The 120,137-nt window shown below is 43.4% G+C and overlaps 3 protein-coding genes and 1 pseudogene across 8 annotated transcripts; 2 read left to right on the forward strand and 2 right to left on the reverse strand.

Moving 5' to 3' along the window:
- Positions 1 to 30,982: 30,982 nt before the first annotated feature.
- Positions 30,983 to 53,146, forward strand: Phc1 (polyhomeotic homolog 1). 6 transcript variants are annotated; one of them, XM_035448498.1, is made up of 15 exons: positions 30,983 to 31,004; positions 34,243 to 34,400; positions 36,052 to 36,162; positions 37,019 to 37,099; positions 37,734 to 37,883; positions 38,536 to 38,691; positions 44,920 to 45,409; positions 46,901 to 47,694; positions 48,229 to 48,376; positions 48,606 to 48,817; positions 49,703 to 49,817; positions 50,582 to 50,690; positions 51,081 to 51,231; positions 51,638 to 51,869; positions 52,134 to 53,146. In XM_035448498.1, exons 2-15 carry the CDS (start codon positions 34,287 to 34,289, stop codon positions 52,286 to 52,288), a joined length of 3,018 nt encoding a protein of 1,005 aa, XP_035304389.1. In that variant the 5' UTR covers positions 30,983 to 31,004; positions 34,243 to 34,286; the 3' UTR covers positions 52,289 to 53,146. The 6 variants fall into 6 exon arrangements, with proteins under 6 accessions (XP_035304389.1, XP_027285164.1, XP_027285165.1 ...); XM_027429363.2 differs by lacking the exon at positions 30,983 to 31,004 and adding an exon at positions 31,489 to 31,624; XM_027429364.2 differs by lacking the exon at positions 30,983 to 31,004 and adding an exon at positions 31,499 to 31,604.
- A 60-nt stretch (positions 53,147 to 53,206) lies between these two features.
- M6pr (mannose-6-phosphate receptor, cation dependent) lies at positions 53,207 to 62,140 on the reverse strand. The gene is made up of 7 exons (XM_027429367.2): positions 61,963 to 62,140; positions 58,993 to 59,172; positions 58,165 to 58,331; positions 56,159 to 56,268; positions 55,759 to 55,889; positions 54,753 to 54,879; positions 53,207 to 54,633 (listed from the first exon to the last, which is right to left on the reverse strand). Exons 2-7 carry the CDS (start codon positions 59,169 to 59,171, stop codon positions 54,511 to 54,513), a joined length of 837 nt encoding a protein of 278 aa, XP_027285168.1. The 5' UTR covers position 59,172; positions 61,963 to 62,140; the 3' UTR covers positions 53,207 to 54,510.
- A 14,706-nt stretch (positions 62,141 to 76,846) lies between these two features.
- On the forward strand, positions 76,847 to 88,400 carry Klrg1 (killer cell lectin like receptor G1). The gene is made up of 5 exons (XM_027429360.2): positions 76,847 to 76,928; positions 81,102 to 81,206; positions 82,341 to 82,510; positions 87,861 to 87,958; positions 88,289 to 88,400. The coding sequence occupies exons 1-5, from the start codon at positions 76,847 to 76,849 to the stop codon at positions 88,398 to 88,400; spliced, it is 567 nt and encodes a 188-aa protein (XP_027285161.1).
- Positions 88,401 to 112,332: 23,932 nt separating this feature from the next.
- LOC100761056 lies at positions 112,333 to 112,951 on the reverse strand (annotated as a pseudogene).
- Positions 112,952 to 120,137: the final 7,186 nt, after the last annotated feature.

The raw sequence follows: 120,137 nt of genomic DNA on the forward strand, positions 1-120,137 counted from the left end.
CTTAAACCTTCTAATCAAAACTTCTCAAAAAATCATCTTTACTAACATGACTCTGCATGTGAAAGATGCAGAGTCAGGGACTATTTAAGAGACTGTGTTGAGGATGACAGTGTAATTCACTAGTAGAGTGTTTGCTTAGCAAGCCTAAAACCATCCTTCATTCTGTCCCAGTACCACACACACACACACACACACACACACACACACACACACACGCGCGATTATATGGGCAGAATTCATTTTATTTTATTGAGACAGGGTCTCACCATGTAGTCCTGGCTGTTCTGGAACTCTTTATAGTCCAGTCTGTTTTTGAGCCCACAGAGAATCACCTGAGTCTGTCTCCCAAATGCTAGGATTAAAGGTTTACAGGTGTTCAGCATCAGAAATGGCCAGAATCTTTTTGTTGTTGTTGTTGTTTTGTTTTGTTTTGTTTTTTGAGACAGGGTTTCTCTGTGTAGCTTTGGAGCCTGTCATGGAACTTGCTCTGTAGACCAGGCTGACCTTGAGCTCACAGAGATACCCCCCACCTCCCAATCTCCCTCCACCCCCCCCCACCACCTCTGCCTCCCAAGTGCTGGGATTAAAGGTATGTGCCATCATCACCCAGCAAGTGTGTTACTTTTATAATAAATAGGGGGAATCTTGCAAGATTTCTTGATTTTTGTTTCTTAATTGATTTACATAAATAATACAAATATAAACACACAGCATAATTTTATTATAGTTTTTTCATTTGTTTATTTGTGCGTATGTGCGCACCTGCATGCACTCTCATGCGTTCACGTGTATGTATGTGTGTGTGTGTGTGTGTACCCACATGTGAATGCTGTAGTGTAAGCATGGAGGTCATAGGACAGTTTGTAAGGGTGGGCTTGAACTCAGGCCATCAGGCTTGGTGGCAAGCACCCTCATCTGCTGAATCTTCTTTGAGATAGCCTGACTGATTCTGATGGATTGAAATTCCCTATGATTTGATTCAGTTTAATTTCTCCAAGAAACCCGGATGGGACACTGGTATAGTAGTCATGAAGGGACCAGCTCCCCTTTCAGCAGTCATAACGGCCGAACACGTGCTTGTCTGACCTTGTCCTAGACACTAGAAAGTCAGATCCCTGCCTTGTGACAAGGAACCAATCAGAAGTTAGCTGGTGGCGCTATGCTTTACCACCCTGGGTGTACTTTACCGACAAGCACACAGCAATGATGTAGAGCATAGCAACCACCCTGGGAGGGCCTATGGGCCATAACAACCAGTTGGCCAATCAACACAGGGCAAACCCTCCAAGGCTGGAGGCACACCAATAGTGAGCCTATGCGTACCCCTAGACACTCCCCTTACGCTGCCCCACAAGATCTCTTGGGAGGCCCTAGGTCTTGTCTTTGCTAGCCATCCTCCATGGCGGGTGGATGAAAGACCCGAGCTAACATGGAGTTAGCTTGTTAAATTACAATAAAACCTCATGCAGTTTGCATCAAGCTCTCGATTCCGCCTGGTGATTGGGGTGACCGAGGTCATGGCCTGGGACCCCGGATACCTGAGTTTTCCAGGGGTCTAACAGTCACTGCAGCAGATGCTCCCAACTGTCCACGCCTTTTACTCTCTCTCTTTCTTCTTTCTCTTTCCCCATGCCCTCTTACTGTTACATCTCCCAAAACCCAGAAGTTGACCTATTGTACAAAATCTGGTGCATATCTTTACCTCTTCTTTTTAGTCTACCGTTAGCCCAAACCCCCCAATACCCACCCTATTTTCCCCTTTGCCTCAGTTCCCCCCACCCACTTTGCGAATCCCTCTCCTCTGTTTCCCATCCTACAACCTAATACTTAGTCTGGCCTCACCATGACTGCTTACTTGTTTTCTTATCCTCCCACTCAGATCAACCTATTAAAATACACAGAACTATTGGAGTCCCTTCACTCTCTAAAACAATTGGTACTTGACAAGTATCTGCTTTGTAATGTAAGGAGCATTAAGTATTTGTCAAACACTGTAAAACTTCGATTCTAGACAAGGAATTCACCCCCTCCCATAAAACCTTTATGCAAATATTTTAATAGTTCCTCCACCCCAAAGCTTTTGTTTACACCAAGGCTCTACAACATTCTCAGGTCTTAAGTGACCAAAGTTTCCTTTGAACTGATTCTTTTTAAACTAGCCAGTCATGAAAGACTGTGAGGTCAGATCCCAGTCAAGAGAGAAAAAACAGAGCCCTCACCTCCTGCATTAGAATGAAAGCCAAGGTTTCCCCCTGCCTTGGTGAGCTCACTCGTCTCATTTTGTGGGTAAGGCACCCTCTTGAGGAAGAATAAAGTTTTGTCTTTTGAGTTGCTTTAGCTTTGGGTTGTTTCACCAAGACTATTTCTAACTTCTGTCACCTGCCATCAATTATTAGAGTAGATGCTGGATACTGACTGCTGCTACTGCCAGTGCTCAACCCACAGGGGCAGATTGGAGATTGTACCTGGGAAATCAGTTTAACAGATGAAATATTACTACAACCCCATCTATCCTGAACTATCTTCCAAGGGAACACAGACAGCTGAATGAAAGTACCAGAGTTAATCCACAATATGAAAATAAAACTAAAAAATGAGATAGAAAATATTAACTAATGAAAGACCCCCGAGGCTCAGGCCCCCAGGATCTCGGTCCAGGACCACGACAACCCCAATCACCCGGAGGAGGCGGAAATTTGATGCAAACAGCAAGAGGCTTTATTGCAGTTGTTTAATGAGCTAACCCCATGTTAGCTCGGGCCTTTCCGAGCGAATGGTGGGGAAAGACGTGGAGAAGCCACTGCATAGAGATCTTATAGGGCAGTGTAAGGAGAGTGTCTAGGGGTACGCACAGGCTCAGGATTGGTGTGCCTCCAGGCTTGGAGGGTTTGCCCTGTGTTGATTGGCCAGCTGGTTGTTATGGCCCATAGGCTCTCCCAGGGTGGTTGCTATGCTCTGCGCGTCAATGTGCACTTGTCTGTAAAGCACACCCAGAGCCGTAAAGCATAGCACCACCAGCTAACTTCTGATTGGTTCCTTGTCACGAGGCAGGCATCTGACCTAGTGACGAAGGCAAGGTCAGGCAATCAAGTGCTAGGCTGTTATGGTTGTTGAAATGGGGAGCTGGTCCCTTCACTATAGGGAGAGGGGGAGGCCCTGAGTTAAGTCCTGAGTGAGTTTGTATTAAAGACATGGGCATGGTTGTGTCAAGGACTCTGATACCTCAGCACTATGGGTGTGGCAGAGCCTTTCCCAGGAGAGGCTCAGAGGGATGGCAAAGCTTTCCTCGGGAGCCAAATAAGTGAATAGTGAGCACAAAAACTAGCAACTGCACCTTCCTCCTCCCAGGTCTTCCTAGCCTGAGAACACTGGCTACAGAGACCTATTGAGGTCAGCTAACTCCTCCCACTGTGCTATTCATGATAAACACACTGAGGTTCTGGGCTGTGGTGCTAGTAGGTACCACTCCAATGGAGTGTACACAATCCACCTGACCCCAGGGTTTCTGTACATGTGTCTGTCCTTTTTTTTTTTTTTTTTTTTTTTTTTTTTTTTCCTGTTGACACCTCTAGTCAGGGTTCTAGGACCAAGCCATATGGGTTTAAAGAAGGCAACTGAAGAAAATCTAAAACAAAATCACGAGAGAAATGAAAAACACAATGGGTCCAATAAGAGTGGACAGCCTCCCTAACAGAATAGATTATGTGGGAGAAGAGTATCCGTGTATGTAAGTGGGAGCTTCTGTGTCCCACAACCATGCTCAAATTCACACTCAGAGGCTTGTGTTAATTGTAAATGCTCGGCCGGTAGCTCAAGTCTGTTACTAGCTAACTCTTACGTTTTAAGTTAACACATATTCCTATTTACACTCTACCACGTGGTGGTACCCTTATTAGCATGGCATGTTCATCTCCTGCTCCCTCTGCATCTGTTGGCGACTCCTGACTCTGACTTCTCCTTCCTGTCATCCTTAGTTTGGTGATCCTGCCTATACTTCCCTGCCTGGCTACTGAACAATCAGCATTTTATTAAACCAATTTGAGTGACGAATTTTTACAGGGTACAAGAGAATTATTCCACACCAATTATTATTGAAGACAAAAGACAGGAATTGAATGATTCAGTCAAGGTCAATCATAAAATTTTTGAAGTCTATGAACGGAACATATAAGAACTTTGAGATCCTATGAAAAAGCCAATTATACAAATTATACAAGGAGAAGAAATTTCACATGAAAGGCATAGAAAATGTTTTTAAAGAGATCATATTAGAAAATTTCCCAACTATAAGGAAAGAGAAGCCTATCCAGCTACAAGAAACACACAGAACACCAGACAGACAGGACCAGAATAAAAAAAACCCATGCCATACTGTACTCAAAACACTAAATGTACAGAGAAAGGTACAAAAAAAAGTGTATTGAAAGCTGCAAAAGAGAAGAGAAGAACCAAGTTGGAGACAAAGGCAGGTCCATCGGGAAAATTGCAGACTTTTGTTTTGTTTTTGTTTTCTGATACAGGGTTTCTCTGTGTAGCCTTGGCTGTCCTGGAACTTGCTCTGCAGACCAGGCTGGCCTTGAACTCCTGGAGATCTGCCTTTGCTTCCTAAATGCTGGGATTAAAACTTGCGCCACTATGGTGTGACTTTTTAATTTAAATCATTAAAACAGGAAAGTCTTAGACTGATGCTTTTCAAACTCAGGAAAACCACAATTGCCAACCCAATCTTTGTCTGTTGTTTTTCTAGACGGGGTTTCTTTGTGTAGCCCTGGTTGTCCTGGAACTCACTCTGTAGACCAGGCTGGCCTCGAACTCAGAGATCCACCTGCCTCTACCTCCCGAGTGCTGGAGTTAAAGACGTGCACCACCACCACCTGCCGACACAGTCTAATATACCCAGCAAAACTATCTGTTATAATTGAAGGTGAAAGGAAAACTTTTCCTGATAAAATCAGGCTAGCAGAATTTGTAATCACCAACCCAGTAAGCCCTAGAGAGGATATTGGAGGGAATACTACAATTTGAAGAGAAACACACTCAAGAGATGACAGCAGGAAAACCCAAATGATACAAAGAGTCTTTAAACAAAAGAGAATTCAGAAAGTACCAAACACTACAAAATGAACAAGATGACAAGAAGCAATGCACACCCTCACATAACAACTCTGAATATAAATGTTTTCAATTCACCCATCAAAAGACATGGGCTAGCAGATTGGTTTAGAAAACAGAATCTCTCTGCTAGAGAGATGGCTCAGAGGTTAAGAGCACTGACTGCTCTTCCAGAGGTCCTGAGTTCAATTCCCAGCAACCACATGGTGGCTCACAACTATCCATTATGAGATCTGGTGCCCTCTTCTGGTGTGCAGATATACATGGAAGCAGAATGTTGTATATATAATAAATAAAATCTTAAAAAAAAAAAAGAATCTCTCCTTTTGCTGCCTCAAGAAACAAGCCAAAGATGAACACTACTTAAAGGAAAAAGAGTGGGGGGGAAAGTGTTACAATCAAATGGAACCAGGAAACTAACAGGTTCTGCTATTCCAATAACTGGCAAAAGGATTCAAACCAAATCTTGTCATAGGGGATAAAAGGGTTACTTCATACTGATCAAGGGGAAAACCATCAAGAATAAATTACAATCTTAAATAATACGATCTGGACATAGGCTCCCCTAATTTCATAAGACAATCACTACTAGTTTTCAAATCACACATGAATGCCAACACAGTAGTAGTGGGTAACTTTAATATTACACTATAAAAATTAAACAGATCATATATTTTTAAAAGGGGATAAACACTGGAATTAAATGACATCATAAAAAATGGATTTAACTAACATTTACAGTTTCGTCAAAATGCCAAAGCAGGGCACAGTGGTGCACACCTTTAATCCTAGCACTAGGAAGGCAGAGGCAGGCAGATCTCTGAGTTAGAGACCAGCCTGGTCTATATAGAGAGTTTCAGGATAGCCAGGGCTACATAGAAAGATCCTATCTCCAAAAACAAACAAGCAAACAAACAAACTACAACAAAACCCCATACTATTGATGAATGAGTCATTAAAGGAATCAAAAAAGAAAAAAATTTAAATCCCTATAATTGAGTGAAAATAAATACAAAACGTATCTCAATCAATGGGAAACGGTGTAGGCCGTCCTACAGGTGCCTACATTAGAAAGTCAGATGTGTCTCAAATAAACAGTCCGATGAGGATCCTTAGAGCACCGGAAAAAAACAAGAACAGACCAATTCCCAAAAGCAGTGTATGTAGAGAGATAACAAAGATCAGCGCAGATATTAATGAAATACAAATAATAATTGTTGTACCCAAAGCCTGGACCCCAAAGCCCACCAAAAGACCAGATCCAATGCAAAAGCCAAGAGTCTTTTTAATTACCAGCTAACTCAGGTCCTCAGTCCCCCAACACAGCTGGTGGACTAGCAGGGACCCCAAGCTGCAGTGGGGCAAGACATATGTTGCGGGAAGAGCAAGGCCGGTTTCTGGGGGTCTGCTAGTTACTGCATAGTAACAGTCTCAGGATTGCGCCTCCCAGCTGGGGGGCGGGGGAACCTGTCCTGAGTTGATGAGTCAGCTGCGGCTGCTGGAAAGGTTGCTATGCCTGGCGCCATCCGAGGGCCTTTGCTACCTACAGCATTCCACCATTATCAGTAAAGCACATCCAAAGCCTGCCAGCTAACTTTTGATTGGTTCCTTACCACATGGAAGCTATCTGGTAGTTTCTTCCAAGTAATTAGAGCAAGGTTGGGGGAGAGGGGTCCACATGACCTCCAGGGCAGGGAAGGAGCCAAGCAGGAAGAGGACAGAGTTAAGTGGCAAGTTCTCTTTGTGGCACAGGCTAGTACCTCTGCCCATAACGGGAAATCCTAGGGCTCCATCTACTGGCCACCCCACTCAGCCTGATGGGGCTAACTCAGTCTCAGGTCAAAAACCTTTCTATTGTAGTCCGCCACGACATTTCAACCTGGAGCATCCTAAGTGGCTAGCCTATATATGTATGTCTCTGAGGGCCATGTCCACTCTGCAGAACGGGGAGGGGGGTGTCCGCTGGCAGTATAAATCTCCCTCTTTTTGTCATGAGGGAAGGCCAACCTCTATCCAAGCACCTCAAACTCAGCTCAAACTGGAAAAAGAAACTGGGTGGTGGTGGTGCATACCTTTAATCCTGATACTCAGGAGGCAGAGGTGAGTTTGAGGCCAGCTTGGTCTACAGAGTAAATTCCAGAACAGCCAGGACTATACAGAAAAACCCTGTCATGGAACAAAACAAAACCCAAAACAACAACAACAAAACACCAAACCAAACAAAACAAAAAACACCTGAAAAAGGACATTCTTAGAACATGAGTAGCCCAACAAGGAACGAGGTCTCCTATCTTGCTCCCTTTGAATGGTCTGACTCTGAGGCTTATATAGAATCCCATGATCTCCATCTCCAAGGATGAGCTTTGGGTAAACCTTGATGTGACAAGGACCAAAATTACATTCCTTATTGATATGGAGTGACTTTTCCTGCTTAGACGATCATCTCTGGTTTGACCTTCAGGTCTATCTCCAGCCCTTACCAGGTTTTGACCTGGGAGGAATGACAAACGCAGCAGTTGGTTTTGAGTATATAAGTTTTACTTCACACAAATGTCAAAGTAACACACAAGCATAAGCAAACAATCCTAAGAACCACAGACAATAGGTTCATAGCAGGGGATGCTTCTCCTGAGGGCTCCAGACTTCTGTTCCTCTGGATTCAGGCTGTCTAGTCTCCTGAGGGCCCAGCTGGTATGGCATTCAGCTAGATGAACTGGTTGTTTTAGGTTAGCGGAAGAGAGCTCCAGGACATAGAGTCGTGGTGCACTCTAAAGTTCCCAGTTCTGAGCTGGTCCTTAAATAGTTTGCGAAATCTTGCTAATCACACTTAGCCACACTCCACACATTCTCACTCTTATCTACAATGGCCGAGTAGTGGGCCTGTACTCCCTTTCTTTTCATCTTTCTTCAACCAGGCCTTTGCCTGCCGGGTTGTAACCTTTGTCTTTATCTTCCTCCAGGCAGGCCTTTGCTTGCCTGGTTACAAGGCTCCTTACAGGGTCCCTGGTTCTCCTTACTGGCATCAGTGCCAAGCTCAACCAGTCCACTTATATACGGCTTTTAATCTGTGTGTTAGCATCTTTTCACCCATTCCTTTCTGTCCCTTCTTAGCTTCCCTGTTCTCTTCCTGACTGGGGACATCTTTTAAGGCCTTTTGAGATTCTGTAGGCTCTTTTGGCATGCCTAATGTCAGTAGCAGTGGGAGGAGCCAGAGACATAGCTGCTTGAGGCCACTGGCGGCAGCAGCAGTCTGAGTCTTGTTGGAGATGTCTCCTCCCATGAGGACATGACTCTGGACTTTGCTAGCGACAAGAGTTTTAGCTGAGTCAATATGAAGCAGTTAGATTTTACTAGGATGAGCATTTGATATAGATTTGAGATTATTCATAGAGGAAGCACTCAGGGAAAGGGCGAGACCAACCAAGTTCGATGTGAACTTTTCAAAGAGAATTGGGCACACATTAGCAGTGGCAGTATACAGGAATTTTGATAGCTCTCATATTAAGATTCAAAGGGTTTCTAATGAACCACTCTCCTTTCTCTCTTTTTGGTAAACAAGACCAGGTGGTTCCTGATGGGCTTTGGATGCAATCTGATAAGGTAAAACCAAGGGCCAGAAGGGTTATTTAAGGTTAAGGAATATCTTCTGAAAAGGGTTCTCGGGAAAGTCCTAGAAAACTGCAGGTTTGTATCTGGGAAAGGAGAAAGGTTCCATATGCTTCGGACTTAAGCATGGTTTGTTACTATTTTAACATTCTTATTGAAATATCTTTACAGAAAATAATTATTTTTTTCTCAGTGTATGCAACCTTCACAGCAAATTTAATTGTGCTATAATTCTGGCTTTTGTTTGTTTTTAGCAGAATTTGTGTGTGTGTGTGTGTGTGTGTGTGTGTGTGTGTGTGTGTGTGTGTTTAATGTTTAATATAGATTTTAAGCACAGGGTTGAGAGAAAGAAGGCACTTAGGAAGACACCTGAAAGCAAGAGTGTGACCCCCTGGAAGAGAAAGTCCCTGCTGTAACTTCTTTTTTTTTTTTTTTTTTAAACATTTATTTATTATGTATGCAGCCTTTTGCATGCATGTATTCCTGCTCACCAGAAGAGGGCACCAGATCTCATTATAGATGGTTGTACATAACCGTGTGGTTGCTGGGAATTGAACTTAGGACTCTGGAAGAGCATCCAGTGCTCTTAACCTCTGAGCCATCTCTCCAGGCCTCGATGTAACTCTTGACTGTCATTTGGTGAGAGGTTTACCAGACTCCTGAATCTCTTTTCCCTCCCCATGACCACGCAGTCTTCCCTGCTTTTCTGTCCTGCCTCACTAGCATGGAGTCCCCCATCCTATAATGGTCCAGAGATGTCTGAGACCTCAAACTCCTATCGTATAGTCTCTACTCTAGGCCTCTGTCTTATATAACAAGGTTCCCCTGGACTCTGGGATCCCTCAAACAGCCACTCCTGTCCTAACTGCCCTTAAGAACCTCATCAACTTCCCTCCAAGGCCCCAGCATCCTCTAATGCCTAAAGTGTACAATTGTTCACAACTTCTCACTGATGAATTCCTGGCCGCTGGGCTGCTGCGCCCACTTAACTCTCCGTGTAACTCTCATTTGAGTGTTATAGCCCGAACAACTCTTTGAGATGTAACCTGGGAGCCACCAAAAGTCTGACACTTGGCTACATAAGACTTAAGCATGGCCGGGCGTTGGTGGCTCACGCCTTTAATCCCAGCACTCAGGAGGCAGAGGCAGGCGGATCTCTGTGAGTTCGAGGCCAGCCTGGTCTACAGAGCGAGTGCCAGGATAGGCTCCAAAGCTACACAGAGAAACCCTGTCTCGAAAAACAAAAAACAAAACAAAACAAAACAAAACAAAAAGACAAGCATGACTCCCTTGAGAAGCCCATCACACTTGGCTGAATCTTTTCCTTTCCTTGACCACAATAATCAGTATCAGATCAGGGGGCTTGTTGAGACGACTCAGATGTAGAGAGCATTATCTGCTCTTCCAGAGGTCCTGAGTTCAATTCCCAGCACCCACATGGTGGCTCACAGCCATCCCTAGTGGAATCTGATGCTCTCTTCTGGCCTGCAGGTGTACATGCAGAACATTGTGTACATAATAAATAAATAAATCTTTTAAAAATAAAAGTCAGATGGGTCTAATAGAATGCTCTAGGACCTAAAGGCTATAAATGTGACTGTAGACCTGAATCCACTCCATAGTCCCCAGAGAGGGCACATACTCTCCAATAATACCTTTTCATTCATAATGCTAGGGGTTTTATTTGGGGGGAGGAGGGTAAGCAGTTTGAAATATGGTTTTTCTCTGTAGCTTTGGAACTTGTCCTGGAACTTGCTCTGTAGACCAGGCTGGCCTGGAACTCACAGACAACCACCTGCCTCTGCCTCCCAAGTGCTGGGATTAAAGTTGTGCACCATCACTGCCCAGTCATCGTGCTAGATTTTTAAGAATGCTTTCTTTTGTATTCCTGTCCATCCTGACTCTCAGTTCCTGTTTGTCTTTAAATGATGGGACCCCTCCACCCAGATTACCTAACATCTTAGCTGGACCATCTCACCTTAGTACCTTTGGGACAGCATCCATTGTTTTGGACACGCCCATCTAAAGACCTACCCTCCCTTGAATTCTCTGTGAGAGTAATTTCCTTAATTCATAGATGATTTTTTAATCTGTGGTTCAGACAAATCCCATCCAGAGCAAACACTGCCCTGACTTCAAAAGCTACCTACATGAGGCTATGTTTTCTCTTTCAGAGGCTCAAATCTCCCTTAGAAAAAAAGGGGGAGGGGTCTGGTTCTAGGAACTTATTCCAACCACATGTATAAGGGGCCTTTCCCGTCTCTCACAGATTTCATTTTAACCATGGGGACACTACTCACAAAACAACTAGAGAGACCTTCTTGGGCATGTTGGGGTTTGGCCTGATGCTAACCCCTCTATGAGGCCCTAAAGGCATCAGGGAAAGAAGCTTCAGACTGGACTTCTGTGATGATGCTGGCTCTGGGCATTCTAGAGCAGGAGCTTGGTCACCTCCCCCCAGCTTTGATCTTCTGGTTTTACTAAATCTTTTTACAGGAGTAAAGAGGAACAGTACTGGAGCATTGAACCCAAACCCTGGGGCACTCCTTATAATGAGGGCTTATCTTCTCTAGTCCTTAGACCTAGTAGCACAGGCTGGCCCCCTTGCCTCAAGGCACTTGGTAGCTATGGCTCTTTTTGTTGAGGAGATCTCTAAATTAACTATGGGACAACCCTGATGGCTTACATACCTTATCAAGATCTTAAAACTCTCAACTCAGAACAAAAAAAAAAAAGAAAAAGAAAGAAAAAGAAAAAGAAAAAAAGGAAATAAAAAAAAAAGCCAATAAAACTCTCAATTTAGGGCCTTCTATTGGGGCTCAGCAGAATGAACAGGTACCGTGTGCTTAACAACCTCCAGAGATATAACGCCTTGCCACAGCAGTGAAATGGGTTCTCTCTCCTACCTTCATGTGATAGCTATGGATCAAGCTTAAAGTCACCAGGCTTGTGTGGCAAGAACTTTTCCTGGCTGAGCCATCCCCCTAGGTTGCCAAGCTTTAACTCCTGCTACTTTGCTGCCGGGGCCTAATGAGGGCCAATCTGTGATATTCCTGCTTAGGAACTTCGACCTTACCTGCAATGCTAAATCAAAGCTGTAAGAGTCCGGCCACTTCCCCAGCCTGTGGTGATCTGCTCCATAAATGGTGGTGGTTTAAGGTATGCAATCACAGGCCTCATGGAGGGGTCATAGAGTCTGGATCCCTTCTGGGAAATTCCAGTGCATCCACTTCAAAAGCAGACTTAATTGCCCTCACCTGGGCTTTCCAGCTAGGGACATTGTCTACAGGCTAATGGACCAGTACCTGTAACCATTGCCCTCATTTCCTGGATATCCAAGTTGCCCTTAACAACAAACCCCTCAATTATCCCTTTCAGGATCTCTTGACATAAGGGGCTGTTCATATCCTTCCTAGTGGGACTAGCATTGTAGCAGGCAGAAGAACTGGAATAAATCAGCTCAGACTGGCTTCTGCTGTGTAACCATTTCCTCTCAGATAAAATCTTCCACCCCAGAAGGAAGCTTCTTGAGACAGGGGGTCTTCTAAAGGGAAGGGAAACAATACTATAAGGAAGCTGGTTACACCCAGGAAGCAACTCTATAACTTCAGGAAGTCCCTGAAACTAACCAAATCCACTGGACCTCTTCCCTAAGTTGAAATAAGCTGTAAATGCTGTGGAAAACGGTCCCAGACAAATTGAGCTGCCCGGAAAAGGCTCTGACTATGAGTTTTCTGAAGGAAACATTCTCCAACTTGTTGAGCTGTGTGCAGACTGTGCAAGTATGCTCCAGATTCCTGGGTGGGCTTTGGTGATGCAGCTATTTATGCATCATTTCTGCTCTTATAAGTAACCCCTCACTCATGTTCCTATAAGTAACCTCACTAAAGCTCACTGGTAGGTTGTTGGTTCCCTATCTGGGGCAGTTAGACATTTATTCATGTCTGCCCTGAAAACAGTGTCACACAGCAGCTTCTTATGCCTATTGTAACTCATAGATCAAATTAGCTATACGACTAACTTCTCAGTGGCCCTTGAGGCTCTTGAGGATTGCTTCTCTAGCCTCAGCAGTACTCCCAAACTGCCATGATCTTGACATGCTGACAGAGGCCTAGGGGTTATCTGATTGACCCCGAGAGAAGGCTGTGTCTGGGATAGCGTGAGATGCTAAAAGGCTGTCAGAAGAGACATCTGACTTTAGACAAAGTATTTCTGAGGGATGGCTCCTCAGGAAGGGCATACAGGAGCTTGCTTTTCTGCTTATATACCCTTTCACATAATTGGCATCTTCCAGACTGTAGGCCACTAAGCTCCAGTGATATCAAGTATTACCATTGACATTGGCACCTGTCTCCTACCACTAAGGACCTTGTGGTAGTTTGAATGTGGGTGGCTCCCATAGACTTGTAACAGGAAAAGATAAAACAGAGGTTCCTTCTTGCTGAGGTCACTTTAGATTTAACTGGAATTTGATCTCCTTTATGGAGAATCTTGTAGAAAATTACCAACTCTGTTCTAGGATGCTGAGGTCAAGATGCCCCAGATAACTTAGCTTCTGTTAAGCTGCTTGCTTGCACAAAACCTCCCCCTGCAGCTGCTCAGTGAAATGCCAGGATGTGTGTTTTTTGTTTTTTGTTTTTTTTTTCTTTAAAAATTTCTTACTCTAAACACTAGGCACTACAATTGGGTCCTGAATACTTGAGTACTGACCCAGCTGACAGAAATAAAGACTTTCAATTGGCTATAAACTGAGTGGTCATCTCTGAGTAGGCTTCCTGTAACAGGATTGTATATTTGAATGTTCAGTTCCCAGTGTTTAGGATTAGGAAGTGTGGTTTTGTTGGAAGAGGAGTGTCACTAGGGGTGGGCTTCAAGATTTCAAAAGCCTACACCAGGCAGGACCAGTCTCTCTCTCTCTCTCTCTCTCTCTCTCTCTCTCTCTCTCTCTGCCTGAAACTTGCAGCTCAGTTGTGAGATCTCAGCTACTGCTCCAGTGCTATGCCTGCCTATCTGCCACCATGCTTTCTGCCATAATGACCATGGAGTAACCTTCTGAAACTATAAGCAAGCCCCTAATTAAATGCTTTCTCTTATAAATTGGCTTGGTCACAATGTCTTCTCATACCAATAGAATAGTAACTAAAGACAGACTTCTTGGCAACCAAGTGCTGTCACAGTCTGGCTTTGAATCTCTTTTAATAGCCATTCTCTCCACTCTCCAAAATGTCACTGAAACCTTTTATGATTCCATCCTATAACACTATGACATATAGGCAAAGCCACTACCTACCCTCATGTCCCTTCTCAGCTCTTATGAAACTCCAGAAGATGATGTTTGCTCCTTGTTGGTCATTTGCCCTTGCTGATGTATAAGAGAAGTGGGGACGAGAGCCCAAAGAGCCAAAAACAAAAGCCAAAGTTGTCACATGTTAACAGTCTGATTTGGAGCCTTACTCTAGTCACTTGTGATATCTCATATGAACATACAGAAGCTAACTAATGACCCGTGAGCCTTGCCCCAGACACATGGTGCACAAGAACCAAGTGATTTCACTTAACTACATAAAACATCTCCCATTCCCCGTGGGAGGAAATGAAAAGTAAATATCAGGGCAAGAAAAATTTTAGTAGTAAAAGCAAGTCCATTAAGGGCTGGGATACAGCTCAGTGTTAAAGCTTGTGCTGACAGGGACAAGTCCCTAGGTTTGTACCTAGTTCATCCCTTGGAAGGCTGTGGAAAAAAAAAAAAAAGTCATGAGTTTGAGGCCAGCTTGGTGAGAGCCTGTCTCACTTTGTTTTACCCACCCCAAGGTGATTTTTATATGTGTTCTCTGAGTTCGTATGTTAATATTATTTCTCTTAAGAGAAATATGTTACAAACTGAAAGACTTGACCTTAAGATGCTATACAAGGGACTGGAGAGATGGCTCAGAGGTTAAGAGCACTGACTCCTCTTCCAGACGACCTGAGTTCAATTCCCAGCAACCACATGGTGGCTCACAACCATCTGTAATGAGATCTGGTGCGCTCTTCTCGTGTGCAAGCATGCATGCAGATAACTGTATACATAATAAATAAATAAAATCTTTAAAAAAAAAGATGTTATACAAACACCACTTAGCTCTTTCTCAGTTTAATTCTGAGCATGACCATGTATTCCATTCCCTCTTTCCCTTCTTATTGTGATTTTTTGTTTTGTTTTGTTTTGTTTTCTGAGACAGAATTTCTCTGTGTAACAGACCAGGCTGGCCTTGAACTCATAGAGATCTGCCTGCCTTTGAGTCCTGGGATCAAAGGTTTGTGCCATGGTTGCTGGAGTTTCTCTTTCCAGCTCGGTCCCGAAGCTGTTTAGCCCCAAATAAACACACAAAGATTTATATTAATTTTAAACTGTTGGCCAATGGCTAGAGCTTCCTACTGGCTAGCTCTGTCTTAATTATTAACCCATTTCTATAAATCTATGTATTTCCATATGGTCTTGGCTTACCGGAGAATGCCTGGACCTGTACTCCCTTGTGGTCTACATGGCATCATCTCAAAGTCTCTCTCTGCCTACTTTACCCAGAATTCTCCTCATCTCCTAGTCCTGCCTATTTTCCTGCCTCTGTTGGCCAAACAGTGTTTTATTCATCAACTAATAAGAGAAACACATATACAGAAGGACACCCCCCATCATACCACCATGCCTGGCTCCTGTTATGATCTTGAAAATGCCACATATTAGCTTTTAACACAAATAGCATTTGTGACATTACTCACAATTGTGGTTCTAATGCTGGTGCCCAGACTTTACTTTTATCAAAGGAAGACTTACTGAGCACTGATTTGGCGTTGTAGAGAGAATATTTGCAAAATCATTCCTTATTTCTATAGAGAAATACCCGAGGTATTGATGATCTTGACACTTTGTTCATTTATAGTTATAGTTACAGTGCCCACATATGTGTTTCCAAATATGGAAGATGTACATGGTTTTGCACTTGGTGTAAGTAAACAAGTCTTCCAGATGATATGAATTCTTTGATTTTGTGTATTCTTTATTGGACAAAGGCCCTTGAACGTGTATGAGAGTGAAACCGCTGAACAAGACTCAAGGACTGTATTCTTTTGTATTGGGTTTTATTTTTTGTGATTCACTTTAATGCTAGTTCATACTATTATATGTCATTATATCTTATTTTCACTGTTCATGTGGTCTTATTTCATTGATTGGACCAGATTCTTGAATCTGATTTTGCTAGATAATGCCAAACTCTGAAAAAAATATTTTTGAAACATTTTACATTGACACCATCAAAGAAAGTGAGTCACACTCCACTTCATGCCAAGGCTTGGCACTATCAGATTTTTTTTTAATGAGTTAATTTGGAGGGTGCACAGTGTTTCATTAATTTTTTATGTGTATCTCTTTCTTGTAGCACCTTTTCTATGGTTTTGGTTATTTGGGAGCCTTGTCATGTTGACTATTCTGCTGTATTCATCTCTAGTGATAAGGGTTACTCTTCCCTTTCTGCTATGGAAAAGGGAAAGCCTTCATGGCAACTGAAGCTCTGTTTTCTTGGAGTGGGGGAGGGAAGAGAGGTTGTCTTCTGTTTGCTCTTCCTCAAGCGCCTTCAGGTCAAAATAACCTTTATGCATATTTTAGGGTGTCATACTGATTTGTTACTGGGCATTGGGCTACTGAACAGTTTTTTTTTTTATAGTATAGAAGATTAAGAATGCAACAGTCATTATTTTATCCTTAGATTTGTCTCTTAATCTAGGCCCATGGCTTCAAAATGTAGTCAGACTCTGATCTACTTCGCATGTCTGTGTGTCAACAGTTGCATCCACATTCCTTCCTTTCACCACTTAGCTCTTTCTCAATTTAATTCTGGGTATGTCAGGCTTGCTAAACTTCATGGACGAGCTATACCTTAAGCCATTGTATCTAAGTATCTATGTGAAAGGGTCTGTTGAGCAATACATTAATCCACTCTGAGGTTACAGCCAGCAACGTGATGATTGCACTTTGATTTGATCTTACCACAAAGCCACAGTCTAATTAAACTTTATTCCTCCTGCCCTTCTCTACAAAGTTGCCTGCAAGTCTCCAAACCTATGGTCTTAATCCCTTTTGTTCTGACTAAAACTCACTTGGTAGATAGACGTGGTGGTGTGCAATTGTAGAGCCAGGGAGATGAGGCAGGGGGATCATGAATTTGAGGCCATGAGATTTCATCTTGAAAAGAAAAATCAAATCCAAACTAAACCAGACCAAAACAAACAAAACTGAGCCAGTCTTTGTCAAAGTCATTTCTTTCTTGCAGTCCTTGTTAACTTCAGTCATGAGTCCAATTTCTTACCTCTCTCCCTCTCTCTCTCTTTAATTTTTTGAAATAGGGTTTCTCTGTGTAGCTTTGGAGCCTGTCCTGAAACTCGCTCTTGTAGACCAGGCTGCTCTCAAACTCACAGAGATCTGCCTGCCTCTGCCTCTGCCTCCCGAGTGCTGGGATTAAAGGCATGCGCCACCACCACCCAGCAATTTCTTACCATTTTCTAGAGTTGTAGCATCATAAAACACAATAGTTGCTTTATAAATTATGAGACAAACATAATACAATTCTTTCCCAGATTTTTAGTCTCCAATAAATTTCCTTAATTAATTCTTGCTTTTATTGCAGTTATTGGAGGCCTACAAACTATGATAGAACGTCTACACTGAGCCATATTAAAGAACGATTCACTGGTCTGGATGAGAGCAGTAATATCTCTGTTAGAGTTTCTATTGCTGTGATTTTTTTAAAAAAAGCGACTTAGGGAGGAAAATGTTTTTTAGCTTACAGTTCCACGTTGAAGTTCAACAACGAAGAAAGTCAGGGCAGGAGCTCAAGACAGGAAATAGAAGCCATGGAGGAGTGATGTTTCCTGGCTTGCTCCTCATGGCTTGCTCAGTTTGTTTTCTTATACCCCCTGAGACTACCTGTGTGTTAGGTCATAGCCTGAGACCTAACACTGCCCAGGAGTAGCACCTGGACTGGTCTGGGCCCTCCCACATCAATCTTTTTTTTTTCTTTGAATTAGAAACAAGATTGTTTTACTTGTCAATCCCAGTTCCCTCTCCCTCCACCCCTCCCACCCCACCCCCACAACTAAAACCCTACCTATCTCATATCCTTTCTGCTCCCCAGGGAGGGTGAGGCCTCCCATAGGGGGGCCATCAGAGTCTATCATTTGGGATAGGGCCTAGGTCCACCCGGCCCACATCAATCTTTAATCAAGAAAGTTCTCCATAGGCTTGCCCAAGCTTGATCTTATAGAGTTTTTTTTTTTTTTTTTTTTTCCAATTAAGGTTCTTTTTTTTCCTCAGATGATTCTAGCTTTTGTCACTTTTACAAGCAAACAAAATAAACAAACAAAACCATACTAAGTCAGCACAAGTATCTTTTTGTTTGTTTGTTTGTTTTTCAAGACAGGGTTTCCCTGTGTAGCTTTGGAGCCTATCCTGGCACTTGCTCTGGAGACCAGGCTAGCCTTGAACTCACAGAGATCCACCTGCCTCTGCCTCCCGAATGCTGAGATTAAAGTCGTGTGCCACAAACGCCCGGGCAGCACAAGTATATTATTTTTAGTCCCAGCAAGTCGTTTGGTTGGTTTAAATTGCTAAAACAAATAGGGTTTAGTGGTCATGCAGGTAATCTCAGACCTCATGAAGCTGAGACAAGAGGATTGCTAGCTCAAGGCCATCTTGAGCTATACAACATTGAAGGCCAGCCAAGCCTAGACGCCATAGGGAGATCCTGTCTCAAAACTAACAAAACAAACAAGCGAAAATCAGAGTAAATGATCTCAAATCTTAGCATGCTGGATTTATGCTAGTACAACAAAAATGTCTGGGAAAATCAGCTTAAGGAGGAAAGGTTCCTTTGGGTTCATGATTGCTTAGCTTGGGTGTTTTGGAGTCTGTGGCAAGGAGGAACATTATGGCGGGCAACGTGTGGCAATCATGGAACAAAGATGTTCACTTTGTCATCACCTGGAAAACAGAGAAGAAAACCCCAGATCCCAATATCTCCTTCAAGGGCTTGCTCAGTGACTTAACTTCCTTCTAGTAAGTCACAGTTCCTGAAGGTCCCACAACTCCCCAATAATGCACAGGCTTTTGTTCTACACAGATGTCCCGGGGAAGATTTGAAATCTAAGACTTGGGGTTGGAGAGATGGCTCAGTGGTTAAGAGCACGGACTGCTCTTCCAGAGGTCCTGAGTTTGATTCTCTCAGTAGCTACATGGTGGCTCCCAGCCATCTATAATGAGACAGGGACATATGCAGGCAGAACACTGTATACATAATAAAATATACAAAACAAATCTTAAGATAATCCAAGGCTTAACACTCAGTGCTTATGGTAAAAACACCTTATTTCCCATTCTCCATCTTAGCTGAAGTTTGGATGGTGACGGTGATGGGCACTGTCTTCACTTTCTGAGGACGGAAGGAGGGCTGAACAGCCAACATCATAGGAATGTGATGTGTCAGGAGAAAGAGGAAACCAGGTGACATGTGGACTGACTCCTGATGCTTCTGCCAGAAACAATGTGTGTCGTGTTTACTCATCCATGGCTGGACCAAGTTTAGGGAGGTGGAGGGGTATAATCCCACCATGTGCCCAAAAGGGACGTTCGTGACAAGCCTTGAAGCCCTACTCAATATAGCAAAGGGACAAGAGTTTTAGAATTTGTTTAGAAGGACTTTGTTATTTGCTCTAATCTGATCCAGGACTTTCATCTCTCAAAAGGAGAAAGCCATCCCTCATCCAATGAAAGCTTGGGAAGGTTAAGTAAGAGCCTAGTAGAATCACCATGCCCAGTGCTACTTTCTTTTTTGTTTCCATTCACAGCCAGGTGATAATGTATCATGTTTTTACTGTATTTAGGACCAAACTGTGCATGTTGATTTGGTTGCTACAATTTTTGTTAATAACATTCTCTTACCTTCCCATAATACAAACTTTTGCAAGACAAGGGGAATGCTTGTATGTCTCCCACGTACCCACTACAGTGTTGAAAATTATGTGAGCTAAAAACATATATTTATTATTTTCTTCTGAAAATTGTTTAACTCCTCAGGAGGCTGGGTTAAACCTCAACTGAAGATTTTGATAAATTTCAATCTTTTCTTCTAGAACCTATAACTTGTTTCCAAATGATTATTTTATATTCACAATGTCTATGTGCTATGCAAAGAGAGGTTACACTCATTTCACAATTAGTGGGTAAAAATCAAGGATGTCTTTATGAGTTTAATTAATAATTTACATGGCAGGCAATGGTCGATTTTTACTCAACCAACCTTAGGCATGTACAATCCAAGAAATCACTAACAGGATTTGCGCTAAGAGAGGAAAGAGTCAGTGACTTGCAAGTGTCTTGGTTGCTCTCTGCATTGGCTTTCTCTGAAGGCTTTGTAGGCAAGCATTTCAGAAGACATGCCGGAAGTACAGGCTCCTTAACAAATCCCAAAGCTAAAGCAGGCATGGAAACAATGAGCTCTCAGGAGAGATGAGAAAGTTAAACGTATAAAAAGTGAAAATCTGCTAGCATAGTTAACTAATATATGTGGCTGCAGAAGTCATCATTTGGCAAGTTTGATAGCAAGAGGTTAGACTCTGGGCTGAGAGATATGACTTGGTGGTAGAGCAACTGAGACAAAAATAACAGAAAGATAATAAGATTTTGAATTTCATAATCACATTCTGACCAAACCCCTTCCAGAAGCATCCAGCTTGTGACCAAAGGGCCACATGCAGCCAAGAATAATGCTAAAACATTGATACTTCTTTTTTCATGATTTATTTATTTGTAACTAGACTGGGCAGTTCTCAAGTATGAAATCTGTAGGTGACAACAATGTCAAAAGGTTGGCCATGCCTCCTGGGAAGGAACATTCTCAGTCTCCCACCAGCCTCTTTCAGGATCAAGACCAGGACCTTGAACATGCTTGCCAAGCACCCTACTATGAGCTATGTTCCAGCCCTATTTTCTTTTCTTTTTTTCTAGGGTGGGCAACTATTTTGTTGGGTGTTCTGGCGGGTGGGGGCTGGGGATGGAATCCAGGCCCCACACATTCTCTGAACCCTTGGCCATAAGCAATTCTTTCAGAGATCAGATGAGGACGCTGGAACCTTGGATAGGTAGCTCCTTCTCAGTAAACCTGCTTCACGGTCAGCTCTTAACACTGTAGTTGTTTAATAACAACAATTTATGGAATGCTTACAGAGGAAAATCAACAGACAAAGTAAATCCTCGACATTACTTATTTATTCCTCACAACGACCCTGCTAGATATTGCTTTCCCTTTAATGAAACTCTCAGAGGTCGTGATATGCCCAACATTAGGAAGCAGAACCACTAAGCAGTAGAGTTGGATTCCATCCAAGATCTCACAGTTCGTTGTTCTCAGCCATAGCAGCGGGCTCAAGGGATGAAGATTTTCCCTTATCAAGGTATATCTATAAATGCCCAGAGCACATCTTACAGTAATGAATTCATGGGAAATACTTATTAACTCTCAGGAGTGTATCGTGTTTGTACAAAGAGGTCTACATTCGGGTATATGAATTTGGGTTTTATGGCTGATGGACATGAAGTTAAGACATCAGGTGGGGATGGTGGTGTGTGCTTCTGAATTTAGCACCTAGGGATTGGATGCAGGAGTAGCACAAGATCACAAGGCCAGCATTAGCTACATAGTGAAGCAGTGATGAAAGAGAGGCAGACAGGAAGGAAGAAGGAAGGAAGGGTGGAGAGAGGAAGGAAGAAAAGAAGGAAGAATGGATGGAAGAAAGGAAAGAGGGAAGGAAGAGAGGAAGAAGGAATGGAGGGAAGAAGGAAGGAGGGAGAAAGGAAGGAGGGAAGGAAGGAAGGGCTGAGGAGATGGCTCAGTGAGTTAAGTACTTGTTGTGGAAGCAAGAGGACCAGAGGTTGGTTTGCCAGCACTTACAGGGAAATATGAGTATGGCCACTGGCTTCTGTCTCCAGTGTTGATGGATGGGGGTTAGGGGGTGGGAGACGGAAAGATTCCTGGGTCTTGCTGGCTAGCTGGTCCTGCCAACTAGTGAGCCAGGCTTAGTGACAAACCCTCAAAAACTAAGATGGACAGAGATAGAGGAAGAACACAACACAGCATCAATCTCTGGTCTCCACATGCACACATGTGAATATACATAAATGTACACATGCATGCCACCACACACACACAGGTGGGGGGGGGCTGGGCATGTGGGTAGGGAGGCAGGTGGATCAGGAGTTCAAGGTTAGCGTTGGTTATAGAGAAAGCTCAAAGATTGCTCAGACCCTGCCTCTAACACCTAATAAATAAGCCACACTGCCTATGTCACGCTGTCCACTGGAACAGTAAAGTGTTCTGAGCATCACTACCTGGTTCATCAGGGTACAGATGCCATACTTTGCCTAGGATTTTATTGTGACACCTAAAGCTCTTGCCACTCTTACCAGGGGTCAATGAGCAGAGGAATGGTTGCATTGTCTACACGCATGTCCGTGTGCCACACGCATGCTTGGTGCCTGTGGAGGCCAGAAGAGGACATTGGGCCTCTAGAACTGGAGTTGTGGATGGTTGTAAGTCACTGTGTGGGTGCTAGGAAGTGAACCTGGGTCCTCTGGAGTGACACCCAGTGCTCTCCACTACTAAGTCATGTCCATCCCTAGGGATTGAATCTTTAGGATGCTTTTTATTCAGAGAGCCAGCAATCTGAGTAGGTGGGATATTAACATCCCAAACAACTGTTTTCAGTTCCAGCCAGGAGGTTCAGAAATAAGCAGGGGATAAGGGCGGCCCACAGCAAGGACATTCCAGAGTCACTTTGCCCCTCAGGTCAGGTCAGCAACGTCTCTGGGACATCTTTGTTCTTCTCTCATTCTCACCCCTCATGCTCTTCCTTCATCCCGTGAGCGTCTAGGCTCATGTACTTCTTGAAACACAGAGTCTAGTTAGTGACTCTTGGTATCGACTTTATTTCCCTCTGCCTCTGGCTTCATCTCCAGAGCTTCCCTTTGCACTTGGTTTAGTACTTTCCCTTTGCACTTGGTCACATTGTTTTTGTTCTTTTAGCCCACTGACTATATGCAGTCCTTCCTCTCAGTCTTGCCATGGCTCTTCTTAAAAAGCCCTTTTAGATGTATTTATTTATTTTTTGTCTGCATGTGTGTTTTACCTGCGTATATGTCTGTGCACCATGTATGTGCCTGGTGCTCTGAGAAATCAGAAGAGGGCCCTGGATCCTCTGGAACTGGAGGTGTAGATGGTTGTGACACCACGTGGGTGTTGGGTATCAAACTGAGGTCCTTGGGAAGAGCAAGTGCTCTTAAGTGCTGGACAGGCTTTCCAGCCCTTATCTCTGTGAGGTCTTCCGGGATCACTTCTTTCAAACACTGAGGCCCAGCCTTCAGTTCTCCCATCAACATTCCTTAAAGGTTTTTTGTTTTTTTGTTTTTGTTTTTTCCGGTTGTGTTGGTCATCACCTAACAGTCTACAGATCTGAGGTTCCATTTGTAATTTCTGTCATCCCTACCTCACTGTAATACAAACTCCAGGAGGGTAGAAATCTTTGTGTCTCATCCACCTTGATGGGCATTCCCAACCAAGATATCTATTAGAAGACCCACAGCACAGTCTTCTAATACAGAATGAAAAAAGGATTAGATCTAGGTGAAAGTTTTCTGTAGCACGATAGGCCTCTCTGCTGACACAGCAATCCAAATCAGACCAAATCAAACCGAATTAGAAAAAGCCCATGTTTAATGGATACAATGCTCCTGGTTGATTGTTTAGACCCTCAGAGAGGAGACAGGAAGGAGAGACTGGAAAACCATGAGTCTGTTTTTTGGGGGACAGTTTAAATACCCTGTGGGAGTGGTCTTGAGCATTTCTGGGGGAAGTGTCATCATTTGGTGGACCTTCTGAGATGCAACAGGGTTTGGAACAGACAGGAGTGTGAGCTTGGAGTGAAACTTCCACCACAACATTCTAGACTTTTTGTGTATGTGGATGCCAGGGGCTGGGATGAAGCTTGCACCAGAACACTGGGGAGCGATATATGGATGAAAGTCCAAGGGTTTCTGCCTAGGCAAGTGGGATTGTCATTTCCTAAGGAACAGTGTGAGCAGAAAGCAAGATGGCTGGAAAACTGCCACCGGAGCTGAGGCAGGAGAATGCTGCTGTTACAGCAGCTGCTGGGCCTGTTTATTCTCTGATTCTGGAAACTTTAACTGGGATTTCTACTTTGTTAAAATGTTACCTGAAAGTTGAAACCAGAAGGAGAAGTTGCTCTCCATTGGTTCTGGGCTTCATCTTTGCCTAATTTCCTATTGACTCAGTTACTTTACAACTCAGAACGGGGAAGAGGTTATTTTATAGATACTAGTGTTTCTCGTCTTCAGATTCCCATCTAGTGTGAAAAGATAGTCCTGAAGGTTATGGTTCACATAGGTTGTTTACCAGTGGTGTCGAGACCATCGATCTACCTTATCGTCCTTACTGAATTGCTTGGAAACACACAAGCTTCTCAAATGTACTTGGGTTGACTTTAATACTGCTTCTTGCATAACTAACAGGTGGCATAAAGTCTTTGGCCTTCATTTTAAATTTGCATGACTTAAGTGTCAACCTTCTTGAAAATAATACTTTAGAATTATTTTCACAAAACTGAAAGCTGCCAGAGAGAGGATTCCTGAGTATTGATCAGTCCAAACTTAGTATTCCCGGAGTGCCCTTGTGGCTGTAGAACAAATGAGAAGTATGGTCTCTATTATTTATCTTATTTTTGGTGGTGCAGGGGCACATGAAACCCAGGGCCTTGTCAAGCAAGCACTCTACCACAGAGCAGCACCTTACCCTAACTGCTGCTTTTTAAAAGAAAAATGTGGCACTCTGATCCATAGGGGACATGTTCTCTGACATTGCATATATGCCTGAAACAAACTGCACATAATACTGAACCCTATGTACACTGTTTTTTTGTTTTGTTTTCTGATACATACCTAATGTGATAAAGTTTCACTTACTGACACAGTAAGGGGTTTACTATTATAAAATAGATCAATTATAACCACAGAGTGCAAGAAGTTATGCAAATGTGGCCTGCTATGTTGCTTATGTCTTACTTTACTGTGCTCACCTGTTTTGAATGATGCTGTGAGACAGTACAGTAAGATGAGGTGACTGGTGTTAGGTTACTATGGAAGGGTTACTTGAAGACAGGTACTGTAACCAAGGGTGAGAGCAGGACACTGGTACTGGCCAGGCAGATTCCATTCTTATCCCAGTCCAGAAGCTAGGAATGCTCTTGGTCCCTCCTGGCTGGGGAGCAGAACACCAGAAGGAGCTCTGGCTTCCTGCTGTCACTCTCTTCTCCTAAATGGACACCACAGCTGTCTAGAAGCCCTGGTGAGGCCAGCTAGCCAGTTCAGACAGTGCAGTGTACAGCTTTGAAATCGGAGCTCTGGATTTTCATGGTGAAATTTGGTTAGACCTATTCTCCAATTTCAGCCCATCTTTTGAATGACTTTAGGGTCTCAACTCTTGAAGGGAGAATGCTGGGTAGGTATCTAGACAACCTTGGAGGTCGTTGGTGATAAACCCTCCCTCATGATCTGCTTTGGATGCCACCTCCCATTTCTCTAGTAACCCTAGAAAGGAAAATATCACAACTTACCCTCCTTAGCGCTCCCCCCCCCCCCGCTGCCTTTTAAAAAAGGAATACTTCTGGCCCCTTAAGAGTTAATTAATCCAGATGCCACCCTCCCTCTCCCGAGCATGGTTGTATTTGCCTTTAATCCCAGCACTTGGGAGGCAGTAGCAGTGGGTCTCTGTGAGGTTGAGGCCATCCTGATCTACATAGCAGGTTCTAGGCCAGGGCTCCATAATGAGTAAGACCTTATCTCAAAACCCCACAACACAGAACAAAAAGGTCAGTCCAGCAGGACCTGTCAATCACCTGGCCAGAAGTCAACCCCCCCACCCACCCAAACTGATTGTCTTGAAGATGAGCTATGAAGATGGAATAATTATGCCCTTAATGAGATAATGTGCTTATTTATACTTGACAAAACCCCGCCCCAGTGCGGTAACTTTTGGATGGATGGATCTTCACTGCCAATTCCTGCTAAGCCTGCCAGGTTATTGTTTGTTTGTTTGTCTTTGAGACAGGGTTTCTCTGTGTAACCCTGGATGTCCTGGAACTTACTTTATAGCCCTGGCTGACCTCGAACTCAGAGTTCTGCCAGCCTTTATTTCTGCCGGCCAGCTTTCTGAGTTCTAGATTTAAAAGCACATTTTTTTTTTTTTTTCTTCTCTGGCTTTCCCCTGTCCTGCCCCACTTTTCCCGACAGTCTGGCTTCTCATTTGTTCTCTGAGACTCCCCCTTTCCCTCTCCCACTGGGCAGCTGCTTACTGACCTCCCCTGAGGGAAATGCTGGCTTTCTAGAACCTAATTCAAAAGGCAGAGACTTACTCTTCTCCATTTCCTCCCAGCAGCCACAGAGATTTACAGCTCGCCTGCCTTGTTTTTCTTCCAAACTCTAATAAAATGGTCCTTGAGCTTCCTTCTGAGACTGTTTAAAATTCTTTTATTAAAAAGACTAATAACTCATGAAAGGGAACCCTGAATTCCTTGCCATGACCTGGAGTCAATTTGCGAAGTAAGTTGAGCTAAGTGACTGGCAGGTGGGTGGTACTTTATGGTACACCTGACAGATGATCCATGTCCAGGGTGGGATGAAACAAGGTCATCAACAGAGCAAGACTGCATCAGCATGCTACTCAGAATGCCACACAATTGGAAGCTTGCGGATTATTTGTGGAATACTTTTTTCTACTGCGGGTCTTTGAACAATGGGTTTCTTTAGGTAACTGAAAATGTGGAGATTGAAATCTCAGATAAGGGAGAATTACAACACCAGGAAGACAACATCCTTTAAATATTTGTATTTATTACTGCATTTGTGTGCATGCTACAGCACATGTGTAGAAGAGGACGATCTTGTGGAATCAGTTCCTGTCTTTACACGGGTGGGTTCAGAGAATCAAACTATGGTTTCCAGGCTTTCGTGGCATGCACCTTTACCCTCAAATCACCTGATTGGCCCATTTCTCGAGACTTGATACTGTAATGGACATTTATAAACTTACTAAGAGAATCCCTACTTGTCGTAGTTTTTCTCAATACGTTTTCTAGTCACTGAACCAGGAGTTACTGACTTAGAGCGAAAGTCCAGTTGTCTTTCTCATCCCTGTAATTTATTATTCTTTGTGTAAGGCAGAATGTTTTGGACCTAACCACCTCTTTGAGTCCTCAATTTTCCTTCTCAAGATTCCTGTGAATATGTAAAACGATTACACATATTTGTTCTGCTTTAATTCTTAGGGGAGTCACAGAACAGAGAAAATAAGGGACGTTTCCTTCTCTACTTTAGCTTGTGTGCTGGCGTTTGGCAGCTGCTGTAATATTCGGTTACAAATTTCCTGGCTTAAATTGACACAAATGTATTACTTTACAGTTCTGTAGGTTAGAAATTTGACATGCATTTCATGGGTGAATGTCAACCTGCTAGGAAGGCTGTGTTCTTTTTCATCAGAGCTTTGGGGGCAGGGAGGATTCATTTAATTATTTTTTTCCTAGCTTCCAGAGCCGTGGTTCTCAACCTTCCTAATGCTGTGACCCTTTAATACAGTTCCTTCGGTTATGGTGACCCCCCAATCATAAAATTATTTCGTTGCTACTGTTATGAATTGTCTATCTGATATACCATCCCTTCAGGGTTGCAATCCATAGATTGAGAACTGCTGTTCTGGAGGCTTCCCATCTTGCTCGGCTCATCCCTGCCTGGTGTCTTTAAAGCCAGCAACGACATGTTGAGTACCTCTCCAGTCATGTCACTCACTCTGTGTCTTCTGCTCCCAACTTCCACTTTCAAATATATGACACTGGAGTTGCTCTGATTATGAGTGATAACCTCTTGTTATTTAAAGGGCTGTTAATAAACAACTTTAATTCCCCTTTGCTATGTAACGCTTCACAGTTGGCATAAACTTAGGCTCCATTATTCCAATCCCAGTTTACAAGGAGATAACACAGGACATAAATATAGGGAAATTGCGCCTATACTATTTCTCTTTCTCGTTTGCTAAGACATCCCCCCAGTTCTTACCCACACAGTGTCTTTCAGACCAAAACCCTGAAGACATTAGCTAAGTCATAGTGGGCCCTCCACCGCAGGCTTTTTTAAATGGCAAATGCCTAGCTTCTCTCCAAACATTCAGAGCTAAGCACTTGAATAGGGCTTTCATCTTTCATGCTGAGGCCGGCCGGGAGGTCTGAGCTGTGGCACCACACAGACTTGAAATTCTTACTCCAAAACTTAAGGCCTCATGAACCTTGAACATTTAACTTACCCAGTTTTACATTCTTCCTCTGAAGACATTATATGGCGAAGCTTCAGTAGAGAGTCAAGAATTATTTTAAATTGTTTTCCCTTTATACTTCTTCCCCAAGCCTAACTTTCTTGGCCTGGGGACATAACCCGACAGTGTATAAATCTGGTGTTGTATCTCGTCATGAATCTGTATCCTTACTTCTAAAATACTGATCAGAAAAGCCTATTTGAAGCCTTATAAACCTAGTGCCTGAGAGAAGTTCATTAAACTAACTGATGCATAAACTTGTTCACTAAATTATGACTAAGTAGTGATGTAAGCTAAACAAACCACAAAGAATGGTTTAGATACATTGGAGAATGACAGACATTTATTGAATGAGCTCCAGCCCTGAAATGCCCTTTTCTCTGCTGAGAACCAATAGACTTGGATAGCACTTAGCTTTAAATAACAGAGTCTCAAACTGCTCTCAATGTTTGTCTTCCTTTCTTCCAGCTAGATCTTAAGAACTGCCACAGATGGGATGGGATGTGTATTGATTGGGCGATGTGATATATTTTAGAATATGGTCAGTCATTGACTTGTTCCTTTACACTCTCCCCATATTCTCATGAAAATGTGTTCTCTCGTTTTCACTTGGTTAGTTGTAGCTAGTACCATTTGTAAGAACTATCTCCTCACAATTCAGCTTAAAAACACTACTCAGTGCCCAGCGGATGAACAAGAGTCCTTTATCTTACGTTCTATTTGTTTTAGTAGCTGCCAAATCACCTTCCAAATCCCTGCTCTTCTTGAGGTAGCTAAGTTTGCAGGAGGGCTCAGATCTCCACAAAACAAGTCGAATGCATTTCCTTTTCACCTGCTTAGGCTAATGGCCTTGGGTGTCATGTAGAGCAAAGAACTTATCCAGCCCCCATTCAATTGAACTGTTTGTTTTAAAAGAGAAAGGACTAATTCCAGAAGAATCATTAAATGAAAATGAGAAAAGTTTAGCAAAGAGAGAGAGATAAGTCAGCTGACTTGTTTAGGTGGAGTCTTTTCATGACAATTCAGGGTATGAAAATGATTTTCTTGTGGATGAAGGCTTTCCTGTAAATTCAATTTACTGTCAATACTTTTTTTCCCCACTAAGTTAAATTTATTTTGGTGGAGATTACTTAGACCTATGACCCGGAAAAGTGACCTGTCTTGGGGACTTTACATAAGAACTGAACTCCTGGCCCATAATCAATGCAGTGTGTGTTGCAATAGCTTATTCCTAGGCTAAAGTCAAGCCAGAAGCTCAACAAAATTATGTCACTTTTTAATCCCCTAATATCATCTAGTAGATGAAGAAACCAACAATCTTGGCTTGCAAAAATAAATAAACACAAGAAATCTTGAGGTGGAATGCAACTCTATGCAGCAGTAGCAACTCTTCACTGTCAAGGAGGCCGAAATCCAATGGGAAAGGGCTATGATAATCTACACATGTCCTATAGGTTGTTGAGAAAATAACGTCTGGCGTCTGGATTCTTCTGGGAACACAGTACAGGCCATGTCCAGATTCCATTCCGTAGTGGTGACAGTTTTCCATAGGAGCCGTGTTTCTTGTCCTGAAAGGGTGTAATCTGGAAATTATCTCTAGATTTTTCTTCATTGGTGTTAAATACAGTTTAGGCTCAACAAGCCATCCCTAAACCTCTGCAAGAAAGCTTTAACCTTCTTTGAGGACCAAAGATCCAGATTTGAATTAAGTGGGTAATGCTTCAGCTGGTTTTTAAGCGCTCTATCTTCTTGCCAGAATGTTTCCATTCATCCCCAGCCAACACCTATCTTCTACTGCCTGGCAGCAACCCTTTCACCTCTCCACACCCGTGTTTCTGCCTTTGGCTGCCCTTTGGGGTTTGCATACTTGTTTAACTGGTTCCTAGACACCTAGTACGGATCCTACCTTACATAAATCTAGCTATAACAAATTAAGAGTGGGAGTCAATACAAACACAAACGGATCTAATTTATAATGAGAATGCTTCATTTTTTTTTCCTCTACAAATTACACGTGGGCTTTCAAAGGAGAGAATGAAGAATGGGTTTGAGAAAACAACTAATTACGGCTGAGGTTGGCAAAAGACTGATAGCAACAGATAAAGCACAGATCCCAGCTATTATCACAAGGCAACACCCTTCGGTAAAGGCTAAAGAGAGCAGTCATCTTTGTTATCTGTGCACCGATAAGATTCAAGCTTCCAAGAGTGGCCGGCACACAGTAGGTGTTCTAAGAAGCCCGAAGGACTGAGCATAACTAAAGCCTGATAAATTAGCGTTAGGAATAAAACGAACCTCCCCCACCATATGTTCGGTCTTTCCAAAGGCAGCACCATTGTTCAATCCCTTCACACCCCGCCTTTCCCATTGTTTTGGGCGATCTAATTCTTTCACATGTGCATGTGACTTCAGAGATTCACAAGCTCGCAATCAACCCTGAAATCACAGACTCGAGTGTTATTCAAAGCAAGCTGCCCCCCAGGTTCCTGCTTTTTAAAGGAACTGCAGCTTCTAACGGGTTCAGTTTCCGTGCAGCGTTCTTTCCCGCCTTCTTGGAGTTGAGGCGAGGGATTAAACAATCAGCATTCTCTCGCCGTTCCCTCAACGTCAAAGTTTCTCTTTCGTCCTCTGTCCTTCCCTCTGCTCTGTTTCCTTTCACAGACCGTCGTTTCTCTGGGGTCTTTGCCCCGCTTCCTCCCTCTCTGCCTGCTAGCCCCTTTGATCCTTTCTTTTGAGCCCCTATTCCCAGAAGCTGCAGAAAATACCTTCTTTTCCCCCCTTTCACGTCACTTCCCTCCCCTCTCCCCTCTCCCTCTCTTCTCGGAGGTGAGTCCCCCCTCTAGAGGCGAGCGCTTTCTTAGCTCCGTCCTTCCAGACGGCGAGCGGAATTCAGAGAGAAAGAAGGGGGGAAAGAAAGGAGGAGAAAGAGACCCACAGCCAGGGGGGAGAGAGAGAGAGAGACAGAGAGGAAAAAAAAAAAAAGCCACCACTCCGGCCTTAGAGCGCGGAGGCCCGGGAGCGGCGTCGCCATGGCAACGGGCGCCGGCAGGAAGCGAGGGACGCGCGCGAGGGCGGGCGCGGGGAGGGGGCGGGCCGGGAGGGGTCGGCTGCCCCGGAAGCACCTCCCCGCAGCCCCCCCCGCCGGCCCGCGGGCCCCCGGCCTAGACCCCCCCCCCGACCCTCGCGACGGGGCAGGAAGTGACAGGCCCGCGCGAGCGCCCCCCCTCCACCCCCGGCCTGGCGGAGCCGCGGCGCGGCGGGCGGGACGGCGGGAGGGCGGGCGCGGAGCGGCGGCCGCGCCGGGCACCTCCCACCGCGCCTGGGCCCCCGCCCCTCCAGGAAGGGGAGGAGGCGGCGCGCCGCCGAGGCCGGCCGAGCGACCCCCCCTCCCCCGCCCTGAGGTGGACGCCCCCCGCGAGGACTCGGGTACGGAGCCGGGCGCGAAGGTAACCGGGCGGCCGCGGGCCGGGGAGGGGCCGCATCCCGGGGGCTCGGCGGCGCGGGGATGTTTCCTCAGCCACCTCGGTGTGTGCAACGCCCAGGTACCTCCCCCAGCCGCGCTCCTGCCTCCCGCTCTGCTGCGCTCTGCGGTGCTCCGGTGCTGCGCGTCCCGGTCTCCGTGCTTTGCGCTCGCTGTGCTCGGTGCTGTGTGTCCGTCACCTCGTTGCCTCTGGCCGCTCGTCTTCTCATTCATTCCTCCCTTCCCCGACTTCGGTCCTTAACCTCCGAGCATGCTGTCTGGTTGCGTCCCTGCTTCTCGCGCCCCGCCGGGCTCCCCAGGCTCCAGTCCCCTGACTTCTGTGCCCCTCCTGCTTGGCTCAACCCTCCTACTATTAGAATGTACATTTCCCTGCTTACCGAGTCCGTTCTCTCCCGGGCACGGCGCTGTACCCACCCCCTTCTCCCGGTGTGTTTGATTTCTCTTTTGGAACTGCGTTTTCATCACGGTTCTGCGTAGAGCAAGAACCCCTGGGAGTCTTGCCGAGGCACCCCCCCCTCCACCCCTGCTTCTCGCTCCATTCTTACTGCAACAGAGTTTTATACCCAGGGACGTGGACTTCTTCCAACACTTGACCCCATAGGCCCAGTACCGTATCCACCTCAGTGTTACTTTCTAGAACCCTCCCTTCGGTGTGCATCGACCCCAGTTGAATCCTTATACATCCACACCCAAATGGTGGTGGTACCTTTTAGGAGGGCCTTTCGCTCTTCTCCCTGTTTTTAATTTCTAACTCAGGTTGCCTCCTAAACTGTTTTTGTTGTCTTCACTTCCTAGACTTAATCTGGAACTCACAATGTGAATTTTAAAAATGAGTAGATTTGTGTGCCTTCGAGGTCTTTGATGGCAGTTTCCCCGATGGAAAGGCTTTAAATTGTCCCTTTTCTGTTTCACGATCTGGGGGAAACGAAGGGGTCGTTGAATTGATGAACATTTTTTTATACAAGCCTCTATTGCAAGTAACAGTCTGATGTCTCTGAGTCCAGCGAGCTAAGTCCAGTAATCTATACATACAACTGTGCCATGCTGCCTCTAATCCTTACCCACTTTTTTTCTTCACATGCTGATATTGAGGATTCATGGGTCTGTATCTGTTTAGTGCTTTGATATTTTGGCAAAAGATGTGGGGAGAAAGACTGAAGGTGAAGCTGATAAGATGTCTATACCTCTTTCATTATCCATGTGTGGAGTGACATCGGCTCTTCCTAAAATGGGTCGAGTTCTCTGGGGACAGTGATGCGGTGAGGTGATGCTGGGAAGAGAATTAGGAGAAATCTCAACTTTAACTGCCAAGGCTGAGAGTTTGACTTTTGTCTATATAGGTGTTTGCTTGTTTGGGATGCAGTCCTCAGATAAATCCTCTCATCTAATGAAACAAACAGAAATTGTGGTCAGAGATTAGCATTCTTAAATCACATAGTGATTTAGTGACCTGATATTTCTAGTCTGGTGTTTCAAAAGTAAAGAATATACAGTGTAAGTTTAGCAAAAGAAAGAAAAAATTAAGGAGGAAAAAATATTCATTTTATTGCCGCCTTAGAAGAATGTTTCTGTTTGCTTCTCCTGTTTCTTTTTCTTTTTTGACTCATGTATTCCTATTTATTTTTGCTAATTTTGATGTAGCTTCTAGAGGGTAAATTCTTACACATTAGTAAAGTTGAATCTTATTTTATTTGAGTCAGAATGTTACCTTTGTGGGAGTATGTAACATGTTCACTTTGTTACCTTTTTTGCTAATAGGGACACTGACGTTATATAAGGAGAAGTGACAAGCCTGAGGCTTTAATTAGTAGCTTGGCCTGTAGCCAGTCAGCTACTTTGGCTATGTGGTCAGTAGGCTAGCTCTTCTGTCCCCAGTATTTGGCCCCTTCATGACTTGTCCACTCTGTCTACCTCATCAGGATCCAGGGCTCTCCTCCAGAAAATGAGGCTAATGAACACTCAAAATGAATGACACTGCTTTAATGACAGTTTTTTTTTGTTTTGCTTTTTTTGTTTTTTGTTTTTGTTTTTTAGTTTGTTTGCTTTTTTTGTTTTGGGAAAAGACAAAGTAGTGTAAAGACTTGATACACAGAAAACCCTTGTTTCCACTACTATAAAATGGGGGCAATAATTCTATATAGCACTGTAAAAAAATAGTATGGGTGAAGGGTCTAGGCCAAGGAAAGGAGTCAACTAGAGCCTTCACAGGAAATGCTGTCCATTGTTACGATGACAATGGTATGATGGAAATAACAGTAGTTTTAAATGAGTCACTTTTAAACTGTTGGAAAGTGCTGGGGAATGTAAGGTGGCTTGTTATAGTCTGGTCACTTTATTTGTTGGTATCCAGGAGTAGGTGTGTCTAAGGTTCTTTCTTCTGAGACAGTGACTAGCTTGAAAAGGCGATGGAGTGAGGAAAACATGATTGTAAGAGCATGTTGCAGATTTGGGAGTTCTGATACCTCAGAGAAGGATTTGTAGATACTTTGTGGCCTTACTGGGTTTTGAATAATAATGATAATAATCTGAGGTGGCATTTTAGATCCGAGGTATAACTTTGCCCCTTTGCTGATTCCTGTCTAGGGCTTGAGTCAGAGCACCATCCTTGGGGACCCTGGAATACTATCATGGAGACTGAGAGCGAGCAGAACTCTAGCTCCACCAATGGGAGTTCCAGCTCTGGGGGCAGCTCTCGGCCCCAGATAGCACAGATGTCCCTGTATGAACGGCAAGCAGTGCAGGTGAGGCTCAGCAGAGGCCTGTGAGTATTGACTTGGGTTAAGCAAAGATGCCAGAAGATCACCATCCCCAGATTTTTCTGGAGTAGGAAAAGAATTGGCTTTCTTCCACTTCAGAATCTTAGCAGTTTACAAAATTAGAGCAAGTAAACCCGAAATGATGTTTGATTACTTTGTTTTGTTTTTAGCTATGTACCGAGTTCAAGGCAGTTTGGGCAACTTGGTGAGAATTTGAAATAAAAATACGGAAAAAGAGCCGGAAAGTGTGGTTCATTGATTCAACATGAAGTACTGTAAAGTTCACACACGAATAAATAAGGTTTAGTCTATTTAACTAGGTTTTAATTAACTATTTTTCTAAATTGTTTAAAAATATTTATTTGCTTATTTACTAGTGTGTGTGTGTGTGTGTGTGTGTGTGTGTGTGTGTGTGTGTGTTTATAGTGCTGGATATGTGGAAATCAGAGGACAACTTATGGGTTTTATTTCCACAGTTTATACAGTATATACAGTTCCAGTTGGCCCGTGAGCTTCTGGCCAGTTCAGTCTCCATCTACCATCTCATTTTAAGAGTGCTGGTAGCCAGATAATGGTGGCGCATGCCTTTAATCCCAGCACCTGGGAGACAGAGGCAGGTGGATCTCTGAGTTTGAGGACAGCCTGGTTTACAAAGCAAGTTCCAGGACAGCTAGAGCTACTCAGAGAAACCCTGTCTTGAAAAAAAAAAAAAAAAAAAAAAAACAACCAAGCCGAAAAAAAGAGTGCCGGGATTACAGATGTGCACCACTGCATCTGGCCTTTTGTTTTAAGTTGTCCTTGGGCTTGTGCTGTAAATGCTCTTTCCCACAGAGCCCTCTTTCCTGTTCTAGTAGTCAGGTTTTCAGTTTTGGGGCTTATGAGTTATTCTGACTAATAGAAATATCATGAACCTTTTTAGATATTTACTTTTGGACAAATAGCAAATCTCATGCTTTAAATATCCAGTTTGGAAGTGAAGCATTTTATTTAAAAGATTATGGTAGAACGGTTGTGATTATTAAAGAGTAAGAACATAGCAAAATCCAGTTGACACTAAAATGATCATTTTCATTTTTATAAATTAGCTGACAATTTTGCCTGGTAGAATTGTTCAGATGTCACTCCCACTTTTCTGTCATCTATCTGCAAAGGCTTAGGGAATCTATCTATCTAGACACCTACAGTGTATAGCTTTTTCCTTTAATGATTAGTGCACATTTATTTATTTGAGCTATGGCTTACTCTGTAACCCTGGTTGGCCTGGAACTCGCCATCTTCCTGCTTCACTCCTTTGAATGCATCTGTCACCATGTGCTGCTTTTTCCCTTATATTAATCAGTATCCCATTTATTTGCAGTTTGTCTAGGCCTCGCTGTTTATTTCCGGGACTCATTTTGGGAAGTAAAAGTTCATGTGCACTGGTTTGCTTTTCCTTGTATGTGAGGACAGACCATATAATCAGTTGTTTATCTTGTTTTAGATGGCTGTATAGACTACTGGATCCAACATAGTAACAATGAATTAGATACTGGTGGTGGTTCAGCCTCCATCTCCTTCCTGACTGCCTCTCTGGCAGTCACAGTGATGCACATGGGATCAGGAATGACTGGTCCTGATTCTGTACCCTGTCTTCTAGGCTCTGCAAGCCTTGCAGCGGCAGCCCAATGCAGCTCAGTATTTCCACCAGTTCATGCTCCAGCAGCAGCTCAGTAATGCCCAGTTGCACAGCCTGGCAGCCGTTCAGCAGGTGAGAGGTCAGCAGCCAGTTGGGACAGGAGGGAGAGGTCAGGCACTGAAGGTTTTAGGGTAGAGGAGCAGTCTGTATCTTACACCAAAGCCCGCCTTTGCCTCCTCTACTTATAGGAGAAAGGATGGTTCTTAGATTCTGCTGGGGTTGCAGTATGAACTGTGGGAGACTTTTAGCTGGAATGGTTGTGTTGTAGACCTGCTCTGTCTAATATGCTAGCTACCAGCCATATTAGCTATTGGGTACTTGAAATGTGGCTAGTTCAAGTTCACTATAAGATGATAGAAGACTTTGATTGACAAAAGAAGGTGAGATACCTTAATAACTTCTATACTAGTTTATGTTGAGATGATAATATTTGGGGCAGAGATGGATCCTTGAGGTAAAAGCATGTACCTTAGATGTGTGAAACTCTGGGTTTAATCCTATCTCCCTATCCTTCCCCAGATGATAATATTTATTCTGTATGTATTGTATTAAATAAGTTACTGAAATTTATATTATCCCACTTAATACTTTTTAAATATGCAGAGTAGGAACTTATGCGGCTCATTTGATGTTGTATTGGACAGCTCTGCATTAGATGCGTCAGTGACTCATGACATAACTTGAAGGCGGAGTTCTTCCATTTTACAGAGAGTGAAAGAGGGAGCGGGTTGACTGCCCACTGCCCTGAGGTTATGGGGCAGGCTTATATGGTTGTCTGAGGTTGCCAGGATAATGTTGTACTTTTCCCTTACTCCAGTGTAGAGTCTGTGTGTTCTTACCTGAAATCTCTGTTTTGTGCTTTGAATTAATACTAGAAGACAGAGAGACACAGCCTTTTCATTGTTTCTGTTACGCTTCCCTTTAACAGGCCACGATTGCTGCCAGTCGTCAGGCTAGCTCTCCAAACAGCAGCACTGCACAGCAGCAGACCGCTACCACCCAGGCCTCGGTGAGTGCTGTCTCTCCTTGAGGGCAGGCAGTGTCTGTCCAAGTCTGCTCTGATTAGACTTTGCAGATGATCTGAGAAGGCTTATCGTGTCATCAGTGACTATTTATTGCTCTTATTGGCAATAAAAGAACAGGGAACCTGTTTGAATCTGTGTAGGAGTCTTTGTTTTCAGACAGGCTTTCCTTAGCTAGTCCGTGCTGCCTTGTATTTACAGTGATCCTCCTGCCTCTCCCTCCTGAGTGCTGGGATTATAGGCATGGACTACTGTGTATGGCTTGTTATGTAGGAGTCTTTAAATGGGTAAACCTAAAGAAGGAAGGAGAAAATCTTAGGGGAGAAGAGATAGCAAACGAAAAGTTGCTTTTTTCAGAGAGAAAGAAAATCTGTCCATTTCCTTCCTTTGTCAAGTGTTGACAGTGGTGGTTGTGGGCTTTCTTTTTGATTGTTGTCTTTTTGCTCTGGTAATACTCCAGAATGTCTAGGATGACAGCTTTGGATAGGAAGTTATTATTTATTTCCCCTGACTTCATGAAAGTATCACCCTGTCCTTGATTGTGCCACTCTGAAGTTGTCTGTTTTGTATATTCGATTTCTCCTCAAACCCTTAGTCCTGGTTCCTTTATGTACTGTACAGATCAATCTGGCGACCACATCAGCTGCCCAGCTCATCAGCCGATCCCAGAGTGTGAGCTCTCCCAGTGCTACCACCTTGACCCAGTCTGTGTTACTGGGGAACACCACTTCCCCACCCCTTAACCAGTCCCAGGCCCAGATGTATCTGCGGGTAAGTCATGCCATAGCGACAACAGTCCTAGGGCATAGTTCATATTTTGTCTTCCCTGGCAAAGAGTGAATGTATTTTATATATTTACTTTTGTGGTGTTAGGGAGGGAATCCAGGGCCTCATGCATACTAGGCAAGTGCTCTGTCCCTGGGCGATACCCTTAGCCTGAAAGCTGTTTTATTTAATTCTGGTCATCCACATGTTGAAAGACAAGCTGATCTACTCCCTGTGCCTTACGTAGGCTAGAAAAGATGCTTTTAGATAACACTGAGATCCTCTGCTGGAGGATGTGGACTTGACATTTGATAAATCAGTGTTAGATGAGTCTAGCCTTTAAATGTGCAACTTGGCTACACACATTCTAAGTATCTCTCAGCTTACCTATTTCTGTATAGATCTATGTGTCTAAAAATCCTTGTCTGAATGTCTTTGATGTTTGACTCTTCGTTATCATTCTGTAGTCTTCTGCACATCCTATGTTTTCTTCTGGATGATTCATCACGTTTGAGAATGAGAGGTTCTTGGGTTGGTGTGGAAAGGGGCAGGCTCAGTTGTTTAATATCTACTGTTTATTTTGTCCTGTGGTCCTTTCCTTCCATTTCTTCTGTCTTCTCTTTCTTCTCTTTCCTCTCCTTCCTCCTCTCCTCGCCAGCCACAGCTGGGAAACCTATTGCAGGTTAACCGGACCTTGGGCCGGAATGTGCCTCTAGCCTCCCAACTCATCCTGATGCCTAATGGGGCAGTGGCTGCAGTCCAGCAGGAGGTGCCACCCGCTCAGTCTCCGGGAGTTCATGCAGATGCAGATCAGGTCAGTGGCAACCACTTACTGTGGAGAAGCCCGGGAGCATGAAGGGATGACTATAGGCCAGGCCCCACACTCGGCCCCTTTATTGATTTTTATAATTCCTTCTTTGTGTGTTTTGGCTTCCCTTTCCTCAACTCCTATAAATCCCTTAAAACTTGTGAGCTGATTTGAGCAAAAGAAGTAAGTAGAATTTCCTAAGACCATCCCTGTGGAACTGGAAGTCTTAGAACACAAGTTGATTTTTTCTGGGCATTGTTTTGTCCTCTGTAGCTTAGTTTTGTTGAGTCTTGAGTCCCTCATAGAAATGTCCCCCACAGTTAGGGTTGTAGAGTTAGATGTGAACTAGCCCTGGCTGAGTTGCTGGTAGGCCATTTGGATCCTTTTGTTCTTAACTTACTATAGTTCTCAGCTTTCAGTCTCCTGTCCCTGTTCATGTTCTCAGTAAAGTCTTTCTTCCATTTACTTTTTGTGACTTTTCGAAAAATACACATGTATTTTCATTTTTAGCACATGGACAAGTGATAGGGGATATATGTTTCTCTTATTGGTTGATGAATAAAACACTGGTTGGCTAGGCAGGAAATATAGATGGGGCTACAAGAGGAAGGAGGAGGATAGAGAGGGGCAGAGAGAGACGCCATGTAGCCGAGGAGTAGCAGGTCTGGGCCCTTGTCTGGTAAGATAAGAAAGACCACATGGAAATACTTAGATTAATAGAAATGGGTTAATAATTAAACAGAGCTAGCCAATAAAAAAGCCCTAGCCATTGGCCCACAGTTTTATAATTAGTATGTCTCTGTGTGTTTATTTGGGGCAAATCAGCTGTGGGACCAGGCTGAAAAGAAACTCTTAACAACAGACAAGTTGTAAACTAGGGCCTTATAATGGTTGTCTTGTTTTTCTAGATAAATATATTGTGTTGGATATATGTTTAGAGCTTTGGAGGATTCAAAGAGATAAGTCAACTCTTTAAAGAGCTTGGGGGACAGCAGTGTCTACGAGATTGGAGGCTGTCCTGAAACTAGCTCTTGTAGACCAGGCTGGTCTTGAACTCACAGAGATCAGCCTGCCTCTGCCTCCCGAGTGCTGGGACTAAAGGTGTGTGCCACCACCACTTGGCAACACCCTGGTTTTAAGGACTGATTGTTACTTTTCGGGATACTTGAGTAGAGTCTTGCAAAGTAAGTGGGTAGTAGTGACAGCAGGACTCTGAGGTAGCTCTGTGGTAGAGCTTTTGCCTGTCATGCACATTGGATTGGATCTCCAGTTTTATAAAAAACAGTGTAAATAAGACAATGGGCCTAATATTAGAAGATGCCATTATTAGGAAGGAGACTAAAGCCAAGGAAAGGAGGTTGTAGTTAACTTTGTGTAGATAACTTCATAATAGCAGAGACCATTATTGGCTATTGGACAGTAGATGAACACAATAAGAAAAATACTTCAGAAAGAAGGGGCAAGAGCCTGGGAAGGGGAACTGCTAAAAGACTATTGGGGTCATCTAGTTATAAGATACCTTTGCAGGCTCTTGCAGCAGAGGAAGGCAAAGAGGAGACTGGCTGTGCTTTCGTAGCAGTTCTTTACTCATCCATCCATCCTTCCACCCACCCAGTCACCCTCCCTCCATTCATCAGCTGACACTGAGTATGAGTATAGTGGCTAGAATGTGCACACAGTGTTTGGGTCAGGTTGCAGCTCTGCATTTAACTATAGCACCTTGAGCAAGTGGTCAAATGTCTTTGTCCTGTGGTCTCTTCATCTGTACTGTAGAGTATACCCAACGCACGGTGTGTTGTGAGGACTAATTGAGTTGATTGTAAGTGCTTGTATCATATGTGGACTTAATGTTTAAGATTGTTAACTATTGTTAGTTAACTATTATCAGTCATTCTGTAGTCTTGAATGCTTAGGAAAGTCATGATATTTACATTTATGGAGATTATCAACCTTTAAAGTACTAGCTATTAAACAGTTACCTGAGTGGTACAATAATTGCTTCATTAGCAAGAATAAGGTGTTCTAAGAATAAAGAAAGGTACATTAGTATAGGATGGGCTAGAAGTCAAGGAGGTGACATTTAAAATGGGCTCTATAGATGTTAGCCAGATATGGCTCTAAGGAGATGTTGACTGCCTGGAAAACATGATGTAAAGATCCTGAGGGCAGAAGAGTTGGTTTGTCCACTGGATTATAAAATGGTCGATTTTCTAGGAGGACTACACTATTGGGAGGAACCTCATCTCACACGATTTTGGGGCTGCTTAGGGCTTCAGGCCTTGTATCAAGAGTAATGGGAAGCTAGAGAAAGACCTTAAGCATGAAAGTGACAGGGACTGTATCCTTTTTTTTCTTCTTCTTTAAAGGCTTTGTTGAATGTGTTAATAGGAAAAGAATAATTTAGGAGAAAGATGGTGTTAGTGTGCAGAGCAATGAAGATGGCCAGGAATGAATGGGTTTGAGATTAAGAGGCGCTATTGAAGGTGAGCTGACTCAGTGTGGGGGACGTGAAGGAGGCGCCTGCCAGGCGTGAGGTCGCAAACAGCATTGTCGAGCTGTTGGTACTGCATATGAGATGAAGACTGGAGAAATGCAGTTGGGTTGAAGTTCAGCTTTGGACATGCCAAACTGGAGATGCTTTTGAGACGTGTGAGATACCAAGACAGCAGCTCTGTGTATGCTGCTTGAGTTTAGGAGAGCTACCCTGGAGCTAAGCATGTGAAAATGGTAGACATAGATGATGCATCTATTGAAGTTAAGGAAATGTTTAAAATTGTTTAGGAAGAGCATATGGGCTGAAGAGAAGAATGTTTAGTAGAACTCTGAAGGTTCCTAAGGGATGAGCCCTTAGGAAATGTGAAGGTGATGGATGGGCTGACGGGAAGCAGGGAAGAACATCTGAGAGGGGGAAAGTCTGCACTGTGGAGTATCCTGAAGACAAAGGAACAGGATAGTGCAAGATGGGTGGATATGGGTGTAGGGGGTGGGGCCACTCATTTCTTGTCAGTATAAAAGAGGAAAACAAGGGTGATTTGTTAATTTAGAGGGAGAGCTACTTCAGAGGGGTTGGGGGATTGAACTTGAAGGCGAATTGAGTCTGAAGCATGTGTGATGATGCACAGACTATTTAGTGGAGGGTTGGAGAGGAGGGAAAGGAGGGTGACGCTGGGGGAGGGGGCACAGACAGGGAGAGGGGCACAGGCAGCTCACACAGCCAGGGGTGACTGATAGAGCCGAGAATAAGAGAGAGCTGATATGCTGAGCTTTCCAGAAAAGCAGGAGAGCAAGGGTCCAGAGCAGAGGATTGCCCATTGTTAGGAGGAAGGGAAGGGTAATGCTGGTAAATGCATAGAGGTAGAGCCCATGAACCTGGTTTTCACTTTGTCTTCAGAGAAGGTGGTTCTGAAGTGTAGGGAGAGTAGGAAACTGTGGAATGGTCATTGTGGAAGGGAAGCTGTGTAATTGCTCTAGTTCTCACTCTTGATGGGGTTGCAGGCACCTCTGCAAAACTGGTCTTCTCTCCCATTGTTCTGGATCCAAGTTCTTCACTTCACTTGGGTGTACTATGCTTCTAAATCCTCTTCATGTTTCTATCAAGATGACTTTAAAACAACAACAGAGGCTCACCCTGGACCTGAGGTTCATATTCACAACCCTTGTTGAAACAGTAAAGCAGGCTGGCAGTAGTGGTGCACGCCATTAATCCCAACACCCGGGAGGCAGAGGCAGGTGGGTCTCTGTGAGTTTGAGGCCAGCTTTGTCTACAGAGTGAGTTCCAGGACTACACAGAGAAACCCTGATCCAAAAACCAAAACAAAAAACCACCCAGTCACATTGTGCTCACTTGAATTCCAGTGATGGTGAGATAGAAACAGATGGCTCCTTGGCTGTCTGTCTAGTTAGTCTAGTCCAATAGGTGAGTTCCAGGACAGCGAGAGCTATTATTTCAGAAAAGGTAGTGCCTGAGGAGTTGCATATGGATGCTTTTGATCTGCATATGGATGTGTACACATGTCTGTCTGTGTCCCCACACATGAGCAGCTGCACATACATGAATACTCACATGCACAAAGAAGGCAAGGAAGGTTCTATTCGTAACTTACAAAATTTGATCATCTCTAATGATATGGGTTAGCATCGTCTCCTCCCATGGCTCGCTTTTTAAAAATAGCAGTTTTAAATAAAGTTATTTATTTCTGTACATGTATACCTGCCTGAGTTTATGTGTAGCATGTGGGACCTGCAGAGACTGTTGGAGCTCTTACAACTAGAGTTAGAGGAGGGTATGAACCACCATATGGGTTTTGGGAGCAGAATTTGGGGGGGGGTCCTCTGCAAGGTCAGTAAGTACCCTTAGTTTTCTGAACCATATCTCTAGCCTCTTACTCAGCTATTTTTAATAGAAGTAGGAAGCAGGCTAGGGGTATAGCTCAGTGGTGGAGTGCTTGCCTTGAATGTGAAAGATGCCCTGGGTTGAATCCCTAGTGCTTCAAACCAAAAACATAATGTATTGAGAGCAGTTTTTCACTATGTCTAGAACTGCCCTTACCCATGGTATTGAGTATATTACTGATTTCTAGCATCATTCTTCCCTTGGTCCCTTTTAATATAGCATCATTACCTCTTTACAAATTTCTAAAATTTACTTTGAAAAGTACTTTTCATGGGAAATTGAAATATGTGCACAAAATTGAATCTGTGTTTTTACCACTGAATTTCAACAATTACCAATATGTGGCCATTCTGTTCAGGCTCTTGCCTTCTGACCATGGATTAATTTGAAGTAGACTCTAGATACCATGTTTTTAGATGTATACATGTGTACTGTATATAACAGTATGTGATATATGACAATATCTAAATAGCAATATGTAATATATTGTTATATATTTTGCATATGACATGTTTTTTATTTGTATTTAAAGAAACTTGGCTATATGAAATCTTTTTGAGAATACAGTTTTGAGCTTTGAGACAGAATCTTGCTATGTTGGCTAGAGCAGCCTCAAATACTGGTCTTGTTTTCCTCTTGCCTCAGCCTCAGCAACATGGATAACAGCAGCCTGTCTCTGCACCTGCCTGAGAATGTTCTCTTCACAGTACATTACCAAGATACATGCATCTATCAGTCATTATTTGAGATTCTAATTTTTATATAATATTCTGCCCTTCTTCTGTGGATGGCAGTTTGGGTTGTTACCCAAACTATTGTTTGGGTAACAATACCCAGCTATTGTTACTCTTCATGGTCCATCCTGCTGCCTGGCCGTTTCTATTGTGGAATTCCAGTGTGTGTGTCCAAACATGTGAAAATCATCATTAGGATATGATGGAAACTTTTTCCTCAAAATATTTACAAAGAAATGGCTTCAGCTATAGATTTTATCATGTTTATTCTGATTATTATTAAGATGAATTGTGATAGTATTCTGATTGGTAGAATCAACTGGGTAGTTATTTTTCTCTCCTTCTCTGTTCGTGCCCAACTGTGTTACATTTTAGGACTGTTAACAGTAAACAAGACAGATTAAATTTGCTGTTTGTAAGTTACAATTCAGATGGTTAATTTCAGATGGTTAACACTGGAGGCTCTTAGTGACCAAGCATAGCTCCAACTACCTTTATTGTTTTTTATTTTTCTGCTCCCTGTAACTCAACACAATGAAATGTTTGTATTAAAACATGATGTTATTTTTTGATTCTGTGGCCTTGCAGATGCTTTTAGAAATGCTTTAGGTCCTTCCCTTCGCTGTCTCCCCTCTGAGCCTTGGGACAAACATCCTCTGTTTAGGAATCTTTGGTCTCCCAGTTGGAGTTATTTTCGTCCTCTGTACTCCTATAAACTTGGTTTATAGTTGTATATATATTGCTGTGTTATACTTGCTGATTTTCTACTCTAACAGAAACCATGCAGCAAGAGCATATAATTCTCACGTTTCCACTGTCCAAGGCAGTACACGGAGTATAGTGTCGGTATTTGGTAGATTCTGAGTGAATATGAGTAAAGAGAATGTCAGAGACATATTTTGAAGGAATACATGTTGAAATTTGGTGATAAACTTGATAGTGAATGACAGAGACTGAAGATTCAGATGTGTGTACAAAGCTCTTTGGGAGACTGGAAGGACTTAAGTATATTGATGTGGAAGTCAGGTGGGCTGTGGAGGATTATAGTGTAGTGTGTGCCTGTGAGTCAGTCACAGAGATATACACACCCTATATGCTATCTTCCAGGTGCAGAACTTGGCAGTGAGGAACCAGCAGGCCTCGGCTCAAGGACCCCAGATGCCAGGCTCTACTCAGAAGGCCATTCCTCCTGGAGCTTCTCCTGTTTCTGGACTCTCCCAGGCTTCTAGCCAGGCCCTAGCTGTGGCACAGGCATCTTCTGGGGCCTCAGGGCAGTCACTCAACCTTAGTCAAGCTGGGGGAGGCAGTGGGAATAGCCTCCCAGGCTCCATGGGTCCAGGTGGAGGTGGCCAGGCACCTGGGGGCTTGGGTCAGTTGTCTTCAGGATTGGGCGGTGGAAGCTGTCCCAGGAAGGGCACAGGAGTGGTGCAGCCCTTACCCCCAGCTCAAACAGTGACTGTGAGCCAGGGCAGCCAAACAGAGGCAGAAAGTGCAGCAGCCAAGAAGGCAGAAGCAGATGGGAGTGGCCAGCAGAATGTGGGCATGAACCTGACACGGACGGCCACACCTGCCCCCAGCCAGACGCTTATTAGCTCAGGTAAGGCGTCAATGCCATTAATCTCTCAGAAGTAATTTAGACCCCCCCCCCCACTTTTAAAAAACTCTTGGCCATGGAATGGCAGAAGGAAAGAGAATCTTGTTAGTCTTGAACTTGCTACCTCAGTGACAGATGAAGATCTTACCAGTTTCTTCCAGACAGCAAACTGCTTAGAAAGCACTTTGCATATGTTCATAGGGGCCCAGAGTTTTCAGTTTATTCTATTCATTTCACTGAATTCTGATGGAATTAACCAATGTGCTAGAGACACATCTTCGAAAGGCAGATTCCCTGTTCTCATGTTAACTTATAGTGGAGCATAAAGGATACATTTTCTTTTCTTTTTAGTGGGTAGTCCAAGCAGCTATAGTGTAATACTAAAGGCTATGCAAGACCAGCACGAGGAGCTATGGTTTAGTGTGTGTGGCTGACTTATGATTTGTATTAATGGTAAGGACAAATGGGAATTAATAATACCAATAACCCTAGTTTGTACTTGCTTTCAGACTGGGTCAAATAGAGCCAATGGCTATACTTGGTAATGTTGGTTCTTGTCTTTGTTTCCATTGCCTTAATCATTTGATATATTTGGATAATTTCATCACAAAAACTACCATATTAGATGCTTAGATACCTTAGCCTTTCTGTCCCAAAGTGCTTTCAGATCACATGCTTTGTGTGTTTTGGACAGTCTGATAATGTGCAGGGCGGAGACTGTCACCTCCAGTGTGCAGCAAAGGAAATAGTAGTCAGAGCCTGTGTCTGCTTCCTTAAGACTGTGGATGGTTATCTAATGTGATGAGCTTTAAAAATGGAGGCATTTGTAAGGACGTTGATACTTTAACTATGGGTATTTCTTCTTTCCATGAATATTAAATACATCTTATGTATCAAACACTGGAGTCAGTTCTAGGGATGTCAAGATTAGTAAAATAACAGATTCAGTCTTGAGGTAATGAAGGAGAGGGGGTCAGCCATTCTTTGTTCGCTACCGAGTGGTAGGATGGTTATAGCAAAGAAAAAAGAACTGACTTAAGGGACCCCTCCTTCCTTCCATCTCCTCCTTCCCTGTGTGTGTGTGTGTGTGTGTGTGTGTGGTATTGCTTAGGGTTGAATCTAGGCCTTAAACATGCCAAGGCAAGCTTCTAACAGAACTACACCCTAGTCCTGTCCTTCTTTTTAATTTGTATTTTGAGAAACAGGTCACTAAATTGCTCAGGCAGGCTCTGAACTTGCCTGATTCTCCTGAGCTTCCAGGCTGTGCCCTTGAGATCTTTGTCCTGGAGGTAGTCAGTAATGTCTAACTCAGTGGAAAGAGTGTGAATCTCGTGCTGTTCAAGTTCCATGAAGGCTAGACTTCCTTCCATTCACTGTCTGATTCCCAGATGATGAGATTTGCACTCATTGACTGCAACATTGGTTTTAATGGAGAAGGATTATCGTTTTCTGTTCTTTTCCTCTTTGTTGCATTCTGGCTTGTTTCACACACAGCCACGTACACACAGATCCAGCCCCATTCACTGATTCAGCAGCAGCAGCAGATCCACCTCCAGCAGAAGCAAGTAGTGATCCAGCAGCAGATTGCCATCCACCACCAGCAGCAGTTCCAGCACCGCCAGTCCCAGCTGCTCCACACAGCTACACACCTCCAGTTGGCCCAGCAACAGCAGCAGCAGCAGCAGCAACAGCAGCAGCAGCAGCAGCAGCAGCAACAAGCAACAACCCTCACTGCCCCTCAGACACCCCAGGTCCCCCCTACTCAGCAGGTCCCACCTTCCCAGTCCCAACAGCAAGCTCAGACCCTGGTGGTCCAACCCATGCTTCAGTCTTCACCCCTGTCTCTTCCACCTGACCCAACCCCCAAACCACCCATCCCCATTCAGTCCAAACCACCTGTAGCACCCATCAAACCTCCTCAACTAGGAGCTGCTAAGATGTCAGCTACCCAGCAACCACCACCACATATCCCTGTGCAAGTTGTGGGTACTCGGCAGCCAGGTACAGCCCAGGCACAGGCTTTGGGATTAGCACAGCTGGCAGCTGCTGTACCTACTTCCCGGGGAATGCCAGGGGCAGTCCAGCCTGGCCAAGCCCATCTGGCCTCCTCACCACCTTCATCACAGGCTTCTGGGGCACTCCAGGAGTGTTCTCCTGCATTGGCCCCTGGGATGACCCTTGCTCCTGTGCAGGGAACAGCACATGTGGTAAAGGGTGGGCCGACAGCCTCCTCCCCTGTGGTGGCCCAAGTCCCTGCTGCTTTCTACATGCAGTCTGTGCACCTGCCGGTGAGTGATGTCTGATCATTTTGAAGATATTCCTAGCTGAGTGGGCTTGGGACTGAGTGGAAATAGAACTTAATTGACTAAGTGAATGAAGAGTTGAGAAGGCAAATGGTGGCATGTATGTGCTCTTTTTTAAAAGAGATTTTTATATATGTTTATATATGTTAGATATGTTTATATAAACATATGTAAATATATATAAAATGTCAATTTCAAATTCCTAAATTCATTACTAAAGCCTGAGGGTTTTATATGTATATTAGTTAGCTCAAGAGTGCCTTAACCAAGTCTGTCTTTGTAAAGCCATCAGTTATTACTTGACAATGAGTCTTTCAATCCCAAGTCAGGATGAAGTGATGTCTTTCTTGTCCTGATGCAGAAGTTACACTAATTGGGGATGACCAAGAGGTTTAGTGTATTCAAAGGAAGTAAGCAACTTTGAGCATCTGGAACTAAGAATATCCTCCAGAAGTATGCAATTACAGTTTTCCTTTCACTCCTGGATCTTAGCTACTTTCTTGTTGGTTCATCTTACAGGGTAAACCCCAGACATTGGCTGTGAAACGAAAAGCTGAGTCTGAGGAGGAGAGAGATGACAGCTCCACATTGGGTTCTATGCTTCCTGCAAAGGCATCCCCAGCATCAGAGAGCCCAAAGGTAATGGAGGAGAAGAACAATGTTGGAGGTGAGTGACCAACGTCTATAACAGAAATGTCCCCAGCGAGCTAAAAGATAAATAAATCCAGTTCAGTAGGAAATGGGCCTGAACTTGATGAGCAGTAAATTGATAGAGAAACATGGGCTCATGGTGAATGATCGAAGATGAGCATGTTGTGGGAGATGAAGCTGCCTTGGGAATAGGGAGTCATAGCTGTTCCTTAAGGTGTGTGTGATTTTTTTTTTTTTTTTTTCAGAGAAAGCTGAACCAATGGCCAGTTTGAATGCTAATCCTCCAAGCAGTGACTTAGTAGCCTTGGCCCCTACCCCATCAGCACCACCTCCTACTCTAGCCTTGATGTCCAGACAGATGGGTGACTCAAAACCCCCACAGGCCATTGTGAAGCCACAGATCCTCACACACATCATTGAAGGCTTTGTTATCCAGGAGGGAGCAGAGCCTTTCCCGGTGAGGGCTTCAAGTGGGTCTGGGAGGGGACAGAGAGAACATCTTAGTTGTTTCTTTTCAGATTCCTCTAAAAACAGAAAACACAGAACTGTTTAGAGAATGGTTCATTATACTGCTTATGTAGTTACAGGGGAGGGAAGGAATGCAGAAAGTGAGAACACTGGGGCCAGAAGGCAGGAAGATTGCTTTCAAAACTATAGTGTTTAGTTAAGTACACTAGGTGGCTGCATAATGAAGGAAACCAGGACCAAACCTGGTCATCTTGATTCCTCTTACATTCCTTGCACTTTTGTGGATGAAAGGACTCAATAGGAGGGAGTAAGTGTAAGAATCTATTCTTAAGTGACTTAGATGGAAGAAGCCAGTTAGAGACAGATCCTGGGCTGAAGAGATAGATGCCTCAGCAGTAGACCCCGAGGTGCATTCCCAGCACCCATGTCACACAGCTTACAACCACTTATACTAAATCCAGTTCTTGAGTATCCGACTTTGGTTACCTCATGTGTATGCACATGAGCGTGCACACACACACACACACACACACACACACACACACACACACACACACACACCTCTGGCTGGGTGTGCTGGCATACACTTTTGAGCCCTTAGGTAGCAGAAGAGCAGGTAGATCTCTTGAGTTCAAGGCTAGCCCAGTCTACATAGCAACTTCTAGGATAGCCAGGGCTATACAATGAGACTCTGCCCCAACTCCCCCACCCCCTTAAAAAAAATCTTAAGAGAAAAAGATGTAAGAGATCCCCTGTGAGCCAGATTTGGCCTTCAACTCAGAGCTCGTCTGGCAGGGACCTGGGAAATGTCATGCAAGGCTGTAGACGGGCAAAAAGGAACTAGGCTACCTTAACTGGTCTTTGTCTGGGACAGGTGGGATGTTCTCAGTTATTGAAGGAATCTGAGAAGCCACTGCAGGCTGGCCTTCCGACAGGGCTGAATGAGAGTCAGTCAGGTGGCCCACTGGGCGGAGACAGCCCCTCTGTAGGTAAGTATTAGATGCTCAATGGAGATGTTTGGTGGGGTGGGGATTGATCCCAGCTGAGGCACATGTTATGCAAGAGTTCTAGTGAGCTACAGCCCTGGATTTCATTCTTTTCAGACAAGATATCACCATGTAGCCCAGGCTGGCCTTTAACTTCAGACCCTCCTGCATCTAGGGATTATAGGCTTGGGTCAGCACACTTACGTGGTCTTTGTGCATCTAAAGTAGGAATTTAGGTAAAGTCTGCCTTGCACAGACGTGGTCTGCTGAGCGTGTGGAACCATACAGAAAGCACTGTTAAAGTTTTGCCTGTGCTTTTGTAAGTCTTTGTGGAAGAAGGGTGTTGTATCTTTCTATATATTGGTCAGTTCTTCTTCCATATTCAGAACAGAGTCCTGTCAGAAATCTGAGTTGAGCCTGAAAAAAATGATTGACATTTGAAAAAAATAGCTGACATGGAAATGATCTGACTTAAGGTTAAGAAGATTTTAAATCTCACCTCTCTCCGAGTCTTGCCCTGCACCTACGCAGGTCTCTGACTTGCTGCGATGTAGCCCAGGCTCACTCTTGTTCACCTCCCTGCCTCAGTTTCCCTGTGCTTATAGGCCTGTACTCTTATGCCAGACCATACTCTTCTTGAGGGACAAGTCTTTGGGTGTGTAGGTCTTTGCAGAAAACCCTAAAGAGAATTAGTATCCAGCTCTGAGCCTAAAGTAATTGTGGGGCAGCAGAGACTTTTCTTAACTCAAGAATGCCTTGCTTTTCAGAGTTAGATAAGAAAGCAAATCTCCTAAAGTGTGAGTACTGTGGGAAGTACGCCCCAGAAGAGCAGTTTCGAGGCTCTAAGAGGTTTTGCTCCATGACATGTGCAAAGAGGTATGCCGGGCCCCAGCCAGCTAACCCTCATTGGATTTCCCATTGAATGTTCTGTCCCTTTTCCTAACGGTGCTTTATCCCTCTTTGTTTTCATTCTGTTCCCAAGTCAACTCTTTTTTATTTTATTTATTTATTTTTTTTCTTTTGGTTTTTCGAGACAGGGTTTCTCTATGTAGCTTTGGAGCCTATCCTGGCACTCGCTCTGGAGACCAGGCTGGCCTCGAACTCACAGAGATCCGCCTGCCTCTGCTCCCGAGTGCTGGGATTAAAGGCGTGCGTCACCAACGCCCAGCCCCCAAATCAACTCTTAAAATACCAGTTCATACTTATGAAAGGGCAGTGTGTCGTTTTCACAGCACCGTGATGTCTTATATATACACTGACCTGTAGGTACAATGTGAGCTGTAGCCACCAGTTCCGCTTGAAGAGGAAAAAAATGAAAGAGTTTCAGGAAGCCAGTTATGCCCGTGTTCGGAGGCGTGGAGCCCGTCGCAGCTCTTCTGACATTGCTCGTGCCAAGATCCAGGGCAAACGCCATCGGGTGAGCTGCTGTCACAGAGCTAGCTAGCCATGAAGGCCCCTTCTTCCCTAGGAGGGCCCTTCCTTTGCCTAGGTGAAAGCACTGGGTACAGAACTCTAGTTTGGCACTATGTTGATCCATATTGTAAGAGAATGTCCTATCTTCTTTCTTCTGACTACAAGTTTATACATCCATGTAATAAATTCTACCCTGTACTTGAGATAATTCAGGGGAAAACCAAAGAAATGATACAGTTCATATTTGAACGATGCTTTAGAGTAGGTTTTGTGTATCTGCAAATGAAGTCCAGCTTTAGTTCACCTGTTATGACAAAGTTCTCCTGTCTAGCCCAGGATAGTTGGGGAGGGAGAAGGAACTCATGACGCTAGTCTTAGCTGGCTGCACCATTTTGCTGTCTCTTCTAAAGGGCCAAGAGGACTCTAGCCGAGGCTCGGATAATTCCAGTTATGATGAAGCACTCTCCCCAACATCTCCTGGGCCACTGTCAGTAAGATCTGGACATGGAGAACGTGACCTAGGAAACACCATCACAGCTCCACCCACACCAGAATTACATGGCATCAATCCTGTGTTCCTGTCCAGTAATCCCAGCCGATGGAGTGTAGAGGAGGTCTACGAGTTCATTGCTTCTTTGCAAGGTACTGGGAGCCTCTTCAGCTGATCTAGGCCCACATTTCCTCTAGGCCATCCCACAAGGGCGCCTGACTGACCTGTCAGCAGCTAGCCTTGTGTCTGGCAGCACAGAGGCTCTTTGGTAATTATTCTGGTTGCTTTCCTACAGTGTACTTCATTAATTTCCTTCTGGGCCAACACCATTAATTACAGTGTCTGCGTTTTTTGTTTGTTTGTTTGTTTGTTTTTTTGCTATTTGTTTCTCACGTGTTCCCATCTTTTCCTTTTAGGCTGCCAAGAGATTGCTGAAGAGTTTCGTTCCCAGGAGATTGATGGACAGGCCCTTTTATTACTTAAAGAAGAACATCTTATGAGTGCCATGAACATCAAATTAGGTCCTGCCCTCAAGATCTGTGCCAAGATCAATGTCCTCAAGGAGACCTAATGTGGCTGTCTGCACAGATCAGCCTAACGAACATGCCCCAATCAACCTGGGGCCAGCAGACTTTGCAGGGACCAGCGAGCTGTTCCTCTTATGTGACCCCCTATGGGGGGGGTATGGAGACAGAAGTGGAAGAATTGGTTGCTGGTGCTACATGGTGGCAGCTTTGCCATTTTCTCTGGGTTTCACCTTAAAACACAACGCGCACGCGGACACACACACACACACACACACACACACAAAACCATTCTCACTATTCACACCTACCCTAATCCAGTTTTCAAGCAGGCAGACTAGACACTAGGACAGCTCAACCTTATCCCCGAGTGGAGTGACTAGCCAGGGCCTCACTTCTCCAAGAGGAAGAATGTCTTGTATGGTAAGGCAAGGAAATGGGTGACATGTAGGTTTCCCTCCCCATGGGAGAGGTCAGTTTTCCTAGCTTGTGTGACACAAGTAGAAAAACCTGATACTCTCCTTCTCTGGATTGTCTCATTGTAGCTGTAGCTCAGTTTTCTGTTATCATTTTCTACCCTTAGTACTGAATATTTCTTCCTGCATCCATGGCAGGGTCACCAGCCAGTGTAGACACTTGGTTGGTATCTGATTTGCTGCAGGGACTAAAGGTGTTTGACACACGTGTGGCTGTTGTCATTATTTCTGCATCTCCGCTCCCTTCTGATTTGTTATCTTCAACCCTTTCTTTTCTGTCCCAACTCTGCTCTTTCCTATAGCTTTACAAAACAGGAGTGTGTGGGGCTAAGGTCAGGATTGTAAGCACCTGCCTTAGGCACTATTCCTTATACAACAAACAAAATATTAAATATTTTTTCTTCCTCAGTAAAAGGCTGAAAGTTGGTCTCCATTGTCTTATTTCATTCCACTCTTTAATTCTCCTTAACACAAATGACAAAGCCAGCATGTTTTGTATGTTTTTTTTAATTATTATGTTTTTGTACAAAAAGTGGTGTATTATTTCATTTAAAACACTGGGGAACTATGCAAACAACAAATGAGATGCCTTTTTAAAAAATAACATTAATTTTCCTGTATAGAAAGAAAACAAAAAATCCCACTACCATTGACAAGGGTACGGAGAAGTCAGAATGACATCATTTCATGTCCTTCTCTAAAGGTAACAAATGGCCCTGCCTTTTCCACATCTCCTGTGTTCAGATGTGTTGTTACTTACTGGCCTAGGAGTTCACTATTACAGGAAGATCAGCCTGTGATTCTGGCACATGGCCTAAACAGAAGGAAGTGGGAGAGGCTAAACCCTTTTCTCATAGGTACGTGGGTAAGACACTTCCCTGAGCCAGCAGGAGGAACAGGAGCAGCAGTCTTCCCTACCCGGAGCAGAGAACTGCAGACCCATGTCCACTTCTGCTTCCATTCCCTTTCTATAAGATTGGGAGAAATATAAAAAGCCAAACTACAGACTTGTGAGAAAAGTGCAACACAAGTTGAGAAGTACTAGTAGAGCAAAATGAGCAAGAGCAGGTTTACCAGCTTTTCCTGCACACAAGCTCTGGGGCCTCTAGAACACAGGTCTATTTCCTTTAGGGTAGGACTGCTTGATTAGACATTTGGGCTACATATGGCTTTAAAACCACAGCTTGGAGCCCAATTCTAGCTATCAAGTCACAGAAAGATCTGAAAACACCTTAGGTGGTGCCTTAGAATCCTGCAGCTGGGGAATTTCACATTTTTTTCCTGCCCTAATCCCATACAAGGGGCATTTCAGTGACTCACTCCAGGCTCGAGGCAAATGGCAGTGTTTGGGCTACAGCCAGGTAAGCACTGCAAAGCAACTCTATGCAGTCACACTCAGATCCTCAGGGAGACTGCTTTAGGGACAGAGACAACAGGAAGCAATTAAGGTACAAGTAATCTTAGCTTTTTTTTTTTTTTAATTAAAGAAATCCAGTGTCTCAACTTGTGAAAATATTTAGACAGGGCTCGTGGCTTTCTGCCCATTTAGCGGTCCTTGCTCTTCCTGACGGCACAAGAGTCAGCCCCGAAGACCCTATGTCTACTTTCCACTGTACTTGTGCAGAGGAGAAACAATATGAGCAAAGGGAGGCAGTTTAGGGTCAAATCAAAAGCCAACTGGAAAGCAAGAGTATTAACGGCAAGGTGAGAGATGAGAAGAGGCGGCTTGAGAAGTCTGGCTGTGTATGCTTTGGTGTGGGGAATAAAGAGCTGGCTGGACAGTAAAAGTGCAATCACATTGGTAGCAAATGGTCATCCCTTTCTTCTGACTCTTCCCCCAGCTGGTCATCCCCAACTCCACGATAGGCAGCAGGCACGTTGCGGGGTTTGGAGCGGCACACAAAGTCACAACCATCCTGTGAGTCGAAAAGCAAAGGACAGATAGTCTCTATGGAATGAGACAGATCACATGGTCTCAGACTGTGACACAGAGAACCCGAAATCCAAGGCTTAGTCCAAACTAACTGCTACTTACAGCTACCAGGTTGCCAAGATCTTGCCAGAAGGCCAAATGGGGGAACTGCTCCATTCCCTTGGCTCCCACCACCAGTCGCTGGTATAAGAAACCCCCAATAATGTAGACAGCAACCAATGAAACAAATCTGGAGAGCAAAGGACACACACTTAAAATGTATCAGTCTTGAAGTGGCAACCACAAATGTACAATAGTATAATAGCTACTTAGAAGGCCAAGGCCAACCTTTATATTCAATATTCTCTGTTTCCTAAGCTGTACTCTATGAAAACAAACACAAGGGCTGGTACTCCTTAGAAAACCTGCCAGAACACTGCCAATCTGACAAACACCCTGGGGGTAGGGGGGTAGGAGGGTTCAGGAGTGGGACCACACACTTGGTATGTGATTCTAATTGCCAGAAATCACCATTAAACATGATTCTATTCGATTTCTTCAAAGTTCTACTGATGTAATAAGGCGGTACTAAAAACTCCAGCCTTCCTGGGAAAAACATAAGCCAAGTATGTGGTGTACATACATCTTTAGTCCTGGCACTCTGGAGGCAGTGGCTAGGGGATCCTGAGGGGAGGGGAGTTTGAGGCCACTTTAGTCTACATTGTGAATTCCAGTCCAGGCCAGCCAGAGCTACAAAGTGAGACTCTGTCTCATTAAGGGGTGGGGGTGGGGGGAGCACCTCCAAATATAAAGATTTACTGGGACTAAGCACTTAATTTCTTTAAATTTTAAAAAGCCAGGTCTGGTCAGGCCCGCACCATTAGGTAGGTGATGCTTCTGAGTTTGAGGCCAGCTACAGCAACAATAGTAAGATTGTCTTCAGAAAGTTTTGCTTTTTTCCTTGTTTTGTTTTTTGCCACTGCCAGGGATTAAACCTAGGACCTCATACATACTGATCAAGTACTCTGCCACCAAGCCACACCCCCCAGCTTAATTCCTTTCACCTTGTCTGGTCTGTTACTTTTCGTGTCTGTAAAACACATGTACTGAAGAGGCAGAAAGTACTCACATGACCAGTAAGATAGAGCCCACACTGAGGTGGGAAACCTCTGGTGAACAGGCTACGCTGCTGTCCATCTCGAAGAGGTACAGACAATCTTGGACTTTGTTCCGTTCCTCAGACACTGGGTTAAAATTGCCCTGATGATAAGAGGACCAAACAGTAATTATGTATAAGATGTTTTCTTTCAACTTGTATACAAAGAACAAGACCACCCCTCAATAAATAAACCCCAAACATTTACTGCTCCTGGTTAAGTAGCCCATGTGGCCCATTCTCCATGGACAGTGTGAACTGGCACACTGGAAATTTCAATTAGTTTTCTCACGACCACTCCACATAAATTTGTCTTCTGTTAACCTCCCCCCCCCCCAGATCTTTCACTCTGCTACGCCCCAGGGTACCTCACCGCTAATGTGCGTCGGTTGCAGGAGATCATCACCACTGCTCGACGCTGTTCTCTGCCACAGTGGTTGTCATATTCATCACCCCCTTTATATATCAGCATGATCCAATTACCTGAGGAAGGACAAGAACAATGACACTATGGAGCACAGGGAAAACAGAGGCAACAATGGGTATGGAAGTGTGGAGTTAGCTACCAAGATGGTTTTTAATCAATGCTAATTAGTATGATCTGTACATCTAAATGCTAAGCTAAAACTTTTCTTTTTTAAAAAACAAGAGTTTTGCTATGTAGTTTTGGCTGGCCTTAATTCACTATTACATAGACCAGTCTGGCCTCCAACTTGTCATTTCCTGCCTCTGCCTCTCAAGTTTTAGGGTCACAGGCATGAGCCACCATACCTGGCCTTAAAACTTGTTTCTTGACAAAACTCTGTGTTGCCCTGTTTTAGACAATAAAAACTCAATACTTAAGATTAATTCCAGCCGGGCGGTGGTGTTGCACGCCTTTAGTCCCAGCACTCGGGAGGCAAAGGCAGGCGGATCTCTGTGAGTTTGAGACCAGCCTGGTCTACAAGAGCTAGTTCCAGGACAGCCTCCAAAGTTACAGAGAAACTCTGTCTCAACGCCCGCTCTCCCACCCCAAAAAAGATTAACCCCATTTTTTACATTAAAGGTAGGCAAGAGAATGTGTAAAAACAGTTATTATCTGTGCTTTTCACACTGATGCACATTTTCTCAACACAGCAAAAGGAGAGGAGGTTCTGGATGATTGCTTAGTCCAAAGTAACATAGATAAATTCAAAGTGGATGTTTATTGAGTTGGGAATACATCTCCCTTCCTTAGTATTTACTACTTTTCAAGTTCTTTGCAAAATCTTGTGTGACTAACCACCATGTGAAGTGAATAGGTAAGGATGCTTTTAACTTTGCATATGAGAAGATTTTATAACCAGTGAGCTAGTACCTCATAATCATCTGTGGTGGTCTGAGTAAGAATGATCCCCTTATAGGCTCATAAATTTGAAGGCTTAGTCACCAAGGAGTGGAAATGTTTGAAAGGATTTTAAGCATTAGGAGGTGTGGCCTTGCTAGAGCAAGCGTTACTGGTGGTGGGCTCTGAGGTTTCAAAAGCCTATGTCAGGCCCAGAGTGAGTGAGTGAGTGTCTCTGTCTCTGTCTCTGTCTCTGTCTCTGTCTCTCTCTCTCTCTCTCTCTCTCTCTCTCTCTCTCTCTCTCTCTCCCCCTCTCTCTCCCTATGGCTCAGGATGTAGAACTCTTTTTTTATAACAGTTGCCTTGGTCACAGTGTCTCTTCACAGCCACAGAACAACGACTAAGACACCATCATACTAGGAAAATGATGATTTGGGTCAAGAATGCACTCATGCATTTTATTTTGTTCTTTACATAACGAATATCTACACTAGATTAATTATCTGCTTATGGGAAGAAATCAAGCCACTTTCATGACATTTGAAAAATACAACTATGTTAGTACAAGTAGGTGGTGTGTTTCTTTTTCCTTAAATACTTACTGGTTTGCATAAAAAGGTATTTTGGAATTCAGTTGGCAAACTTGGTTAACTGATGAGAAATGGTGGTGGTTGGTGTGGAACTCATTAAATATTTGGGTGTCTAGAAGGACTCCTGGCTATGTAAAATTCTGGCATTTTCATATTCATTCCCATTCATCATCTCTTCTTCTACCCCTTCCTTCCATCTTTCTTTTTGTGGTTCTAAGGGTCAAAGCAGAACTTTGTGCATGTGGGCAAATGTTCTACTCTGAACTGTTTCCCCAATCCCATATTCTTTTTGTTAAAGTTTTGCACTATCTTCAAACACAGAGGTGTCCTGAGCTATGGCTCCAGACCAGCTGTGGAACTAGGCACTGTGAGGTACAGTCCAGGTGGAGCAAATTCCATAACATGACATACTCAAAAAGTTGGGGATGGACAACACATAAAGGATTGCAGAGGACTGCCGTGGATTAGTCAGCAGGAAATACTTACTTCCATTGAAGATGTGAGTCTCGTTGATTCTCCCGACCACCGTCTCCTTCCCATTGTTTTTGCTGATCTGCACCAGGCCTGCTCCAGAGGAGTGGTTGCCAGCTTCCCGGCATACTCTGAATCTATAGCTGTATGTATCTAAGCCCTGGCCCACAGTGCTCTCAAAACTGCAGAAGACAAGTAGAGAGAGAAAGAACAGTATCACTAGTTACTAAAACAGGAAAAACTGCACCCCTCCCTTTGATGACAACCAATGTACAAAATGCAAATTTGCTGAATTTGCTAAACTATGAGTTGTTTATATCCCCATAGACTATCCTACTTGTTGATAAAGATACCACCCCAAACAGCTACACATCATAGCATACCTATTATAGCTATGCAAAAGTGTTGGCTATTTCGTTACAGCAAGGGACAGTCCCATGCTTAAGGATCATTTTATATCTGAAGATTCCCTGACAGCGATGAAGACATACTCAGACATGTATATCTCTTTAAGTATGTCTGCTTGATGTTTCTAAAGTCTTACTGTATGAAGCTATCAAGTTATGTTCTGGTTTCTACAGGCTGGTATTTTAGAGCCAGTCATTAGAAACGGATACTTTCCTGTGAAAGATAAGAAAAACACACATGATCACATGGCTGTGAATTTGGTCTGTCGCTAAGAGGGCAATGTGTTACAACCAAATACAACCAATACTGCCAAAATCCAGGTTAGACTTCATAGCGTGCATGTACCCCTTTCACATTAATGCTCGAGTACAGTCAGTAAAAGCAAACCCCAAATAAAGATCACTTCTTAAACCCTTTAAGGCTCTGCTCGTCTACCTTTTGTTAAACAGTGGCCGTAGCCTCTCCAGGAGAGCCTTCTCTTGCTTTGACTCCTTATCATTGTCTCCTACCAGGTCACAAGACTTTTCTTCTGCCTGCCAGGATTCTCTCACAGCCAAAGCCAGGACTAGCAATAGTAACAGTTCAGTCCTCCAGCAGCCAGAGAAGGGGAACATCCTTTTGGAAGAGTGTGTTGAAGGTGAAGGCAGGTTCCGGAGAGAAAGGAAACAGATACATCACATGACTGCAAAATTAATATTTTGATTATGTAAACAAAAAGCATGAATCTGCTTCATAGCAGTATTCTGGGAGCATCCAGCAATCTTTCTTCACATTCACTGGAAGCACGTGGGATGAAGTGAAGCAGCTCCAGCACCCCAAGTCACCTCAATTACTTACACACCATTTCCCTGGAAAGCCACCCAATCACAACAAGGGCTTAGATGTCTTCCAAAACCTGTCCCAGCTTCTCCAAGCCACAAATCTCAAGGGCTTCCTTCTACTTTCAGCAAGATGGCTGTCTTTCTCCACTCTACAGTCCTGTACTGCCACCTTCACTCACTGTCTGTGCTACTCTAACAGCCTTATGTGGCCCATGGGAGACACACCCTCAGCTGTGTCTGTGAATGCAGCCCTACATATTTGCAGATGATAACGTCCTATTTGTATGTTGAAAAGTTGGACATCCCTATATCATCCTTGTAGTTAGGCCACAGTGATTTATGCTGGCAGAAGGTTTCACTCCTATCTATCGGTAACCCTTCAGACCATTGGGCATTGTTCATTTAAGTTTCACTGTTTTTTTTCGGAGACATTTAACTCTTCCAGTCTTTCCTTATGACAAGACCATGGACACTCCAACCTTGTAATCTAATCGCATTTCCTTTTCTCCCTGAAATTTAATCTGAGTTTCTATTTCCCATATGCAAGGAGGGTAACAAATGCTTGGGGACTTATCTACCTGACTTCAAATACCCCACACATCAAACTACAGAAACACAAACAAGGCATTTCCACACAATAATCACTGGTGGCCAAGAGAGGTCAAAGGCTCTCTAACACATCTCAAATACAAAACAATAGGACACATTAATAGCGACAGCCTTCAGCCAGGCATTACCTGAAATACTTAACATGCATTAATTAATCAATCCCCCCAACCTTATGTAGTAAATTTAATCATCTCTATTGCAGATTAAAAAGCAAACAACAAACAAAACAAACACTGACAATACAGCTAATAGCGTGAGTAAAAGAAATGGCTCTGGAGCTCAAGTTCTACGCGTCACCGTCATGCACATCTTTCATCATAATTTTCTGGGATGCTAGCAGAAACCAAAGCAGAGTTGCCTTTCTTCTTTTTAAAACAAAGCAGGAAAGAGGAGCAAGTCCTCACAGAGTTAACTAGAGTGTAACAAAAAGCTCAGACTTAAGCTCTTGCCTTCCCTAAGCTCACCTATTGCTCAACACATAGCCCAACCAGTCAAATCACTGAGAGGTCCTTTTGTTAACCCACTCTGTGCCATTTCCCTTAAATTCTCTTAGGATCTAATTGAAAATGTTAACATTCTGGGCTCTGAAGCCCTTTCTCCCCAGGAGCATATTTTGGGGGGATGCTCTCACAGAATGAATGCTGTGCACTGTGGCCTCAGAGATGGTTCCTCATTTGTTAACTGTTACTGCTTTCTCTTCCCAAATGAGGGCAGAAAACTTCACAGAACTGAGACAGGATGAAGAATTAAAACAAGCTGTGGCAGACATTAGATGAACCAAATGATTTGTCATTTGCTAATTTGTCCAAAAAAGAGGAATAATTTTACATCCTGTCTAGCTTAAGATTTGACTGTAAGCAGAAAAACCAGGAGAAAGACTTGACTCTAAGTTTGAGATGCTCTTTTTGATCCAGTATGGTGTATATCATAAATGCTTTACTTACATTATGTTGGGAAAGCAAGATAAAGGAACTGAGGCTTACAGATGCCCACTGAGTTACTTGTTCTTGGTTACACAAATATTAAATGGGCGAAGTTCCTAGAGCAACCTGGATGACTAATGACATGAAGGCATTTTTTGGCAAACTTCTGATAAACATAGGCACAAGGAGAGAAAAGTATGAAATTCAAGCTGGGCAGTCCCTTTTTAATATGGCACAAATAGATCCTCAAAGTGTGTGACAGAGGATCTTAGGAACTTGAAAATCTTCAATTTCCTTACTCTAAAGAGACACAGATCTGTTGGCGATGCTGGGACATTCTCCTTTAAGGACAGCCAACGACTAAGTTAGAGATTGGGAAACTGCTGACATCATTTATGTTCGCTCGCACTTTCCCACTCGTGGCCATTTTCCATTTTTTTTTCTAATGGAAGGCTTTAGTTTCTTCCTCCTGGTTCATAGCAGCCAACCCTTCTAAGATCAGTCTGAACTGCCAGGAAAGGCCCAATGCTGAAAGAGCCTCTGGGAAGTAGTTCTGTGCTTCAAACTCCTACACGAAGAAACACAGATAAATCCCTCTGTTACTCTTTTCCACACCAAGCTAACACACACACAAGTTCCTCGAACTTCTTCCAGGATCCTGGAAATTCTCGCTTTCCATTTGCTCAGAGCCATGCCTTACCCAAAATGATGATGCCACGACGCCCCTTTACTTCCACGATACAGGGCAAAATTCTTCCAACAAGCACCCAGTAACACCACTTCACTGGTCTCCCCACTTGGCACTTAATTTCCCGCACCTTCAGAACATCGCAACCCCCTTTCTGGTCATGAAGTCCTCCCCCTCACTCCTGGTAGCCTGACGCTCCCGGTGCTCACGCCTTTCGCCCCCACTCGGCTCTACGGCTCGCTAGCAGGGTCTGGGGCTAGAACCACCGCCACGCGCGACGCGAGGACTGCATCTCCTCCGGCGCAGGGGCGAGCAAGGACCCCCGGCCCACCTGCTCCTCCACCTCCACGCCCCCCACACTCACGTGTCACGGAAAACACAGCAGCTGAAGCGAAGAAGCCCCCAAGAATGTGGCCCTGGGGTTGGGAGACGCGGCCGGAGAGCGGCGAGTCGCAGACCCCGGTCCTCCGTTCCTGTCTGAGGCCAGCGCTCCCCAAAGCGCCGCTCGGCTCCCTGCTCCAGAAACCGGAAACAGGAAGCGGCGAGAGGCAGCTGAGCAACTGCTCCTCCCACCAGACCCCGCGGCATGTGACCGCAGAGCCATCGCGCCCCTTTCCTTCCCCCGAACGCTGATTGGTCAGCAGCCTCGCTCGCTCTGCTCCCGTCCCGTCAACTCCAGTCGCTCCCAGATTGTCAAGATCAATTTCTTCTTTTGGGGGGCCGCCTTCCTACCAATGAGGCTCGAGCCCCGCCTCCAGGGACTCTTGGCTGGCGCGCCCCACTCACGCGGGGGTCACGTGCCAGCTGTCCCGCTAGGTCCGGTGGAAGACAGTCAGAGAGGGGCGATAGGCGGAAGCTACGGACAGTGTTGCTCCCTGGACTCGCTGGGAGTTGTAGTTTCTGCTCCCGAGGCGCTCTGGGAGTTGTAGTTCCTAGGGCTCTGCTGCTACCATAGTGGCCTCTGCGCGGCGCTGCTCAGCCATCCGTCGGCTGGAATCTCTCCCGGTCTATAGTTGACTGAACGACCTGGACAGTGGAACGTTAGGATCCTGCTTGTCCTCGTTTTCTTAACACCTTCAGTCAGAATTTTCTAACTCTCTGGGGACGTGCTATTATTACTGCAATGACTTGTCCTCTTGTGGCATCTTGCTAGATAAGCATACTCTGTTCATCAAAGCTGCCCTATGTGTGCAGCTCCTCTAGTCTGCATTCTGTTTCGGGGGGGGGGAGGAGGGGTCTTTGCGCCTTTGGTAAGGTCTTTTGCAGATTCCGGGGGTTTATTAGCCACTCTCTGAATTCCTACTTGTTCTAAGGACTGGGTTTGATACTTAATTGTTATGGCTTCCTGGGTTTACTCTCCAGGTTACTAATTTCTTCCTCTGAAGGTTCTTTTGGCTTTAGCTAGTCATTCCCTTCTGACTCTTACATGCTTTTGTGTATATCATTCTCATTCTGCTTAAATAGGGATCCATGTTAGAGGCAATATTATGTTTGAAACTGCTAGCTCTGTAGTGCCCATACTATTTTAAAAAGTGAACTTAAAAATTTTAATTAAAATATAATTACTTCCTTTTCCTTCCTCCAGTTCCCTCAAAGACTCCTCCACCTAGCTCTTTCCGTGCCCCCTCCATTTGATAGCCTCTTTTAAAAATTTATTATCGTTATATGTATGCATAAATATATTACAACTGCTGAGTCTATTTTTGCTGTTTGTGTGTATGTGGTTTCAGGAATGATCACTTTGTGTTGGATAACCACTTAGGAGGCTCGTCCCTGGGAGAGGTTAATTCTCCCTCTCCCAGAAGTCATTAATTGCCTGTAGTTCTTTGTTTAGGGGTGGAGCCACTTGAGATTTCTCTTCTCTGCTAGCCTATCTATTGATTTTGCCATTGTTCAGATCTTATTTGTGTAGCCATTTCTATGATACATTGTTTCACATCAGACTTCCTGGTATCCCAGCTCTTAAATTCTTTCCAGTCTCTCTCTTCCTCATGTTGGCTGAGCCATGGATTCAGGAGCTGTGATGTTCCCTGAGCCATTGGAGCTGGAGCCCTCACCATCTGTTGATCTCTTCATTGTTCCTGTTACGGTTTTCTATGATGGTCTCCATTTGCTGTAAAGAGAAGCTTTTTTGATGTGGGGTGAGAGAGAGCTACATTTACCGATGGGTATAAGGATAAGATTGAAAATGCCGTTAGGAATTATGCTGACCTTGCAAAGTGGTGGCAGTAGATCTTCTTCTAAGATCCATGACCTCACCAACCGTGGGAAGTTGAGTAGGTTTCTGGTACCAGGCGTAATTCCGTCCTGTTGAGTGGGCGTTAAGTTCCATTAGACTGAGGTTGATTGCCACCAACATGTGAGTAAGACTTACTGCATTTTTATGTCTAAGGCTGGCATTTATAGGTGTCACAGCTGGGTAGGACTATAAATGCCTCTCTCCCTTGGCAGCTTGTATAGTATTTTCTGGTACCGTGGAAGCTAGATTGCAGGAAGGAGACTCTCACATTTGATCCAACTCGAATAGTGTGAGTCCCATGTCTTAAGTGTGCAGTGTCTTCAGCAATAGGGACCTACCTTCAACCTCTGAGAGGCAGCCAAGGGTGACAGACATAGTCTATGTTGTTTTGGGAGTCATTGGACTATCCTGACTAACCATTTGAGAGACTTCTCATGGTTTGTACTGGGGGTTTTGTTAGTCTATAGTTCTTGTAGGGAGCATTGTCAGCCCAAATGGCCTTATGTGTGTTGTATAATTTTAGGCAAATATTAAATGTTTCCATAAGGGTTTATCAAAAAACATTGGTATTGGGGTTGGAGAGATGGCTCAGAGGTTAAGAGCACTGACTGCTCTTCCAGAGGTCCTGAGTTCAATTCCCAGCAACCACATGGTGGCTCACAGCCATCCACTATAAGATCTGGTGCCGTCTTCTGGTGTGCAGATATACATGGAAGAGAATGTTGTATACATAATAAAAAACATTGGTATTATTTTCTCCCCTTCCTTCTCCTTCTGTATTGACTTCCTTCCCTCCACTCAACTGAAATCTCTCTCCCCATTTTCCCATTTCCCACTTCATATCACCTGTATCCAGCTGTTCCCGCCTCAAGAGTCCCCTCCCCCATCACAAATCGCTTTATAGTTTCCTGGTTTCTGCTGTTACTCCATGTATATCCTCACATCTGAAGATTTGGAGCTAGGAACCACAGATAAAAGAGAAATGCAGCATTTGTCTTTCTGAATCTGGGTCACCAAACTCAATGCAATGTCTTCTAGGTCCATCCATTTGCCGTCAACCATTCTGCTTTCCCTTTTCTTTACAGCTGAATAGAATTCCACAGCTTGCAGGTGAGGCATTAACAGACGCCTTTGCTTCTGTAAACCTTGATGTGGGAAAGGGATGAAATGGTCTTTTTATTACTATATATTGGGAAAGTCAGAAACAATCGGGAGAAGCAAGCCAAGCAATGCTCCTGCCCAGCTGTGGGGTCCATGGACAGTTGTGATGCTTATGTTTCTGATGTCTGCCTTCAGACCTCGCCTTAGCCCCCATTTGGGCACAGCATGCTGTTTGGCGCTCAGGCTTCTGTCTTTCTGCTAGCAGTAAGCATAAATTCATTTAATCTAAATTTGAACTGAGTCTAAGTGAAGGGCTCTAGCAAGCCCATGCATGGCAAACACGGCTCTGGCAGGCCTTGCCCTTCCCTGATTCCTCTTCCTTGCTAAAAACCCTAAGATTCCATTCCTAAAGCTACTCACCAAGGTCTATTCGCTTATTTGACTACTTCCTCCTCGTTCAGTTGTCTTCCAAGGTCCAGCTATCAAAGTATTGAAGTCTAGCAATCAAAACCCCTCTTTGGCTGCCCTAATTTAACCTGTCCAATCAAAATTTAACTCCTCATTCATAAACTAAACTCATAACAAGGAGTTTCCCCTTTCACCTTTATAAGCTGTCATTTGCCTATGTGACACGTCTGTCTCCTCTCTATCCAGAGGCAGTCCTCTCTGGGACAAACACCTCTGTCCCCTTTCCTTTGTTCCTTCCCCTTCCTCCCCATCCTCTATCTCCTGTCTTTGTCCCTTATCCCTGCCCTCTGTCCCTCTGGGGCAAATAAATCTTCTTGGTGCTGAGAACTCGCTCTTGGGGGTCCTGAGCTGATACCGGTTTCTTCCAGTGGATCTGAATGCCACAACAGTTTACATACACATACAAACCCATACATACCAATAAATATGTGGCACGCAATCAGGTGTCTAATAAGCCATAACCTTAGCAGTGGCCTTATTATTTAGATTGCTTTTGAGACATAAGATGACATCGACAGGTCACATAAGACCCTTACAAACTCAGCCACAGCCAGTAAACAAACCAAAAAACCCAATGATAGGACCCTGGGAGAGCACTGAGTGAAGGTTTTGGAACCCTCTACAGGACATTTGAAAGGAAGAGTGTAGAGGAGTTTAGGCAGTTGGGTGGTTTTAACCCCTTTTTTGTTTGTTTATAGCTTGTAGCTGAGAGCTGCTTCCCTTTAGGGATGTGTGTGTGGGGGAGGTGTGTGAGGGGGGAGGTGTGGGGTGTCTGTGTGTGTGTAGGTGTGGGGTGTCTGTGTGTGTGTGGTGTGTGTGTAGGTGTGGGGTGTCTGTTGGGGGGAGGTGTGTGGGGTGTGTGTGTAGGTGTGTGGTGTCTGTGTGTGTGTGTAGGTGTGTGGTGTCTGTGTGTGTAGGTGTGGGGTGTCTGTGTATGTGTGGTGTGTTTGTAGGTGTGGGGTGTCTTTGTGTGTGTGTGAGAGGTGTGTGGTGTGTGTGTGTGTGTGTTAAGGTGTGAGTGTGGGGCCTGTAGCTCCTGGGTTGGAAGAGGAGAGAAAAGGAACTCTAGAAAGGAGAGGAGGAGGAGGAGAAACAGCATGAATGAGGAAGAAAGCAATTGCTGAGGAAGGTCGATGTCACTGAATGCATTTTGTAAATAAAGTAAGTTGGGACTTTGCAAATTGGACATATTTTAAATGGAACACTTTTAAAATGCAATTCAGGCACGAGTCTTAGGAGGCAGGGGTCATAACCTGACTCACGGGGTGAGGTGGTGAAACAGAGTTGCGGTTGGTTAGATCAAGGGAGCCTGACCTGGAGGGGGATTTCATTGGACTCAGCTGTGAGGGGAATGAGGAGGAACTCATTATTCTAGAGAAACCGAGAAGGTAGCTATTTGTTTTTCTTCCTTCTGGACAGGAGGGGGAACTTAGAGTGGAGGCGTGTGGTGAATTTCCCCATTGAGAGAAGCAGTGGCAGATAGAGTGAGGTCCTGGAGAGGAAGATAGGCTGCCGGCAGGGAGCGGGGTGCTGTCAAAGAGGAGAGGGCGGGGCTTAGCACTGCTGGGTCAGGAGAAAGGAGTGGGAAACAGAGATGTGGGGATGCTTTGTAATTACAGAGAGCCTCCCAGAAAGAAAGGAAGTGGCCGCGATGAGCCAGCCTGCGCATTAGCGCTGGTACTGTCAGTATCTGATCAGCGCGGAGAGCCTGCCTCGGTTGGAAAGGGTCCTCAGCTGCAGCCCTATGAACTCCCACAGAGAAAAGCTGCAGTTAGGTGTCCCCCAGATGCCTGGTTTTTCCTGCTGAGGGACAAGGACTGAGCACTGGCAAGGAAGAAGGGGTGCGGGGAGAGAAGAGTGGAGAAGAATTAGGTCTCCCATTGTGAAAGGAAGAGACTGTAGGTGGACAGAGCCAGCTAGAGGAGGGATGGAAGCGGCTGGCAAGGTGATCTGTAAGACACTCCGCTTGGTTTGCTTTCGCGCTGGATGAAGCTGTTTGAGTCCAGTGTTGCTTTGAGATAGCATTATGAGGTCCGGTGATCAGGTGGGCAGATGGGTGTCGGGTCCAAACAGAAACTGGAAACAAATGGCTAGCCGAGGTGCCTATTAACACACCAAAGCACATCGTGGCTTCCGGGATCACGAAGTACCGGTGGCTCCTCTCAGCTCTTCTCACCCTGCCCCTCCCCACTGCGGAGGGCCCCTTTTTTATAAAGGACGGGCAAATAATCAGTGAAGAGACAAGAATGAAACTGGATCAGCCCAATTTTGGTACCGGTTCTGACCACTGGTTCATTTATTTTAGCTATATTTAAACACAGCACAATTTTGGAAATAATTTTTTTTATATATAATAATTAACTCAGCCCAAGAAAAGGCTCTAGGAGAACGACCAAGGTAAACAGAACAAGGAGTCAGGATTTGACCTGGCCCAAATATAACACAGAAGTCATTTAGGCTGTTGTAAAGCACGAACGACATCTCTCACAAAGATGAGTTTTATGGTTTGGAAGCAATGCTCAAAATTGAGAGGGAAAGGGACTGTGGTATGTAAAACATAAGTTCTGGGAGATGTGGTTAGAGCCTGGCTCATCAGACAGCAAAGGACCCCTAGGCTGTTAACTCCATCCGTTCCCGGCTTTCCAGGAGGAACAGGTTAAACATCGCTTTTCCTTGAAGGACGCCTGCAGGTTTAGCTTTCCTGGTTTATCCGTGTGCACACGCACCTTTTACCCTCTGCACTCCACCCTAAACTCCAATGTGTGGGTTGAAATCCCGCAGGGCAGGGCTTGGACCCTGTAGTGGGTAAGTGTCTTAGATCCCCGGCTGAGTTCAAAGCCCAAATACACCACAGTGGGAGAGTATAGTTGAGCCTTAGATGGAGAAACACAACACCCAGAGAGCCGAGGTAGTTTAGGAGCAAAGAGGTGGCCCACTGGGACAGAGGTCATCTACATACTGGAGCAGTGTGCTAGGGCTGAGGCCAAAGGCGGAAAGGTCCTGGGCCCCAAGGCTTGGCTGAAGAAATGAGGGCTGTTCTGGAAACCCTGCGGGAGGACAGTCTGGAGGGCCAGGTGTCAGGGTTCTACCAGGTGAAGGCAAAGAGGAAGTGTGAGTCAGCGTGAAACGGGACAGTAAAAAAGGTGTCTTTCAGGTCCAGGACAATAAAGTGGGAGGTGGTAGGAAGGTTGTTAGAGAGCAGGCTGTGTGGGTTGTTAAGCACTGGGCGTGTTGGAATAACTGCCTCATAAGTCCAACTTGGACTAAGCGGTAAGCACCGAAGGATTTACCAGCGGGAAGAATGGGGTGTTGCAGGGCGAGTAGACAGGGATTTAAAGTCCCTGAGATAAAAGGCGGGTAATGATGGGTTTCAGAAATAGGACACGGGCCTGGAAAGGAAGGAGGAAGGGTCCTTAAGGCAAACTGGGACCGACTGGGGGTGAGTAGCAACCACAGGAGTAGAGATATCCCATCCTTGGGGGTCTACTGTTGAGGTCAGAGGACAACTTGTGAGAGTTGGTTGTCTCCTTCCATCAGGTAGGCCTGGGGCTTGGACTCAGGTTGCCTAGGTGGTAATTGCCTTTACTTACGGAGCCATCTTGCTGGCTCTTATTAGGAAAATTCTTAGCTCCCTGGGAAGACAGACAGGTGGAATCTCTGAGGAGAGTTCAGGTGCTGAGGAGACTTCACAACCATTAGGCAAAGTAAGGGTCCCCTCTTGCAAGCTTCAGAGAGAAGTGGAGTGGGTCCCATGCCAAATAGATGATGAGCAGCCCATAGTAGGTGCTGGCAGTCACACTGCCAGATTTTAGGTAGCCGGGGGAGGGGGAAATTCATCTCCACAGTTGCTGTGTGTCTGTTACTGACATCTGTTCCTGCCCTGCCCGCTGATTGCTAGCATGCTTCATAAACTTCTGGAGGAGGGGATTACATAAACCTGGGCTATCGGAAGCCTGCTAGGATTTCTTGCCGGTGCCATCTTGAAGTGTTTCTTCCATGCTTTCTTCCCATAGTTTTACATCTGACATTAGCGCTTTGACCCACTTTGAGTTGGTTCTTTTGCACGAGCAGACTTCTCTTTCATTTCTATATGCTTTTTTAATATATGCTGAAAATGAATCAGGGAAAAATTTTTCACTCACGATAAAGAATACAATAAAAAAACAAAGAAATAAACAAAAATCCCCAGGCATAGATTTAACCAAGATGTTACGGACTTCTACAATGAAAGCTATGCAGTACCAAACACAGAAATTATAGCAGACAGTTGGTGATGGGAAGCGCTCCTATATCCATGAGTCAGCAAAGTTAGTTTGTTATGGTGGCCACATTGTCAAAAGCTGATTTTAGCTGTTTGAGCCTGATTCTTGTGCTTAAACCAGCCCAAGGTTTGTTGATTCTGCTTGTCCTTTCAAAACAAAACAGCTTAGTTGCATTTTTTTTTAATTCTGTATTTATTTCTTCTCTGATCTAGATCATTTTTTATCTACTAACATCAGACTTAGTTTGTTCTTTTTCTTCTTACTTAAGGTAGAAGTTGAATTTAGTACTTCCGATCTTCCCTCTTTGGGGAGGTTGTGGTAGAGGCCGTCTTGCTTTGTGACCCAGGCTGACCTTGAATTTATGATGGTACCCTTCGTCTGCCTATTGAATGCTGGGATTACAGGCATATATAACAATGCTCTGTTCTTTCCTTAAAAATTAAAAAATCATTGTGGCTTAGAGAGGTGGCTCTGAGGTTAAGAGAACTGCCTGTTCTTCCCGAGGACCTGGGTTCGATCCCCAGCACACACACAGCAGCTCACAACTGTAATTCCAGTCCCAGGGGGCCAGGGCACAAGGCACACACATGTACACATGCTACTTGATTTTACCCTGACCTCTGACCAGTGTCCTCCTTCTCTCTCTTGTGGGAGCTTTATCAATCCGAATCTCATAAAAGAACCAAATTTTAGCTTTTGCTAAAACTCCTTACTATCATTACATTTTGATTTGGGATTCTTTTTATTCTGAGGACTCTTGTGTTTGCTCTGGGTTTAGGTTGCTGCTATCATCAAGTTTTAAACCCAGATTAAATGTTTTATCTGTCTCCTCCTCACTCGAGGCTGCGATAGCTTTAGGCATCAGCCTCGCTGTTTAGTGAATGTTTGCATTAACCTCACACAGTTGGAAGCATTTAGTTTTCTTTTCTCTCCTTTCCTTTCCTTTTTTTTTTTTTTATTTATGACTTACCTAGAAGTGGGTTTCAATTTCCAGATTCTTAAAAACTTGTCAAGAGTCTTTCCCTTGTTGTTGATTCCTTTGCTATTGTGGGATGTCTGCGTAATATCCTAATATTGAGTGTGTGGATGGCTCTGGTGGGGAGGAGCTTTCTGCACAAGGCTAGTGACCTGCACTTAATCCCCAGAATGAGGGAAGTGGGAGGAGAGAGCATCCTTTGCAAAACTGTTCTCTGACCTACATACACAGGCACGGTGTGAAATGTGTGCTCCCCATCTCCCCCCCACCCACACTAATAAATAAAGATGAAAATGTTCTAGTATCTCAAACTTATTGAAATGTACATTATAACCCAATATACCATCTGTTTTTTTATTAACATTTTTTTTCAAACTTCAAAAAAAGAAACCCAAGTCTTCTTTACTTGTTCAGTTTAATTTTGGGGGTTAATTTTTAATTAGGTTAATGTGTGGCTGAAATGCTTTATGTCACCATTGATTTTTCTGAAGCCCAAGGACAATTTTATTAGTGTCTGAAGGAAAACCCTCCAGGGCAGGCAGGCTGTAAATCTTGCAGCTGCTGGTAGAAGGAGAATGGAAAAGAGAAGGGGAAAGAGCCCTGGCATGGATGTCAGATGATAAGTCACCACACAGCAAGGAGCAGGGCTCTAGAGAGAGTGAGGAAGCCCAGAAAGCTGTGCTACGGAAAGCCTGCTTACAGAAGAGGCAGAACAGAGAAAAAAAAAAAAAAAAAAGGTTACACTGTTCTGAGTAATTTAGAGAAGTGGCTGAGCCTGGAAAGAGACAGAGAGAGAAACGTAAAGGCACAAGTTTATCATTACAAGCCGGAGGCAGAGACTCAGCAAAATCCCACACTAGTGTTTTGAAACTATTCAAATCGAAGTCCATTAGTCCAATGAGCTAATGAGAGCCCATTGGCTTCTCCTTGCTTTTCTTTTGACATCCAAGTCTGGACTCAAGAAAGGTGACCCCAGGATACTTTCAGGTTGTTGCATAGTTTTTGGAGTAACTAAAATCACTTTGTGAGGTCCCTGCTAGATGGCTTTTAGAGAAAGAAGATATAAAGCCATCATTAATTTCTTAGGTTAAGCCAATGTCTCTCTTGGCTGTAGAGCGGTGCTGTTGTGTTGAATTGAGCCAACATCTGATGTCTTATCTGGGCAACATTTTCCTCATCAAGAAGAAAATCATTCGATCAGGCTTGGTACTGAATGCCTTTAGTCCCAGCACTCAGAGGCCAGAGATAGGCAGATCTATGAGTTCCTGGCCAGCCTGGTCTACAAAGCAAGTTCCTGGACAGCCAAGGCTGATACACAAAGAAACCCTGACTCAAAGAAACACAAAAAAGAAAAGAAAATCATTAGTGAGAAATAGTTTCCTAAAATTACTACTGATTTTTTTGCCTAGTAGTTTTACCAGTTACTGAAGAAAGAAATTAAACTTTTTTTACATGATTATGTATTTCTTGATTTTACTTTAATTAACTAAGCTTTTGTTTCTAATGATTTAAAATTCTGAATTGGATACATGTGTTCACTTGTAGTTGTTTGATAGGCTCAGTGGTGTGACTAATATAATCATGAAAGGTTATCTTTGTATAGGTCTATTTTGTTTTATGTTAATCTGACCATTTGTGACAGGCTTAGTAATAGCTCCCATTACCTTATGAAGCAAAAGGGACTCTGTAGTTGCAATTGACAAGTATGTATGTATGTATGTATGTATGTATGTATGTATGTATGCATGTATGTATGTCATCATTTTGTCCCCAGGCTGGCCTGGAACTTGTGATCCTCTGACATCAGCTTCACAATGCTGGGATTATAGGTGTGCTTTTAAGAATCTTGACTTGAGGGATTATGTTGACTGCCCCTGTGCAGTGAGAAAAAGGAGATGTGACCTTGGAAGCAGAAGTAGAACTGACACTTGGAAGGCGGTGGACTAAACTGTAAATCAAGGACCAAAGGCAGCTTGAGGCCCTAGAGCAGTGAAGGAAGCTGGTTGCTTCCACAGGGAAAGCAGCTCAGTGATTGTAGACTTCTGACCCCTGGAACATTGAGAAAATACATGTCATTTTATGGCTCTTAAGTGTGTCACAGGTGGTTTGTTAAAGCAGTGATAGGAAACTAATACACCATTTCAGGCTTCTTTTGTTTACCATTCATTGACTTATATATATTTCTTTTTTTGCATGTGTGTGAGGTGTGTAGTGTGTGTGCAAGAATGCATGCACACGGAAGCCGGAGGAGGATGCTGAGTGTCCTGCTTTATCACTCTTCACTTAATTCCTTGGAGAGGGTCTCAGCTTGGCTGGCAGCCAGCAAGCTCCAGCAATTCTTGTGTCTCTCTCTACTCAACACAATACTGGGGTTGTAGGTGCTGCTTCTGCTCAAGATCTTACTTACATGAATGATTAGGGTTTGAACTCTTGTCATCATGCTTTTAAGACAAGTGCTCTTACCATTTAGCAATCTCTCCAGCCCTGTACAGTAAATTTTGTATAATTTTTTTTTCAAGATAGGGTTTCTCTGTGTAGCTTTGGAGGCTATCCTGGCACTCGCTCTGGAGACCAGGCTGGCCTTGGACTCACAGAGATCCGCCTGCCTCTGCCTCCCGAGTGCTGGGATTAAAGGTGTGCGCCACCAACACCCGGCCTATAATTGATTTTTTCAACTGGTGACATTCATCACACATTACCCAGCACCTTCCCGCCCCCATGAACATGTGTATGTGCGTGTGCGTGCGTGCGTGCGTGCGTGCGTGCGTGCGTGCGTGCGTGTGTGTGTGTGTGTGTGTGTGTGTGTGTGTGTGTGTGAGTGACACTGAACCTGTAGCTTATCAATTTAGCTAGGCTGGTTGGCCAGTGAGCCCTGGGGATCTTTCTGTCTCTACTGTCCTGTGCTGGTTTGCAGATGCATGCGGCGACGACTGGCTTTTTATGTGGGTGCCGGGGATCTGAACCCAGGTCCTATGGTTGCATGCAAGCACTTCACTGACCAAGCCAATTCCCCAACCTTGGTATTATCCACAGGTATTATCCACAGGTTCTTCATATTCATTGATACTTCCTTCTGAATGTTCCAATTTGCTATTAACCATATCCAACATTTTTAAAGATTATGAATATTATTCCAGAGCATTTGATTGATTCTTTTTTGATAAGACTCTTCAGCTTTTTATTCACTCTGACCCTACCTTTTTTCTAAGTTTTTTTTTTTTTTTGTAATTATTACAGCTCTTGTTTGCTGACTCTGGTCTCTATTTCATTATCTCTACTTAGTTCTTTTTCCTCAACTGATGGTTTAAAAGTGTTATGCCTGAGTGTCAACTTGACAAGGGGCGGGCTTGTGATGGTTAATGATTGTCAACCTGTGGGTGTGACACCGCAGAGTTCACATACCAGATATTTACATTACAATTCACAATAGCAGCAAAGTTGCAGTCATGAAATAGCAAAGGGGTCACCACCGCGTGAGAAACTGGATTAAAGGGTCTCAGTTTTTGGAAGGTTGAGAACCTCTGCTGTTTGTCGCCCACAAGGCAAACCTCCTGTGATGTCTGGAAGGGAGTTTCTAAATTGAGGTACTGAGGTGGGAGGATCCACCCAAAATGTGGGCAGCACCGTCAACAAAATATGATCTTCAGCTCAAAAAGAAAAACACGAGCTGAGCACCAGCGTCCATCTCTCTCTGTGTCCCAGCCTGCAGATTCAGTGATCCCAGTTGTCTCAAGCTCCTGTCATCAGACCTTTCCACCATGAGGGACCCCATTCCCTTCATCTGTGAGCCCAAATGAACTCTCCTCCAATAACCTGCTTCTGTCATAGCAATAGGAAAATCATAGCAATATGAAAACCAACTAAAACACTCAAGTAGCAATACAAACTCACTGTGTAGCCAGGATGGCCTTGAACTCATGATCCTCCTGCCTCAGACTTCTCAGGGCTGGAATTGCAGGCAGGCACCACCACACCAGTCACAGCACAAGATGGAATTCCCTTCCCCTTTATTGCTGATTAATATTTGACTACAAGTATAAACTAAATTTGACATTTTTTCCTTTTAAGGGTGTCAGTATTTGTCCTCATGTCTGTGGCTAGGTGGAATCTTGGTGTTTTCCTAGGGGTGTGTGTGTGTGTGTGTGTGTGTGTGTGTGTGTGTGTGTGTGTGTTAGTGTGACTAGCAAACACTACACGATCTCTGGTCTGACATTCAGCTTTGGCTCTGCAGGGGACATGTTAACGAGATGCAGTTTTAGTTCATGCCCGGGCATCCTAGTTTTTAGTCACAGACCTGTGGTGGATTCCTCTGCAGTTTTTCTGGTACCTCCCTCTGAGTAGCTCTGATCAGTTACTGGGCTTTACAAATTCCAGCCACATTAGCAGCTCTCAATGCCAGTCTCTGACTCCTGCTTGGTGAGTGTGACTGCTGCCCTGTTTAGGATTTTCTTTTCCTTATCTGAGCCTGACAAGGGCCCTTGGGGGAAGCCAGCCTGGAGAGCTGAGTTCACCTTAGTAACTATCTTTTCTCAAAGACCACAGCAGTGTGTGTGTGTGTGTGTGTGTGTGTGTGTGTGTGTGTGTGTGTGTGTGTGTGTAAGGTGTGTGTGTGTGTGTGTGTGTGTGTAAGGTGTGGTGTGTGTGTGTGTGTGTGTGTGTGTGTGGTGTGTGTTTATGTGGATGTGTGTATGGTGTGTATTTATGTGTGGTGTGTGTGTGTGTGTGTGTGTGTGTGTGTGTGTGTGTGTGTGCATTTGTGAGTGAGTGTCCATATTCTTGGCTGGAAGACAGTCCAGGACCCCTCTGTCATGACTGGGAACAACTTTATTAGTTTTCATTACCAGTCCTTGGTTCTCTTCTCTTTCGCCTCTTCTGTCTTTATTCACTCTAACTTAGTGACTGTCTGAATTAGGTTTCTATTGCTGTGATAAACATTATGCCCCGAAGCTGTAGGGGAGGAAGGGGTTACTTCATCTCACTTCCACGTCTGTCACTGAAGGAAGTCAGGGTGGGAGCTCCAACAGGGCAGCTAGACTGAGGCAGAGGAATGCTGCTTTCTACCTTGCCGCCACTACCTTGCTCAGCCTGCTTTTTTTTTCTTTTTTTTTTTTTTTTTTTTTTTTTTTTTTTTTTTTTTTTTTTTTTGAGGCAGGGTTTCTCTGTGTAGCCTTGGCTGTCCTGGAACTCATTCTGTAGACCAGACTGGCCTCAAACTCACAGAGATCCGCCTGCCTCAGCCTGGGATTAAAGGCGTGCGCCACCACCTCCCGGTGTGAAACCTGCTTTCTTGTACACCCCAGGACCACCACTCCAGCTGGCACCACACACAATGGGCTGGGCCCTCCCATAGCCCTCACTAAGAAAACACTTACAAACTTGTCTACAGGTCCATCTTATTCAGGCAGTTTCTCAGTTGAGAATCTTCTTTCCCAAGTGACTCTGGCCTGTGTCAAGTTGACAATAAACTAGCCAGGACGATGATCTTATCTGGTTCTCAATTCCTATGTTTTTCTTACTTGGGTTTTCATTAGCTTTTTAAAATTATTTTTATTTTCTCCTACTAGAAATCAGTTGCTGACACTTCATTAGATTTTGTTTCTCTTTGTAACTGTCTCTGCACAGAAAGATAAAGCAATGAGAAAGGTCATGGTGGGAAGTTTCCATTGTGTGGAATAAAGGTGAGCACACACCTGGAGGAATGTTCTGGGCTAGATAGCTTTGTGCCACACTCCCAAAATACATGGGAGTCAGTTTCTTCCATGATCCAGGACTGTGCAGCCAGCAGCCCACCACAAGCATTCATCCGGATTCAGAAGGCCCAGGAGATGATGAAATCAGATCTAGTTGGTGTCTGTCTCTTTCAGAAGGGAAGGAGACTCTGGGATGAAGTCTAGGAACCCCTCGCTTGTAGTGCGGAATCCAGAGGCTTAAGCACTGTTATCCCAGCAGAGCAAGCTGTCACTGGGAGCCAGTGTGCGCCTGATGAGCACCTAAGGAGTGCTGCTGCTGCGTTTAAAGAGCAGTTTGAACATTTAGCTCTACAGCAACCCTACAACTTCAATCATTTCCTGAGAAACTTGCTTCTGCTTCTGTCAAGTTTCCTGCTGCTATTTTACAGGATGGGCCATTTCCTCACTGTTGCTTCTTCTCACCCTGCTCTCATTCAACCCTCTCCACTGCGTGTGAAAGGCGTTTGGTAGAGATGGCTGACAGCGATATTTATTGCACATTAGAGTTGCCTGCTACACCTCAAGTCCAAGAAGACTCCAGATCGAAGCTCAGAGGTGAGTTGACCAGCACTGAAGACTGGGCTGAGGATGAGTGGAGAAGAGAGCAATTGGGAGGACAGAGTGCAGAAAATTGAGGGTGATTTGAGGCCATACTTTTGGGTTCAGTTTGCAGTGTTGGTGAGGGATATGGACTTTTGGTGTGGAGTGCCGCTGAAGTCTGGGTCTCAGGTAAGTCTTTTCTAGGCTCCTCTGAGATCCCAGCTAATGCCAAGCAATGGCAATGACATCTTTTTGTTGTTGTTGTTGTTGCTTTTAAATTAAAAAAAATTTTAATAATAAAAGTAGAAAGATACCAAATGGGGAAGCATAATAAATCATCAATTAAACAAACAATGATAACAAGAAACCAAAGGTGCTCAATACCTGTTAACACTTATCAAAACACTTGTTGTTGTTTTTAAGTTTTCTTTATTCTTAAGGATCTTCTCCATGTAGACAAGCGTGCTAGTTTTTGCTGATCTCCATCTATAGTAAGAGCTTTGTGAGAGGATTTTGTCTGCAGCCGGGCTTTGAGCAGTTGACACTAACTGTTGAAATCCTGCCATCTTGCTTCTGTAGCCATGGCATAAAGAAAACAACAGCTTTATTGAGGGGCAATGGCAAGACTTCTGGAGATGAGAAATGGATGCACCTATGTAGATTCGTTTCCTGTTCTCCACCCTCGTTCTCATATTACAACTGAATGATGACAGGGGATAAAAAGTGCTGAACTCCATAGAACGCTGGCCCTGTGATCTGGGAGGTCAGGGGACACCAACAGTAACACCCACAAAAACAATTTTCTATGTAGATTCTCATCTGAGACAGGGAACAATGTACATGCCAAAATTAATACTTGACTTTGTAACTCAAGCAGGTGACTACCAGAAGATATATTCTCTTTTGTAGTTCTGTAGACTTTATCATGTTTTCTCTTTTTGGTTACAATTTTTTTTTTTTTTTTTTTTTTTTTTTGGTTTTTCAAGACAGGGTTCTCTGTGGCTTTGGAGGCTATCCTGGAACTAGCTCTTGTAGACCAGGCTGTTCTCGAACTCACAAGTGCTGGGATTAAAGGTGTGCGCCACTAACGCCCGGCTTTGGTTACAATTTTTAATGCTGTCTTTTGAAAACATTGGGATGTTTTCTAAATCATGGGTATTTTGTTTCTATAAACTATATAGAACTATGTATCTTTATATGTGTGATGTTCTTCTTTATTATATTTCCTCTAATTTGTAAGGAATAGAACTATTAAATCAAAAGGGATGTATATTTGAAGTATAGAACTAAATTTTATATGTTATATACAATACTATATGCTAAGTAAAGAACCTAAGCCGGGCGTTGGTGGCACACGCCTTTAATCCCAGCACTTGGGAGGCAGAGTCAGGCAGATCTCTCTGAGTTTGAGGCCAGCCTGGTCTACAGAGGAAGTTCCAGGACAGGAACAGAGAAAGCCTGTCTTGAAACTGCCCCCCCCAAAGAACCTAATAATTAATAGTTGGAACTAATATATACATAAAATAAATTACAATTTTTGTTTTACTTATTTTCTTAAGTTGGATGGTGGCTATTCAAATACAACTATAATTTGATGCCATTTTCTTCATTTAGCAAACAACTACAAATAAGGGGTTTTTTTATTTCATTAATAAGTCATTTATACAGGTGGGTTTGGTGGTGTACACCTTTATCCCAGCATTGGGAGGCAGAGGCAAGAGAATCTCTGTGAGTTCAAGGTCATCCTGGTTTACAGAGTTGAGTTTCAGTATAGCCAGGGCAACAGAAAAGCCATGTCTCTGGGGTGGGGTGGGAGGTGGGATAACCATAAATTTTAAAAAAGTAATCTATTCCACAAATCTGGTGTATTTGTTATTTATTTGAGACAGGGTCTCTCTACGTAACCCTAACTGTCCTAGAACTCACTATGTAGACCAAGCTGTCCTTGAACTCACAGGGATCCACCTGCTCCTGCCTCCTGAGTGCTGGGATTAAAGGTGAAATCTATTTGTTTTAGTTTGTTTCATATAATGTTAGTGAATTGGGATTCATAAGTCAAAATATTTGGTATGCTGAACTCTTACGATGCTTCTCTCATTATGAAATTACTTTAAGAAACTGAGACTTTTTCATAGATACAAATGTATAAGAGTAATTTATCTAAAATTTGAGTAGGCACATGAGACTAAATTAGGTAACTTAAATTCTCTTTCCCTTTCCTTTCTTCTTTCTTTCTTTCTTTCTTTCTTTCTTTCTTTCTTTCTTTCTGAGACAGAGTCTCATGTAGACCAAAGTGACCCCAAATTTGCTGTGTAGCAAGGATGACCTTGAACTACTGGTTCTTCTGCCTCTACATCCCAAATTATAGTTATGGGCTACCAAATCAATATTCAAAATAATTGTTTTATTTAAAAATAACTAAAGAGATTAAAACAAACTTGACAATTTTTCTTTACACATACTTTCCATACCATCAAACTGTGATTTTTAAACAAAAATGGGAGAAAATTCTCTCATTTTCAAACTAGAAATCCAGTATCCTTAGAGGATATATGCCACATAGTATGACACAATGCTCTGTCTTTAAACACAAGGCCAACTATACTTATTATGCTCCCAATGAGTTACATGCGAAACAAGGTGGATTTTATCATCACCTTCTGAGATGAAGTTTTTTTTTGCTTCAGTTTAAATTTTATATTTACTTAAAATCTGGAGGATACAAAAGAAAACACTTGAAAGTATCTCACTTCTGTTTCTTCCTTAGCCATCCATTTCCTCTTTAAAGAGGAAACACCATAGAATGCCTGGATGGACTTCAGAGTTTGATTGTAGCTGAAAGGCAGAGAAGAGATCTTAGATAGACTTCAGCAATATCAAGTGTTCCCTGTTCTGAGGAGTATGTCTTTCTCATATATATATATATATATATATATATATATATATATATATATATAACTTCATATTGGCTTTTAAAAAAATCCTTCTTCAGAAGCTACATATCTCATGGATATAAATTGTGGTGATATATTGTTTATGATTTAATAAAGCTTGTCTGAAGATCAATAAAGGAAAGTAGCCAGCCACTAGCTCTCACCTCTACCTCAGACTGAAAGGGTGATCCTGGCTCCATGACTCCTCAGTGTGGCTAGAGACTGAATGCCTTCCTGTCCTCAATGTGGCTGGAGACTAAATCTTCCCTGAGACCCTTTGCTTCTTCCTTATATACCTCTCTAGTGCTGGGATTAAAGGCATGAGATCTGTTACTCTTTTTTTTTTTTTAAAGATTTTATTTATTTATTATGTATACAACATTTTGCTTCCATGTATATCTGCACACCAGAAGAGGGCACCAGATCTCGTAACAGATGGTTGTGAGCCACCATGTGGTTGCTGGGAATTGAACTCAGGTCCTTTGGAAGAGCAGTCAGTGCTCTTAACCTCTGAGCCATCTCTCCATCTGTTACTCTTTTAGACTGATTGGCCTTGAACTCACAGAGATCCATCTGCCTCTGTCTTCTGAGTCCTGGGATTAAAGGTGTGTACCACCATTGCCCAGCTTCTATGGCTGTCTAGTGTGGCTGGCTTTGCATTCTGATCTTCAATGGCTTTTATTTGATCATAAACAATATATCACAATTCCCCTTTTTGTCTAATACAAAAAAAGAAGGCTATAACTAATTATCTTCAGGCAAGCTTTATTAAATCATAAACAATACATCACCACAGTCAGTAGATTTGGCTGGTCTTCTGTTGATAAAGATTTAGATTTTTAGCTGATAGATTTAGACAATCAGCATTTTCTTCCTGTAGATGTTGCTGCCTTATAAGTTTGATAATTTACACATGTGTGAGTGTCTATAGAAAAATGTTTCTTGAGGAAAAATTGAGGGGCCAAAAGGCAAATGCTTTGCAATTCTTGTAAATAATGCCAAATTGTCCTTCAGTACCCAAAAGGCAGAGGCTGTCTACCCACTAGCTCACTGTCCCGGTGTGTGAGCATACAAGCCACAATCGCAAAGGCAATAGTTTCCTTTAACTTGAGAGCCAGTGCCAGACCGAACCAGGAAAGGAACCTGTGTGGCCTGGGTCTCTGTCCCTCCAGGCAGCATTGCTTTCAGACACCAGAGGTGCTTGCCTGAGCTTCTATGTCTGACTCAGGTCTTGATTTGGGTTGTGTCTCTGCAGCTCTCTTCCGCAGACTCCCTCTTTCCTGCCTTGTGACAGTGGCTTTGGGGCTTTTGACTGTGATTCTCGTGGGTTTACTGATGTGCCAACGGATCCCATGCTGTGGTAAGCGCTGACTTCACCCCAGATCAACCTTTCATTTTATGTTATAAAGCAAGACGACTGCCGGTGGCAGGGTTTTACAGACTTTAGTAGAGAATTCTAAGGATTCAGCCCCACTCCCCACATTGTATACACATTGCTCTAACTTTCTGCAGAGAAACTCCCAGGAAGCTGGGACTTTCTGATCCAGGCTGATTATGCCACAGTTGTCTGGAAAAGGTGCAAGTCTACAAAATGCAATTAACACCTCAGTCTGCAGTCCCCAATCCTGGTACCACATGCAGCCTTCCCACAGGAAGTTATCTAATCCTTATGTGATGAGGAAAACTTTCTCCACTTTCCAGTTCCCAATCTGGAATATGTAGTCTGTACCGCAGTTGCATGCATGTATGTGCTCCTGTGGTCCCGTGATAGAATGGCTTGTGATGATTTTATGCAAATGTGCCTCGTGGAAGGAGAAAAAACAGTAGACTATGGAGCCTTATTTGGAGTCCCCCAAGATGTTTTCACAGTACCTGCTCATTTCAAGCACTTTAAAGAAATGAGGATTGTATCTTCTAGAAGAACCCAGCAAAGAGAATTCTAGCTCTTTTCACTTTAGTGTCTGATGTGCTTTTCTGTCAAAAAAAATTATATTCAAGTAAGTCAGTTTTGTTGAGTATAGAAGTTCTTTCCAATTTCTATTGGCTCCAGATGACCACATCTGTAGGTTCTTTCTGGTTTGTTTCCTTTTCCAGTACACATCATGGCTGGCATGCTGTCTTGAGGCTGGACATCTTGTATGATTCTGCCCATGTAGCTATACATTGGGATGTGCATGCATCCTTTATGCAGTGTGTATATACCACATGTATACAGTGATTTTCATATAATGTGCACTCCACAGTCCTCAGGCAGATCAGACCTTTGGGCAGAATCCAAGCTTGCTTAGTGGTGTGTACACCAGAAGTGATGAATTGGATATTGCAGACTGTTCCGTCTGAGGCCATGTGTTTAGGTTAGGATTTCCCTAAACCTTAGTTTGAAAAGGGGGAGGGCAAGTTAGACACTGGGGATGCCATGTTTTCGTATACATCCTTTTTACTTTCCAGGACCATTGGGCCCACAGAGATGTGAATTGTGTCCTCTTCCTTCTAGGCTCCAAGGACTCTGTGTGTGCCCACTGCCCCAGCTGCCCCAACCTCTGGATGAGGAATGGTAGCCACTGTTATTATTTTTCAACAGAGAAAAAGGATTGGAATTCTAGTCTGGAATTCTGTGCAGACAAAGGCTCACATCTCCTTATGTTTCTGGACGATGAGGAAGTGGTAAATGAAAACATGTAGAAAATATAGAACTATTTCTCCCTCCCTCTTCTTCCCTCTCATCTCACCCATTCTTTCCCTCCTTTTAGATGAGATCTTACTATGCAGTCCAAGCTTTGAACTTGTGGTCTTCCTGCCTCAGCCTTCTAGCTCTTGTGTGTATGTGTGAGTATTTAACCATTTATTTATTGGCATTTGTGTATGTGTATGTTTTTATAAACATTTATTTATTTGTGTGTATATTCAAACAAGTGTGTGTGTGTGTGTGTGTGTGTGTGTGTGTGTGTGTGTGTGTGTGTGTTGGAGGTGAGAAGGTGGTAAGCATTGCAGCAAAGGAGTAGGCCTAAAACACGGAACTAGTTAAAAGGCCTTAGGCCCTGAAACATACAGGTCAAGGAAGAAACAGTGGCTTCTATGGAGTAAAGTGGAACGCGTGAGGGAGGGAAAGGAGAGAAAGGAGAGGGGCCACAAGGACAAAAGGGCCACACATAGGGACTTAATGTCTTTGGCTGAGTGTCTTCTTTTTATTCATTGGAATTCAGTAAATTCCAAACTGGGAGCAATGTCCAGAAGGTTGAGTTAAGAAGGAGAGAAAACTATAGGGGTCCTGTTTCCTGAGTTCCCCTCCATGCGTCTGCTGGTCCTAGAGGATGTTAGCAGTGTGACAGGCTGGCACAAACTTACCCAAACTCAATTACTGTTCACATACAAAAAGAAAGTAAGGAATCTTATTGGTTTTTACTGTTAATTTGTTGATTACTTTTTTGGTTTGCTATTACTGTTTGTTTTAATTTGGGGGGAATAAAATCAAACCACAGAGAATAGTTTATTAACAATTGAGAGATGGGGGTTTTGTAGCCCAGGCTGGTTTAAAAAATTCATGATTTTCTGGATTCAGCCTTCTACCCATTTAATCTACTGTGATTAAAGAAATCAGTCCACTACACACCTGGCTTGCCAATTCCTATTCTGAGAAAAGATGAGATATTTAGCTTATTTTCTCTCAAAAGGATCACTTAGACACTTGAAGTTCTGGAAGGATCTGAACTCCAAATCATTCCTCAGAGATTTGGTTTTCCCTTTGTCCTTTCTCTAAGCCAAGGTGGAAGAGACACATGGGTTCTCTTCACTGCACAGGGGAAGAATAACCTTGGCTTCTGGAACTTTCGTAGCAGCTGGTTTCGTTTTGCTATGCTGTTTTGAGGATCTGACTGAAGTCAATAGCAAAAGTGAGCAACTAGCTTGGAAAGTTTGCTCCCTCCCCCCCCCCTCCAGACTGCAGACACAGCATTAGTGAGTCACAACACAACAATTGAGAACTGGACACAGAGAATTAGTCCTAGCAGCAACGTAAATTACACCAGGCGCCATGGAGTTTCAGGAAGCGATAAGATGCAGAATATCTTATCTCCGTCTTTCTTCTTCCCAGAGGAAGAAGGGGTCCTAGAGGGATTTTGTCTTTCTCTCCTTATGTTATCTGGATCTTGTACCCACTGTGGAGAACACTCAACAGAGTTATGTTGGCTGCATTTCCAAAATGAGACAGTTTTCTCTTAACCCCAGAGCCCTGGGCTCCAGTCAGCATTGGAGGGTGTGGAGTGCCCCTGATGGATTTAGTATCAGCTACTGATAAATTACTTTCCACATTCTTGTGGATGCTTGCTTATTTTTTTTTTCTTTCTCCACCTTTTATCAAATTCTACAACAAAATGGTCTGTATGGAGTGGTAGAGTGCTTGTCCCACTGTAGTTACTCTTTTGTTCTCAAGGCAAAACTTGCTTACTATATTATGGTCTGAGCAATATTCCCAGTTTCATACATGGGTCTGGAAAACTACCAAAAGACTGTATTTAAAAACAAAAACCTGGGCCTGGTGGCACATGCCTGTAATTCCACCACTCAGTAGGTTCAGGCAGGAGAGCACGGTGCTCTGGGCCATCCTGGGCTACAGAGTGAGACTCTGCTGCTATACAGGTCTATTGAAACTGAGGCCTTTCAGGGCAGCCAGGTGGTTCAGTGAGTGAAGGTGCTTGCCACCAAACCTGACAACCCGGGTTCGATCCCTGGAACCCATACAGTAGAGGGACAGGTCTGACACTTGCATATGGTCTAATATTGCTTAAATCTTTTCAAATTCTTAAGATAAAATTCTACCTGTGTTTAATTATGATGAGCCATGACATCAGTTATTTTTCTTTGGGTAACTTGGTTATGTTTTAGTCATTAAGACTGCGTTGATTCATCAAAACATCTGACTATTTAATAGTTCTGATTTGTGACTGACTTACCTCAATGTGTATTAAAAAGCTCAGATGCCTTCCATGGACCACATTAATTTGGAAACCTAAAAAGTGTACTTTTGTGTCTTAATGGTAGTTTTATTTTAAGCAGAAATATTACCTGGAAGTTGTATGCATATATAAACACATGTTTACATGCAGTATAGAATTGATTGTATATGCAATATATACTTTTTGGGGGGTTTTGGGGGTTTTGGGGGTTTGTTTGGTTTTGAGATAGGGTTTCTTTATGTAGTCATGGCTATTCTAGACCTCACTAAGTAGACCAGGCTGGCCTCAAACTCATAGAGATCCACCTACCTCTGCCTCCCCCTGTGATGGGATTAAAGGTGTGTGCCACCATGCCTGGTTTCAAGTTTAAACATTGACCCTAGAAAAAGAGGAAAAGGAAGGACAAATATGCATTTGGTTTAATTTTTTAATTACAATTTAAAAGTAACATTAATGGTTCCAGAAGTGACACAACACACAAGTGTTCCATTTCTGTAGTTTCTTTGGGGCATATGAGTCCTGGGTATAACCCTTGGGTGTATTTTTATGCTGTTTCTTCAGTCAGACCCATGTACACACACATGCCCACACACCCCAATCAACCAACCAGAGGACCGAAAAAATAATTTTATCTGGGTTTGAAGGTGGTTTCCACATGGGATGTCCTTCATCTATGAGTGATATGGTGAAAATTTTGAATATCTGGGTTCATCTTATGTTGAAAGGGCTGCTCAAGTGGCTTATCATTGTGTAGGTCTTGAGCACACTAAACCAGCATAAGTAGGGAGTTACTGAAAGTGCTCTTTACCACCCTGCCCCAGGTCTCCCCATCTTCGTGCCTTATCAGCTCCTTGGAGGCGATGAGAAAATGCAATGAATATTTTTCTTCTCTCTTGTGGTGAGGGAGACTGATCCAGAGTCTTGTATATACTAGATAAGGCCTTTACCATCCAGAGCCTTGTATACCCTAGATAATTGCTTTACCACAGAACCCCAGTCCCAGCCCGAGAAATGAAAGGTTTTCTTAGAAAGTCAGGGGAGAAAGCAGACAACACACATTTCTCTTTTAGTTTTAAGCAATCTTTTTTAGTAAGTGGGCTTAGAAATGCACAAAGTGCCAGGCCACCCCGAACACTGTAATGTCACTTTATCCCAGTCTCTCTTTCTTCTTTGTTCTTCCTGGATACCCCAGCATGCACACTTGGGGCTCAGGTGAGGCAAAAGGGGCGGAGATTTATATTTAGGAAGCTTTTGTCCCTCGTAGCATGATACCTGACTCCACAGTCTACCGCTCCAGAAATACCTCCTGAATAGAGTTTCCTATATTTCCTCAAGGTGTTGGGAAGATTGTAAGCAAGAGGTCTTGCCATTACAGTAATTATATTTTAGTGAGAAGAGACAAAGTCGTAAACAAAGATGCTAACTCGAGCTTTGGAGACAATGTGCAGTTTGATATACCAGTGACTGTGGGGGCTGTTTTACATGGACCCCTCAGAAGTGGGACTGAGGCCTGCATGGTGACAGCCATGTGAAAATCCCGGGGAAATGTGTCTTTGCATGGAAGCCATGCAAAGAGCTAATGCAAGGATATCCTCGGCCTGTCACAAAAACCAGAGAGAAGGTTGATGGGGCTGGAAGTTGGTGGAGAGGTGGTTGGCAGGGTCCAGGTCACGAAAGTCTTTGTGTGTGTAGCAAAGGTTTTAGGTTTTCAAAACCTGAAACCCAGTGGAGATAAAATAGAGGTAATTCTGGCCTTAGTAAACAACACAGAAGCATTTTCAATCATCTGCCATCCCTGGGCAGGCAGGGTTTATTCTTCACTTGACCCTGAGTAAAGCCCTTTCTTCTTGCCCGTCAGAATGCAGTCAGGCAAAGGAAGGCCATCAAAGCAAAGCCCATACATTCCTTCTTTTCAGCCACCACCTTCCAGGAATAGGACAAAAATGACAGCCAAATGGGACATTTAGTAGCATCTCCATAACAATAGAGTTGGGATTTCACTGGGCTTTCTTGATTCCTAATAAAAGACTATTTTCTCCAAAAGAAATTGTTCAACAAAAAGCTATTCTAAAATACTGTAAAAAGATGGTTCAAGTAATTCAGGCCAAATTCAATTAATTAAGCTGTCACTGGAAATTATTGAAAACGCAATTATTCATTCCATGGATGCTCAACCTCCCAGCAAGATTAATCTTCTTGGATGTATTCTTTGTTCTGTTTAATGTATTGGGCAGCTCCCTTAGGGTACAAACATCTTCACTTGATTGTAACCCTGTACAGAGCAAAGCATCTTTTATCTTGGTCCCAGTGGGTAGCACAGCATACAGACTGGTATACTTAATTTAACTCTACCTTTAAGGCCCATTGCCTTATTGTACTCCCACCCCCGTTGTTAAATACAAGATTAAGGATTCGGAAAACGAGTCCAGTGGGGGGAACACACAAGTATATTGCTTTGAGTTTGAAGGTAGGTGGTGCGTTGGATGTGTAAAGTGTAAAATGAGTGCTTCTGCAGCAAGGTTGAGCTGCTTTCTGTTGGATACTATCAGGCTCCATCTAATCAGAAAGGAAGTAGCAATGGAAGGCGGAGCTGCGACAGAATCTTATCTGCTGTACTGTAAGAACGTGCTTATAAACTAAAGGTCATTGCTGGGAAGAGGCTCCTTGCAGGAGGCAGATTTCTGTTAACACCCAGAGCCCCATTCGAATTAGAAGCTAAAAGAGGGAATGGTTGTCCTGGAGAGAGGACAGCTCTGGAGACTAGGATGGCTCCAAAACTCAAGGTCCCTGCTGAGAGCCCCCTTCAGCTCATCCAAAGGTGTCTTTATGTGGTCTCTTCTTATTTTAAGGTCACAGAATCCTGTCATGGGAACATCATCCTATGACCTCACATAAGCCTAATTAACTCAGATGCCGTCACACTGGAAGTTCAACCCATGAATTTCAGGGCACATAGATATGCGGTCACTTCTGAGACAGTGGATGATCGTGTGACTCACTCAGGGCGTCTCTGGTGTTCTGTCTCTGTTATCCTTCTACACCATCTTCCATCTCTCGCTCAGATCCCCTTCCAAAAGTACTTGGACAATGACTTTTACTGGATCGGCTTGAGGAAAACTGATGGCTGGAGATGGGAAGGCGGCCCCATTCTAAGCTTAAGGTAAAGTCTTTGAAGAGTGAGGGCAGTGGAAAAAGGAGGAGGAGGCAGGAAAAGCCCGGGGCTTAGGAAAGAGAAGGAAAACACCACAGACAGCAAAGTGTGAAAACGAGAGACATAAGGAACAAACAGAGGTGTGAGCAGAGGTGGTCATAGGAAGCTCAAAACTGTGGTGATGTTTTAAGGGGCAGTCGGATAAAGACGTTTATTCTGCTGTTTTGGGACCCTCAGGGTCTGAGAAGGAGACAGATTCACCTTTTTCTTCCTTCACGCCTTTTAAGTCTTCTCCTGTGCATGTTACTCAAAGTGACTGACACCTGTGATTTCTTACAGGATTGTTTCCAACAGCTTGATACAGACATGTGGTACCATCCACAAAGATGGCCTTCAAGCCTCTAGTTGTGAAGTTCCTTTGCGGTGGATCTGTCAGAAGACCACAAACTGACGGATGCCACTGTGTCCTGAGCCTTGGCTCTGCCACATGTCTTTCAAAGCAGGGAACTGGCCTGGGAAAAATCTTTGTTCTCAAATGTATGCTTAACAAATGCCAAACCTGCTATGCCATCAGGCAGAGGATTAGCAGAGCCTCCTGGGGGCTTGGCATTTTCCTGCTGGTCTTTCTTGGAGACTATTTAAATAAGTATTATGTAGCCATTTAAATCCTAGATCTGGGCAAATGAAATAGAGTTTGTTTAAATGGCTCTCACTGTAGAAAGTCACCCTGGCTCCCTCATCTCTACCTCCACCATCTCTGTCAAAGATATGTGGAAAACTATTCCTCCACAAGGAAGGATGAAACCCTGCCGTGCTCAGTGACTGTCACATGGAGATCAACTAGACAGAAAAAACACACACCTCATGTTCTCACTCATGCTTGGAAGTTAAACAAGCTTGTGCCATAGTTGCAGGGAGAAGAGCAGTAGGTACAGAGTGTTGGGACTGTGGAGGTTGGTTGATGTCTTGGCTGGAGTGCCCTGTAGCTCAGCGGGGTGACAATAATGGTCAGTAATTATTATATAGCTGCCAATTTATTGTGAATTTCAAAATAGCTAGATGAAAGGACTATGGGTGTTTCCAAATGCCTGAGAGGATGGATGTACCGACCCCTCTGATTGGTCATTGACCTGCATTGAAATATCACTCTGTAACCCACAAGTGTGCACGATTGTTAAGTATCATTTAAGAATTGAAATAAAATAAGACACAATTAAAATAAAAAAAAACCCAACTCATTCTGCTGCATTTCTATTTTATATTCTGATCTGCTGTGAAGAAACACGTGCGTGTAGTATTTCGCTGAGGCTCTTTTCTGTGTGCTGGCATGAAACATACAGAATACACAAGATAACATGTGTCCTGCGCGTCCTGTCACTGTGCATTCTGTCCTACCGGTGGCTCTTGGTGCATGAAGTTTTATTCTAAAACACTGCTTGCTGCCAGAAGACATGACTGCAAGGTGTGGGAAGCGGCCGTGGACAGCCTGCTGCTTTCTGCTGCCGAGCTCTTCACACTTATACAATGACCTGCGCCTAATCTGCTTTCGCAAATAAGCTTGCATGAGTGTGGTTGAAGGAGCCAATGTGTGACGGTTTCTGTTCTGTGTGGTGAATGTGTGCTTGGCCTGTTAGCTCAGTGATAGCCATTAATCTCACAGTGGGTTTTTATAGAGAAAACTTGACAGAAGTAGTTTACGTGGTTGAGTCCTGTCCTGATGCCTTGAAAGTGAGAAGACTTCATTATTTCTTCTTGGGAGAGTTTGGACACAGGTGAGGAGGGAAGGTACCCTTTGAGGCTGTACACAACAAAACTGAAGTAAAGCTTTGTCTTTTGACAATGCTGGGTTGCCATGTTTGTTTTCATAGTCCTCTCTTCTACTATTCTCTTTCAGCATCTGAGATAGTACCAGTATTCAGCAAATACTTAATAAACAAACTAGTGAACAAAATAAGAGAAGTTAAAAAGATTTCTTCAGGTTGTTTCTGTTAGGTCATGAGTTAGAGGGATTAAAGGCAAGAAAAAGAGTGTATTCTGGCCCTGCTAGCCCACCCAAGTGAGCAGTAAATAGCTAACACCCCAAAGGCAACAGCTAATTTAATTTGGGTTTTCTGTTCATAGAAGGAAGTGGTGGGGACACACGCCCATCCTCCTACAATATCCCAGCTTTGCTCCTGGAAGAGGACTCTCATAATTTATGGGCGTGGTGGTATTTTCTCCCACTTTGTTGGAGTAATGATGATGACTCCACTTGGGTCATGGCTTGACTGCTAGAAGATACACAATTTCAGTTATCTATTCAAAGATAAATGAAGGGGATGGCAGGCAGGATGTGTACAGTTTCCTTCACAAAGTTCAGTTGATGTGTAAAAATGTGTAAGGATTTCCCATGGTTACCAGTGCTGGGTGTTATCTTGTCTCCCGGAAGTGTTAGTATAGAAATTGCTCATTTCCAGCAGGGTATGGTGGTCATTTATTTGTGTTGAGTTTTAATGTGTTTAATTTGTGTGTGCACATGTGGTACAGTGTGTGTGGAAGTCAGGACAGTTTGTTGAGCTGTTTGCTTTTACTACCATGTGGGGTCTGGGGATGGAACCAGACATCTCTACTTGCTGGGCATTCTCTCCAGATTAGAATAAGGCAGTAACTTAAGATACTACCAGAATATTAATAAGATTAAGATGACCAAGAGAGGGAAAAACCTCTGTAGAGGCTATCTGAGACAATAGTTAAGATGGAAATATAGCTGTATATTCTTTACACAGCAGCAGGAATTGAGGCTTCTGTCTCTGTGTTTTTATTATTTTCTTCTTCTACTTCAATAAACTTTTTTGTTTTTGAGCCTGAGTATAAAATTTAGCAGTATGAAACTCTTCATCGTGCATCAGCATCTTTATTGGGTCTTGCAGTTTCTCATGTCTGTTTCTGCTTCTCACCTTTCCTCTGGGGAAATGTTCCTTCTGTCTGCTTCCATCTTTAGGAAGTGGGCAGGTTTGACTTTTTTCCATAGGTAACTCAATGGTTTTCAAAACACACCTCACCGTTTCACTGTTTTCTGTTGTGTTATGTCGTTGAGACCTTCCACCCAAGCTGTGTGTAGTTAATTCATCCTTTTGGCTGCTTCCTAGCCTCTGTATGCTGTATCCATTGTCTTAATGGGATATCTCTATTTTGCCTCTGATTCCCCACAATGTTTTAAAGCCAGGATGAATATTTCTACATGGCTCTATCCTTGCTTTTCTCTACTTAGGGAATGGGCCTACCCTCTCTACTGTTACTTAGATTTCAGACTGGAATGCTGGACCTGGCAAAGAGTTAGGGAATTGGGAGAAGAGGCAGATTCTCAAAAGGACAACATAACACTTTCAAACACCAGGCAGTGGTAGAATGGTATTGGTCTAGCATGCACTAGGCCCTGGTTTTTGTCCTCAGTATCACAGAGAAGAACAAACAAACACTGGCATTTCAACAAGCGATTCTCTCACTGCTTATCACTTATCAGAGACCCTGGTGAAAGCACAGTACTGGCCACAATCTAAAAGGTAAACTGATGACAGCAAATATAATTAGCTACTCTTTCCTGGGACAAAGCTAAGAGATGTTGAAAGATAAACTCCTGGTAGTGTGTGAAGTTAGCCAGCTCCTGTCTCCAACACCCAAACCAAGTTTTGAGCCACACACTCGAAGTTAAAGTGATAATAACAGAAGGAGATTGATCTTTCTTCTCTGTTGGTCTGAGGAAGCAGTGTGTGTGTGTGTGTATGTGTGTGTGTGTGTGTGTGTGTGTGTGTGTGTGTGTGTGTTTGTATGTTTCATGCCCAAGGTTCAAGTCATCCTGGGCAGAATACAGTTTTCATTCATAAATGTCTCAATGGGCGGACTTGAGGCACCCAGGTTCTTTTCCCAGCTTGTCTGTCAAGCTTCCTGCAGCTCTGGTCTCTTTAGGTCACCCTTAACCTTTCTTCTGGTTTTTGGTTTGTGGTCTGGGAAGGTGCTTCAGGAGACATGACTCTGACCTCAGGCCACCTCACCTACAGTCTGGTTCAGTGGTTTTCAACCTGTGGAGACCCCATTGGCAAACCTCTCTCTGCAAAAATATTTACATTGTGATTCAAAACAGTAGTAAGATTAGTTAGGAAGTAGAGATGAAATACTTTTATGGTTAGTGGATCTCCACAACATGAGCAACTATATTAAAGGGTTGAAGCGTGAGGAAGGTTGAGAAGCACTGCTCTAATTCTTTAATAACTAACAGAAGGATTTACCAATTGCTTCTATCCTGTTTCCTTGTTCATGCCATTGGCCGATTTTCTTGTCTGCTAACAAAAGAGGTTATCATTACTGCTCCTCTCTTCAGGTTGAACTGCTGTTTACTTTGGAGTAATTACTGTGATGGTTTTCTGGTCACTGTCACCCTTTAAAGCCAGCTTGAACACCAGGCCTGGTGTTGCAGACCTGTAATATCAGCTACTTGAGAGACTGAGGCAGGAGGATTGAAAAAGTTCAAGAAGAATTAAAGTGAATTCCAGGCCAGTCTGTGCACCTTAGACTTTGACTCAATATAAAAAGTTAAAATAATGCTGGGATTCTAGTTCAGTGGTACAGCACTGTCTGGCGTGTGAGAAGACCCAGGTTCAATTCCTTGGACTGCTAAAAACAAAATAAACAAACACTCAAACCGGAAACCACCCTGAACTAAGTATGTAAAAAAGTGTGTTTACTATTTTTCCTTCTAAAATTATGACCCTAAATCTGAGCGTGCTCAGACATGTATTCCTTAACCTTACAACTGAGCATGCTCAGACATGAGTATGTGTAGGTGGCTCCCTGAGTAAAATCACCACCTTTCCTTTATTGAGGAGCCATTGCTTTGGGAATAGCTACTGTGTTCTCCTTGCCTGCTGCACTGACACAACTCTCTCACTCTTGCTTGTCTCCACCATGCTTGTTTGTCTTCCGTTCACCAAGACGGAAACCCACTGTGGTCAGTAACAGTCTCGTGACATTTTGTAGTTCTTTCCCCTCCCCTACTAAATCTGATTATGATTTATTTGGCACTATAGACTGCATCTTTTTTGGGGGACAGGGTCTCATTTTGTGGATCAGACTTGCCTTGAACTCATAATCTTCATGAGTGAATGTCTCAGGAATGTCTCAGCCTTCTGAGCACTTAGACTACAGGCAGGGTCACCAGGTCTGGCCAGACCACACTATTTAAAGGTATAGTATATAGAATTTTAAAGAATCATATAATGTACTGAAGAACCTGCTTGGGCTGTGAGAACCTGAACTCACCTGAACTTATGACCACGCCTGGAAAAGAACCGTTGTTGTGGGGAAATTCCACCCTGATAAACAGTTCCCAGAAATAGAAGTGTAGCCGCCCTGAACATTCCATGACCCTGCGGGGTTGCAGTTTGGCAGATGTAGGCAGCCAATCAGAAATGTAACTGTTGGCCACCTCATCTCCATCTGCTTTGCGATTTTTCCCTTTAAAAGAACTCCCAATTCTGAGCTTGGGGTCCGACTCTTTAACTCCTGTGTGAGCTTGAGTTCAGACCCCAGCACGCTGGTAGCTGAATAAAGCCTCTTGCTGTTTGCATCAAGCTTTCACCTCCACCTGGTGATTGGGGTCGCCGAGGTACCATCTTATAAACAAGTTTTTTTTTTTTTTTAAATTAAGATTTAAAATGTTAATGCTTCTATATATTACAAAAAGACACTGATGTCTTTTTTGTTTCTTTTCTTTTGGTTAAATACCCAGGAAACGGGATGATTGCATTAAATATAGGTTTATGTTTAAATTTAAAAATACTAACCCTTTTCCAGGGTGGTTGCAACATTTCATAATCCAATCAGTACAGTGTTGCTTTCCACTGTGTCCTGTGGCAGTTCTTTAGATTTTGGCTATGCTAATAGGCGTGTTTACTATTTCTGTAAAGATTAAGGATGCTGACATCTTTTAATGTACTTATGCACCGCCTAAATATTTCCCTTTGCCTTTAATCCTTGCACTTGGGAGGCAGAGGCATTGCAGATGGATGTGAGTTTGAGGACAGCCTGGTCTACAGAGTGAGTTTCAGGACAGCCAGAGCTGTTACACAGGGAAACCCTGTCTTGAAAAACCAAACAAAACCCAAAAACTCGGAACAAAAAAATGTATGTGTGTCTGCGCTCCACATGTGTGCAGGACCCATGAAGGAGGGAAGAGAGCATTGGATTCCCTGGAACAGAAGCTCCAGAACATTGGGAGCTGCCATGTGGGTCCTGGGAACTAAACCTTGGTCCTCTGGAAAAGCAGCCAGTCTCTTAACTACCGAGTCATCTCTCTAGCTTATCTCATTTATCAATGTATATTAGAAAATGTATTTGATCCTATACCCTTGTATAAGTTGCCTTGGTCATGATGTTTTATCACAGCAATATCAAACTAAGACGGGGGCATGTGCCTGTGTGCATGTGGTTGCTTATGTACGTATGTGTGTGGAGGGCAGAGGTAGGTATTAAGTTTTTTTTTTTCTCAATTGTTCTCCATCTTTCTTTTCAAGATAGGGTCTCATTGAATATGTGGTTCATCAGTTCACGAGGCTGCTTTAGCCAATGAGATCCAGAGATCTCTCCTCCATAGCTGGAGTTACAGGCATGCACTACTGTGCGGCTTTTTCTGTGGGTTCTAGGGATGAACTCAGGTTCTCATGCTCAGGCATCAGATATTTCAGCAACTGAGCTGTCTCCTTAGCCCTCAGCATCATTTGCTGAAGTAACTACTCTTCTTTGGTGACTTAATGCTTTGTTCAAAATCAGTGAACACACACACACACACACACACACACACACACACACACACACACACACACGCACACACACAGGTCAATTTCTGTATTTCTCTGTTGTCTCAGTTATTACCTTGAAATCAGATCCTCTATGACTTTCTTTAAAAAAAAAATTGTTTTAGCTATTCTAGGTCCTATCCTCTTTCTTGTAGAGTTTAGGTAACTACCCTTTGCATTTTATTATTCTTCATATGAATATATCAGAGAATATGTATTTGAAGTTTGGTTAAAGTGTCTTTCAAGTGTCCTACCAACTTCAACTTCCCAGCACTGTGAATCAAAGTGCCTGTTTATATTCTCACGAGGCAAAGGGAAAGTAGACCATAGACTCCTCAAGCTCACCTGACTTCTCCTTCTGGTTCTGGTCTTGAAGGACAGTGGTGAGTTTTCACTAGGCAGAGATGCTCTGGGTCTTTTGCATCAGAACAAAGATGTTCTGAACTGGCAGTCGTCCCTTAGAGAGCACAGCTTTACGATGGCAAAGTCTTTGTTTCCATGTTATTACTGAGGCATAGAAAGAAATGAAGAGGATTACAGACACTTTAGTTCTGGCATACGTGGAGAGTATTGAAGTCAAGTCTAGGAAGCCAAGGACAGAGTGATTTTCAAAGCAAGAGAGAAACCATTAGTACGAAGTGTTAATGAGCTGTAACATGGATTAATGAAAGAGAACTCAGTGAACTTGACAATAGGGAGGCTATTATTCTTTATTGGTGCAATGGTGACAGTTGTGCAATTTCAATGAGTTGGCAAATGAAAGGTAGGTAAGTAAGTGGAAACAGCTCATGAAATATCTGGTGACAGGAAGGAAGGAGATAACATCTAAGTAGTCTCAAGTGAGGTCAAACATGGATAAGAAAGAACAGCACACATTCATCACTGGAGGTGAAAAATTCAGCTAAAAGGAGATTAAAAGTGCATGCAAGAGGAACAATGTTTCATGCTTGGGCCTTTGAGGCATTGAAATAATGTGAATCCCAACAGATAACTGAGGAAGTGAACTGTGTAGAAAAAAAAAAAACATTTTCCCATTAAGGGAAGAAGACTGAATGACTGGAGAAAGAGTGCACACTCTTCTTGCCTAGTGAATCTATCTTCTCCGTGAAATGAATGATAAAATCATGTACCAAGAGCAAGGCAGGAAATGGGAGGCTTGGAATAATTAGACCAGGGAAAGATAGGCATCTGCTCAGAGACAGCATTGCTGAGTGATGGTGACAGCCAGAAGAGGCAGGGGGGCTGTGCCTTCTAGTGACACCCACTTGCACTATGACATAGTTTGGGCAGTGGCCACCATCATTGGGTTTTAGTAACTGACAAGTGATGATGAACTGTGGAGAGTTTCTAGACTGGTACAGAGGAAGGAAAAGAAGTCTGAAAGATACTGGCAACCCAGACCACTATACTCAGCAAAACTTTCATATTAGATGAAAAGCAAACATTCTCCATCATAAAAATAGGCTGAGAGTATTTTATGACCACAAAACTAGTTCTGTAGAAGGCATTTGAAGGAATCCATCCATGATGCCACAGGAAAGAATAAATCACTCTAGAATAATTGTTAAGCAGGAGAGGAAGAGGAAAACAAACAGACACTATCAAATCAACAAAATGACAGGAAGCAATAAATACCTTTCAGCAATAACCCCAAATAGTAATTCTCTCCACTTGCCTATCAAAAGACACAGACTAATAGATTGGATTCAAAACAAAACAAAACAGTAACCACCTATTTGTTGACTCTAAGAAATAGCCACTACCTTAGGATGAAAGGATGGAAAAAGATTCTAAAGGCAAATGGACCTAGATCACCTACTGCTATCTGACAGAATAGAATTCAAATGAAAACTAGTGAGAGAAGAATGCCACTTAATACTGACTAAAAGAACAATCTACCAAGAGGGCATTATAGCTCTACACATATGCCCCAAGCACAGATGCATACAAACTCACAGAAAAAAAAAAAAAAAAAAAACATCAGATGCAAAGTCACTGATTAAGCCAAGCACGTAGCAGTAGGTGACTTCAATACCTTATGCTCAGCAATTGGGTTGTTTCACCAACACAAAAGAAAACAAAAGAAACAGGGCTGGAAGATGGTCCAGCAGGTAAATGTCCTTGCTGAGCAAGCTGTGTAACCTGACTTTGATTTCTGGTACATAGGATGGTTCCAGGTAAAGGTGGAAGGAGAAAAGTGACCTCACAAAATTGTCCTCCAGATTCCACTCATGGCATGGCATGCGTATTTCCACACAATACCACATATGTGTGTACACACACTATTAATAAGTAAAAATAAAGTTAAACAAATAGCTTGTTCCAAATAAACAGAAATACACAAATTAAATTATATCATAGAGCAAATGAACTCAACAGACATGCATAAAATATTCATGCAAACCCTGCAGAATGCCCAGCTTTTGCATTTCATGCAACTGTCTCTAAAATGGATCAGGCACTAGGACATAAAACAAATCTCGACAAATACAGGCAGCTTGAAACAAGTCTTAAGTTCTGTCTGGTCACAATACAATCATTCTACAAGTTAACAGAGAGGGAAACACTAGATCATACACAGACTCATGGAGAGTAAACAGCACGGCGCTAGATGAGGAGTAAGTCATTTAAGAAATCAAGAAGGAATGAAGACACTTTTAATAACCAAGGGAAAAGAAAAGGACAACACACTAAAGCTATTCTAAGAGAAAACCCTGTGCGTCTAAGGAATCAGGGAGGTAGCAAATCAATAACTTCATGATAAACTTCGAGTCGAGTCCTTTAAAGAGAAGAACACGCCAAACCCAGCTCAGTAGATGGAAAGAAATTCAGTCCAGAGCAGAAAACGACTAAATAGAAACAAAACAAGAATAAAAAGCAATATAAAGAATCAGTGAAAGAAAGAGTTGGCCCTTTGAAAAGATAAATGAGATTAACAAACCCTCAGCCGTAGTAACAGAGGAAAAGTGGTGTGTGTGTGAGTGTGTGTGTGTGTGTGTGTGTGTGTGTGTGTGTGTGTGTGTGTGTGTAGGAATCCAAACTACAAAATAAACATATCAATAGCAAGAAGTAAGATTAAAGTAATAATTTAAAATCTCCCAATTAAACCCAGGCTAGATGTTTACACTGGAGAATTATATCAGCCCCTTAAGAAGAATTAATAACAGCTGGGCTTTGGTGGCGCACACCTTTAATCCCAGCACTCAAGAGGCAGAGGCAGGTGGATCTCTGTGAATTTGGGACCAGCCTGGTCTACAGAACGAGTTCCAGGACAGCCTCCAAAACAATACAGAGAAACCCTGTCTTGGAAAAGAAGAAGAAGAAGAAGAAGAAGAAGAAGAAGAAGAAGAAGAAGAAGAAGAAGAAGAAGAAGAAGAAGAAAAAGAAGAAGAAGAAGAAGAACTATTAATGCTTCTGAAATCATTCCATAAAATAGAAATGGAAGGGACATTGTCAAACTCTTTAAATGAAGCTATTGTTAGTCTAATACCAAGGCCAAAGATGTTAAAAGAAGAAGAAGAAAAAAAGAAAATTACAGGCCAATCTCCTTGATGAACACAAAAAATCATCCACAAAAGACACGAAAATCAAATTCAACAGCTCATCAAAAGGATCATTGACGGTGATCGAAATGTCTTTAATTCAAAGATATGAGGATGTCTCAGTGCATGTTAATTAATAAATGTTGCATATTACATAAAAGAACCCAAGGGCAGAAGAAAAGTCTTCTGAAAAAGAATCAAACATCCTTCATGTTAAAAATCCTGAAAAATAGACTAGAAGGAAGACTATAGACTCTCAGTGAAGGCTGTAAATGACAAACCTGTAGTTAGCAGGACGTTAGGTGGAGGAAAACTCAAAGCATTTCTACTAAAATCAGGAGGAAGACAAGGGTGCCAGCCTTCCCCATTCTTCTTCAGCAGAGTGCTGGCCCTCTTACAGCAATAAGACAAGAGAAGTAAGTAAGATTCGTGTGAATAGGAAAGATATCAAAGTGTCTATTTTCAGATGATCTGACCCTGAAGACTCCAGCAGAAAACACTTAGATCTGGGAAGAACATTCGGCAAGATACAAAATTGACACACAAAGATCAGCAGCTTTCCCATATTCTAAGAACAAACACATAGAGAAAGAAATCAGGGAAATAATTCCATTCACGATAACCTCAAAAACAACCACAGAAATAACAATGGTCAAAACCAAACTTGGAATAAACCTAACCAAAGGGTTGAGAACTCTCCATGATGAGAACTTCAAAACATGGAAGAAGTTGAGGAAGACACTAGGATATGGGAAGACCCCCTCACCCCACCCCCATGCTCACAGATTAGAGGAATTACTATTGAAAATAGTCTTCCTACCCAAGAGAAAGAAAGACAGAAAGAAAGAAAGAAAGGAAGGAAGGAAGGAAGGAAGGAAGGAAGGAAGGAAGGAAGGAAGGAGGAAAGAAAACCTATAGATTCAATGCAATTTTAACCATAGTCCCAGGGACATTTTCATAGACATAAAAAATTTACGATTCAGAGGGAAACACAGAAGACCTTTAACTCAAGCACTCAGGAGGCAGAGGCAGGCAGATCTCTGAGTTTGAGGCCAGCCTGGGCTACAGAGCAAGTTCCAGGACAGGCTCCAAAGCTACAGAGAAACCCTGTCTTGAAAAACCAACAACAAAAACAACAAAACAAAAAGACAAACAAAACAAAGCAACAACAACAACAACAAACCAGACATATAGATCAGTGGACTATAACAGAGAGGATTCAGATACAAGGCCACACAACTACAGCCACCTGATTTGGTCAAAATACACACTGGAAAAAAGGTAGTGGTTTTCAACAGGTATCTTTGGACAAAAGAATGAAACTAGATTTTTTTTTTTAAAGGATTTCTCTGTGTAGCCCAGGCTGACCTCTGTGCTGGAACTCACTCTCTAGACCAAGCTGGCCTAGAGCTAGGACATCCACCTGCTTCTGCCACCAGAGTGCTGGGATTAAAGGCTTGTACTACCACTGCCTGGCTGAAGCTAGAGTCTTATCTCTCATTCTACACAAAAATCAACTCCGAGTGGATCGAGGACTTCAGTGTAATACCCAAGCTGTGAGAGTGCTCGAGGAAAAATGCTGGCTATAAACTTAAAGGCACATAGGGCTGGTGAGACAGCTCAGTGGGTAAAGGTGCTTGCTTCCAAGACAACCTGTCTTTGATCCCTGGGACCCACATGGTGGAAGGGGAGAACTGACTTCCTCATGTATGCTGGGGCACCTGTACACACACACACACACACACACACACACACACACACACACACACACACACACACAAACACATACACAGGTATGCCTCCAGTAAATAAGTACATATAACTAAAAAATAGATAGTAGGCATAAGTAAGGAATTTCAGAATATGACCCCCAATCACTCAGAAAATAATGCCAATAATCAATAAATGGGACCTCATGAAATTAAAAGCTTCTGTACAGTAAAAGACACTGTCAATTGACTGAAGAAGTGGCCCACAGAATGGGAGAAACTTTGTGCCAGTTATACATCCAACAAGAATTAATATCCAGAATATACAAAGAACTCCAAAAACTAAACAAGAAAGCAAACAACCCAATGGAAAAATAAGCTATCCATCCACCCCTCCTTTCTTCCCCGACCCCGCACCATAGGGAAATGAAAGCTAAAACTGCTTTAAGATTCCATCTTATCCCAGTCAGATGGCCATCATTAAGATACCAAATACTGGTGAAGATGTGGGAAAAGGGTAACCCTTATCCACTGTTGGTAGGAATCTAAACTGGTACAGCTCCTATGAAAATCATCCCAGTATGCTTGAGTACTGACCTGTCAGGCTAGGAGGTCCCATTGGTGCCATAGAGGCCTGACTGTTACTGGGGTAACCCAGCATGTTCTGATTGGATGTTAGGTCTGCTTGCATCATCGGAAATCATACCTGGTATTGTAAACTTGTTTCACAACCTGTAGCTGGGGAAGTGATAGGCCGCAGGAAGGAACCCACTGTTGTTTTGTTAATGGTCATATTGACAAATTGCCCTCTAAATATTTGTTTATACCCATAGACCCCTGCTGATTTCAACCTTAGCCAGATAAACTTCTTTCTGCAGTAGGCAACAATTAATGCAAACTCATTAATGGAAGTGATGACAATAAGTGACTGTTGAGTGCTCAGCCTTACATGGGACTGTACAAAATACCCATACTTCATCATCAAGGCTGACACATTCCACCCATGCTTCTATAAATAGCTCTGATGAAACCCACTGGACACACACACACACACACACACACACACACACACACACACACACAGGAGGGGATGGACCTGACTGAGTGGATAAAAGAAGGCATTAATGGGAGTGGGATGGGGACAGGAAAGGGTAACAGGGCTGAGTGACTATGGTTGAAATATAGTATATACACTTACAAAAAAAGTCATAATGAAACCATTATTATGCAAATTAATGTATACTAGTAAAAACATTAAAAAAGAAAAGAAAATGCATGAAAAGTGTGAAACAGAGAAGTGATGGTTATGTATTGTAGTTATTAGGGCCCAGAAGGAAGTTGATGATGTTTTGAACATATTGCCATTTATATTCACTAAAATTATCAATTTGTAAAAGAAGATGTGCTACTTTATGAATATGCTGCCCTATTTTAGAAGCATTTTAAAGTGTATTCCGATGCATAAAAAACTTACTGTAAAGTATCATAGTTTTAATTTTTTTTGCCTGCAGCAGTCTAAAACACCCGTTTACCATATTTGACAACACCAAGCAGCCACACTTCAATAGGGCAGGATGGTGGAAGAGAGGCACCCAGGGCTGGCTAGCTTTTCTGTGTGTCGAAGCATGTGGATTTGAGTCACTGGTGGTGAGCCCTGAAACTGTACCACAGAGAGATAGACATGTGGTCAAAGATTGGCCATATTTACATAGTGAGAGCATTTCAATAGTCCCAGCACCTTTTGCCTAGCTACGGCTATGGCCAAAGGAGGGAATTCTCTTCACTGACAGGATGATGGAAGAGGAAGCATCCCAGATTGTCACAGAATCCTGGCTGTTACAGTCATATGGCCCAAATAATGGGATCTAGAGTCTACAGGACATCTCCCAGTAGAGTGTTGCAGCTTGGAGACTTCCTGGAGACAGTTCTGTTGTCTGAGTCCTCACAGCTCTAGGTGTCAGACCGTAGCATGTTCCTACCCTGGAGACCCTTGGGCATTGCACTTGGGCCTCGTAGAATAATCTTTGCTTGGGGAGTGACTTTGACAAAAATCTTCTGAGCATTTGTTGACATGGGGAGTTGAAGACACCACACCCTGGAACTGGTGGAGAGTGAGAACGCCCTCCATGCAGGGTGGAAGTGGTGAGGTAAGGGTAGGATTTGATATTATTTGCATGTGGTTTTATGGGGCAATGTGAGGAGGATCCAGCCCTCTCGCCACCACAGATCTTTGTGGTTTGACTGCACTCCTCAGCGGCATTTAGAAGACGCCTGCCCTGCGCTCTATAAAAGCTCTGGAGAGATATGTGTCTGGAGTGGCCTTCTGTCTGTGTTCTCTTGCCCAGGTCAGAAACCTAGCTGAGAGGGCTTTCACGGAGCTGCTGCCCTATCATTCCTGAAATACTCAATGGGCGCAACAGCTGAAAGAACGTAAGTGTGCAAAGCTCTTGAACAACTCATTGCTTGGAGGCACAAAACCCAGGAAGACCCAGAGAAAGGTTTCAATGAATAGAAATCACCCACCCTCCCCCTGCTCTCTGGAGAACCTTTCTTTGCTGGGAGAAAACTCTATTTGTTTTATCTGTATTTCTTAAAATTTTCATTCCTTTTATTTGTGCATGCTTTATTATGAAACTGTACTTGTTAGGTATCAGACCATATATCTAGAAAGGAGCTCAAGCTGGGCTATAGAAGGATTTCTGGTGGTTATAGAAAAGCCAGCATTCCTGGGGGAGGTAGTGAAGCAGGTTTCTGTTCCCCCAAAGGAGTCATATCCCTTATCTGTGGCAGAAGAGACATATGGCTCTCCAATTGATGATATACACCTATGGTGATATACACCTATGGCGATATGCACCTATGGCGATATACACCTATGGCGATATGCACCTATGGCGATATGCACGCACCTATGGCGATATGCACCTATGGCGATATGCACCTATGGCGATATGCACCTATGGCGATATGCACCTATGGCGATATGCACCTATGGCGATATGCACCTATGGCGATATGCACCTATGGCGATATGCACCTATGGCGATATGCACCTATGGCGATATGCACCTATGGCGATATGCACCTATGGCGATATACACCTATGGCGATATGCACCTATGGCGATATGCACCTATGGCGATATACACCTATGGTGATATGCACCTATGGCGATATGCACCTATGGTGATATGCACCTATGGCGATATACACCTATGGTGATATACACCTATGGCGATATACACCTATGGTGATATGCACCTATGGCGATATGCACCTATGGCGATATACACCTATGGTGATATACACCTATGGCGATATGCACCTATGGCGATATGCACCTATGGCGATATGCACCTATGGCGATATACACCTATGGCGATATGCACCTATGGCGATATGCACCTATGGCGATATACACCTATGGCGATATACACCTATGGCGATATACACCTATGGCGATATGCACCTATGGCGATATACACCTATGGCGATATACACCTATGGCGATATACACCTATGGCGATATACACCTATGGCGATATACACCTATGGCGATATACACCTATGGCGGCCAGCATATCAAAGCCCACACTGGCCGCCAGGCTCCCTCACATACACGTCAAAGTCTGCGCTTGCATCCTAGCCCTCTTCCCTCCTCCTTTACCCTAAACTCCCTCCAGCTCCAGGCTGCGCTCCCCACAGCTACTCATCCTCCATATAGCCCAGCTACTCTCAGCATCCTCTGTCTTGCTGTCCCTGTATCCTCACACTGTGCTCTATTCTCTGTCTCTTACTATCTCACCAACTCCACCATTCTCTCTTCTAGGCCGTCTTCCCTCTCCTGCTTCCCCAGCCCTGGCAATGTCCAGTCTGTTTTCTTTTCTCTCTGCTTTAGACTCTTCCAGATGCCTCTGGATATTTTCTCTCTCTTACTCACAACAAAAACCTTCCTCTAGTAATGGAGTGGTTAAGTGAGCATTTTCTTTACTGCACCATCTTGAATACAATATTCCCTTAATTTTTTTTTTTTTGAGAAGGTCTTGCTGAGGAAGCCCAGGCTTGTTTGTATGTATGGAACTCATGATTATACTACCTCCTTCCTGCATGATGGTACTACAGGCATGTACCATGACACCTTTCCCAGCCCATCTGATAGACTTCACTGGGCAGTGTCAGAGTTAGGACTGTGTGTGTCTCTGGATAGGTACTGGTAACTTTGGCGGGAGGGATGGCCCCTCATGGTGCCTCCGTGGTATAAGAGATCCAGAGGCACAACTCTTCCACCAGACAGATGGTCTCTCTCAGCTCTCTTAAGGACTCCACAAGCCTGCCTCATCTACTTCAGCTCTGCCATCAGGGGAGAAATATTGCCAATAAACCCAGAGAGGAAGGCCTTGTTGGGATTTCTTTCTTTTCAAATATAGTGGCTGAAATCTCGGTTCCTGAGATTTGTTTGGAATCCTTTTATAAGACTTTGAAGATCCTTCAGTGATGAAAATAAAATCTTCGTGGCATGCAGTTCAGAATGAGCCCCACTCCCATCCCCTTTGCTAGTTCTGTAGCTGCTGAGCCTAGGGACCAGATGTCTGCCTTCTGGTCTTAACCACCTCAAGGTACCACCCAGAAGGGTGTGCCAAGAAAGTTTTCCTTTCTATCTGGGGATCTGTCAGCTGACCAGCCATTCCCAAATTATCCTTCTTCACTCTGTGTTGAGACAGCAGTACATTGGCCACTTTAATGCTTTTATGGGTTTTCTTTGGTAAAGGTGTCATGTCCTTTAGGTGTTTCTCTTAAAGTGGTAGTGCTATGATTTAGAGACCAGTTTCTATAGATCCGCTGCCACTGCCATCAAGATATTTAATTATGCGCTATAAATTAGTATCCTTCAGATGGAATCCATACCATTGGCTGCATACAGACCACTACACTGATTTCTCGTGCAGTGTCTCTCTGTCTCACTTGGAGCTTCTTTTAGTCAATTTTGGTTTAGCAATTACTTTTAGACTCCTGTCATCAGTATTTTCGAACACTTTACTGAAAGTCTTTTTCAGTTTTCCTCTAGCCTGGCGAGAAGTTCCCTGGGGTCTGCTTCCAGGTTCTGTATGACCTGCACTGGGACAGAAATGACGGAGTTCAGAATAGCCACTTCCTGGTCACAGATGGCCAGGCCACAGCAGATGGAAATCTACCCGGTTGCTTGCAGCTCTGGAGCAGTGGTGTCAGCTGATGTCTGAGGTCATCACACACCAGGAACCCGGGCCAGCAGTGGTCTGTGGTGGTGGTGGGGGTCTGGATCTCTACATACCAGGCGAGGGAGAAGTGCCGGGATCTGGGGCCTTGTGTGCACGCCAGCACTGCTGAGCTCTGCTGGAGTCGGATGCTGCTGCTTGCTCGGGCCACCTGGAACTGGAATGGGCATGCAGAGTTGCCCAAGCTGCTGATTCTTACTATAGATCTGATAAAATCCAGCCAGGAAGACCCAGGCCACCACCTGAAGGCTGTGCAACTGTGACATTTCATACTGTTGCTTACATTCAATGCAGTACTAGAAACTTTATTCAGAACAATTAGACAATAAAAAAATGAATAGAAGAAGCCGAATGGTCCCTGTTTGCAGATGTAAGGCTTCTAGACGTGTAAAAGCCATAGAACTCTGCTGAGTGTATTAGAACAGATAACTCCATCCAGCTGGATACAGAAGCAATCTGTTAAATAAGTAGCTTTTCAATGTACTCCTAACTCACTGAGAAAGACATGGAAAGTAAGTCACAGTCCTAACAGCTACAATTAATTTCTAGGAATAAACATTGCCGAGAATGTAAAAGTTCTCTGCAGTGAGAATCACGTGACTCTGGAGAGAGAAACTGAAGAAGATACTAATGGTGGACAGACTTCCCCTGCTCATGGGTTGGGAGCAGTAACAATTGTAAATAGCTGCAGTGGGAGGAAGACTGATTTTCTTCCGTAGCCACTGGAGAGTTACTATGCTCCAGTAGATAGCCCCACACTCATGCTCATACAAGCAACCTTAATTAAATTAATCACTTAATGGATCATTAAAAAATGGAGGGAGGACACGGAAGTAGGATATTTGTTGGGAAGGGGAGGGTCTAGGAATGAATGGTAGAAGACAAGAGAGGGTAATGGGGTGTAGCAGTCTTTCTCCCTTTGTGGGACTGCCAGCTCCCCAATAATGACACACAGACTTATTATTACGAAAGCCTGGCCTTTAGCTTAGGCTTGTTTCCAACCAGGCCTTGTAACTTAATTAACCCATATTTTTAATCTGTATTCTATCACATGGCTCGGTTGCCTCTCCTCAGTGTGACATGTCTGACTTGCTCTGAGTCTGCTGGCAAAATCCGTGGACCTAGATTCCCCCTCCTCCTCTTCTCTCTCCCCGATGTCCCACCTAGCCTCTCCCGCCTACTTATTTGGCCGTGCAGTTCTTTATTAAACCAACCAGAAGGTGCCTTGGCAAAGACACATCTTCACAGTGTACAAAAAGATTATCCCATAACAACGGGGCGGCGGGGGGGGGGGGGTTGATGTGGTTAAAACACTACACACACATATGATATGGTCAAAGAATAAATTAAAAATATTAAAAAGTCCATACTACCCAGCAGGATTACAGATCATGATCCACATTGTAAATATTGACAATCTTCACAGAACTAGAAAAAAACAATCCCTGAAACTCATACAAAAGCACAAAGATCTCCAATATACTAATATGTTTTGAGCAAAAGAAGTAAATCTAGAGGCATTAGAATGCTGACTTCATTATAAAACTGACTTCAGGACAATATAGAACCACAGAAACAAAGCCAGAATGATAAAAACAGACCCACGGGCCAATGGAACTGAAGACTCAGACATAATGCCAACAGCTCCCCCCGCCAAGCAGATGTTATACTTTAATTTAGAAAACCACAAACATACAGAAACACTCTTATCAGCAAAAACACTGAAAAATAAAAAATACTTTTTTTTTGCCTCAAGCCACTAACTTTTATGAATAGATACATTATTCAGAATCACCCCTGGAAACTTTACAAAAGCATTAAGTATAGGGCTCACTGTTGAAAAAGGCTGCAATAGGGTTGGGACCTTTAGTTATGTGTAGGTGTGTGATATTTTTTGAAGTTCTGGGTACTGAAGCCAGGACCTTGCCTATGCTAGCAAAGTGTTATAAAACTAAGCCCAGGACTGAAGTTTGTCCTTTAGTGACAAATTCTTGCTGAAGCTCATGGCTCCCTGGCCTTGGCTTCTTGAGCGTTAGGAATGTAGGTGTGCACAACCAATCTTGGTCAAGTTTGTCTGTCTTTGAGACAACATCTCACTGTGTAGTCTGGCTGGCCTAAACTACCAGGTAGACAACCAGGCTGGACTCAAACCCATACAAATCTGCCTATCTATGTCCCACAGTGCGTGCAACCACACTCTGCCTAAGTATTCTCAAAAAGCTCTTAGGTTAATTTTAATAGTTCCTTCAGGCTGAGGAACCCGATTTTAGTTTGAGTGGGCCACTTGGGGTTTTTTGTCTTTGGGTGTGTTGGAAGCTTTCCTGGGAGTAAAGAACTTGGCTCCTGGTTTTCTGATCCCCTCCCCACATCTTTTTTGTTTGTTTGTTTGTTTGTTTCTTCCCCAAGGTCACAGGCCCTAAAGCGCCTGGGATCTCTGTAGCTGGTAGGGCCTTCTTTTTCTTGCCCTGAAGAGTATCTGGATCAGTTCTCTTTTTTTGGAGATTTTTTTCCCTGTGCCATTTTCTTGCATCTTCATGTTTTTTTATTTGGTATTTCTCCTTTTGGTACCAGTTGTGGAATTGTTTCAAGGCAAGGAGTTCCTGGACTCCAAGATCAGAGGAAGCAGAACCAGCCAGCAAATGGGAGTGTATCAGATGACGAGCTGCACAGAAAGGAAACAGTCAGCCAGCAGAGTGAAGACAGCCTACAGGTGGGAGAGAGTCTTTGCCAGTTGTCCATTCAAGAGAAGAGGAGCATCCTAAATATACAAAGGAACAAACAGCAGCAACAATAAATCAGCCAGAGAAATAAAAAACAAAAACAAAAACAAAAAAATGGACAAATGGGCTGAATTGCTAACTTCTCAAGATAACAAATATAAATAGCCAAAAGTAGGTGAAAATCTGTTCAGTACCTCTTAGCCATCTGGGAATTGCAAAACAAAACTATGATGATATTCCATTCTACGATAATTATTATGACAATCATCTAGAAACACCCCCACACGATGAACACAAGCTTGTGAGGATGTGGAGAAGTGGGAACCCTTGTACCTTTTTGGGGAAAACATAAAGTAATACAGGCAGGATGCATGGAAAACAGCACAGAGCCCCCTTGCCCCCCTGCCCCTTGCCCCCCCCAATTAGAACTACTATGTGATCTAGCTAACTCACTCCTAGGTATGTATGCCTGAATGGAATGAGACATTGTACCAGACTGCTTCGTAGGCACGTTTATTATAGTACTGGGATATCTATACCTATATCTATCTATCTATCTATCTATCTATCTATCTCTATATCTGCATCTATATGAGAATGTTTTGCCTGTATATTGTATGTATGTATACCACCTTGTGCATGCCTGGTGTCAACGGAGGCCAGAAGATTGTGTTGGATTCCCTCAAATTGGAGTTACAGATGGTTGTGAACCTCCATGTGGGTGCTGGGAATGAACCTGAGTCCTTTGCAAGAGAAACAAATGATCTTAATCTCTGAGCCATCTCTCAAGCCCATATTGTTGCAATGTTAATAATGGTCAAAATAAGGAATCTGCCTAGATGCTATCACATATAAATAAAGAAAACACAGTGCGCACACATACACACACACACACACACACACACACACACACACACACACAGAGAGAGAGAGAGAGAGAGAGAGAGAGAGGAGAGAGAGAGAGAGAGAGAGAGAGAGAGAGAGAGAGAGAGAGAGAGAGAGAGAGAGAGACAGTGCTGTTTTTGCTGTGAAGAGGAATGCAATCTGGTGCCTTGTAGGAAAATGGGTAAAACTGAATGTCACCACAGAAAGTGCAGTAAGCCAGATGCAGAAACACAACTGTGATAAAGAAAAATCCATGGTGATCTGGAATTGGGAGAGCCTAAGAGCCGGAAAAGGAGGCTGTGCAGAGGGGAAAGAAGGAAGGAAAGATGGAAGGAAGGGAGGGAGGGAGGGAGGCAGGCGGGGGGAGGGAGGGAGGGAGGAAGGGTAGAAACAGCATCGGTGGATATGATCAACAGAAATACCACACTGAATCCTACTAATTTGTACAATTAGCATGCATTAACAATTACAATTAGAGAGCCCACAGAGAGCATTTGACCTGTAACATGGACATTTGTCTAAGTATACCCTGTAATGTTTGGTAAAGAATGAAATCAAAGCCAGTCAGTGATGGAGTTCTCATAATACGTCCCCATCTCTAAGTGACACTTGACTATTTTTGTTTATATGTGAATTTGTTATTTCTTGAGTTTTCTTTAGAAAATGCCTTGTCCCTTGTTTGAGAGCAGCTGAGACATAGTGCAGTCAGCATCATATTAGATTCAATAAGGACTCTTTGGGGGAGGGGCTGGCAATATAGCTCAGTGATAGCTGTGAAGGTCATGGGTTCAATATCCATACTGCAAAACAAAACAAAAGCTTCAAACCAAAACACAAAACCACAAGCCTTAAAAAACAACAACAACAAAAAAACTCCCACAAACAACCAACCCTGTTGTTTGTTACTAAGCAAAATGGTAAACATCCGTGAGACTATCTGTAGGCATGCATTGCCTAGTTCCTTGAACGTTTGTCAGGGTATTTTTCTAGGTTTATAATTATTAGAATGGCTTTATTTCATTTTGTTTTGTCACTTTGCAATGGAGCCTAGCTATATTCTCCAGGCTGGTCTCTTGGCCTCAAGATATCCTCCTACCTTAGCCTCCCACACAAGTGAGATTAGAATACTGTGTCTCTGTATCTGCCTGCCTTGCTGCCTTGCTAACTCTTTTATGTGGCTGGATTGAAGTGCACTGTATGGATTTACCAATCTCTTTGTCTCTCAGTAGAGGCTTAGATCCTTTCCTCTTTCGCCTGTACAAAGAGGTTTGCTAGGACTCAATTTCTCAGCACGCGTTTTTTTGTATATTTTTAGCACTTGTAAATGTTGCTGAGTTGTTCTCTGTAAATCAAGGGCATACCAGCAATGGATGGGAATTCATTTCTGTCCACCTTCTTATTCAGGGTTTAAAATATTTTATTATTTTATTTTTACCCCCCCCCACATTTATGTTGCAAAAATGTCCCCCTAGAAGGGACTAAGCAACACCCAATTTCCCTCTCCCTATTTGTGACTGACAATCAAAGTTTCCTTCCACCAAGTTTCCCCTGGGAGTCGATGAGTTTTGGGGCTTACTTACGAAGCCTGAGTGAAGGGTTACTGAGAGGACCATGATGGACCGAGTACAGCAGCAGAGTGGGAAGGCTTGTGCCCAGCATGGATGATGGCTTCCACATGGCTGTGTAGACAAAGTCCCTTTCCCCTGTCATTCCCCGCCTATATCCTCTTCCTGGTCACTAATACCCCAAAGTCGTGTGCAGTTAGGGCAGAACTGGATACAACTGGTTAGAAGGAGTGGCTGGATATTCAGGTGAGGATCCCATGACTGTCCTTGTCCTCTCTTTCTACGGGGAAACAGTCATGAAGGCCTGCACAGTTGAACTCCTGAAAATGGTTGTTGTTTGGCTGGGAGGAGAGTTCAGTACAGTGTGTGTGATGGTTTGTGTATGTATGTGTGTGTGTGTGTTTGTGTGTATGCGTGTGTGTGTGTGTGTGTGTGTGTGTGTGGTATGTGTGGGGTGGGTGTGTGCACAGAAGTCCCGTGCTTGCAGAAGGCAGAAGAGGGCATCAGAGCCCCTGAGCTGGAGTTACAGGCAGTGTGAGCTGCCTAAGGTGGGTGCTTGGAACTGAACTTACGTTCTCTGCAAGACCTGTCCTAGCTCTTAATGATTGAATCATTTCTCCATTCCTCCAGCAGTTTTTCTTAAGATATTTTTATTAATTTAACTTGTTTGTAAACACGTCAGTATGTATGCACAATATGTACCGACCGCACCTTACTTCTTCCTATGACCTCTTAATATATTCATTGTGTTAGCTTTGCTTTGTGACTCACAGAGGATAACCAGGGCCAGCTGTGACTACGGGAACATTGGAGCCTGGTGGGCTCACGCATGGAAATAAACAGTGACAGCATCCCTCCCTGACTCTATCAATAGGCTGTAGCTCAGAGGTGAGGAGTAGGTACCCATGTTCCCTCCTCTTCCTTTGTGGGAAGTTAAGGCCTACAAGGCCTAGAGATCAGCCAACTTGGAGTCTGCCTGGTGCTGTCAGAGGTCCTGATCATGCCTAGCCAATGAAGCCCCACCATCGATGTCAACAGATCAGAAAGTCTGGGTGCTGGGAGGGTATACAAGGTTCCCGCCAGCCATTGCTAAATAAAGAGTCTGCTCTTTCCCTTTCACCAGTGTCTGTGCCATTGACTCTGAGCCTTCTCACTCCCTCTCCCTGAGGGAGCCCCTAGGAAGCTGCTACAGGGCTTGTCTTATGTAGGACCAAACGGCATAGTTTTTAATCAAATATTCAATCTTTGCTGAAGAGATTAAAAAAAGGTTTCTCCCAGTGTTTTATTTTGCATCTCTGTTGTTAAGAATGGTAGTATCTTTTTACATACTGAAGAACTATTTGTATTTCTTTTTCTGTGAACTAATAGTTCTGTGAACTATATCCTTTTTAAAAAATTATTTATTTTGTATGAAAAGTATAAGCTTACACCTAACTTTTATAAAAAGCTTAGCATATCATTACATTTGTATGCAGAAATAGCTATACCACTACACCAAAAAGTTTAGAGTCCACATGGTATCTATCCATATCATTCAGTAGACTAGAGTCAATTTATTTAAGTAACTGAATACTGGGTTCTTCTGGTATTCACACTTCACCTTTGAAAAAAGGCAAAGTCGGCTTAAATTGGGCAATTCCTTGTGATTTTTAATGTTTTTTTTTTTTTTTTTTTTTTTTTGGTTGTTGTTGTTGTTTTGCTCCCCATGTTGGGAATAGTATATAAAGGAAACCTTCTAACTGTAGAAAGGGCATTGAAAGTCTCTCACAAATAACAGTCACAGTCCAGGCATGAGAACACTTGGGGTAGATGTTTATTCTTAGCTTTCCTTCTATTTGTTTTTCTTTTTAGAAAGGTCTCTTCGATTGTTCTCCATTTATTCAGTCACAGAGTACTTTGTTGGCATTCGACATAAGCTCAGAAGGAAATTCAGATGTCTGCAAGGACAGGGTGCTCATGTCCCTGTTCATGGTGGACAGTGGCATCCTGGATGCCCGGTTCTGCCCAGGTCTCTGGTGTCCCAGGCCGATGTTCGTGGTGAAGAGCCCAGGGCGATCTGCAGGTCCAAGATGAAACGATGACATGCTGCAAGATTTCCATCTTGGTCACCTTGCTCTTCCGGGTGTGGGCACCAGTTCCTTGAGCTTGGAGGAGCAGTCCTTCATGTTGTAGAGCATGCTTATTGGGTAGCCCACCGGGGTTTCTCTCTGGGAGATGCCCAAGCTGTGGTTCTACCGTCTGTTTTTCCTAATGGATCTCACCTGACTGAAGGCTTTACTGCTGCTCTTAGGAGAGGCCAGGAGGGAGCGCCGCAGGGGGCTGAGAGGGCTGAGCAGGCTGCTGGGCACCAGGTTCTGATCAGAATCCAGAGCCTTTATCTTAAAACAAACAAACGAGTGAATGGTGAATGATACTTTCCCTAATGGGCTAGCCAATCAAGATGGTGCCAGCCTGTTCTCCCAGGTGAGGCTTCAGGGTTACTTGAGCTCCTGCACTCATGGCCACTGTGGGATACAGTGAGACCAAGACCTAGTTTCAAAAAATTGGCATGATCAATGTGCACTTTTTAAATAGAATCTCATCATTTAGCACAGGCTGATCTTGAATTTATGGTGACCCTTCTGCCACTACACATGGCTAAACATTTTATACACGTGTGTGTGTGTGTGTGTGTGTGTGTGTTTGTGTGTGTGTGTGTGTGTAAGTCATTTGAATGTAGTGCTAGCTGAAAATGTCTTGGTTTATTTGTCTCCTAATTAGCATATGATAGAATTTTTCCTCCAGTGTAATAAATTTGATTTTTTACATACCAACTCCAACTCCATCACCTTTTCTCTCTCTTTTCCTTCTTTCTTTCCTTCCTTCCTTCCTTTCTTTCTTTCTTTCATTCATTCTTTCTTTCTTTCCTTTTTTTTTTTTTTTTTTTTTTGGTTTTTTGAGACAGGGTTTCCTCTGTGTAGCCTTGGCTGTCCTGGAGCTCACTCTGTAGACCAGGCTGGCCTTGAACTCAGAGCTCCACCTGCCTCTGCTTCCCAAGTGCTGGGATTATAGGCATGCGCCACCACTGTCCCGCTCATCACCATTTCTTTATTCCTTTTACATTTTAAGAATTCATCAAACAATTTTTCCATATTTTCACATAGCACATTTTTATTTTTCTTGCTTAAACGTTTACAACCGTTGAAGTTTATTTTGGTGCACAATCTGACAAAGGCTGTAACTTGACTCTCCATCAAGTCTGTATACCGGCCACTATAACACTAATGGATTAATCCATCTTTTTAGAACTAATGCAAAACCTTACCCGTGTCACATATCCTGTTCCCTGCAAGTAGGATCGCTTCTCACTTCCTATTTTATTCCACTGAGTAGTGTGTGCTTCCTCAGTTAGCTGCTCCACAGTTTAAACCATTGCATCATGACATAGTTTAGATGCTATAAAACTGTCCGTTATGCTTCCTTGTTAGAATTCCCCTGTTTCTTTTTTGCTCATTTTTTTCTCCTTGTGTATTAGAATCATGTTGAGTTTTCCTACTGACTTGCTATTTCTTTTGTTAAAATGACTAGCCCCATTGTGGCCTTCAGTAGTGTTTTATTCAGCTACTTCCTTAATGCATATAGTTTATGACCATATTTCCCTTCCTTTCCCCTTCCTCAACCTACTGCCTTCTCTCTCCTTTTCCTTCCCGTGCTCCTAATGGTTCCCCCTTTTTTTTTCTTTCATGCCACCTTTTCTCCTAAACTCCATGTCTGAGAGAAAATATGTGATGCTTGACCTTGCAAGGCTGGCTTATATGATGACAGAATTCCATGAAATTGCAGGCAAATGACATAATTTCATTTTTATAATGGATGGCTAAAGGTCCATTGTGTACAGACACCACACTTGCAAAGATCCCTCCATCTGTCGATGGGCATTTGGGTGGCTGATTCTGTGCTTGGCTGCTGGGAGCAGCGCTGTGATAAACACGGATGCAGTTATTTCGACACAGTAAGTTGACTATGATTCTTTTGGATTAAAGAAGTGATGTACTGGCAACTTGACACAAGCTAGAGTTATCTGAAAGGAGAAAAACTCAACTGAGAAAACATCTCTATAAGATCCAGCTGTAAGCAGGCCTGTAGGACCCATTGTGCGTGGTGCCATCCCTGGGCTGGTGGTCCTGGGCTCTGTAAGGAAGCAGGCTGAGCAGGTCAGTAAGGAGCTCCCCTCCATGGCCTCTGCATCAGCTCCTGCCTCCAGGTTCCTGCCCTGCTTGAGTTCTCTCCTGACTTCCTTCAGTGATGGCCGACCATGTGGAAGCATAAGCCAAATTAACCCTTTCCTCCCTGACTTGCTTTCAGTCATGGTGTTTCATCACAGCAACAGAAATTCTAAGACAAGCGATGTGTACGGGTAATTCCATATTCTGTTTCCACTCTGACTGGACTAATTAAATTCTCACCAACATTGCAGAGAGTCACCATTCCCCCACATCCTCATCAACGTTGGTTGCTTTTATTTTTTTCACAGTAGCCACTCAGCTTGGGAGAATTAACATCTCAGTTTACTTTTTGATTTCCATTTCCTTGATGGGTGAACATTTTTTTCACTTATCTGAGAAGTGTTCTGTTAATTTTTGTGTTTGTTAATGGGATTGCTTGGTACTTTGGTGTTTATTTTTTGGATTCTTTTTCTTTCTTAAAAAAAAAAAAAATCAAACAGGCATGCTATTAGCTTAAGTGGGCTGTGAACTTTCCATGTAGCTCAGGAGAATCAGGCCTAACTTGTGTTGTCCCGTCTCAACCTCCTGAGAGCTGGGACTAGGGGCACATGCCACTGGATCATAGATTTATATTTTCCACATTTACATATTTTCTCCCATGTGTTTTCTTTTTCTTAATCAATTCCCTGTTAGACGAATAACTGGGAAAGGTTTTCCTTCATTCCTTTTTCTGTTTCTTTACCCTGTAAGGAGTTATTTCCTTGGCTGTTCAGTAGCTTTTTCACTTCATGGAACCCTGTTTGTCAACAGCTGATATTATTTCCTGAGCTATTAGAGTCCTATTAAAAGTTTTATTTTTCCCCGTGTTTTCTTCTAGAAATTTAAAAGTTAAATCTTACGTTAAGGGCCTTGAGCTATTATGAGTTGAGTTTTTGATAGGGTGAGGGATAGGGATCTAGTTTTAGTTTTCTAGATGTGGGTATCCAGTTTTCCCAGAAGCACTTGCTAATACAGCTTCCCCAGTGTATGCTTGTGGTGCCTTTGTGGAGGTCTGCTGATTGTAGCCGCATGGCTTTGTTTCTACAGCTCAGGAGTGTATTTGGAAGTCAGCATTCGTGATACCTCTAGCATTGCTCTTTCATTCAGCATTTCTTTGCCACTCCTTTCTCTCTCCCGAGTGCTATCTCTCCCTCTCTCTGTCTGTGCATATGTGTGTTTTTTTTTTTTAAATAATGTTTAGCCTTTTTCTATTTCTGTGAAGAGAGTGAATGGAAGGAATGTATTAGATCTGTAGATAATTTCTGATAATATGGTCATTTTCATGCATTTTGCTGGTTTGTGGACATGGGAGGTCATTCTATCTTCCAGTGTCTTCTTCAGCTTCCTCTTTTAGGGCTTTCTGGTTTCTTCTGAGAGGTCCTAAATGCCTTTGATTATGTTTATCCTTAGGTTTTTCATTATTTGAGGCTATTGCCAATGTAATATTTGTACCTTGAGTTTTCATTCTACTACTTTCCTGACAATATTTATCAGATATAATAGTCATCTGGTAGAGTCTTAGGGCCTTTTAAGACCATTATCATCTGTGATAGGGGTAATTTGACCCCTTTGTTCTCTATTTGTATTCCTTTTATTTGCTCTGGCTAAAATTTCAAGTACCCTTTCTTTTCTTTCCAAAAAGATAGGGTCTCACAGTGTAGACCAAGCTGTGGTGATATTTCTTGCACAAATAAAGCCTATCTGGGGGTCAGAGAATGGAGCTTGTCACTAGCTAACCATAGAGGTCTGAAGGTCTGTATTGAAAGACAGGAAGTGACATAGCTGGGCAGAAACAGGATATAAGCAAGCCACAACACACCTTACCTTCTAAACATCTCAGCAGAGAAGAGAGCGATTTCTTGTTTCTTCCTGCTTATGTCCTGTTTCAGAAGTGGATCCAATTGGTCTCAAGCTATTCTTGTTAGGAGATTACCACAACTTCAGTTTCATCGCTCATTATAGTGAAATGGCTAAGGTGAGGCCATCTTGTCCTGTTTTGTTTCTGCCTCCACACTCCCCAGCCTTCCACACCCCACCCCCATGGCCACATGCTCCTTGGCAATGCTGTTGAGACTGTGACCCTGACCACAGTCCAGACCTATTAACCAAAATATTTGATGTTTAAGCAGGCTAACACATAAAACTAAAATAACTAAGAGGAAGTTTAAGTCAAAACTAATTGTCATGTGGTGTCTGGAAAATACCACTAAGCCCTGCAAGAAGACAGATGTTGCTCCAACCCCCTTCAAACACTGACGTAATTGTGGTTTTTGTCTTTAAAGATGCTGTGCCCTGAGCTTTGGCACCAAGAGACTTTGAGGCATGAGTCTGTTCTTGGTCACCCACTAATAACAGGATTCATATATTTTAATCAGTGTCATTAGCATGGTTGTCAATAACTATCTCCTGTGGATAGTTTCATAAGATCTGTTTATATTGTTGATGTCTTGGTAAGTCATGTGTATGCCTAGAAATGTATATACCTTATCAGTCATGCATATACTTAGAAATTTATTATTTCCTCTAGACTTTCCAATGTATTGGAGTTCAATCTTTTAAAATAATTCCTAACCATCATCCCCCACCCCTCATGCCCCCTCCTGTGACTGGAGATCTACAGTGATAGTTCATGCTTCCTGGAACTAATGTCATGTTAAAGTTTGTGTTCAGCTGTTCTCTACAGACCTGATTATAATTACTGCCTTCTCCTAGTGCACACGAACTCTGATAAGGTCCGAGGTCCTGTTAGGGAAGGAGCCATCGACTGTGTGCATGTTTGGTGTCACCAGGGTGTTTCCTTGAGGAAGTCAACTGCCCTTCCCTGTAAACTGGTTCTTGTTTGGGAAATGGCTTTGACAGTTTTTATATACTTGACCTGAAACTTTTCTGCTAATAAAAATCAAGTGAGGAATCAGGAGGCTTATTTATATTATTTATAGAATGGTCATTAATTAGCCAGTTCAGTGGGTCAGTGGGAGTCACATTACTCTGTCACTTTGACTCTGCTGTTGATTATGCTAACTGCATTGTCATAGACTCAGTGGTTCCAATCGTTCAATATTTGGAAGTCCTATCGGGGTCCCTCCCCGACCAAACATCAGTACAGGTATCGGGGTCTCTCCCTACAAAGTCCGAATTCCCAACATGGTGCTACTGAGAGATGGGAGCCTTTGGGAAATTATTAGATCATGAGGGTGTCCTGTTACTAAGCCCAGAGACCTAGCTGAAGACTATGTCTATATTTCAGCAGATCAACTCATCACCAAAAGTCATGGAAGTTAGGGGAAGCATTTTCTGAAGCTCCAGGGTATGACTCCTGGCCAGCAATGCCATGGGCTGGACACTGTTCCAGTATGGAATTTAGCTCCTCTGTCCACATGCGTCTGCTCTGGAAGGCAGGACTGCAGCTTTGGTAGGTTAAAGAGAATTGAATACTATGCTAGATACTTTATTGGTGTATTTTTATCATTTTGTCTTCTCATAGTTTTTTCCTTTCCTTGTCTCATTTCCTTTTGGGCATTTTATTTTATTCATTCTTTGAGAATTTCATGTATTTAGACAGTATGTAATTATGTTTATACAGTGGTGTTTTGATATCACCCATGTCGTGTTCCTCTCCCAACTTCATTTTCTCCTTTCCCTCCTCCTCCTCTTCATCTTGATTTTCCTCTTTCATAACCCACTGGGTCCAGTTAGAGCTGTTTGTCTGTCTGTGCATGTAGGGCCATCACCTGGAGCGTTTCTCCAATTTTTTTTTTTAATTTTTCATGGTGTTAATAAAAGAGCCGTGCTTATATTTTTAACATTTGCTGCCACCATGTGGTAATCCTTCATTACTGTAGTGGGGGAAAAAGGATTCAGCTACTTCTAACCAGAACAGTAACAAAGCAGGGAGCACACAATAAACTCCAAACAAGGATGCAAAGAATCTGAGCCAGGCATCCAGCACAGCTCAACTGTGTCTCACAATAGCATTTATTCTTTAAAATCCCATCCATCTACACATAACCTAATTTGAGTGTATCCTTTTCCTGATTCCACCTCAAAATTAGATATATAACGATGCTGGGAACACATTGTTGATCCTGTTTCTTTATCAAATGGATTCCAGAAAAAGAAATTTGCACAGGAAGCTGGGCCTAATCTCCAGGAAAATTTCCATTGTTACAACCTCCCAGGAGACTTTCATTTTGTTCTAGAACATACTGTATTGGCCCAAACAATTTTGACTTTCCCTAAAAATTAATAAAAAGTGTTTTAAGAAGTAGAAGTTTGTTTGAGACAGATCTGCTGTATCCTTCCCACCACAGCTCTTCCTCCATTTGTTCTCATCCTTTCCCAGATCTGCTGACATCACCACTGCTTTTTGTTGTCATTTTTGAGACAGGGTTTCTCTGTGTATCCTTGGCTGTCCTGGAACTCACCTGTAGACCAGGCTGGCCTCAAACACAGAATCCACCTGCCTCTGCCTCCTGAGTGCTGGGACTCAAAGCATGGGCCACCATGCCCCCATCACTACCACTGTTTTTAAATGATCCCACCAGCTTCTACAATAAAATAAGACTCTTGATAAGTTAATCTCAACTCAAATCTGCAGTCTCGCAGTGGCATAAATAAACATTGCCATCATGTTTTTGTTAAGGCAGCCTTTTGTTTACTGTAGCAATTATCTGTCACAATCAACTTAGACAGGGATACAGCCCATCCTGGTCACCTAGCCATTAGCTGGTGGTTCCTGAGCCCATTGTGGTGCAGAAAACATAGTGGCTAGGAATGCTTAGGTCCAAGGATGCAAAAACCTTGTGAAATGGATTCCTCATACTTCATAGAGCAAGAAGCAGACAGAACTTGGCTGGGCTGCAATTCTCAAGCTTCACCCATACTTCCATCTAGGACTCATATCCAAAAGATTCCAAAGCCTCAAAGAACAATACCAGCTTGGGACTGACCAATTTTCCAAACACCGGAGCTTGTGGGGGATATTTTACATTAAAAACATACCTTCCTTACATACGTTAACAGATTTATCATTACTGTTGTCAACAAGGAAATCCCATCAGTCAGGATAGTCATTTTATTGGTACTAAAGGCTTCTCTGTTTTCCTTTTCAAAAAGTGTTTCTACCCAGATGCATTAATCTTGTTTTCCCTATTCTGAAAATTGAATCCACAGACTTGGAAATGCAGGTCCAAATGCACATATGACCTCACAGGCTGTGGCAGCATGCACAGAGCCTGCATGGGTCTAAACCAGACATAGTGGGGACCTAGAGATGAAAGGAGAAGTGGGCACATGCCTCCATCCCTACCCAGAAGCCATCCCAGGGATAGTCACCAGGGAAACAAACCACCCTGAAGAGGTGGCCGCATGTCCAGTGGTAGACAGACAGTCACTAGGAAATGAACTCAACAGCATCTTTGGTGCTTCTTTTTCACAAGCTC

This window comes from Cricetulus griseus, chromosome 8 (assembly GCF_003668045.3).
Source record: "Cricetulus griseus strain 17A/GY chromosome 8, alternate assembly CriGri-PICRH-1.0, whole genome shotgun sequence".
Classification (NCBI taxonomy): Eukaryota; Metazoa; Chordata; class Mammalia; order Rodentia; family Cricetidae; genus Cricetulus; species Cricetulus griseus.

Bases quoted from the DNA above. Each gene is read 5' to 3' on its own strand.
- Phc1 (XM_027429361.2), top strand. From the start codon at position 31,684: ATGTTTCCTCAGCCACCTCGGTGTGTGCAACGCCCAG. The intron at 36,163-37,018 runs GTGAGAGGTCAG...TCCCTTTAACAG, and splicing joins GCCTGGCAGCCGTTCAGCAG to GCCACGATTGCTGCCAGTCG. The intron at 45,410-46,900 runs GTAAGGCGTCAA...TTTCACACACAG, and splicing joins CCAGACGCTTATTAGCTCAG to CCACGTACACACAGATCCAG.
- M6pr (XM_027429367.2), bottom strand. From the start codon at position 59,171: ATGTTCCCCTTCTCTGGCTGCTGGAGGACTGAACTGTTACTATTGCTA. The intron at 54,880-55,758 runs GTGAGTACTTTC...TTTGCTCTCCAG, and splicing joins GGCTCTATCTTACTGGTCAT to ATTTGTTTCATTGGTTGCTG. The intron at 54,634-54,752 runs GTAAGTAGCAGT...TTCGACTCACAG, and splicing joins ATCTTGGCAACCTGGTAGCT to GATGGTTGTGACTTTGTGTG.
- Klrg1 (XM_027429360.2), top strand. From the start codon at position 76,847: ATGGCTGACAGCGATATTTATTGCACATTAGAGTTGCCTGCTACACCT. The intron at 76,929-81,101 runs GTGAGTTGACCA...GTGTCTCTGCAG, and splicing joins CTCCAGATCGAAGCTCAGAG to CTCTCTTCCGCAGACTCCCT. The intron at 81,207-82,340 runs GTAAGCGCTGAC...TCTTCCTTCTAG, and splicing joins CCAACGGATCCCATGCTGTG to GCTCCAAGGACTCTGTGTGT.